This window comes from Phalangium opilio, unplaced genomic scaffold, assembly GCF_054372755.1.
Source record: "Phalangium opilio isolate 3A_F unplaced genomic scaffold, DU_Popi_V2 ptg000042l_1, whole genome shotgun sequence".
Lineage (NCBI taxonomy): Eukaryota > Metazoa > Arthropoda > Arachnida > Opiliones > Phalangiidae > Phalangium > Phalangium opilio.
The window spans coordinates 2820769-2963106 of NW_028324166.1; the positions used below are offsets into that span (position 1 = coordinate 2820769).

General features: G+C 36.7%; 16 protein-coding genes and 1 pseudogene across 17 annotated transcripts; 13 read left to right on the plus strand and 4 right to left on the minus strand.

Annotated features, from left to right (window-relative positions):
• Positions 1 to 2635: 2635 nt before the first annotated feature.
• On the minus strand, positions 2636 to 11267 carry IleRS-m (Isoleucyl-tRNA synthetase, mitochondrial). The gene is made up of 23 exons (XM_089836313.1): positions 10995 to 11267; positions 10046 to 10168; positions 9821 to 9974; positions 9290 to 9438; positions 9020 to 9069; positions 8884 to 8931; positions 8741 to 8805; positions 8577 to 8676; positions 8040 to 8155; positions 7799 to 7971; positions 7114 to 7350; positions 6711 to 6871; positions 6191 to 6290; positions 6023 to 6113; positions 5750 to 5852; positions 5281 to 5383; positions 5014 to 5145; positions 4330 to 4461; positions 4094 to 4200; positions 3829 to 3977; positions 3432 to 3616; positions 2953 to 3079; positions 2636 to 2789 (listed from the first exon to the last, which is right to left on the minus strand). Exons 1-23 carry the CDS (start codon positions 11211 to 11213, stop codon positions 2665 to 2667), a joined length of 2949 nt encoding a protein of 982 aa, XP_089692439.1. The 5' UTR covers positions 11214 to 11267; the 3' UTR covers positions 2636 to 2664.
• Positions 11268 to 11733: 466 nt separating this feature from the next.
• LOC149678321 (innexin shaking-B-like) lies at positions 11734 to 14456 on the plus strand. The gene is made up of 2 exons (XM_089837119.1): positions 11734 to 12458; positions 13495 to 14456. The coding sequence occupies exons 1-2, from the start codon at positions 11951 to 11953 to the stop codon at positions 14121 to 14123; spliced, it is 1137 nt and encodes a 378-aa protein (XP_089693245.1). The 5' UTR covers positions 11734 to 11950; the 3' UTR covers positions 14124 to 14456.
• A 6918-nt stretch (positions 14457 to 21374) lies between these two features.
• Positions 21375 to 27301, plus strand: LOC149678322 (innexin shaking-B-like). The gene is made up of 3 exons (XM_089837120.1): positions 21375 to 21546; positions 22586 to 23279; positions 26112 to 27301. Exons 2-3 carry the CDS (start codon positions 23003 to 23005, stop codon positions 26924 to 26926), a joined length of 1092 nt encoding a protein of 363 aa, XP_089693246.1. The 5' UTR covers positions 21375 to 21546; positions 22586 to 23002; the 3' UTR covers positions 26927 to 27301.
• A 10203-nt stretch (positions 27302 to 37504) lies between these two features.
• LOC149678323 (glutamate-gated chloride channel-like) lies at positions 37505 to 42199 on the plus strand. Its single transcript, XM_089837121.1, has 9 exons — positions 37505 to 37766; positions 37828 to 37895; positions 38304 to 38530; positions 38881 to 38963; positions 39030 to 39161; positions 39408 to 39483; positions 39576 to 39673; positions 40168 to 40331; positions 40390 to 42199. Exons 2-9 carry the CDS (start codon positions 37893 to 37895, stop codon positions 40594 to 40596), a joined length of 990 nt encoding a protein of 329 aa, XP_089693247.1. The 5' UTR covers positions 37505 to 37766; positions 37828 to 37892; the 3' UTR covers positions 40597 to 42199.
• A 2994-nt stretch (positions 42200 to 45193) lies between these two features.
• On the plus strand, positions 45194 to 47146 carry LOC149678324 (uncharacterized). The gene is made up of 5 exons (XM_089836317.1): positions 45194 to 45552; positions 45624 to 45787; positions 45846 to 46715; positions 46805 to 47034; positions 47101 to 47146. The coding sequence occupies exons 2-3, from the start codon at positions 45671 to 45673 to the stop codon at positions 46035 to 46037; spliced, it is 309 nt and encodes a 102-aa protein (XP_089692443.1). The 5' UTR covers positions 45194 to 45552; positions 45624 to 45670; the 3' UTR covers positions 46038 to 46715; positions 46805 to 47034; positions 47101 to 47146.
• A 36-nt stretch (positions 47147 to 47182) lies between these two features.
• LOC149678325 (uncharacterized) lies at positions 47183 to 53599 on the minus strand. The gene is made up of 2 exons (XM_089836314.1): positions 47667 to 53599; positions 47183 to 47630 (listed from the first exon to the last, which is right to left on the minus strand). Exon 1 carries the CDS (start codon positions 53113 to 53115, stop codon positions 47743 to 47745), a length of 5373 nt encoding a protein of 1790 aa, XP_089692440.1. The 5' UTR covers positions 53116 to 53599; the 3' UTR covers positions 47183 to 47630; positions 47667 to 47742.
• A 42-nt stretch (positions 53600 to 53641) lies between these two features.
• LOC149678326 (glycine receptor subunit alpha-2-like) lies at positions 53642 to 56584 on the plus strand. Its single transcript, XM_089836316.1, has 9 exons — positions 53642 to 53962; positions 54103 to 54170; positions 54448 to 54674; positions 54746 to 54828; positions 54902 to 55042; positions 55387 to 55471; positions 55612 to 55709; positions 55844 to 56007; positions 56075 to 56584. Exons 2-9 carry the CDS (start codon positions 54138 to 54140, stop codon positions 56333 to 56335), a joined length of 1092 nt encoding a protein of 363 aa, XP_089692442.1. The 5' UTR covers positions 53642 to 53962; positions 54103 to 54137; the 3' UTR covers positions 56336 to 56584.
• Positions 56585 to 57550: 966 nt separating this feature from the next.
• LOC149678327 (gamma-aminobutyric acid receptor subunit rho-2-like) lies at positions 57551 to 60544 on the plus strand. Its single transcript, XM_089837039.1, has 6 exons — positions 57551 to 57571; positions 58481 to 58707; positions 59227 to 59309; positions 59374 to 59514; positions 59642 to 59726; positions 60394 to 60544. Exons 1-6 carry the CDS (start codon positions 57551 to 57553, stop codon positions 60542 to 60544), a joined length of 708 nt encoding a protein of 235 aa, XP_089693165.1.
• Positions 60545 to 60625: 81 nt separating this feature from the next.
• LOC149678328 (uncharacterized) lies at positions 60626 to 61401 on the plus strand. The gene is made up of 2 exons (XM_089837122.1): positions 60626 to 60722; positions 60806 to 61401. Exons 1-2 carry the CDS (start codon positions 60639 to 60641, stop codon positions 61064 to 61066), a joined length of 345 nt encoding a protein of 114 aa, XP_089693248.1. The 5' UTR covers positions 60626 to 60638; the 3' UTR covers positions 61067 to 61401.
• Positions 61402 to 72178: 10777 nt separating this feature from the next.
• LOC149678329 (glycine receptor subunit alpha-2-like) lies at positions 72179 to 73059 on the plus strand. Its single transcript, XM_089837040.1, has 3 exons — positions 72179 to 72254; positions 72566 to 72729; positions 72796 to 73059. The coding sequence occupies exons 1-3, from the start codon at positions 72179 to 72181 to the stop codon at positions 73057 to 73059; spliced, it is 504 nt and encodes a 167-aa protein (XP_089693166.1).
• Positions 73060 to 105302: 32243 nt separating this feature from the next.
• On the plus strand, positions 105303 to 105767 carry LOC149678330 (glycine receptor subunit beta-type 4-like). The gene has a single exon (XM_089837041.1). It carries the CDS (start codon positions 105303 to 105305, stop codon positions 105765 to 105767), a length of 465 nt encoding a protein of 154 aa, XP_089693167.1.
• Positions 105768 to 106555: 788 nt separating this feature from the next.
• On the plus strand, positions 106556 to 108091 carry LOC149678331 (uncharacterized). The gene is made up of 5 exons (XM_089837042.1): positions 106556 to 106678; positions 107195 to 107256; positions 107471 to 107572; positions 107630 to 107716; positions 108053 to 108091. The coding sequence occupies exons 1-5, from the start codon at positions 106663 to 106665 to the stop codon at positions 108089 to 108091; spliced, it is 306 nt and encodes a 101-aa protein (XP_089693168.1). The 5' UTR covers positions 106556 to 106662.
• A 2863-nt stretch (positions 108092 to 110954) lies between these two features.
• On the minus strand, positions 110955 to 111458 carry LOC149678332 (uncharacterized). The gene has a single exon (XM_089837043.1). The coding sequence runs from the start codon at positions 111456 to 111458 to the stop codon at positions 110955 to 110957; it is 504 nt and encodes a 167-aa protein (XP_089693169.1).
• A 1834-nt stretch (positions 111459 to 113292) lies between these two features.
• Positions 113293 to 114538, plus strand: LOC149678333 (uncharacterized). Its single transcript, XM_089837124.1, has 4 exons — positions 113293 to 113634; positions 114045 to 114149; positions 114230 to 114316; positions 114435 to 114538. The coding sequence occupies exons 1-4, from the start codon at positions 113353 to 113355 to the stop codon at positions 114474 to 114476; spliced, it is 516 nt and encodes a 171-aa protein (XP_089693250.1). The 5' UTR covers positions 113293 to 113352; the 3' UTR covers positions 114477 to 114538.
• Positions 114539 to 124013: 9475 nt separating this feature from the next.
• On the minus strand, positions 124014 to 130302 carry LOC149678334 (BTB/POZ domain-containing protein 2-like). The gene is made up of 3 exons (XM_089837125.1): positions 126465 to 130302; positions 125351 to 125630; positions 124014 to 124569 (listed from the first exon to the last, which is right to left on the minus strand). Exons 1-3 carry the CDS (start codon positions 126722 to 126724, stop codon positions 124177 to 124179), a joined length of 933 nt encoding a protein of 310 aa, XP_089693251.1. The 5' UTR covers positions 126725 to 130302; the 3' UTR covers positions 124014 to 124176.
• An 8025-nt stretch (positions 130303 to 138327) lies between these two features.
• Positions 138328 to 139572, plus strand: LOC149678335 (venom peptide SjAPI-2-like). Its single transcript, XM_089836318.1, has 2 exons — positions 138328 to 138490; positions 139261 to 139572. Exons 1-2 carry the CDS (start codon positions 138412 to 138414, stop codon positions 139467 to 139469), a joined length of 288 nt encoding a protein of 95 aa, XP_089692444.1. The 5' UTR covers positions 138328 to 138411; the 3' UTR covers positions 139470 to 139572.
• A 2224-nt stretch (positions 139573 to 141796) lies between these two features.
• Positions 141797 to 142183, plus strand: LOC149678336 (venom peptide SjAPI-2 pseudogene; annotated as a pseudogene). Its single transcript, XR_016365980.1, has 2 exons — positions 141797 to 141901; positions 141993 to 142183. The product of XR_016365980.1 is annotated as a venom peptide SjAPI-2 pseudogene (transcript).
• The last annotated feature ends 155 nt before the right edge of the window (positions 142184 to 142338 follow it).

The following is a 142338-nucleotide window of genomic DNA, read 5'->3' on the forward strand; positions in this document are numbered from 1 at the left end:
TCCAAAAGAAGGACAATTAGAAAAAAGGTCCGAAATTCATCTCCAAGCTACCTTTAAAAGAACTAAATTAGAAAAAGGGTCCGAAATTCATCTCCAAACTACCTTTAAAAGAATGGCAATTAGAAAAAGGGTCCGAAATTCATCTCCAAGCTACCTTTAAAAGAAGGGCAATTAGAAAAAGGGTCCGAAATTCATCTCCAAGCTACCTTTAAAAGAAGGGCAATTAGAAAAAGGGTCCTAAATTCATCTCCAAGCTACCTTTAAAAGAACTAAATTAGAAAAAAGGTCCTAAATGCATCTCCAAGCTACCTTTAAAAGAACTAAATTAGAAAGAAGGTCCTAATACTTTGAGAAAAATATCACTTAATTCTAAAATCTAAATCACCATTTTTGAATTCACATTTCAATAAATTTCATCTAATGGAAGAATTGTGAGGAAAATTAAAAAAAAAATTAACTGAAAAATTCTCAATACACGAATCTAACAAATAATCTAAACGTTCAAAAAATTTCCACTAAGAGAATACAACCTTCAAACGAACTTCACTAGCGCCAAACAACTTAGTGTTGGGTATGACTTACAATGGGCTAACTTCCCTTTAATTTCACCATTCAATAAAAAATATAATACCGTAGCAGACTCCACATTTTAATTATTCTTAATAAAACGAATTTAAAAGTATGGAAATTTTCTTCCATTATCTGCCAGAAACCTACAACTAAAACTGGACAGTGTCTAACCTTGAAGATCATAGTTCTAAAAATCATGATTCCAAAGCATTATTTATATTTAAGGGATTTTCATGGGTTCTTTAGGGAGTCTGCTATGGTGAAAATTCGTCCCATGCATTACTCAGAGAAAAACCATTACCGTAAAAGACGTCCAATGACCCATTTGGACGTGTCCGGAATCCATCCAAGTAACACCTTCTCAGGAAAGGTTCGGAATTTTGGGCGCCATGAAGAAGGGTCAGCAAACTTTAAAAATGAAAAATTAAAATTATTGAAATGCCTTCCACTAATTGGAAAGTCAATTCCCTTATTTTATTAGCGTAAAATCAAAATTCCATTCATTCAACTGAATTGAATAACTAACCCTAAAAAAATTTAGGCCTAAAGAAAAAAGTAGCTATTTAAAAATTAAAAAAATAAATTTAATAAATAGTGTTCCTCAATAAATTTAATTTAGTAACTAATTAACTCTGATTATAATTAAATCAAATAATAACGCGCAACTAAATACCATTTAAGAAAACGAAGGCTTAAGCCTAATAAGCACGTTGTCGAAATTTGTAACGGTAAAGACCAAGGCTTAACTACAATTTTAACACCGCTTCAATTAAAAACACAAAATACCGTGAAAATTTATCAAAGACAATGATTAGATATACAATTCCTATAATAATTCAATTTAAAAATTAAGATTTATAATTGCTATCATATTTCCATCTAATTGAGCTATTTGAAAATTCTAAAAAAATTATATTAAATAAATAGTATTCGCTAATAAATTTAATTTGGTAACTAATTATCTCCGATTATAATTAAATCAAATAATAACGCGCAACTAAATACCATTTAAGAAAACGAAGGCTTAAGCCTAATTAGCACGTTGTTGAAATTTGTAACGGTAAAGACTAAGGCTTAACTAGCCTACAATTTTAACACCCGCTTTAATTAAAAATACAACATACCGTGAAAATTTATCGAAGATATATAATTCCTATAATAATTCTATCTAATTAAGATTAATAATCGCTATCATACTTCAATCTAATTAAGATTTATAATTGCTATCACATTTCCATCTAATTGAGATTAACCTAGGCTAATTAAGTGGAGAAATTAGTAAACTTACCATTGTGGAAGCCGGCGCAAAAGTGGCAAGAGAGCTCTGACAGTTTCGTAACGAAAAAGCAAGAATTGGCCAAATGGTGACGTCACAAACGCAAAATTACCTAATAAGCTGTGAAAAAATTATTACTTTTAAAAAACGATAACTAATTACGTTAATTATTATTTTCGTGTAATTTTAGGGCTAATAGTAATATTTTTTAATCATAAAAGAATTAAAATAAAAAACAATACCTGAAAACTACCGGCAAAACCTACCAAACGGAAGTTGAAAATTGAAATATCCACCACCTTTGAACTGCGCCCCCTTTTTTACGAATTTTGGCGCCAAATTTTTTTCGGGGAAAAGTATGCCATACATAAAGCCGGACTCTCAGCCAAATTTCGAATATATTTATAGGTAATTTTTCATGAAAATTTAGGATTTTATAGGACTTTTTCATGAAAATATAGGATTTTATAGGACTTTTTCAGAATTATAGGATTATATAGGGTGGCACTTAAATATCAATTTCGTTCTTTAATAAAATAAAACTTTTATTTCATCTTGAACATAGTAAATAATGTAATAACACTAACCTAAATAGTAACTACCCCAATTTTACCTTCAATATGGCAACAGCAACCAAATCAAAGCTTTCAGTGCTTACATTCAAAGTAAACGTTTCAAATAGTATGGATTAAGGCACAAAAGTTCATGTTTACTGGTTCGGTGGGTTGAAACCGATGAAATAATTAAAAATATAAGACTTTATAGGACTTTTTACAAAAAATACAGGACTTTCAAAATTATATATATTTATTAATTTATTAATTTACTAGTTTAATACATCTTGAACACAAAGTACTTTGACTGTCTTTTCTTACATTTTTCAGTCTACATCTTGGACAAGTTTTATTATCACTCAACTGAAAATAAATTTTAGAAGAAGTACCTGCAAGAAAAACATAGAAACATGTATTTTACAAAGAAGTAATGACCCAAAACGTTTCATGTAGAAAATATTGAACATCAAATCATCAAACTATGTTGTCCTTTATGTTTCAAGCTAATAAAATTAAATCTACTTTAATGACAAAAGTGTTATTAACACTCACTGTCATCGTCTATTGTGTGAAGGAATTCACTAGATTTCTCCGGTAATGAAGTACACAATTTGACTGATGAAGTTTGTAACATGAAGTTCAGTTCAGAATCACTGGACTCCTCGTCTTTTTGTAGCACCTGTATCAATTAACATATCATTAAGATCCCGTCATGCAGAAATATATGCTAAGCCTATCTTTCCCAAACATGAATTATTTATTTTAAAGGGTCTGTAAAAAGGCATCGATGGGTGGGTACTTAAAAATTATTTGAAATACGTCATAGGCACGTAATTTGGCTCTGCAATCTGCCGAAAAACATGGACTAGGTGTCCAGTCCAATTCGAAGTGGAGTCGAGTCTTTGGATCTTGGTGTCACGTGGTGCCTATGACGTATTTCAGATATTCTTTACCCTCACCTGCTGATGCCTTCTTTAGAAAACATTTCTTGGTAGTAACCCTGTCCTTTAAAACTCGATTTACGAACATACCTTGAGATTAGAAATCAATTCGGGGTTAGCGCAAATGACAATATTGAAATCTTTCAGATTCTTTAGGTTTTGTTTCTCAATGATGGCTTTTAACCTCTCAACCTCGTTAATAAGATCTTCCAATGGTTGATTTTCCCAGTGACTAGTTTCCAAATAAGAATGACCTTTCCAAAATGACTCGAGTTCTAAATTTTAATAAGATTAGAAGCTGTTAGAAGGGTAGAATAAAAGACAAAGGCTTATTTTGGAAGGCAGCATGCATTACGGCATAAGTTTATAAGCGATACGTTCCACACTTCCTATACTTTGTAATGCTAGAGGCTTACAACTGAGAGCTAGTTTGTAATTGACTGATTTCGTGCAGAATTGCTTTAAAAAAGTAATTAATAAACTCAGCTGTAATTAGAATCAGGATGATTTAGTCGAACTTCTTCTGCCAGATGGGGAAGAATAGGGGCTATCGAATAGTTAGACACTTGTAAGGCGTAATGGAGAGCAGTTTGACATGACCTCCGTGATAAAGAGTCCTCGGCATCACAGTATAGCCTGAAAACATTACCGGATATGTTAAGTTTATTTAGTTGATAAAATAATTAAGTGTGAAAGTTTAATCATTGAGATAAAATAATTAAGGGTTAAAGTACAATCCTTGAGGTACTAACCTGTCTTTCACGATAGGGAAGTAAAACGCCGACAATCTATTGGTGAAAAGATTGACTATATGGTAGCAACTGGCTCCAAATTTCATAGATGAATATGATTGAACAATCTGAAATCATGTGTTTAAATAGTGTTTATGTTCAGAAAAGAATGGCGTTTTGCTCAAAGCATAGTTGGCGGAAATTATATTTTAGCCAAAAACTACTTATCTTTCTAATGGATGTAAAAATTAACTCACATTTCTTTGAAAATTGTGAAGAAAATGCAAGATATATTTGTCAACTTGGTACATGTCATTGAGAGGCACAATATCCTTTGACGGATCGAAACCCTTCAAGTTACCAAGAAGAAAACGAAACGTGTTTCGAAACTGAAATAAACAAAAAGTTATTGCAGAAAAAAATACATCTATGTAACACATAAAGATAAATAATCTAAAATAGAAACCCTAAAAAACTAAATCTCAACCTATATAGTTACTATAGCAACAGTATCAAAGAAAATCCCAGCATTCCTCGCCTCACACGATTCTTAAAAAAATTCGTATCCCCGCATCAAAAGAACGAATATTCTGGTAATAGTACCAGAGCATAACAACGAATATTCTGGTAATATTATCAGAGCATAACTACGAGTATTCTGGTAATATTATCAGAGCATAACTACGAATATTCTGGTAATATTATCAGAGCATAACTACGAATATTCTGGTAATATTATCAGAGCATAACAACGAATATTCTGGTAATATTATCTGAGCATAAGAACGAATATTCTGGTAATATTATCAGAGCATAAGAACGAATATTCTGGTAATATTATCTGAGCATAAGAACGAATATTCTGGTAATATTACCACAGGATACGAGCGAATATTCTGGTAATATTATCAGAGCATAAGAACAAACAAATTGAGGCTTACTTTGTTTACATAATTTGAGCTTTCTTTCAAAAGAGCCTTTGAAATCTCAACACTATCATGACTGGACGCGTAGTAAGCAACCCACCATCGAAGAGTATCCACTCCTAAGGCTGCCTGCTTATTATTACCTGTCTTATAATTAAAATTATACAATTCAAACCCGTGACTTCGTTCTCGTGGAATTAGTGTTATTTTTAAAATATTTATTGCATCGCAAGGAACAAAATCAGAATAGTAGGATGGTTGTAAAAATAGAACAAGACTTACCTGTGAACCATTTGTGATTGAAGTTGGGTCGATGACATTACCGAGGGATTTAGACATTTTTGAACCAGATTCATCAAGAACGAAGCCATGCACATAAATTGATCTAAATTGTACCGAAAAAAGTATGAAGAGGTTCAGATTTCTTATAGTAATTTTGCATCACGTGAAGAATTTTATGAAACACATGCTTTTGAATACAATCAATTGTTTACTACGAAATTCGGCAAACAAAACCGAAATTTAAGAGTTCAAAAGTGACCATAATTGAAATTTATGAGTTCAAAAATTGATACAATTGAAATTTATGAGTTCAAAAATTGCCACAATAGAAATTTATGAGTTCAAAAATCACCATAATTGAAATTTATGAGTTCAAAAATTACAATAATTGAAATTTATGAGTTCCAAAATTGCCATAATTGAACTCATGGTGGAAACTCATTTTGTAGCACTAACTGAGCATAATTACTTGTAAGGAGCTTGACCATTAACAGCAACGCTGGTTAATAATGAGGATTGGAACCACCCTCTAAATTGGTCCAGACCTTCCAGATAAAGGTCAGCAGTGTTGTCTATCATAGTGAAAATAGACAAAATGAAAGACTTTAATTTAAAATGTTAAAAATGCAGCTTATTTCCGATGCCTATGGCTGATGAGGAAATAGAGCAAATCGTGAGCTATCTTAAAACAGTCCAATGGAATTCGCTGTAAGCTCACTGCAAACATTTTTTTCAAACTTACTGGGTATTGAGGAAGAAAACCAGCTAGTTCCACTATCAAACCAAATATCCAAAATATCAGAACCCTTTTCCAAAGTTTCATTTGAACCATTCTAATTAAAATAATTAAAAACTCGGATTCATAAAGTAATTAAGGAAAGGCAACGCATCTCTAATTATTTTAGCTTACTGCAAGACTTGGTGGCAAAAGTTTATCATTTTCAAACGACCACCAAAAGTCTGCACCACCAGTTTTCGCAACAAGTGAACTGATATGATTCACAATTTCTCTGTAATGATAGCAATTGGAATGAGTTTTGTTTCAAAAATGTACGTATGGCAAGGCTTAGAGGGGGTTTTTTGTTTCAAAAATGTACGCATGACAAGGCTTAGAGGGGGTTTTTTGTTTCAAAAATGTACGCATGACAAGGCTTAGAGGGGGTTTTTTGTTTCAAAAATGTACGCATGACAAGGCTTAGAGGGGGTTTTTTGTTTCAAAACTGTACGCATGACAAGGCTTAGAGGGTGTTTTTTGTTTCAAAAATGTACGCATGACAAGGCTTAGAGGGGGTTTTTTGTTTCAAAAATGTACGCATGACAAGGCTTAGAGGGGGTTTTTTGTTTCAAAAATGTACGCGTGACAAGGCTTAGAGGGGGTTTTTTGTTTCAAAAATGTACGCATGACAAGGCTTAGAGGGGGTTTCTCTTACTCAGTCAGTATTGGAGTAGCATCTTCCTTTCGATAGAAAACCGGTATGGGAACACCCCAACATCGTTGCCGCGATATACACCATTGTGGGCAATTCTCCAATGTAGTTTTCAATGATATTTTGGCATTTGTGGGATAAAAGTTGACACTATCTAAGCAATTCTAGTTTAAAAATCTTTATTAGACCAAGGCTTAAGTATGTAAAGGTTAATTAACACTATAGAGTAATTTCTTTCCCATATACGGCAACGTCATAACCCTCTATCTCTTACCTTAGTGATATCCCCCCTCCCTTCCCTTCCCTTCCGGGGCAAATAGTATTCTCTAGTACAAAGTTGCCCCTAACGTAGGGGATACACAGTTCACTCCCCCTCTCAACCGAAATTACTCTATAAGTTACATACCAAGGCCTTTTCTTTGATTGTTTCCACATCGAGAAACCATTGTTTGCTGGCCCGTACAATCACAGGCTTTTTAGTCCTCCAATCATATGGATAGCTGTGCGTGTATGTTTCAGTAAAAGCCAAATTTGAACCTAAGAGCTTTAAAATAGCACTAGTTCCATCCGTTAGAACATCGAGGCCTTTCAAATTTTCACCGGTGGAGTTTACAAATTTTCCATTCTCATCAACGAGACTTTCCTGCAATGAAACAGTTAAAGCAAGTCTAAGCTACGTGGTTTAGTTCGGGAAAATGCCACTAGATGTTCCCATAGTCGAGGGGTTGAGGGCCCACTAAGCTTAGCAAAGGCTACTTTTAGCTCCGCCCTCCCATTACATTAACGAGTTTTGATTGGTTCCTGCCTTTGGTAAGGTAAAATTTGTGTGTAGAAGATGCAGTTTAGTTTAAACAAATGCCACTAGATGTTCCCATAGTCGAGGGGTTGAGGGCTCTTTAAGCTTAGCAAAGGCTACTTTTAGCTCCGCCCTCCCTCGACATTAACGAGTTTTGATTGGTTCCTGCCTTTGGTAAGGTAAAATTTGTGTACAGAAGATTAGCCAGAATGTTAGGGGTACCACAGGAACCGACATTTACAAGGTTTTGAAAGTTGGAAATAGATTCAATTTGAAAATGGAAACATGTACAAACCTCTAACGGCATTTTATACTTGACAGCTAACTTGAAATCATCACCGCCATGATTAGGAGCCGTGTGAACCAACCCGGTTCCTTTTCCCATTGTCACGTGACTTCCTTCCAGCAAGGGAAGAATTTTGCTTGGATATAAAGGATGATAATAATTGCATTGCTTCAAATCACCAGCTAAAATTGCCAAAATTACATTCAAGAATATAAAATCTATGACCATCTAAGGATGTTAAGGTAATTACCTTCAAATGTACTTAACACAGTAAGACAAGTCTTGAACTTTTCGTTAAGTTCATTAATTAGCTCTTCAGCTACAACCCAAATTTTCCCAGATGCTCCGTTTCGAACTAGACAATACCTGAAACATATGTTCTTAATTTTATAATAGGGACTTGGCAATTCGGGCTTAACTCCGCCCCCAGCGCCATTATGGTATGTTTTTTTAACAGAATGAAAGCTATATAAGCCCCTCCTCCTGGTATGTTTTTTTAACAGAATGAAAGCTACATAAGCCCCTCCTCCTGGTATGTTTTTTAGAACTAGTGGAAGGTAGAGTGACGTTTCATGACGTAGTAATGCCAAGTCCCTATTTAGTTGAAACAAATGACACTAGATGCTGCCATAGTCGAGGGGTGGAGTTAATTGGCCCGCTAAGCTTGCCAAAGGCTAGTTTTAGCTCCGCCCTCGACATTAACGAGTTCTGATTGGCTCTGCCCTTTGGCCAGGTATAATTCGTGTGCTAAGGGCGAAATTTTCTTTAAATATGCTTTTTTACAAACCTGCTTTTTGCAGAGTACGCAACAGCTCTATTTGCAGGTAATGTCCAAGGCGTGGTTGTCCAAATTAAAAGATACACCTTGTTCTTGTTCTCTTTCTCATCTGCATAAAAAATGATTATAAAGAGGTTAAAGTTCAAACAGGGAACAATTTTTACTGCACTGACCTTTAAGCGCAGACTTCCATGAATCAGGAATATTAACTACTTGGAATTCCACAAATACAGAGGAACTGCGTATAATTAGATTTAAATTAAATTAATTCAATTAAATTTCGTATAATTACAGAAAATCGTTCCATTTTGCAGACCTTTTATGATTTAGGTTGTATTCTAGCTCGGCTTCTGCCAAAGCAGTACTGAAAATTAAAATAAATACATTTAATTAATTTAATTTTACTGTTTGTTTCGAGCTAAGAAGAAACTAATAAAAATTAATTTAATTACCAACTTGATGGTGACCAGTAAACTGGTTTAAAATCTCGAAATATCAGTCCCTGAAAAGAAATACTTAAATATTAAATAGTTGATAACATTGAAAACACTATTTTTCAAGGTTTTATCTCAAGATGGCGCCACTTTATTAGCAGCCCCAATATAATAGCGCCATCTAGCGATAAAAAAGTGCAAAAAGCTGTGTTTGAGGGCATAAAAACGAAAAATTTCAGATTGTTCGATAAAATGTGCTTCATGTTACAATTAAGAATGTGTAATTACCTTTTCGTAACATTGCCAGAATGCTCTAAGTTGATTACAAATGTATTTTGAATTGGACGTGATGTACTTGTTATTCCAGTCTCCCATAACACCCCAGTGCTTGAAGGTTTTTTCTTGATTTAAGATGGTTTCCTTAGAAAACTCATCAGCTAATGAAATAATATATGATTGTTCATATTCATAATTAATGATAATTAAACTAAACAGTGAAAAAATTAATATTATTTCAATTTGTACAAAAAATGAAATAAAATCTATTTTCCATCATTGACACCAGATGACGCCACAGTATTGTATTGTACTGTTTCTTAAAAGAACTCCAAAGAAGGCAGCGGCGGGTGGGTTAAGTTATTTGAAATACGTCACAAGCACCACGTGACGCCAATTGCATGTCGTGCTAGTTTAGTTATTGAAAGAAAACAAACTAGGGCTCTTGGAACCACGCCCCATCTTGGTCACGTGTCTCTAACATTTCAAATATTTTCTACCTACCCGCGGATGCCTTCTTTTAAGTCTCTTTAAGCCTAATACCTTTCTTTCTGATGGCCAATGGAGTCAAATTTTCACGTTCCCCACTTTTCAATACTTTTTGTTCAATGGGTAAACCGTGACAATCCCATCCTGGTCTATAATGAACCTTTCTTCCTTTAGTCACCCAAAAACGATTTGTTATATCTTTCAGAATCTAAATTAAACAAAGATACGCGTTTTATGGATGAAACGTTTTGTGCCTAAATGGTAGAAAGTAAGATATACCTTATTGACAGCATGTCCCATGTGAACATCTCCATTGGCATAAGGTGGGCCATCGTGTAATACAAATGGAGGGTCTTGGCCTTTTTCCCATTGCCAATTATAATGTGAGTCAAAGCCACAAACCTTTTATTAAAAACCATTGCATTTTCATTAGGTAATCTTTCATTTACACAGAAGACTGGTCATTTTAAAGGAAATTTCGGCTCCTGTGGCACCCCTAACATGCTGCCCACCAATTTTACCGTTGCCAAAGGCAGGAACCAATCAGAACGCGTCCGTCCAGGAGGGCGGAGCTAAAAGTAGCCTTTGCTAAGCTTAGCGGGCCTGTTAACTCCACCCCCCCCCCATTATGGGAGCATCTAGTGGGATTTGTTTAAACTAAACTAAACCACAGCCGAGACTTACTTTAAAACATGGCACGTGTATTCACATATTTCAAACAAACATGGTAGGATAGTAGAAATACATTTAATTTTTATTGATGTATGGTAATTAAACTTTTACTATTTTTACATTAATATCAATTAGAATGTGATTCAATCATACAATTATAACATACATTTTATCATTTTTCCACCAAATAAATATTATTCTTCAACTCATATTTGCATATAATATGCATAATAGATGGCGCCCCTGTTCCCGAAAACGATAGATTATGGGATTCAGGCTCCATCTATTGCTTCTTTTTGGCATTTTTTTTATTTAATTTAATTTTATTGCTTAATGCCTCTATGAGTATGTTTTTGGGTATAAATTATGAATTTGAATTAAAAAAATATTTGGCACTATCCCAATACATTGATTTCATTATTTTCATAGTCTTTTGAGATATCCAAATGGGTATTTATTTGTTACACTCTTCTACTCTTTGGCCACAATCACACTTTCCCTTGTCAAATTTGCAACTTCCAACAGCGTGTTAATACAGTCATTGAACGAAACTTACTTTACTAATTTCCAAGTCTCGTTTAATTACGTTTTCAGGTGACAAATACTGTTGTAGAGTTGACTTTGGAAGGTGTAAAGTTGAACTGTAACTTGACGCCGCTCGTAAATAATTGCAATAAGCATTCGGTAATTTACTCATTAACAGTTTGCGATGGAAATTTGCCGGCTTTATGTAAACTTCGTTAACCTTTCCTGATAAAACAGCGAATTTTTTCATGATATTACAATTACACGCACATTCCCGCTACCATAACAAGCAAAACTCTCTTTCGAACCGGCGAAAACTAAGCAGACCTCAAAGCAGACGAACCCAATTAGGCGCTAGGGTAGACATAAGCAAACGATTTTCCAGTACTAAAATTCAAAAATGACGCGGGAATTTGAGAGAACGTGGTTAAAGGTTATGCGGAGCCGAAATGATAACAAAAAGAATGGAAAATTTGGGTTTTGACTCGATTCTATTATTTTGAAGGCCTATTATGAAGAATAAGTCTCCGTACCTATAAATTAACCTGAACTAGGTTGCAGAGGATTTTCAGAATTAATTACAAGGAACCGCGTTCAGTTTTACCACTACCAGCTGTGATTAATATCGTGTAGACTTACAATATTATAAAATATTAATTTATGAAATGTCTAGTTCAAAACCCTGACTGCTTGCTTACATCTGCATTAATAAGTTTTGCATTTCAAAGCATTATGATGGCAGGTAGTAGGAGTTCTCAGTATCAGCGAATGCAATTATACTGTACAATCCAAAGCAGAGGTATAACCGGGTATAACGTACGAACTAACCGTAACCGCCCTACATATGCTTTGGGCAACAGGTGTCAATATTGTTTTTGGGAAAACATATAGCATTTCCGCTTTGTAAAGATAAACTCTTAAAGTCTAAACACCGGTGCGCGTTGCCTAACTGTAGCTCGATCACATTCAACCGAACAACAGTAAATCATGCTTGATATCTTTGGTAACTTGAGACTTCTTCTGAAACGTAAAATCGTTGTTATCGACAACAGCATCTTCCGTCTACATTGGATGTTTACCGGTAGTTTATTAGTGGTTTTCAGTATTATTATAACGGCTAGACAATACGTTGGTGATCCAATTAACTGCTTTGGCGTTAGTCAAGCCCCGTTATCATTGCTAAATACTTACTGTTGGGTCCACGCGACTTTTACCATCGAGCAGGCCTTCGGAAAACGTGTTGGCTTCGATATACCACATCCTGGCATCGATAATTCACGATCGGGTAATAAGAAATATTACCCGTATTATCAATGGGTCTGTTTCGTGCTGTTCTTGCAAGCCATGTTTTTCTACGTTCCGCATTACATTTGGAAAGTGTGGGAAGGAGGATTGTTGGAGTCGGTGTCCGTGGGACTGACCATGCCCATCTTATCCAAGGACGAGAGGAAGAAAAGAGTAGTTTTGTTAACGGACTATCTGAAAAGAACGACTGGTAAGTACAATAGTTGATATTTTCAGCCACAACGTATGGGTAGTTTGTAGTACCGAGCCGTCTGTCCACCTGTGTAGTTGTAGTAGTAAGTAGAGATGGGCCGATACCAGTTTAAACCGATACCGATATGATCCGATACTTTTGAAACCGATACGTACCGATACCGATATTTTACCCGATCCTTCGATTAAACCGATATCAAACCGATACCGATATGGTATCGGTATCGGCCCATCTCTATAGATGATTCTCGATCCAATTTCGGTACTTGAGACTATAAAACTGGCTTATCATACGAAAAACCCATTTTAGACACTAGTTACGTTATCCAAAAATAGATGAAAAACTGTGCTGTCTCAGAGTTTAGGTCTTAAGTATTTATTTTCTTCAAAAAATATCGGGTAGAAATATCGGTTCATTTTTAACCGATAACGATATATCGGTTAAAGCCAAATATCGGTACCGATACCGATATGGTATCGGTATCGGCCCATCTCTAGTAGTAAGATATGTTTAAGTCGTTTGTGCTGAGGAATTCTCTTCAAACAGAGAACAGTATTCAGGGCAGTGAGTATGAAGCGTATAGATTCTATAGCAATAGGGAAGACAATACATAGTATTTTACACTCCTACATTATGTCTACTATTCTAAAAAGAACGAGCAAAAACCAAAACGTATTTTCGCATACAGTCGAAAGTAGGTTAAAATGCTTCTACAAAATATACGAAAAACAAGGCGTTTGGTTTGAACATTTGAAATTTTAACCCAATTTAGAGCATACCTGTAGAATATTTTTAATAATATTTTACTCAACTATGTATTGTGCAAAATAGGCCGTCTGAGTTTGAGCAAAACATTTAAATGTAATTTTTTAAATACAAATAAATTACCCATTAAAATTTGAAAATAAAACTTAATTACAGTGCTTAATAGTAATAATATAGTAATAATTTAGGCTGAACCACCTATAGACACATTTTCCCCACCAAGTTTAACAGATATTTGGGAAATGTAGAGGTAAATCTATCTTTGCAGGTTGCCACAAATGGTACGCTTTAAAATACTTCTCATGCGAAGCCATGTGTCTTCTGAATGTCCTGGGTCAAATGTTCCTTCTTGATCGTTTCTTCGACGGCGAATTCTGGAGATACGGCACCGAAGTCATAAGATTTTCTCAAGACAACCAAGTGAATCGAGTGGACCCAATGGTCTACGTCTTCCCCCGTATGACCAAATGCACTTTCTATAGCTTCGGATTCTCGGGCGATGTTCAAACGCACGATACCCTTTGCATTCTCCCACTGAACGTGGTGAACGAAAAGATCTTCATCTTTCTATGGTTTTGGTTCGTAATTTTGTCTTTCACCACAATCGCTGTTCTGATTCTTCGATTAGTGGTGATATTTTTCCCGCCATTGAGATTGTACTTTCTTCATGACAAGTGCAAGTTAGCCAGTGATGATGGACTGGCGGAATTGATAAGAGAAGCCGATATCGGGGATTGGTATATTGTCTACATGCTCGGGAAGAACTTGGATTCGTTGGTGTTCAAGGACGTTGTGGAAATTTTGGCTAATAGCAAGAAAAGAAACCGGGCTCTTAAGGAAAAAGAAGCAGAGGCTGAAAGTGCCAACGAAGAATCGGAGAGTTTAAACGTGGTATAAAATTTTTAAGTTCCTGAGCTATCCCAGATGGCCTATTGTGACGTAACAGTACCTAGTATAGCCGTCCACTAGGTGACAAAGATAGAAACCAAGATTCTGACGTCACGCCTGAGATAGCTCTAGATAAAATTAATTATTTCCGTGTTCTGTCGCACCCCTGAACACAACTTTCGTTCATCCATATTGAAATATTGACTTTGTACGTTTTGAATTGTAAACAAGGGAAATTTTGTTGGACTTATCTATAAAGACATCTTTATAGAAAAACGTCACTTCAAACCAATGTAATCATTTATCAATTTGTCAAACTATAAAATATTATAGACTTGTAAACCACTTGCATCGCACTTACTCAATAATCACTACGACGTTCGAATCAATCATAATGATTAAAATTGGTCATTTCAATGGTGGGAAGGTTATTAGAATGGAGGGTTTGCGAACTCGCTGCTGAAAACTTTCAAGTGCAATTAAAATGTTAATATCCGCCAGTAGATGGAGTCATTTTAGAACTATTGCCCTAGCGATGTTTATTTAGTAGAAAAATAACTTGTGAGGAGTAAAGAATGATTCTAGAATGGCATACTTTATAGGGCTAACACGAAAGGCCTTCAATTTACCCATAGTACCTCGATTTTTGCTTGGGTATAAGCTTTAGACGCCATCTGGCTATAGCAACAAGAACTTCTATTTACGCTTGATTTATATCCACCGTGAGGTGGATGCACTCACTTATCCCAACATGAAAAGCATTCTGGGATATTTAGAATCAAACTTCTCTCAAGGTTTGAAGATTCTATATGGGAGTTCTTAAACCTGCGTCTCTAAAAGTCGTAATTTTTCAGGGACAAATTTATTAGTTGCACCTGTATGCAAATTTAGAATTTATAATAAATCACCATGTTTCCTTTAGGAGAATATGTCAATTGCGAAGAAATTCTATGAGTTATGGGCTTTCATTAGCAGGTTTCGACTATATAAGTAGGGTATGGGCAATCTTTTCGCTACAGGATTTACTTCCAGTTACAACAGAATCAAGATGGTTCACTGCTCCATTATCGTCGCTTTTGTCGTTCTGGCTACAGTTGCCTATGGTAAATATAACAAATCTAACATTTATAGAATTATAATCATTACCGTTACGTTATCCAGGGCAAGAAACAACTGAATCTCCAAATCAGAAGTACGTTGAAGCCTGTCAAGCCAAATACCCTGACGAAGCCAATGTCACTGCCGTTGTAACCAAAGTTGTAAGTATAAGCAAGAAGAGATATCTAGTTTACTAGGGAGAAGGTATAAGATTCCTTAGTATTCGCGCGCCATAGTCCCTGCAGTCCCCCTTTCAAAATACAAGGGGGGGATGTAAAAGGTGGCCGGGATATTTCGCGGCCTCTCCTCAGTTGGAAAATACAAGTAATTTTCGTCATTCGCGTCGCGCTGACGTGAGTTTTCAGGTGCCAATGAGATGCTGGTTGTAATTTAGAGGCGGGGATTAACTCCGGACCTACTATACGTTTGGACTGGAGATAAAGAGCTGGAAATGTGCAGGCGAATTTATACCTTCTCCCTAATAAACTAGATATCACTTCTTGGTATAAGTATATTATGTTTCCTTACAATAAATAAATAATTATAAAAACTTGGCAAGGGTGCTCTCGAGGCTTGCTCTTACATTTGCGCGTCAGTTCAGAGACGTTGGTCAGCATTGAACATCTTCGATGTCGAAATCAGCAAACAATTGGGTGATAAGGAGCCAATCGAAGATGGAACAAGATGCGCTCCTAGCAGAGTAAAATACGTTAATTTTATTAAACAGTGTTTTCTATTTTTACTCGGTTTATTCAAAGGCTTACGGGATTTTCCATGACCTTTCAGAAATGTTTAGGTGGCGAATGTCAAAGAAGCGAAGAAATCGAAGAATGCTCCAAGGCCCAAAATGGTTTAACGAAGATTGATGTATGTACAATTGTGCTTTGAATTATTTGTCGGATTTTTAGTGGTAATACGGGTACTTTATAATTATTGCAGCACTCTTCTCAATGCAAAGTTAAATGCGTTGGCGCTGACGAAAACTCTGCATCTGAATTAAATGTCCATCAAGGCGAACCATGCATGACCTCCAAAAATGTAAGTCCCATCCGTTATAACAGCGATACATTAGTACGAGTAAGTAAGTTCATGAGATATGTTCCATAAGTTTGTCACTAATTACTGAGAACTTGCCATGAAGTGACGTAGATGAAACGTCATAGATTCTCGTAAAGCGGCGCCTGTTGAGGCGCTGTCAAAGGTCTAGTAGAGACTAAATAGGAAGATGAACAGCAGAACCGCGTGCAGTCATTTCTCGAACTAGCTCTCAGTATGTGTCTAGCATTACGAAGCATAGGTAGTGTCATACTTATGGAACATATCCTATAAACTTATGGTATGGCAGACGAAACTTTTCTTAGCTTTGAGAGTAAATTCATGACAACACAAACTAATGATTAATGTTCCATAAATATGATATTTGTATTAAATGGATGTACAGTGCCTTACGTAAGGGCGTGTCAAGAACTACATTATGAAGTAGTAGTGTTACTTTTTCCTGAAGTAGTGATTAGGCAATGACACGTGACTGTAAGCAACAAAAGAGGTTGGAATACACAATTATGCAACCGAGTTTTAGATTATACGGAACATAGACACCAATTGTTCTCATTCCCTTAATTAATATCATTGGTGCGAACCATTGACATAATATTGTAGTAAATAAATATATTTTTCAGGTGTTTGGAATTAACGTTCCTGTCCCTGGACTTTGTAGAGATGGAAAATGTAAAACATTTTAAATAGAAATGTAATAAAGTGAATTTAAAATAAAAAATATATACATATACAGGGTGTTTCTGATAAGTCTGCCATAAAATAAAGGGTGTGTTCTTTGGCAAGTGTCACCAGAACATGGGGTGTAAAACATATAGTTTCGGAAGTACGGGGCCCTAAAACCAGGAAATTGGCACACTTGGGGAGTAAACATATCAGTCTGCCCATCTTGTTTAGACAATTTCTGTAGCCTCCAATCCAAGAACGTTAATGAGCCTTTATCTATCAGAAGTGTACCTAAACTGGTAATGTAAAGTAGTTTAAAGTGTACTAGGCCCTAGCACAAGAGTGGACATTTTGAATAATACCTAACGATATTAATTTGGTATTAGCAATGGAAACATTTTCACTTTAAACTACTTAACATTAGGCCTACCAGCCTAGGTACACTACTACCTTTAAACATAAAACTTCTGGTAGATAAAAGCTCATTAAGGTTCTTAGATAGGATGCAATTGAAACTGTCTAAAACCACCATGTTTTCTCTTTTTCAAAATTTGCAATCAAAAGGGGTGATTCTTAAAGTACCAGACGTTTTTAAGAAATGATTAATGACGTATTACCCAGTGGCTCATCTTGGAACACTAGTTCTTCACTACGTCTAGCGTTCCAAATATAAAACGCATGGAAGAAGTGTCTTGCAAAAGAAGAATTTCGCAGAAGCGCAGATTAGGAAAAACGCTGAATTTTTGCTTCCACCCTCTCTCATTGGAAACAGGCTCCCAAAATACATAAACGCGCTTACTGCCAGATAGAAGCTAGAATATGAAAAAGAAAATAAAATTTTCCAGAAAGAATACTTGAGAAATGACCCCACCCGAAAGCCAACAGTTACGAATTATATTTTTGGAAATTAACTAGTGTTCAAGCATTTGGTATTTTAAAGGAAAAGAACACTTTTGTTACGTAGTGAAAACTTTGATTTTTAGTAACACGATTTTAAGGGTTTCTAAAAAAACACTGAAATACTGTTGACCCCAGAAAGTGACGTATAAAATCCTGCTCTGAGATTCGTTATTTAAAACAAAACTGTATTGATATAAAGACAAAAAGTACACTTCGATGAAACTTGCTCGAGAAGCCCTCCTTTACCCCAGAATAGTGTCAACCCCCCCCTCTGCGCATGAATACCTTCCCACCCGTTGCACAGGGAACAAGCTGTGAATAGGCTCATGAAGTAGTGGATGCTAGCTCTAGTAGCAAAAGTTAACGTTTGGATCAACAGCATCAAGTACTACTGTCTATACACCTATGACGTCAAGAAGCTCTTCCTTGATTGGTTAATTCTTGTAGGGGGTTGGGCGGAGGGTAGTTTGCTTCTCAGTTTATTTACATGTCAAAAGCAGGGGATTGTTAATTAAGTGTACTTTTTGTTTTTATATCTATATACTTTTTTTAAATATAATCATGTGGTCTAGTTGAGCCAATCATGGACGCTTATGATAAGCCACGCCTCTGATTCATATTAGTGTCTACCATTGGCTGTTCGAGACCACGTATCTCCATTTCAGTTGCTAATCACAGAACGGTTTTTATGAAAATATATCGTCAATTTTCCTGGAACATGGCAACGCGCTAGTCGTTAAATTTTGGCTGATTGCAATTTTAATTTCTCATCAAGGAGATATTTAAAGGAGATAAAATCCATCTCGTAGACAGTAAAAGACTGTCTTTCATTTAAAAATATTTAAGTGTAAACTTAAACAAGACGTCGTATTCCTTTAAAAATAAAACTAATCCTTCATAGCTCGCGACATCTTCTTCAAGTTCAACAGACGAACGCCCAAAAAGAAAGGCCGCTCTCATTTCTCAAAACACCAAGATTTGAGTCGAAGCCATGTGCCAACAAAAAATCAACCTACGAAACCACCTTAAAAATTAAAACCGCGAAACTGCGTCACAAAACAATTAAGATAAAACACTTCCAACTCCGTTACGCTTACTTCGCGCATATAAAGCTATTTGCACCTTATACATTTATGACAGTAAGTCTCAAAGCATCAGGTCACCTAGAAAGCTCTGTCAAGTGCTGGCAAACAGCATCAAAATGTTCTTTCTCTCCAACAGTAACTAATACATTGGAACTAATAAGGAATGGTAGAGGCTTAACTCTGCCTTTCATCTCGCTTTTAAGCGTCTGCTCTTTAGACGTTTTGTGTCACGAGAGTGCGCAGAGACGACAATAAACCCCAAAATGAATGAAACATTGGTCAATGAATCGTTTCATGCGCATTAAAAGAAAAAGATGTGATCTTATTGGTTAACTTAGCATAACGTAGAGAAATTACTATTTTAAATAACCATTAAAAACTTCAGCTTCGTGTTTTCATTTATCTATTAACTAGATGGCTCTGACTTCACTTTCAATCTGTCCCATCCGAGGACATCTTGTCCCTTTCTTTAGTCTATAGGTGCAAACATAAAAACAACATCGGGAACTCTTGAGGTATCACTATGTTTCTTAAATAAACGAGGAGCATCCCATTATTGATGGTACTATCCCCCTAGCGTCATGACTTTACAATGAGTACAATTTTTGCTTCTGCCTGTACTGAATGCAAACTTACGATCATGCACTTACGTTATCATGTTTCCTATATATAAAACCGTGGCAGTTCCTAAAACAAAAGCTCTTAACCCTAATTCTCCAAATCTTAATTCTTACTACAAATAAATAAAAGAATCTACTTTTATCATCTAAAAATGCAAAGTGTGCAGCTTACGACTAACATTCCTCTCCCAACGGAGCGACTTCGACTTCCCTCTGAGCGAAGTTCCAAGTCTTATGTTTGGGTGCTAGTCTTAGGATTGGTGGAGTATCGTTTCTTCCCCCTCTCCCATCTTTGAAATATTATGTGTACCATCGAAAGAGGTTCAACGATACTCGAGGGTGTAAGCGCTAGAATAAGGATTTATATTTAAAAAAATAAGTTAACTGTAAAGAGGGGATAGGAGAAACCTTCTGCGGTTTCAAAAGTTATGCCAGGCAGGGCTAATGCGCGGGCCGATGCTCTAAAAATAGACAATCAGCGCACGTTTTTCTCTCTCGCTCTCTTGAGTAGTTTGCAAAGAAATTGATTCTAAGGAGTTGAAAGTAATTTGGTTTGCATTTGCCTGATATATTTGTGAAAATCACTAGTTAGAAAATAATTCAGACCAGGGATTGATTTAATGTTAGAAGTAGGAATGGAGAACGGAACGGTTAGTATTTACTTCAGTCCGACTCATAGACCACCCAGGATAGAGCCCCTCCCTCCAACACGTAACGAAAAGTTTAAATTATCTTATTGGCTCAGTTTTTAACTACGTTTTGATGACGTTGCTGACAGGGACGGCGAAAAATGCGCAACTACTTTTTACCTCTGTCGCTATGACCCTCCCGCCTCTTATTTCATACCCCCCCGTCCCGTCCCTTGGAAGGGGGTCCGGGACTTTGACGCGCGCCCATATTACTCTGTTCTCCATTCCTACTTCTAAAATTAAATCTATACCTGCTCAGACACCATTGATGGATTTCTACAAAATTTTGAAAGGTTTTATCGAATTGTTCATGTCATGAAATTATCTACACGCCATGATACCAGGAATTCATAAGCTAATTACAATCATCATGTAACCATTTTCTCAACGTATCTAGGCGGGCTTTGAGGGAGGAGCCAGACTAATCATTATGTATGATAAATATTGTCTCAGGATTATGCGCCCGCTCCTGACCTCGCGTTTCGACAGTCATATGGGTTGGCGACTTTGCAATTGCAAAAAGACGTAATGGCGCATTCACCTAATTCTTAATTACATTAAGTACTTACAAAACCAGAATTGCATACATTTCTTCAACTTGGAATCCATACGAAGCCCTAGTTATCTGATTGAACGTAGGGGGAATGGCTAAAAATTTTGTTAAACCGCAAGCTCCTCCTTCCTCGATTTTAATTGGTTGTTGAAATAGATAGGACTAACGTCTACCCTAGGTTTACTCGTTCAGAACAGGCTAAGAGAATTTTTTTTACATTCGGGTTCGGTGCACAGGTCGCTACCTAAGTCAATATCACGTGGTATCTAAGTTCAAATGCATGTGGCGTGACGTAAGGGTTGACAGTTTCTACATCTCCTCCCATTTAACCAAAGCAGAAAGGTACAGAAAATGAACTGTTAAAGATTCCAAGTAGAAGAAATCCATGTAGGCCTATTACTGACAAAACTAATTATATTATTATGTACTATTTTTCTACTAAACGGTGTTAATACCCGTCATAATTAAATCAGTCTATCCCACGCTCTGAACGTCAAAGGAACCTTCAACTCCTTTTAATGTAACATCTGTAGTTGTTCCGCGTCGCGTTGTCGAGGGAAAGAGAAAAATTGATGGTAAGAGGCTGAGGAGCAGGGATCGCGAGAAGCTGAGCGAGAGTCCACACGAGAGAAAGACCCGAAAGTCTCAGGGAAACGTGGAGAGATTAAGAGGGGTTAAAATCGGGTATCGTCCGAAGCGGATTTGAAGGAACTTACACTCAGGATATGGCTCTTTTACAAGTCCCGTGTGAAATCATGTTTCAAGGTAATTCTAACTATAATAATATATAAATATTTTGAGTTTAAATTAAAACGATTCAGAAAGATTGTATTTGCTTCTGAATTAAGGAGTCGAGTTTAAGTATATTATTTACAAGTATAATATTAGTTTGAACTTCGGAAGTCGAGAAGTTTAGTGGCTGGTAAGTGTACTTGTTCGCAATAACTAGACTGTTAATTTATTGCCAAGGGATCGGTTTGAAGACATTAAATTATAGCGGGTGTTTTTGATAAGTCTGCAATTAATGGGGTTATTTTCTTTGGGCGTTTTTGAGTCGCAAATGTAACTTCTATCTCCATTTTTCCGTCCGGGCCAGTTATGATTTGAGTGTTTTAGGGATTACCTCTTAATTAAGTTAGAAAATTTTGTACTTTAGTTTATTTAAGAGGTCATACTCCAATGTTAACTTGAAAACAGTGGCACGGCTTAAAGATCATACACCTTAATTTATGCCAGAGTTATCAGAAACACACTGTATTGATTATCGAAAATGTATGATGCAACAAGTTAAACAAGATTGGAGAGCAACGTTTTTTTTTATGTGGGACGATCCTATTCAGTAAAGGTTTCAGTCTAATGAAAATGTTTATGGTTCGGTACAGTCGTTCTTTAAAATCTAATTATGAAGTTTTCTGTGACGTTAACTAAATCAAATATAGAAATACGGAAGTGACTGACTCTCATTGGCCAGTATTAAAATGGTATTAATCTTTAAACAAGCATCGTTAATGCGAAAATCAATATAATTATAATTATCAAATAACCAAGAATAGTTATAGTTTGAAAATTCTTTTCTCTATATAATTCCTGTACATGTGAATAAAATCCGTCTTTGAAAACAAACACTGTAGAAGATGAAGAACTGGACAAATGAATGAAGTAGTTGAAAGACAACGGTCCCAATTACATAAAGGGGTTTAATTTAACTTCCTCTAGCACCAGTACTTTCTTTAAAGATTTCAGTACCTGTTTAAGCTAACCTTTCCCCAATAACTTATTCCATTTTCTCCTTTTTCTTTCATAGGTAACGAAGCCATCCGATATTCTATCATACTTAAGTCAGTTTGATAAGACATTGTTGTTCGGAACTACGAAGTGCCTCTAACCTAACACGCTTTTTTGCTGACAAGGTGTCACCGTACACGCAACCCTGGTTACAAACGAGCGTAAAATGATCTACCATCTTCGGGACAGCCTTTTTATATCGTATTTCAGCTTGAACATTCTGCTATTACCCTTTCTGGACTACTAAAAAACCACCCAATATGGCCGAGAAGACATCGTCACGTACTACATCGGGTTCCGAGGTTCTGGCGGAATCACGTGCGGATTAGTCGGATTAGAAAAAAACGCGCCAACGCGGCACGATCGCGCCAGCCAAGGTGGTTGAGTTCGCGTTGAACCTCTCGTCGGCGGAATTAGTTCCGCCGCTCCGAACGCTATGCTGGACGTCCTCAGGAGCTTGAAGTCCTTGCTCAAGATCAGCAGGATACATATCGACAATAACATTTTTCGATTGCACTACACGTTTACCGTGCTTGTCCTGCTGGCTTTTTGCATCGTAATTACGACCAAACAGTACGCCGGAGAACCGATTGACTGCATTCATACCAAGGATATTTCCAGAGACATTATCAATACCTACTGTTGGATACACACTACTTTTACCATAAGCACTGCCTACAACAAACAAGTCGGGAAAGAAGTTCCTCATCCAGGTAAAAACCGTCCATTTTTCATAAAAAAATAACACGGTAAATAATTTTTTCGGTAAAACATACCAGAGAAAGGTATACTCTACGTTAATTTTACCGGGCACATTTTAGAATGGAAAGTAGAGTAGATATTCGTGTTCTGCATCCTCAAATCAGTCACAAGCAATATTTTTTTTGGGCTCGTTTTGCTTTGCTTAGGTCACCTTAAGTTGTTCTTTGGTTTCGTTGGACTTGCGTTTAAAAAAACATTTCCTACAAAATTATTTTGTTTTTCAGACCAATTTGAGGGTGCTCAACACGAATTTTGACTTTTCAATTCAACAGTGTCTCCGTTAAAGTAAACATGTTTGCAGATGAAACATCCTGTTGGGGTAGTACCGAGACAAGGGTTTCTAAATTTTTAAGCTGAGAGAGAGACGGAAGTACATCATGGGTTAGAAAAGTAAAAGTAACGTTAAAGGAAAGGTGTACTAGGAGCATTGGGACTTAATGCCGTTTTCTATGAGTTTCCTTAAAAATGAGGTAGTAGTCCATTGCAGTTGAAATTTCCATAAGCCAATAACAAACGGTAGAAGTTGCTGCAAATAGAAAGATGAGATGTCATATATTCAGGGTAAAGCGACGCCTGGTGAGACGCTGTTAAAGGCTTAGTACAGACTAAATAGGAAACTTATGTTATAAATGCTTAGCTGTATACATGCTAATAAAAATATCTAATTTAAATTTCACTTGAGTGTTGAATAGCTCAACTTCATCGATAGCTTCGCAAGTTTGTTAACGCAGCGGGAGGCAAAGAGGAAACCCTAGTCCCTATTAGTTTTCAAAAGCCTCATATGGGAACCTCATGCGGTTTTTATCTGGAGGTTTTTATGAATGCAAAGGTTTCTAAATCAGTTTGTTTAGTCTATTTTCACACCTTTAGAGACACGTCATTCTCATACGCAATGCTTACACCTCAAAGGAAGGTAGATAAATCTATTTTAAACACAGAACAGAAACTGCTCCGGTAGAATATTCTACTGATGCACTCACCCTTGATCGATACTACTTTATTTGTAATGGGATTCAACATTAGGTATTTGTACGCCTCAGCTTTTACTATATTACCTATTATCGAATGCACTTGCGCTAAAGTGTAGTTAAGGTAACGCCTACGTAGCTGTCACTAGCACAATCGTTAACAAAGCTAAAATAGAACATGAATAACACCGATTGAATTATATCGGCAACTCGAAGCCTTGTCTAAAAAGAGATGGCAGCGTTTAAAGGGACTGTAAAGTGGCATTGGCGAGTGTATAAAGTCAAAATGTAAGGGACAGTAAAGTGGCATCGACGGGTAGGTAAATTTTTTACGTCAGAGGCACGTGACCAAGGAGAGGCGTAGTTCAAAGAAGCATAGTTATTTTTTTTCGATAACTACCACTTCGGGGAAGTGGCCCTGCAATCTCGCCAAAAACAAGTACTAGGTATCCAGTCCGATCTATGTGGAGTCTGTGTTTCTTGGCATCACGTGGTGCCTGTGACGTATTTCAAATAATTTTTACCAGCCCGCCGATGCATGTTCTCTACAGACCCTTAATTCCGAAGTCCTACAATGAAGTGTTGATGGTTTTAAATACTAAACAATGTGCAAATTGAGCCGGTTAAAACTGTTATTTGAAAGTCGTAAATATTTAAAAAAAAATCAATGTTTGACTGGTGGTGACGTCATAAAGGTGTCACCTTTGAGTGGTAAAGATCTTAGCTCGCGATATCAAAGTCATTCTTTTATTAGAAAATAAATGTTTCAAGACAAAATTTAATTATCGATTCATACGCTACTATCCCTTTAACTACAAAACTGTGTTCACGCATTAAATAATCGCAATATTTAGGCACACGTCCTTGTTATACTCATCTTCAAGCTTTCTGATGACAATACACGAAAGGCCGAGGCGTAGGAATAAGTTATGTTAAACGTCTTAGCAAGAAAAGTGTTGTCAATCGAGTCGCCTGATCTCGAGTACCGTGTTAATTGAAACATTCTCTCATTAGAAAACTTGAGATAATCTCTTAATAGTTTGCGGAACACTTGAGATCTCGTATTATTCTCTTCTTCATTAATCTTCACTTTCTTGAAGAGAGTTGATTAGCGGGAGACTAAACACTAAGGTTGTTGTACAAAGCTAGAAAAATAAATTTAGATTAGGGTACTTCGTGAGCCAACTATTTAGCCCTTCAATCTTTGTTACACTAAAAGAAAATATAAGTAATTGTCGGAGATATTATTACACGAGGTACATGCACGAGAACAAGGAAATTCCTTATTTTATCATTTTGGGGAATGGGAACTTCTTCAACGTAATAACGTTGTGGGAAAGCTTTACTTAACATTGGTGTATTTAGTGTCTTACTCTTGAAGTCAACAAAAAATACTATTAAGATATATTAATAGCTTAATGTTTAGCCCAACAAAGAGTTAGATGAAACTTGAAATAGCTTACAATGTGTAAGTCCACGAAGCTTGACCAGGAGAGAAGAAAACATAACGGGGACGGGGCCACATTGTCGGGTTAGCTTTCTCGCGTCAAGAAGAACCACTAGAGGCAGTACAAGTCGGCTATCCTCCCTCCCGCGTTGAACTCTGGTTCCGTCTGGCTTTGCATTTTGCCTAGAAAGTAATAACCTAAGATGGCGGCCTCCCACTAGTGTATTGGGTTCTCTCATCTAGGCCTACCACTAAGAGTGAATTCGGTATCCTATTTAAATATTGCAAGGCGGGGAAACTATCAGACTAACCATATTTTTTAAACAGACAGTCGTAATCACTTTTGTTGATTCTTTCTCCTTGTGCAGGGATCAACGCGGAAACGGACCCTCAAACCTTTGTATTCCACAAGTACTACCAGTGGGTGTGTTTCACTTTGTTCTTCCAAGCGGCTTTGTTCTACATTCCTCGTTGGCTGTGGCGAATGTGGGAAGGTGGCAAGATACAAGCTCTCATGATGGACTTGGACATCGGACTGTGCGGCGAACAAGAAAAGAAACAGAAAAAGAAACTCCTTGTCGACTATTTGATGGCCAGCCTGAAGCAACACGATTGGTACGCGGGACGATACTTCTTCTGTGAGACGCTCGCTTTCGCCAATGTCGTGGGTCAAATGTTCCTCATCGACAAGTTCTTCGACGGCGAATTCATGGATTACGGATTCAAGGTGATAAAATTCGCGGAGGACGACCCTGAGACGCGTACCGATCCAATGATTAGGATCTTCCCTCGTGTGACCAAATGTCGTTTCCACAAGTACGGCGCGTCAGGTAACATCGAAGCCTTGGACGCTCTGTGCATTTTACCATTGAACATAATCAACGAAAAAGTGTACATTTTCTTGTGGTTCTGGTTTATAATTCTCTCTTGCCTTACCGGCGTAGTTTTAGTGTTTCGAATTATAATAGCGGCTTGTCCGCCGGTTCGAGTTTACTTGTTGAACATGAGGTTTCGCGTCGTTCACTTGGACCATTTGCACACGGTGGTACGAAGAGGATCTTTGGGAGATTGGTTCTTAATTTACATGTTAGGTCAAAACGTCGACGCCGTCATATTTAAGGAGGTCATTGCAGAAATGGCAAAACGAATGACGACCGAACCGAAAGAACCGGCCAGCGCTTGACCAAGGTCCAAGCCGAACCCTATTCGGCGAAATTTTCTTCCGTTAGTCATATCAGTTTTAAAAGGGTTTAGGTTTTAATAATCAGAGAGGTTTTTAATAGTATATAACTAACGTAAACAGGATGATCGAATCTGGTATTAACATAAGATATGTTCCATAAGTTTGACAGTGGTTAGTGAGAGCTTGTCATGAAGTCACAGATTCAGGGTAAAGCGACGCCTGGTGAGGCGCTGTCAAAGGCTTAGTACAGACTAAATAGGAAGAATGGAAGATGGATTGCAAAACCGAGTGTAGTCAATTCTCGCGTCGTTCTCGAGCTAGCTCCCAGCAAGTCTCTAGAATTTCGTAGTATAGGTAGAGTAATAGTTATGGAACAAATCTATGGTATTATTTAACCTTTGTGGGAAAGTCGTTAAGTGCATTTTAAACCATACTTACGAAGAGTATTATAAGGTTATGATACAGCGCAACGTCTTTCTCATGTAGGTAAAAAATATATCAACTTCTTTGTTAATTTTAGCAGAATTGTACGGACCAAAGTAACGTTGGGGTCAGTTTTATAGATTTAAATGAATATCAGAGTTTCTCTATAATAACTTCTTGTAAATACTTTAGTGCCTGTAACTTTAGCCTCTTGAATTTATAATCTAATATATACAAATTAAGAAATTCTATCGAGCTTGCGTTCAATTGAAAACATTTTGTTCCTATTATATACACTATGAAAACAGAAGAAAACATATATCAGAAACATTTTTTCCTATACTGTGCCTTACAAAGAAATTAAAACTGTTGTGACTTAAGACAATGCCTAATACCTTTTATCTCACCTATTTACTCGCAATCGTATTACGTCATCTCAGAGTCGAAATATTTTAATTATCAATTACCAGAACCTGATACAAAATGTATATTTGCTGCTCATCACTTTGAGATGCTTATTTTGTAGAATGGATACTGTTTCAGCTCCGTTTCAGTCATGCCCCTTCTGGTATGTATTCTAACAGAAATACATAGATTTCTTCTACTTGTAATCTTTAAGAAGCCATAGACCCCATACTAATATCTGATTGAAGATAAAGGGAGGAGCTTAAAACTTTGTTAAACCGCAGGCTCCTCCTTCCTCGCGTCTCATTGGCTAGTCACATATATAGGACAACCGTCGACCCTATGTTTACTCGCTCAGAACAGGCAAACAGAACTTGTTCGACGCTCATAGGTGGCGGGAGTCTCGGCGTAGATAGTTAGCTACGTCAATACCACGTGATTTCTAAGTTCAAATTCATTACACATGACGTCAGGGGTGACAGTTCTCACACGCCATATCGCTTTATTAATTCAAGCAGAAAGGTCAAAATAAAATAAGCTGTTAGCCATTCCAAGTAGAAGAAATCTATGTATTCCTGATTCTAACATTGGTAGAATAACGTTACAGGCCGTGGTACTACCAAGTTCTAAGTTTGACTCAAACTTGTAAGTAATGAAAACCATACATTTTTCGTCCATAAAATCAAGAAGTTATATCTAGTATCTCAGAGAGAAGGTATAAATTCGCCAGATTTCTAGCTTTATCTCCAGTCCAAACGTAGGTCCGGAGTCAATCCCCGTCTCTAAATTACAACCAGCATCTCATTGGTTCTTGAAAACTCACGTCAGCGCGACGACGCGAGTGACGAAAATTACAGTCATATTTTCCGACTGAGGAGAGGCGAAATAGCCCAGCGCCTCCTTTTACGTCCCCCCTTGTATTTTGAAAGGGGGACTGGGACTATGGCGCGCGAATACAAAGGCATCTTATACCTTCTCTCTGAGATACTGATATAACTTCTTGATAAAATCATACTTCGGAGTTGGGAGCTAGTCACTAGGAAAGTAAGTGATATACGGTGACACGTCCCGTGCGTGCCTTATTAATCAAACCTGTCTTCAAAATTGATTGACAAGTAGTGAGGTAAATACGTTAGGTAAGTATGGTGAGAGATGCCAAGTCACATTAATGATCTCATATCAAATATAAGAGTAAATCTTCGCACCTTTCCGTTAAAATATCAAATTCACAATTTTTTACATTTATTTTTTTTCCTGCCAAAGTACTTCGTAAAATATGGAAGGCAAGATGACGCGTATTGATACAGGATGTTATTCGGCGTAAGAGAGGAAGTAGTGTTTAGGAAGTGAGGGTGTACTCGAATATAGATTTATTTTTTCACTTAAGTTTAAGTGAAGCGAGGCTGACGAGTGGCGGGTGAAAAAGATTGGCGTCACGGCCGTATAATTCATTCGTCTTTTGTGTCTTCCGCACTCAAAACATTCGTACCATGCCCAAGGTGCAATGCTAATCAACGAAGAGCTTCAAGAGATACTGAAACTCAAAGTAGCGGATGAATACCCAATTCATATTTTGCGTCGACACGGTTTCCTGATAAGTCTGTCATAAATTAATGGGTGTGTTCATTGGGTGATTTTGAGTCTAAAATGTTCTATGAAATTTTGTCACAAGGGACACTGTTTACAAGTTAAGATTGGAGTATTTTACGGATTTATTGAAGAACATGATTTCTAATTTAATTTAGGGGGCATCCCAAAACACTCAAATTATAACTTGAAAACAGTGGCCCGGACGTCAAAATGTCATCGAACATTTTCGACTCAAAATCGGTTAAATAACACCCCCCTTAAATGCCAAACTTATGTTAAGCTATGTTGAAACGACGTGGTTTTAAAGTGTTTTGCAAGCTCAACTAATGTTTTCGCCTAACAGCCCTGGAGTATTATTTCTTACAATGATTTATAACTTAACTACTGCAAAACTGTACGTGGTAATTCATAGTACCGCAATCTGGGACTGAAATGAACTACAACATAAGCCAGCCTTGATTGTCAATAGATATTAAGCTAATTTTCCCTTGCAACTTAAAATGCAGGATAAAACCTTCGACGTTATTGCATTTTCAAGTTGAACTGGAATGGAGATCGTCTTTGGCTCCTAACCAAAAGTAGATGTTCGAATAGAGGATTTCGAACTTCCGCTTCGGTTATATACAAACGTTCCAAGTCAGTCGTTAATAGAAAGAAACAATCACCTACATAATCCAACACTGCCAAGCGAAACGGTAATTTAGGTTGAAATCAGCTTAAGTAAACCATCACAATCGTCAGTGTAGTTTATTAGTAAACCGCGCTAAGCCTTAGTAACACCAATTGTTGACATTGAGAATATACAGTAGGATTACTCGTCCTCATTCAAGGCAATCAGCTGCTCTATCGACAGGTGCCAGATATCCAAGACATTACATGCCTCGACAAGACAGTCTACACAGGATCTCTTTTTTTTAATGTTTCCTGGAATATATATATATATAGATTTGGGTTATTATGTCAATGGGTAACAATCTTTTTTTAAGACAATTGTTTGGTTTGGAATGAGCTTGTAATTTCATAGTCAACTCCTTTCATGGCCACGGAATGGTTCCAAGTACTTGACGTTTAGGAACAATATTGCAGCTGAAGTATTTCCTTCTACCTTTAAGTGAGAAATGAGATTCGAGACGCTTATGAAACTGACCCTCTGTACCATATGGTGAACATCACATCTTATGACTTGAGAGAGGTTCGTTTTACAATCATAACAAGTTGGGAAAACAAAATAAACCTCTCCGAGTCAGGATATTTCTCGTAACCCTAGCCGATCGCCGCGCATATCTTAACCCTAACCATGGGAGTAGAAGCCAAAAATTGCTTTCTGCGAACACGTTTGCTCCGATTTGCCTACTGCGAACGTGGTGACAGACACACAGACACACACACACGCACAGACTCGTCCAGTATAATACCTCTCCGTGACGTCATCGTCACTCGGAGAGGTAAAAAAAGTGAATGCTCCTCTCCTTGGAAGTATAACACTTTATGGATTTTTATAGCACCAATCCGCGTTATCAAAATTCTTATCACAGATCACACCTAAAAGTTTCGTTAGTTTTCCGCTGCTGGTGCGAGAATCAGGGCCATGGGCCTCTGTAATCCAAATTAATATACAGTATTGAGTTATATACTTCCGAAGATGCAATTAATTAACTTCTGCTATAACTTCAGAGAAGTATCTTTGCTGTGCGAAAATGAATTCGTCACAGCCACGTGATCAAGAAGTGACCTGGTTGAAAGAAAACGTTTAACACAAGGGGTTGAGAGCTGGCAGTGACAATTTTCTGAAGTGATAAGTTATTTTCTGAAGTGATAAGTTATCACATTAACAATTGCGTCTTCGGGGATCACATATTTTGTCACTTGATTTTGATTCGCGCACTTAAACGATTTTGCAAAGAAAATGCGAGATGTGTTGCCCCTCAATTTATTATATATAAAAAAAGTAAACATACCAACCATAAAATTTAAAAGAAAACTTCACGAATAAAAGAATGAAATTCATATGTTACAAAAGATATCGTTCTTTGTGAACTTAACAGTTGGAAACTTTTCGTATATCATGTTATTGTAAATCTTCCAGAAAACCTAGAACCACAACAAAGCGGGGTTAGCTTTTAAACACGAATCTCGAACGCAATCTACCAAATGTAATTTAGTGTGTTACTGCTAATGGGCCTTAAAGACATTCATAAATTAAGGTTGAAACAACAAGTCGCTATTGTTTTAAGGCCACATGATTCTGGCGCCTCTTTCAATTGCTATTTTATCCTATAATTAGAACATAAATAGCCGAGAGAAGTGGAGGTTATTCTTGGGTTAGCGAAGAAACACGAGATTCGTCGCAGGTGAAATTCTTTCGGTGGCAAAGTACGAGCTATCTATTAAAATGTTACACGTTCCCATCCAAAAGCGAGATATATCTCATCATGGATCTTATCAACCATAGGGGATAGGAAATGTACATGGAGGCTTTGGTGGTACAAAAACTGCGGTACGAGCCATAAGATTCTAGCTCGTATTAGTGAGTTTGTTAGTGATGAAATCTCTACACCTAGAACATTGCCACTATCAAGGGCAACTTTAGAGGAGGGAGATGAGATAGAGTAGAAGTTTTCGTGAGCCTTGTGCCGCAATGAAAGTCTACCCGAGGCAACTTGCTGTTGTTAAGTAGTGCAGCGTAGCAAAATTTTAAAATAAAAGCTAGTTCTCATGAATTAGCTTCTACTTTTAAGATACAGGTGGAATTGTCAACATTGACCCTACCTATGCTCCGAGGATGCTGGGAGGACTTCGTTAGGGGTACAGAGCCTACGTTATGGGTATGGAGATTTCTACTCCATCCATTCATTATGATACTCTAACATCCACTCAAACTAGAGCCGAACAAAGTTGACTGGTTTGCTCGTCCTCTTTTTAAATACGTAGTCCATGATGTCACTGACGTAGTTGCATTTAACGGAACAACTGCACTCTGTTTTCAGTGGAGGCCTCTCATTTCAGAGAACTGCCTATCCTTAAAATACGTAAAACACCACGAGTGGATTTACAATAAATTTCAAAATTTCAAATGGAAATCGAAAATACTGAAATAATTTTTGCTGTTTCATTTGAACCAACAGAATGCTAATTCAAAATTTGCAATCAATGAATCATTTAATCATTACAAAGTGATTTAGCTTTTTGAGATAAATTGATTCAATGCCAGCCTTAAATGATAATGCTAAAACAATTACACATAACCCGTAATCGATATTGAATTTATTATAATAAAGTTTTAAAGTTAGAAAATATAAGCATTTAACGTCTATGGACCTACGCATTAGGCCTAATTTATTATCTATGAAGCAGACGAGTCTGGGGTAGATAGCTACAACTAGTATCGTCCGTTGACTTAAGGTGGAATTCATAAACGTCGGACGCAACGCAATGTAGTACAGGGGAAGGCAGGGCGTCGTGCGCAAAAAGCAGACGTTTGCGCACGACGCCCTGCCTTCCCTGTACTACATTGCGTTGCGTTCGACATTTATGAATTCCACCAATAGTCTGCTTTGCAGCTAGGCCTAAGGTGTAGGCTCTAGTAAAAACTTTCATTGCTTCATCTTCTTTATCATAGTAGGCCTACATACACACACAGTTCTAATATGAAATATTAGTTATCCTAAACAGATATTCCTTCATACATTTTCACCTCACAGTATTTATTATATTGAGGTGCTTTAATGATGGAAACGGCTCGGGAGTCGGGGACTCGGGGTGCAGGTAAAAACTGTAGGAAAAACACAAGGAACGGGAGCTGAACATAAACCCTCGTTTCCCCACAGACGCGTGCAATGGAAGAAGCAAGAAAATCTAAATTTAGCTTCAGCTGATAATATTTTATTTTTATAACTAAAAAGAAAAACGTTCAGAGACTTTTAAACGCCTCGAAATCGTAACTTTTGTCCTTTTAGGTAGAAACAGATCAGTGAATGAATCGAAGGAGATTTCTTGATTTTCTTATCATCGACGGTAAGACGTCCTCCAGAAGTCCTAGTGTGAAGATACAAAGCAGATCTTTGGCCCAAAAACGTCAACAAATAAACATTAGAAAACGGGAAAAAGAACGAAACGGTTTACCCCTTCAACTTCGTTTTTAGTTTCGTCCTAATTAAGAAGTAAATCTAATGGAATTGAACGTTTCGTTGTAAAATTAGTGATGGGTACTCGTACTACATTTGTGTATTGGATTGCGTCTTGGTAAACGCCTAAATTATTAGTGTAAATGTCGGCTCCTATGGCGCCCCTAACATTCCAAACGTAGGAACCAATCAGAACTCTTTTATGTCGAGGGCGGAGCTAAATCAAGCCTTTGCTAACCTTAGCGGGCCAGTTAATCCCTCCCATAGACTCTCGGAGCATCTAGTGGCATTTGTTTAAACTAAATCACAGCTTAAACTTGCTTTAAACGGTGCGGTATAATTGTGTTTAAACACAGGCGATACTTAGTATAAAACATCGGCAGGAAGTTTTAGTAACTCTAAAGTTATTTTAGTTAGCATTTAGTACTTAGTCTCAACTCCCTACAAAACTAATTTCGTCATCAGTGCCGGATCAAAACCCTCGACGGCCCTTAGGCACTAGTCGTTGGGGCCCACTGCGATATGGCAGCTGAGAGCTTAAGACTGACTATATAAGGGCCCCTGAACTCTGGGCCCCGAGGTACTTTCCAACAGTGCCTAGTGGCTAATTAGGCACTGTTCATCATCGTTAATCCATGAGATCGTCTTCTTCAAGATGACTCGACTACAAAAGTGAAACGCCTGACTTTATTTCACCAACTTGTCTGATACTTTTTGTTGGTGTACCTCTGTTTGAAAGTGCTTAGAAGTTGAATCGTAATTCTTTAGGTACGCTCGGTTATTTGCACTCACTTGTTGAAAAAGAAAGACTGTTGAATGTCAGTTTGAAGACTATTTATTACCTTCCTTGCCTTCATAATTTTCAGAAAAAATATATTAAACATCGACCGATTCAAGAAGTTTTTCTTTATAAACTAATTAGGCCCTAAACTAATTAATGAAAAACCAAAAACTAACAAGATAGTAAAGCTAACTAGCTAAGTTACTGTGATTTAAGAGACCTGAAACCAGGAAGAGGTTCCCGCGTCTATTTAGATAATAAATACTAACTGTATGAAATATCTGCATCGATATTCATGTTTTGATATAAAAAAAAATTAAACATACAAGTTCGATAAAAATTTAATAACGAGGCGAGTGTTTACTCTAGCTTGAATACCCTTAATCGATTAAAATTAATTAAGCCTTTGCTTAACATCTCTAGTCTTTAAAAAGACAAAGAAGAGGATTATATCACGATCTCTTATCATCCCTCTTTGAGATCAACTTTGTAAATGAAGTTGATGGTAAAGACAGAGAGAAAGTTTATCCAAAAAAAGGAGAGAAGAAGGTTGAAGAGGACATCTTATGCCACGAAGGAATGGTACCACAGTTTCTCGAGTAACTAAAGTCTCGTGAGATTAAAACTACGCGCTCAAGATGAGAGTAGAGATGCCAAAGGAGGCACACCAGAGTTTATTATTTTAGTAAACACATGCTACACACGTAAGGGAAACTCTCGAACCCAGAAATAAGCCGCTGTGCTACAGCTTCTTTAGGGTTAAGAGACGACCGACGAGTCAATTTAAGTACATGAATCTTATTCCCAGAATGACTGCTGAAAAGTCACCGGTGAAATGAGCTGAATCAGAGTTATTTTATTTACTTTCCGCTTCCGGTTTGTTTTGCAAGGCAATTTTAATTATTTAAGTATAGTTCATAAAGCTCGATTCGTCATATAAATTGAGCCTTGAAATTTTGCACTCTTTAACAGTTCTGTCTGAACTTAATTGGTATTGGAATATCACACTTTCGAAAAAGTGCAAAGAAATGTTCCAAGACCAATATCATAACAAAAAAAAAACCCATCGTAAGACTTAATCTTAAATTCTTTCGCTTTTTGCAAACCCAAAATGGTAAAAACCTTTATGGCAATAAAAATACAGCTTAATTATGTTGTTTACTCGGACTCTGCTACATTTCAGGTCAAAATATTTACCATCGATTACTACTTTTAATGACCAAAGTTAATGCGAGAGAAAGAATTTTTTTCTCAAGTCATGGACTTTGTAATTCGAAAGGGGACTAGAAATTTTTGGTGACCCCAGGGGAATACATTTATTTCATTTACTTAATCGCTACTTTTAAGGATTGATGGCTCGTGCCATGATTTGTTTTGGTTAATGAAACACCAAGTTTTCTAATCCCAGTCAGAGTTTATAAGATCTATGTCAACCGCACTAAAATGCTTAGAAAGTCAAGACTATTTAATTGCGTACCTTCGTGCTTCAAACAATGTTTCACGGTTATCGTGCAGTGAAACTTACCCCAAGTTTTAGTTCACTAAAGTGTAACTGAAACTATAGAATGTTATTTTTTAACTCACCTTAGCAACGTAGAATTGATTAAATAATCGATAATAAACTAGATAACTAGTCGGCCAGAAATTAAGTGTAATTTACATTCATGTACATACTATTCTTATCAAGTTCGCTTGTATAAAATCATAACATAAATTATTTAGAGCTAGACACCAACGATAAAATGCGTGTCAGTTGTTCTTTTATTTGTGGTAAAATTTGTCCAACCATGAACTTGCACGTATGAATTATGGCATTGCGGAGTTTGGCAAAACATTTGGGAGCACGAAGAGTTGTTTTCGTTCTCGATCCGCTAAATTTCAACCATGAAAAGTATATCAAGCCAAAATTTGACGTATTTAACTCTGATAACTTTCTTGGCGCTAATATTATCTATGTTCGTATAAAATTTTAATTTTTAAAATATATCAACTGCACTATAAACCAAACTTGGGCACCACAAATTTTGTCTGACAGAGTTATGGTAATTCAAATTGAACTAAAGAAAGGATCGCTTTTACTTGATACATTTTACAATATTAATTCATAATTTTTATGGTTCCATCATGGATATACATAATTACGACGTAATATGGATTCCGAACTAGACCAAAAATGACCACTAAGTATGGGATAGAACCGTGGACGTGAGGAGGCTGTAAATTGAGGTGGAAACAGCTAGGTCACGTGGGGAAACGGAACTATATCTGTCTGGAGAATCCTGAGTGGTGGGTTTGAAATTTCGCCCATGCGCAGAGAGAAAAAAATACGAATTTCCCGTTCACTCACAACTTCACAAGGTTGGGGTAACGGGTTACAAGTAATCTTTTCTCTTATGTACGTAGAATATGGGAACCCATAATTCTTAGTTATTATTCACATCCATGATTAAATTATCTTGAGTCTGCTTTCGGTTACCAAAACTTTGAACAAATCGACACATGCAACTAAGTTGAAATATTTTTTAGTTTCATTTTTTCAATGCACCGAATGAATTGTTTTTCAGAAATTCTCAACAAATAGAGAAAGGGTTCAAATGGAAAGGACTTCAACAAAATTATTGCGTTTACGATGAAGAATATCCGAGATCAAGTAAGTGTCAAAATCACAAGTAGCTTGAGCTTGAGCTGTGAGCTCAACACCAGGTGTGCATGACAAAAGTCTTCATGGGACATTTGGCTAATTTGCTATTAACCTCGTTTTTAAAATAGATTATTTAATAAGTCTTTAATCTATAATAAGACATGCACGTGGCTTCGCTCGATGAATCGATTCGAAAAACGCACCTGTAGCCTACCAATGACGTACGAACCAATGTAACAAAGTGACCAAATACCTTGATGGTATTAGTCACGCTAATAAGTGACCAAGATATTTAATCTGAATAAAAGCACTTGCTTCGCTCGATTAATATAATCAATTCGAAAAGCACTCTTTTATCAAAGATATCCGAGCATTATTAATTAATCAGAAAAAAATATGCGCATGGCTTTGCCAGATGTCGTTCTCTCTAGCGTATTAGGCTGAGTAAATTCACATACCCTAGATCCATTTAAAGGAAAAGCTAGGTAACATAACATTATACCTAAAAAAACGGTATTTTTCTAAGTACAAAAAGGAAAAATATTTAAACATAAAAAAAAAAATATCTTTTATTACAAAATAATTAGCATATAATTAGTCTTAAAAACGAGAACTACTGCGCTATCCACCGATGGTTTAGTGGCGTCCGCTAAACCGAACCTCTTTTACCCTTACCTCACTCAGCCTGTGAGAATTCAATCAATCCCGTAGGTGTAAGTGGTTCGTTTTAGAAGACGCCACTAAAAAATGGCGGGTGGCGCAGTAGTCCCTGATTATTTTTAAGAATAATTTAGGTCTAATTATTTTGTAATAAGAGTTTTTTTTGTATTTAAATATTTTTCCTTTATATATTTAAAAAATGGCCGTTCTTTTAAGGTATAATGTTATGTTGCCTGAACTTTCTTTTAAGTTTAAATACTTGTCACTTCTTCCATAGATGAATCATTAAAAGTAGAAGTTCTTCTGGCGATTTTGTCAGTGTTTGATATATCCGAAGAAAAAATGGTAAGATATAAGAAAATAACTTGCGGAAAATAGTGCTCAAGAACTTTACAAATCTATTGAAAAGTTTTTACTGTGTGACATCCCTGAGCTCCTTAGAGTTTCAAATTAAGAAGGATGTTCTTTAAGCTATTTTGAGTCGAAAATGTAACTTCTATGACATTTTGCCACAAGTGACACTGTTTTCAAGTTAAGATTGGAGGAATATTTTACTGATGATCCCTTGAATTTAATAAATAAACTGAAGGACAATTCTAGTTTAAGTAAGGGGTCATCCCTATAATACTCAAATCATAACTCGAAAACAGGAGCCCTTGGGGGAAAAAAGGACATATCCCCTTAATTTATAGCAGATATATCAGAAACACCCTGTATGATGATTCAAGGCATTTATGAATTATTCATATACAGGAATTTAGTCTACAAGCTATTCTACAAACAGTATGGACCGACCCCAATTTAATTGTTAACGATTCCGAACTCATGATAGTCGAAGCCCTGCCTCCTAAAATAATGGAATGTCTTTGGAGGCCTAATGTCGTTTTTTGGAACGCGAAGGAGTCAAATTTATATCAAGATACCTTTCCCAACCTCATGAATGAGTTTGGATTAAAAAAAATCGTATCTCTTAAATCACGGTAGGCTGTATTTAATATTTGCACGCTTGAATTTTCAATAATGCGCTCAAGCCGTGAAAACTCTATAGGGGTGGGTTTCACTTCGGTTTGACTAACATTCGTAGAACAATTTTACAAATCGGAAAATTTAATATTTTGCTAATAGTGAAAACTTTTACAGTTTTATCAATATAAATATATTATTAAATATTCAAATAATCGTCGTAAACCAATGGCGGCGCAGTAGTCCTGGTTGTTAAGGCTAATTAAAAGCAAATTATATTCAAATTATAAGGCATAATGTTATGTTACCTGACCTGCCAAAGCACACCCCTTCCAATGATGTGCATAGTCAAGTTTTTACATTACAGTAACAGACTGAAATTAAGTTGCAATATGGATTTCCACTTGTATCCTTTGGATTCTCAGCATTGTTCAGTCATTATAGCAACATGTATAGTATAGAAAATTTAATGCATATTCAGCATTTAGTGAAAAAAAAAATCCTCACTACTTTCAGTTACTGAAGGTTATCCTCCAGTTCATCTTGTATGGTCTGATAAACTGCCTGATGATTCTTACGTCCTGTCGTTCAACAACTTTAAACCTCTCAATTTTAAGATATATTTTAATGGGAAGAACTCCACTGATAGTATGTAACTCCAAAATCTTTCAGGGTTTTTATTAACAAACTCATACAAATTGGCGTTATATCAAAGGTAAATAGAACTAGCAGAAAGTGAGAACGTAGAGAGGTTAAAGCGAGATTTGGCGGTTGGCACTACGGAAAGTTTTAATCCATCTCGCTGCCTAATTACTTTCATTTATTTCTATTCGTCTTTGAATATATTACTAGATTTCGGTAACATTATACTTAATTTGTGATAAATCTTTATAGAAGCTCAACTTCTTCATCTTCACTTGCTTTTTGTTCGATCTTTGATGGCGAGTATTGTCAACATCTACATTCCAAGGTGCTGACCATATTTATTTTGAAGTTTATTGCATAAAAACTGATTATGTTATACTTACGTTAACTGCTGACAAAATGTTTCTCTAAATTTAGTTTCATTATCGTAACTCTGTCCATGGTGTCTTTCTGGTTGGATGTCAACGCTGTGCCAGGAAGAGTCACTTTGGGAGTTACTGCAATTTTAACGCTAGGTCTGGTTCAACGTTATCATAACCCTGTAGTAGTTTCCATAAGTATGGGCTCAAACAATACTTGCTACGAGCGCTCACCCTTTATAAAGAATTAGTGGTAAATTTATTCGAAACAGAAAGAATCGCCTTAAGTGATCTCCATCTCTACCTCTAACCGCACTCAAACTGGGGGGACAAACCACTGTAGGCTATGATCCTATTCTGTTCCCGTTTCAAAGAGAAGCTTTGTCTCGCATGTACAATGCAAGTAAATACGTCCCTGCGGCAGACCAGTACTTATGGACTGTATTATCTCGTTATGATATTAAGAAATGATGGAGTTGTCCCAAATACTCTTGATATCTCTTTGTCAGTGCCAGATTGAAATTAAAGCACGTACAAAGATAGGTTTATCTGAATCTTCAGGCTTTTCAAATTAAATGGTAGCATCATAGTTGGGGCTGCTGAAAACTGAATAAACCTGTAATTTCCTGTTCACTAAATTCAACTTTCAGCAACTTCAATCGCGCAAGCCCGTTCCTCTCTACCAACACTAGACTACATGACCGCCATGGATATCTGGCTCTTGGGCTGCATGGTCACCGTATTCTTGTCCTTGATTGAATTTACTCTAGCTCAGGCCTCATGTAGACGAGCATCGAATTTGGCAACGAATCAAGTAAGATATATCCTTCAACTACGTGTCATACATGAATTAATTCGTGATATAATTACAGATCAACAAACAAAATGTAAAAAGAAACTCTAAAACGGCTGTCGTTCCATTTCTATGGACAGTGCGCATGCCCAAATCCTACAGGAAGTTTGGACCTTCAGACAACACGATTCAGAAAGATAATTTGTTCGACAGAACGTCTAGATTTCTTTTTCCCGTTTCATTTCTTATCTTCACGATTACATACTCGGCCTACTACTTGAACTAAAACTTTCAACATTTAACTGCTATTTTACCTTGATATTTTACTGTTGCTTTTCCTTTATATTTAAAGATAAAGTTAGTTAACATAACATTATACCAGGGATAGATTTAATTTTAGAAGTAGGAATGGAGAACGGTTATTATTTTCTTCAGTCCCACTCGGAGCCCAGTATAGAGCCCCTCCCTCCAACACGTAACGAAAAGTTTAAATTATCTTATTGGCTCACTGAAACTACGTTTTGATAACGTTACTGACGGAGACGGCGAAAAATACGTAATTCCTTTTTACCTCCGTCGCTGTGATTCTCCCGCCTCTTCTTTCATACCTCTCCGTCCCGTGGAAGGGGGTCCGGGACTTTCACGCACGCCCAGATTACTCTGTTCTCCATTCATACTTCTAAAATTAAATCTATCCCTGATTATACCTTAAAAGAACGGCAATTTTATAAATATAAAAGGAAAATATAAAAAAATTATCTTATTACAAAATAATTAGCATTTAATTGAACATATTAAACGATAGGTTAGACCCAAAATTTATTATCGAAAAAAAGTGTGCGTCGTAGAAAAGAAGTCTGAAAATGGGTGCAATCGATCGGATATAGTATTGGTCTACATGTCCACTTCAGTAACTTATTTTGTATTGACATACCCGACTTTCTAAAAAATGCAAAGAAGTGTTTCAAGATAGGCCTACTGACCGAGATACCTCGTAAAAATTTAAATTTGAACTCTTTCGCTTTCCATAAATTGCTAATGGTTAAAACCTTTTCGCAATATAAATATAAATTCAACTTAAATTGGTTATTTACTAGCACTCTGCTATATTTCAGGTCAAGATATTTACCGTCCATTTCTACTTTTAATGACCAAATCGAGTGATATGAATACATTAATACGAGAGAGAAAAATTTCTTTGTCAAGCCATGGACATTATAATTCGATAGAGGACAAGTAATTTTGAGCGTAGGGGTTTAGTAAAATACATTTAATGCATTTACTTCCTCCCCACGAGAGCGCCTACTCTTGAACATTGGTTGCACGTGATTTTTATTGTTAATGAAACACCAAGATTTCTAATCCCAGTTAGGATTTATAAGATCCCTGTCAAAAGCACTAAAATGTATAGAAAATGTCCAGAATATTTTATCGCGTACCTTCGTGACTAAAACAGCGTTTGACGGTTCTCGTTCTGTCAAAATTCCCCCAAGTTTTAGTTCCTTAAAGTGTAACTGATACTATAGAATGTTTTTATTTTAACTCACTTTAGCAACGTGAATAGATTGATTGATCGATAATAAAGAAGATAATTAATCTACCTGAAATTAAGTTTAATTTATACTAATGTACACACTATACTTATCAAGTTAGCTTGTATATAAAATCATAACGAAAATTAATTAGAACTAGACGGCAACGATAAAATATGTGTCACTTGTTCTTTAACTTGCGGTAAAATTTCTCCAGTCATAAAATTGCACGCATGAATTTTGGCATAGCGGCGTTTGGCAAAAGTTTTTGGAGCAAGGAGACTTGTTTTCATTCTCGACCCACTATACTTCAATCATGAAAAATACTTCAAGACGAAATTTGACGTACTTAACTGTGATAACGTTCCTGGCACTCATCATGTCTGTGTTCGTATAATTTTTGTAAATATTTAACGTTACGATAAACCAAACTTGGTCACCGCAAATTTTGTCTGTCAGAGAGTTATAATATTTTTGAACTAATTGAAAAATCAGTACGATTGAATGGTAACAACTTGAATGAAATCGACACGTGCGACTTTGTTGAAATTATTTTTGATTAAATTCCTTAACGTAAAATGTATTCACTGTATCGAATGAACTGTTTTTCAGAAATTCGCAACAAATAGAGAAAGGTTTTAAATGGAAGGGACTTCAACAAAATTATTGCATTTACGATGAAGAATATCAGAGACCAAGTAAGTGTCAAAATCACAAGTAGCTTGAGCTTGAGCCAACATCAGGTGTGCATGACAAAAGCCTTCATATGACTTCTGACTTATTTGCTATTAACCTCATTTTTAATAAACGCCTAAATTATAACACCTTTATATTTACCTTCAATAAGATGTGCACGTGGCTTCGCTCGATGAATCGATTCGAAAAACGCACCTGTAGCCTACCAATGACGTACGAACGAATGTAACAAAGTGACAAAATACCTTGATGGTGTTAGTCACGCGAATAACAAGTGACCTAGATATTTTACCTGAATAAATAAGCACTTGCACGGCTTCGTTCGATTAATATAATCAATTAAAAAGCACACTTTTATCAAAGATATTCGAGAATTATTAATTAATCTTAATAAAAGAAAAAAAACCAAGCATGGCTTTGCCAGACATTGTTCTCGTTAGACTATTCGACTCTGAGTAAATTGACATACTTGTAACGTCTTCCATAGATGAATCGTTAAAAGTAGAAGTTCTTTTGATGATTTTGTCAGTGTTTGATATATCCGAAGAAAAAATGGTAAGAGTTCTGAAAATAACTTGGAAAAGAAGAAAATATAATTCCCTAGTTTTTTTTTTGCTCCGATTTGCCAACTGCGAACGCGGTGACAGACAGACACACACCCAGACACGTCCAGTGTAATACCTCTCCGTGGCGTCATCGTCACTCGGAGAGGTAATGAATAGACCCAACCAACAAATAAACAAGTTGGTTTGGTCTCGTCTCCTTCTAAGGGTTAGGATCACGTGACTAAGTTGACTGAGTGCCATCTGTCGTTGAGCGACGAAAATAAATCTCTTATTTTTCTGATTGGATTTGAGTCTGACTCTTGGGGTAAAACCGGTTCTGCGCATGGCAAATTCAAGCCAATCGGGCTATCCCTTTCTCGCCTCAAAACCCGCGAACGAGATCTGAGCCGTTAGAAAAATTCAAAAGATTTATTGGTTGGGTCTATTATACTTGCATATATTTTTCAGGAGTTTAGTCTACAAGTTGTTCTCCAAACACTGTGGACAGACCCCAATTTAATTGTTAACGATTCCGAACTCATGCAAGTCGAAGTTCTGCCTCCTAAAATAATGGAATGTCTTTGGAAACCGAATGTGGTCTTTTGGAACGCGAAGGAGTCAAATTTATATCAAGACACTTTTCCCAACCTTAATAACGAGTTCTATTTAAAAAAAATCGTATCTCTTAAATCACGGTAGGCTGTATTTAATATTTTCTGCCGTGAATTGTCAATAATATGCTCTAGAAGGGTAAACGTTAGGGATGGTTTTCAATTCGGTTTGAGTACAACCGCCAGGGATTGTTAGATCATTCTCCTTAAATTACAAATTCATTTTATGATCGAACTGACGGTTATGTAACTTATGTTCCATAAGTTTGGCAGTGGTTACTGAGACCTTGTTTTGAAGTGACGTAGGTCATAGATTCTCGTAAAGCTACGCCTGGTGAGGCGCTGTCAAGGCTTAATACAGACTAATTAGGAAGATCGAAGTCCTGCAAAATTAACCGAGTGTAGTCAATTCTCGCTTATCGTTCTCGAACTAGCTCTCAGTAAATCTTTAGGACTACTAACTTGTACGGAACATATCTTATAAACTTATGGTTCGATTAGTCGAAAGCACCCTCCTACCAAAAATGTACATAGTCAAGTTTTTACATTACAGTAACAGACTGAAATTAAGTTGCAATATGGATTTTCACTTGTATCCTTTGGATTCACAGCATTGTTCAGTCATTATTTCAAGATGTATAGTATAGAAAATTTAATTCATGTACAGTTAGTACATACTTTTGTCCTTTCAGTTAATGAAGGTTATCCTAAAGTTCACCTTGTATGGTCTGATAAATTGCCTGATGACTCTTATGTCCTGTCGTTCAACAACTTTAAACCTCTCAATTTTAAGATATATTTTAATGGGAAAAACTCCACTGGAAGTATGTAACTTCAAAACCTTCCAGGGGTTTTTAAAAACAAACCCTTGTATAGTATATCCACAAAAACGTTGCGTTATATCAAAGGTAAATAGAACTAGCCGTAAGTGAGGACGTAATCAAAGCGTAGGTTACCTCTTTGCCTACGATAATACTAATCACTGCCCAAGGCAAAACTCGCGTATTAATCCAAGCATGAGTAAGCGGGCAAAAAGAATAACATTTTTCCAGGCTTGCACTACGAAATTTATGATAAGCAATAATAAGCTAAAAGATTCTCTAACACAACGAAGGCCGAACTGTTTTCGTCGGTGAGAGAAAAAAGATTATGTCGTAAAGAGTTTAAAATGAGACGTAGCGTCGTCTGAATTTAAATCAAACAGAGTACTACGGAATGCTTTAACCCATCTCACTACCTAATTACTTCTATTCGTCTTTGATTATATTAGTATATTTCTGTGACATTCGTGATAAATATTTTTAGAAGCTCGACTACATCTTCATTTGCTTTTTGTTCGATCTTTGATGGCGAGTATTGTGAACATCTACATTCCAAGGTGCTGATCACATTTATTTAAGTGGTCATGTTATGTTTTGTTTCTTGCTGATAAACATGTTCTATAAATTCAGTTTCATTATCGTAACCCTGTCAATGGTGTCTTTCTGGTTGGATGTCAAAGCTGTGCCAGGAAGAGTCACATTGGGCGTTACTGCAATTTTAACCCTAGGTCTGGCTCAAAATTATCATAGCCATATACAATTTTGATAAGTATAGGTCCAAATAATATTTGCAACGACCCCAGGGGTGATAAAAGTTTTGAAAACAGAAACCAAATGTGATCTCCTTCTCCATCTCTACCCGTAACCCCACTCAAACAAGGAAGACAAACTACAGTAGGCTATGACCCTATTCAGTTCCTGTTTGGAAGAAAAGCTTTGTCTCGCTGATACTGAAGGCCCTAACTGCAGACCCGTACTTATTGATTGTATTATATGGTTATGGTTATGATGATGTTGTTGTATCTTCAAAATAAATGGTACCATCATTTTGGGTTTGCTGAAACCTGAATAAACCTGTAATTTCCTGTTCCCTAAATTCAACTTGCAGCAACCTCAATCGCGCAAGCCCGTTCCTCTCTACCAACACTAGACTACATGACCGCCATGGATATCTGGCTGTTGGGCTGCATGGTCACCGTATTCCTGTCCTTGATTGAATTTACTCTAGCTCAGGCCTCATGTAGACGAGCATCGAATTTGGCAATGAATCAAGTAAGATATGTCCTTCAACTACGTGTTACACACGAATTAATTCCTGATATAATTACAGATCCACAAGCAAAATATTAAAAGAAACTCTAAAGATTGTCCCTTTTTATGGACAGCGCGCAAACCCAGGAAGATTGGACCCTCAGAATACTTAATTCAGAAAGATAATTTGTTCGACCGAACGTCTCGTTTCCTTTTCCCCGTTTCATTTCTTATCTTCACGATTACATACTGGGTCTATTACTTGAACTAAAAATTTCAATATTTAACCGTTATTTTCCCCTTGAAATATAATTACAATTTGTAACCTGCACCATACTCACTGCTTAAAGGTAGGCACGTTGGAAGTGAATAACATGAATTCTTTAAGTTCAATACGTTATTGTCACAAGAAACGTCTTCTAAGCTGGTCATCTTCAATGCTAATATGGATTTTTTTGTTGATATAACACATTAAATTGGTCCATATTTTTCGTGCACTTGAAATGTTACGGGTTACTCGTTTCAATTAACGTTTTTTTCCTAATTTTGTCGAATTAAACCCATTAGTGAAAGCTAACACTGTGCCTTATATTAAACACCTAAAGCGTATGGTCTATTTTTTCGAGTGTGACAAATTCATTTCGGTCTACAACAGCGAAAAGGCATAGTAGGCAATTTAGAATTTATCAGGCTCACTGCCCTGCAAGAGAGATTGACCATAATCGGTCTGTTACCCTTGCTAGCGTATAATTGAAGTTCTGTGTTCTACCATAAGTAGCATAATGACCATGGGTATGACCGCAATTAACACTAAATTCGTAAGGAAAGTTTCGTTGTAAGTAATAAATATGTGTTTCGCTTTAAAACGGGATGGGCCTGTTTTATTCCTGGCAATTTTCTTCCTTGTCGTTTATACCTATTGATTCTGCCTCACCAACTTGGCGTCTAGGTAAGCTTTTTAAAAAATAAGAAATTGGTTTGCGTATATATCATCGTATTTCTTTGAATGTCATACATATTGTTGTTATGTTCCTAAAGGTCATATTGATTTCAAAGAATCTAAATTCGTTGGAACGTCTGTTGAAATGAAAGATTTAGCAGTTTTCACTCCACATCGTTCCTTGAGTGACGTACTTGACAAAAAAAGCTACCGTTTTTCCGATTGTGCAGTTGAAGAATATCAAATATTTTTCTCGTTGATTTGTCTGTTTTTTCTATACGCAAAGAAATGGCCAATTCATTCTTTGTCATATTTGTGATTGTATCTGGTATGGCGATCGTAAATCATTCGTACGTATAACTTGTTAACATTCTGTTCAACCCCGCAAGGGCAGATTGGGAAACCTTAGAGTCTCATAATGGGCACCCTTCTGAATAAAGTGTTAACGTTGTTTTCGGGTTGAATAATGAGGCTCATTGAAGTTAATTAAATAGTTTAATGGTTTAAGTAAAATAGAATAATAGTCGTTACATTGTATCGTCGCCGTTTCCTACCTCTCGTACCAACGTCTCGGGAAAAAGTGTGTGTTCGGTAAAGCTCGCCTAACCTCTATATCGTATATCGATCTCCTGTTACCTCTAGGTACTCGCGCCATCTAGGGGACAATATGGAGGTGGCTATGGGCGGGAAAATATGGATATGGGCGCCGTTAACATTCGGCTATCCTGAAAAATTAGGCTCCTGACTAACGTAGCGGGAACGTTGTTACGAGAAATCGGTAGTAATATCCATAAACAAAAGAAAACATATAACATAAACGCGGATAATACTGAAACATGGGTTTTAGGAACCTTTAAAATTTGTACTAACAAACGTGGTTTTAGGAACCTTAAAAATTGTACGAACAAACGTGGTTTTAGTAACCTTAAAAATTGTACTAACAAACGTGGTTTTAGGAACCTTAAAAATTGTACTAACAAACGTGGTTTTAGGAACCTTAAAAAAATTTGTACTTTAGAGCGTTTTGCAAATCATTTTACGATAGTTCATAGTCCTTTAAGTGGGCAGGCATCTGTCGACGTCGGGAACTGGTACGGTTCTGGGGTTCGGTGATATCGTCTGCTTCCGTGGAATCCGTGGCTGAGGAGGAGGGTTCCATTGGCTTCGGGAGATTATGTTTTGGCGGGTCGTCGCTAACATCTTCCTCTGGGGCCGTGGCATCGTCTCTGTCAGACTCGTCGCTTCCAGCTGCCATCGCGTTACCGTTCGGAATATCGTCGGTTTCGTCTTCATCAGAGGACGAAGCTAAGTCGTCATGCCCGTCAAAGATAATCCATCGTTTAAGTTTATCTGCTGGTGCGGTGTTACGGTAGAACCGCTGGCTACGTTGGATCTCCGGGAGGTCCTCGATAACGAACCTATCGTAAGGGAGTTTCTGTGCGATGACGTAGGGTCCCTTATATTTCGCGTTAGTTTTGTGTGGTTGTCCCGTTGCTGTCGGATCTCTTTCAACCACTACCATGTCGCCTACTTCATACGTGGGAGCCTTTGCTCTTTTAGCATTGTACCGCTGGCGTTGTCGTGCTTGGTCTACCTTGATGTGCTCTAGGGCTTGGTCCCTCTTCCGTTGGAGCGTTTCATCAACTGGCTGATCTAGTGCGTCGATCAGTGCGTGTCCCCTTGGGTGTCGTGACGGGAAGTTGAAGAGGACGGAGAATGGGGTACATTTCGTAGCTCTATGCATCGTATTGTTGACGCCCCACTGGATTTGCGTGAGATGGGCGTCCCAATCCTTCTCATCAGCACGAGTGCATGAACTCGCTATGGCTGGCGTTATGGTCCTGTTATATCGTTCGACTTGGCCATTCCCCCGGGGAGTGGCTGTTGCGTTTTTGACGTGGACGATATTGGTCTCCTTGCAGAAGGTCTCGAAGATTCTGCTCGTGTAACAGGTGCCTTGGTCTGTTATAATCCGTCTAGGAGCTCCAAAAATTCCGATGACGTCGTCCAATACCTTTCGTGTTGGTCCGGCGCCCGTATTTCGTACCGGACGCAGGATGGTGAATTTCGTAAAAGCGTCGACGATGACGATGAGATACGCGTTCCCTTTTGTGCTGGTTACAAATGGGCCTAAATGGTCAACATGTAATGTGTCCATGGGCTTCCCTATTTTGTCGATTGGGTGTAGAAGGCCTGGTTTCTTGCCTCCTGGAGTCTTGTGGTAAAGGCACTCCAGACAGGACGTGATATACCGTCGGACGTATCGTTTCATTCGTGGAAACCAAAATCTTTCTTGTAGTTTCGCATACGTCTTGTCAAGGCCAAAGTGACCGATGTCGTCGTGATTTCGTTTCACTATTTGCCAACGGGCCTTGTCTGGTACCACCCAGCGCAATGTTGCAGTATCGTCGTGGTATGCGAGTCGGTAGAGTCGCCCGTCCTTCATCGTGAAGTCCTTTTGGGTCTGAATTTCGTTTTTCGTTAGGTTAGTTTTCTTCGTGACCTGACGAATAATTTCCTGTATTTTCGGATCTTGTTTCTGGGCTGTTACTAACCAGTCTTCAACCGTGAGTGACATGTGGCAAATTTGAAGTCCGCTGACTATATCGACTTCTTCGGGTTCGCCAAATGGGGCGCGGCTAAGTGCGTCGACGTGCATCATGGACGTACCAGGGCGGTGAATGATATCGTAATGAAAGTCTTCAAGTTTCAAACACCATCGTCCTATTCGTGGGACGATATTTTTCTTGGCAAACGTGTTCCTGACAGCGTTGCAATCGGTTATTATCGTGAAGTGTCTTCCCAACAAGTACACTCGAAACTTCTCTATCGCCCAACAGATTGCGAGGGTCTCCAGCTCGTAGGAGTGATATCTGGCTTCGTCTGGGGTAGTCCCGCGGCTTGCATAATAGACAGGGTGCGTTCTTCCGTCTTGCCCCTTCTGCATTAGGACTGCTCCCAGTCCCAATTGGCTCGCGTCAGTATGCAGTTCCGTTTCCGCCTTGGGGTCGTAAAGTGCCAAAATTGGTCTTTCAATCAGTCGTGATTTTAACGTGTCGAATGCTCCTTTCTGTTCCGTATCCCAGACCCACGTGGCGTCCTTCCTTAATAATTGATTCAAGGGTCCGGCGATTCGAGCGAAGTTTTTGATAAACTTCCGAAAATATCCAGCTAATCCCAGAAACCGTCGTACTTCGTGGACGTTTCTTGGCGTTGGGAACTTCTGAACGCATACGATTTTGGTCAGTCCGGGTTTCACCCCATCGCAGCTGACTTCCGAACCAAGATAATCGATCTTGTCCATTAAAAAGTGGCATTTCTTTCGATTGAGCGTCAGTTTTGCTTTTCGGAGTACGTCGAATACTTGGCGCAAATGACTAAGGCTTTCTGGCACCGTGCTCGCTGGTACCAGGACGTCATCCATATAGGCCATCGCTATCGTGTATCGTAGTTGTCCCAAAATCGTATTGATCATCCGCTGAAATACTGCGGGACCGTTAGTGAGGCCGAATGGCATTACCTCGAATTGGTAGTGGCCATCTGGTGTCACAAATGCAGTTTTCTCCTTTGATGAAGGGTCTAGAGGGATCTGGTAGTATCCTGACGCTAAGTCTAAACTTGAGAAGAATTTGTTTCCTTGCAAGCGCTCCATTTGATCTTCTATTCGTGGAAGCGGGTAAGCGTCGCGCTTGGTGATTCGGTTCAGAGCCCGGTAATCTATACATAGACGTTCGTCCCCATTTTTCTTTTTAACGATTAAAATTGGGCTAGCGTAAGGGGACTCTGATTCCGTGATGATTCCCATCTGAATGAGTTCCTTCATTTGCTCGGCTACCTTTTCTCTTTCCGAATGGGAGAGGCGATATGGGCGAAAAGTGACTGGCTTCGTGTTCTCCAGCTCGATTTTCATCGTTGCCCGATCCGTTCGTCCTAAATTAGCCATCCCGTCAGAGAAAATGTCTCGGTATTCGTTGATGAGTTCGATTAGTAGTTTCTTCTCTTCGTTCGTAACGCTGGGTCCAATGGTTAGTTCTTGTTCTACGATTGGCGTTAATGTTCGTTTTTCCGTCCGCATGACTCTCAGGGGCGAGTTTCCTTCCTCTGCCATGCAAATCTCGGCCTGGACAATCTTCTGTCCTCGTTGAAAGGTTAATTCCTTATCCGACAGATTCATTATAGGTATCGCTGATTGTCCTAGGGCGTTTATTCGGGTGATGCTTCTGGGGATGCAATGCTCGTAACCGGGCGTTTCGCGCCTGTGCATTTCGACGAAAAGGTCGGCTTCCGGTTCTTTCCGCTCTCCGACGTGAACGTCAATAAACCCTACGTATTTTGGAGGTATGACTGTTGCTTCTTTGGCCCAAAGCTTCAAACGCGGTTTTGGGAGGTCTGGTATTTGCAGTTGCCTTAGGCAGTCATCTTCTTCCTCGACTGGTTTATTTTCTTCAAAGATGCGAACCGTGTTCTGGCGACGGACGATTACGATGTGTGACTGTTCCGAAAAGGGTTGCCCGACCAAAAGGGGAATTTGCTGAGCTTCGTCAGGGACTACGTGGACTTCTACTTCAGCCGTTGCTTGATCAAGTTCTAGGGTTGCCGTGAAAACGCCAAGAATCTTCGTGACTCCTGAGCCGTAACCTTCAATCACCGCTCCACCTTCCGGCGGGTTGTGATCTATGCCAAGTCTGTGGGCATCGCTGGCTCTTAGGGCAACGCATTTGCTGCCAAGATCTAAATATGATCTTACTTCGTGTCCGTTAAGGATAGCATCTTGGAAGTACTTTTCGTTAGCATCATCGTTAGTCTTATAGTCTACGTGACCGATTGTTTTCGTCTCGGTTCTGCGACAGTCCGTTGATTCGTGGCCAGTTTTGTTGCATTTCTCGCAACGTTGTTTACGCTGGGGCTTCGGACATTCTCTGGAGACATGTCCATATTCTCTACAATTGAAGCATAGAAGCTCGCCTTTGTCGTTTCGGTCTGGCTTCCTCCTGAATTTCATTCGTTCGAGTTCCTTCTCGTTTGCGTAGCCGTGCGTTGGCTTCGGGTTCAGGCTCGATTGTTGGAAGTTACGGGGTCTGAAATCCCTTTTATCCTTGTCAAATCGTTCAGACTTACTTCTGTCCTTATTTTCTTGAGCAAGGGTTAACCTTTCTTCCATCGTCTTAATGCATTTCAGCAGTTCTTGTGGCGTGTTGTAATCTCGATTGCTGAGGGATGTGATCAGACGGTCGTCGTTAAGGCCCGTGATGATATAATCTATCATATCGTCTTCTTGTAGCCCGCTTAGTCTAGCCTTGGCTACTTTATCGTGGTAGTAGGCTTCGATGGTTTCGTTGGGCTGTTTCATTCTTCTCTCCATTTCGCGGTGAAGAGACTGATTGCCTTTCACGACGGGAAACCATTCCCTTAGCAAGTCCTTCCATTCGTCCCAGGTATGGTTTACTGTGGCCAAGCCTTCATACCATACCTTGGCCGTCCCTTGCAATTTCGGTATTGCGTGGTTTATCTTCATCGTTTCATTCCAGTTGTACGCGTCACCCGTGTCGTCGACTTTATTGATCCAGGAATCGACGGTTTGATGCGGAGATTTGACTGGATCGAAGTCGGGGATTAATTTGCTCCCATCGTTGTAATGGTGGTGTTGTACTGGATTTGCCGCAGCCACGTTTCGAGGATTATTGGCTTGAAGAGCTTCTAATTGTAACTGATGAGCGTTCATAAGTTGCGTTTGTTGTGCGAGGTGCGCTTCCGACATGGCAGAAATTGATCGTTGTACCGCCGCCTCAACTGCTCTCTGTACGGAGTCTGAGAAGTCGTTTATGGAAATGAACCCCATAGGAGCAACCTGCTCACCGTCAGCTCCCGTTCGCGGCATGCTGTTATCTCGTGTCTCGTGAGGATGCAAAAACGTGGTTCCTCGCGATTCGTCTTCGGGTATTTTCGCCAAAGGTTCGTCTTGGCTGTTGATTTCGCTTGCGATGTCTTGATTATCGTGGAATGATCGCTGGTCGTCGTTTTCGTTGGAAAAGTCCCAAGTTACGTTTAGAAAATTTCGTTCGTTGAAATTATCTGGATGGTTTTCTGTTACGCTGTCGTAGGATGAGTCAGAGTCGTTATCGCAGACTTTGTTTCCCTTTTCCTCCGTATCGTTGGAATAATATAGATTCTCGTCGTTTTGCTGAATCGCGGCTTTATCTACGTCGTCCAGGGTGTTACCGATTTCGTTGGTCACTTCGTCTAAGGTATCGTCAGTCTGCAGATTAGCTTCCCGAAAACGTTGGGGCTTCTGTGACTTTCCTTTGTTAGTTTCCCGGCTTATGGGTAATTCTGGATTTTCGCCTTTCAGTCGTCTACTTCGTCGTGTTGAATCTTCGTTATATTTGTTTCCTTTCACGGAGGTTATCATCGGCGTCGTTGTTGGTTCATAGGAAAACTTCCGTTGTTTTCTCAACCGATTGTCTATACATGGCTAGTATCGGCAACGAGTTCGTTAGGCTTAGCGGAGCAAGCCTCGTGCGTGCTAGGGCCGGTGCCGTTCTCGATCTCGCGTGGGGTACGGGTTAGGCTTAGCGAAAAAAAGCCTCGCGCGGCGTTAGGGCCATTAAAGTTCGTAGTTTTCGCGTATTTTATGGGTCAATCCCACTTCTGAATTGTTAACGTTGTTTTCGGGTTGAATAATGAGGCTCATTGAAGTTAATTAAATAGTTTAATGGTTTAAGTAAAATAGAATAATAGTCGTTACATTGTATCGTCGCCGTTTCCTACCTCTCGTACCAACGTCTCGGGAAAAAGTGTGTGTTCGGTAAAGCTCGCCTAACCTCTATATCGTATATCGATCTCCTGTTACCTCTAGGTACTCGCGCCATCTAGGGGACAATATGGAGGTGGCTATGGGCGGGAAAATATGGATATGGGCGCCGTTAACAAAAGGGAACCCATCGACTGGGAACTTCATCCACGAAACCATGCATGGCTATTTTGCGACTAGGACGTTTTTGTGATGCTACGATGATCATTTGAGATAGGCCCCTATTGGACGAGCTGCTATATTGGCGTTAACACGACCCCAGAGTTTACAGTATCCGCCCTCATTTCAACGCTTAATTTTTACACTTTTAGAAGAAATAATGATTGTTGAAATGAACTTCCGCTTATTTTTAACAGTAAAGCGGATGACTTAAAAAGCAAAGGTTTTGAATGGAGGGCTTTGAAGCAAAACGTCTGCGCTCATGAGGATGAATATCGTTTCACAAGTAAGAACTTGTTCTAATAACATGTTAAACTTTGGAAACCCAAGATGGCGTTGTTCTAATGATATTTAAAGCCTTTATATTATATAGAGCTAACTGAAATAAGTAAATCTTAGTTTTAATATTTTTCACACCTTCCATAGATGAAACGATAAAAGTGGAAGTTCTCATTGTGATTATGTCAGTGTTTGATATATCCGAAGATAAAATGGTAAGATTTAAAGCAAGTCTCGGTTGTGGTGTGGTGTGGTGTGGTTTAGTTTTAACAAATGTCACTAGATGCTCCTGTAGTCAGAGGGCCCACTAATCTTAGCTAATGCAAGTTTATGCTCTTGCCTCGTGAAAGAGTTCTGATTGGTTGCCGTCTTTTTCGTGACAAAATTGGTGTAATAGATTAGACAGAATGTTAGGTGTACCAGAAGACTTACTTTAACCAGTACCACCTCCAACACATAATTAAATTTAAATTCAATATTTCATGTCAACAGGAGTTCGATGTTCAAATTTTGTTATACCTCTTTTGGAGAGATCCAAATTTAATGCACAACTCGAACCTCGAAGATATCAGTTTTTCGATTTTGCCTCCTAAAGTCTTGGATTGCATTTGGCATCCGCCCATGGTGTTTTACAACAGCAAAAAATCGAAAATGTATCAAGATACTGTGCCGAACACTTTGGGTGTTTGGTTTATGGAGAGAGTTGTCAAGATGGCACGGTAAAGAGTTTCCTTTTTCGTAAAAACATATTTTCAATTATTTTTACTCTCTAATTGTCACATCCTCGCAGGTATCACTTAACACTAAGCTGCAATATGAATTTTCGTTTGTTTCCTATGGATTCTCAATATTGCTCAGTGGACATGGCAATGTGTATGCGAAAACATTGCATTTTATAAACAGAATAAAAGCACATACCAAATTATAATAAGTCTCTGTTTTGCAGTGACTCCTCCTGTGAAGTACAATATTGAACTTGGCTGGTCCGATTACATTCCAGAAAACGAAGCTCTATCTTTTAACAACTTTCAACCTTTAAACTATATGATAAGTTATAACGGGAGAAATATTACCATTTTCAATTTTGGTAAGAACATTTAAAAATTATCTGATACAATAGTGTTTCGAGAAAATGCTTAAAATTTTTAAACCAAACTAAAACCAGCAGGACTGACAAAAATTTGACTTTTCTCAAAAATAAAAAAGTCAGGTGGTTTTAACCACTCTATCGAAGCCGAACCGCTTAAAAGGTTGTAGGAAATAGGGGAAAAGGGTACAACGTGATACCCTTTCACCTGCTAGATAGAGACTTTTGGTTTTATTATATATACTTTTGCTAGCCTAAATTTGAACAGTTACAATTTGGATCAACTCTTCTGCAGTTAATCAAAAGTTTAAATCTTTCTTTATGTATTTGTAAAATGCATCTAGCTGGTCAAGAAAAGTCTGTTCTTCGTCTCAACTTGCTGTTCGTTCGATCATTGGTGGCGAGTGTCGTTAATACATATATTCCGAGGTAATAATAAGAAGTATTGAAATAAATACTTTAACCTTCAAACTCCAAATAATAATGTCAAGTCTCTGGTAGAGAGTAGTTGAACCTAAAAGCCATCAAGGCATCGCCTAAAAGACTAAAACGGTTTTCTTTCAATGTAGTTTCCTCATCGTGTGCTTGTCCATGGTATCGTTCTGGTTGGATGTCAACGCAGTTCCTGGGCGTGTCACATTAGGAGTTACCGCCATTCTTACACTAGGTGAGATATCAATTAAAAGGTATGATTTTCAATGTTCCCGAGATGGTGTGGCCTTAGCAACACACAAACCCTAACTCAATTGGTAAATGAGGTGTCCTTATTGTGATCTAGCTTGATCTTGTTCTTTGTGATAGCGACAACAATCGCTCATGTTCGTTCAGCCCTACCGACATTGGACTACCTGACTGCGATGGACGTTTGGTTATTGGGATGTATGGTTACAGTTTTCTTGTCGTTAATCGAATTTACTCTGGCTCAGGCTGCAACCAGGAAAGCATCCAGTTTGGAAACACTCAAAGTAAGCCATTAGACATTCAAACCCAGCATCCAAGTTTTCTTATTGGATAAGACTTGTACACTTTCAGGCAAAGAAGAATGAAATGAGGAAAAGTTTGGAAACATCTAATAAAAGAAGTTCGTTGAAAATCTACAAATACCGATCAAAATCTAGCGTCAGACGCATTGCAGCGTTGCAATCATTGGACTATCTTCAGAATCAAGTCAAACCACAGAAGCCCACGATTGAAAAAGATAATTTACTAGACCGCGTGTCTCGTGTGGTTTTCCCACTGTCATTTACCACTTTCACGGTTTTGTATTGGGTGTATTACATAAAATACGCCTAAAACATAATTAATCGATACCAACATAAAAAGGGACACGCAATTACGCAACATCAATATTAATTTGCACTCTAAGCTTCAAAGTCCCACTGTAAAGACGGGATTAAGTTGAAAATTCTAGATTTTACAGCACTGTATTGAGGAAGGCCCGTGATTTGGTAAAATTTCCAGGGCCCACAATTTCTCTCGACGGCCCTGAATTTGGGTTGCTAAAATCTATTTCTTTGCTAGCAGTTTCTGGAAAAGTGAAGTTTATGGGTTAGTTTGGCTGACCCTGATTCAACAGGTTTTCTTGCTCTATATTTTTCGTACACATGAAACAGTTCAGGGTGACTCTTTTCAACTAACTTTCTTTCTAGTATTGACGAAATAAAGCTATAATTAAAAAGCTGAAACTGTTGACTTAGTTTCTCAAGTGTGACAAATATGGTCAGGCTTTACGCTGCACTAAAGATAGAGTGACCATAATCGGTCTGTTACCCATGCATGGAAATTAAGTAAAGTTCTTTGTTATATCAGAAGTAATATAATAGCAATAGGTATTACACTTCGCATACTAAGGAAAGTTTAATTGTTTCCATGCTACTTATGGACTATTTCACCAGTGTCTATTAAGGTTTTGACAAATAAAAAGTTTGCTTTGTGGAAATCATGTTTTACTTGCATTAACGTATTGCATTGAGTGATGTACTTTTTGTTATTATGCCACTGATGGTGGTATTGATTTCAATTCCAAGAAAATAACTCCTTCCGCATTTCTTTTGTAATTACACATTAGCCGTTTGCACTCTACGTTCGTCCTAAGCTTCAGTTCTCCGATTTTTTGGTGGAAAAATAGCATATATTTCGTGTTTATATTGGTTTTAGTTACATTATTACGTAATGGCAAGTGCGTTATTTATCATAGTTGTGATCGTATCTGGCTTGGCAATTGTAAATCATTCGTAAGTACCAAAACATTTCGTTGAACGGCACATGGACGGACTGGGTCAACCTTAAGAGTCACTGGTCACCCTTAAACACTGAAAGGGAACTCTTAACCGGTGGTTTTTGTGAACGTATAGACAGTCCGTCCTTGGAACCGCCTTTAAGAATTTCATGAAACGCCGCCGCTATTTTTATGCAATGAACTTCTGCTTATTGTTCATAGTAAAGCGAATGATTTGAAAAGCAAAGGCTTTGAATGGAGATCTTTGAAACAAAACGTTTGTGCTCATGATGATGAATATCGCTTTACTAGTAAGTTCTTTGGACAAGCCACAATTCGTTAGTCCATGATGGTTGATATCAAAAACACATGGGAGAGTTTTAAAAATGGTCCGATAACCCCACACTAATAGGATTGTAACTTTGTGATCAATCTCTAACTAAGCGCCTTTTAACTAAATTTGGTAGTTGTTAAAACTATAGTTTAAAAAAAGGAATGTAGATATTTCATTTGGGTTTGCCCAAAGAATATTTAGTGTTTAGTGTCTTTGAAACACCCAGGTTAGCTACCCGAAACGAGCGAAATATCCTACGTCAAGCTTAGTTATAATATTTTTGTCATCCCTTCCATAGATAAAACAATAAAAGTGGACGTTCTTCTGACGATTTTGTCAGTTTTTGATATATCCGAAGAAAATATGGTAAGATTTAACAAAAATATTAGAAAAAACTTTATATTGTTTGAACCGATACCCTTCTCCGGAAGGTGGCAAAAGTGAAACATTTTGTTACTTTTTGTGGTTATCGAAACCACAAGCAGTATTGGAAAATGATTTTTATTTTTTTTAATTGTTTTATGTCAATCCCAGACAGGGAAAAAGAGGGTTTGAAAAGTTAGACTATGCTCAAAACATACATACACTTAATCCCAATTAAATAACAAAACATTTTATTGATTTTTAGGATTCGTTTAAAGCAAATTTTAAGAAACTAGCATTACTACTATTACTAGTTAGGTTAAATAAATTTTAGTGAAAACCACGATCGTTAGCTAGACCATAGGTACAGAAATTGTCCATTTTTGCTACGTTAGCTATTGACTTCCAATGCAAGTATCCTTTTAAGAACAATCATAACTTTTAATTGAAATCTTTGAGATTTATCTTTTTTTGAGAAAACTTAACGATTTCTACATTTATACGCAATATTTCTTGTCAACAGGAATTCGATGTTCAAATTGTGTTAGTTCTATTTTGGAGAGATCCCAATTTAATATACAATGAAAGCTCTGAAGATATCGATATGATATCGTTACCTCCAAAAGTTATGGATTGCATTTGGCATCCTCCCATGGTATTTTACAATAGCAAAAAATCTGAGCTGTACATGGACACTCTGCCTAACATTATGGGTGTTTGGTTTGGTGAACAAATCATCAAATCATCACGGTAATCCTTTTATCTTAAAATTGGAATTTTTGAATATGAACGGGACAAATATTAAATTTTTCGAATTTTTTTTATCTAATACCTCGAGTAATCGAATCAAAAATCGATTAATCGAATAAATGTTGAATAATAACATCAAAATAGAACATTTCTATGTAACTATATGAAGGAAGAAGGAAGGACACTTTCCGTCTCATTTTTAAGCGCCTGCGCCGTGGATTTTTTTTAACACAGACTGCAATGGACGTCCCTCTACTGAGGGTTCCCTACCCTCTTTTTTACATCTTAATTGTCTTATCGAATCACTAATCTAAACTACTAGTCAATTCAAAATAAAAATTATTCGAATACTTTAACTTAAAATAATTAAACAGAAAATTAAATTAATGAAATTGATTACATTCAACAATAGATTTACATAACATTTCAAATATTTCGAGACTAAATTATTTCATTTCGAATATTTGATATCTGGACAATAACTAGTCTACAAATGAGAGTAAGAAATATCTTCGTTAGGTATTATTTGAAACTAAGCTGCAATATGGATTTTCGTTTCTTTCCCCTGGACTCTCAATATTGTTCTGTCGACATGGTATCAAGTATGAAAAAAAGCCCTTTTAATATACCGGCTAAATGCGTACGAAATAATTCTCTCTTTTACAGTGACTCCTCCCATGAAGTACAAAATTGAACTTGGGTGGTCGAATTTTTTAGATGAAAACAAAGTTTTGTCTTTCAACAACTTTAAACCTTTAAACTATGTGATATATTATGATGGGAGAAATATTACCTTTCTCGATTTTGGTAAGACATTTACAATATCGCTTATTCTCTATCTTCCCTGACAAATTTGATGGAATCATTTACCAATATTTGCACAGCGCTGTTATAATTGATTTTACGGTTTTGGTTTTAATTCTAATATTTGTAGCTGGAACTCCTACTCCTGTTCTTCATCTCAAATTGCTGTTTGTTCGATCATTAGTAGCGAGCGTTGTCAATACATATGTTCCAAGGTAATAAGAAGAATTACTAATAACGCATGTTCCATAACTATGACACTACTTATACAGGGTGTTTGTGAAAGGTCCATCAATAATGAAAGGGCGTATTTATTGGGCCATTTTGAGTCGAAAATGTTCTATGACATTTTTCCGTTCGGGCCACTGTTTTCAAGTTATGATTGGAGTAATTTACGGATGACCCCTTAAATTTAATTAAGAAATTGAAAGACAGCGCTAATTTAATGAAGGGGTCATCCCTAAAATATTCAAATCATAACTCGAAAACCGTGGCTCGGACGGCAAAATGTCATAGAACATTTTCGACTCAAAATGGCCCAATAAATACGCCCTTTCATTATTGATGGACTTTTCACAAACACCCTGTATAAGTTCATAATGCTGGAGATTTACTGCTCGAGCCAGTTCGAGAACGACAAGCGAGAAACAGCTACACTGGGTTTTGCAGTCCATTTTCCTATTATGTCTGTAATAAGACTTTGACATCGCCTCAAAAGGCGTCGCTTTACGAGAATCTATGACGTTTCACTTACTTCACTTCATGATAAGCTCTCAATAACCAGTGACAAGCTTATGGAACATATCTTATAAACTTATGATAATACTCCTTCATAGTCAACTATTCAAAATGTTACTTATGAACAGCTTTCTTTCAATGTAGTTTTCTCATCGTATGCTTGTCGATGGTATCATTCTGGTTGGATGTCAACGCAGTTCCTGGACGTGTCACGTTAGGAGTTACCGCTATTCTTACACTAGGTCAGATTTATACTGAACTTCGTACCAGACGAGATTTAACAAAGCACAATTAAATCCTTTAAAACAGCGACAACAATCGCTCATGTACGATCAGCCCTACCAACTTTGGATTACCTGACAGCGATGGACGTTTGGTTACTGGGATGCATGGTTACCGTTTTCTTGTCATTAATCGAGTTTACTCTGGCTCAGGCGTCGACCAGGAAAGCCGACGGTTTGGAAACACTCAAAGTAAGACATTTTACATTCAAACATATTGTGTAATTAGAAGTCTACATATTGGTCTAAGTGTGCTAAGAGGTATCTGTTTTCAGGCCAAAAAGAATGAAATGAAGAAAGATTTGGATTCATCTAACAAAAGAAGTTCGTTGAAAATCTACAAATACCGTTCAAAATCCAGTATCAGACGCATTACAGCGTTGCAAACCTTGGCGTGTCTTCAGAATCAAACCAAGCCATTGAAACCCACGATCAAGAAAGACAATTTACTCGACCGCGTGTCACGTGTGGTTTTCCCACTGTCATTTACCACTTTCACGGTTCTGTACTGGGTGTACTACTTAAAATACGCATAAGGCATACATAACCGATAAAGAAATCACCTAAGTTATAAGGCAAGTAATCTACAAACACACGGCTTTACGCTCTAGCATAAGTTTATAAGATAAGTTCCATAAATATGACACTACCCGTACCTCGTAATGCTAAAGACTTAATGAGATCTAGAAGTAAAAAAAAACTGTTTACCGACATAGTCACAAGATATTGTTTATAGTTACCGTGGCATGTTTTTTCATGGAACTTGCCATATGGTTAGATCATTAAAGGACAACTGGTACTATAGAATTTAATCATTTTTCGACTCGCTTTAGCAACATGAATTGATTTAATTTACCGATAATATACTAGATAATTAGTCTGACTTTATTTAGGGATAATTAATTCCCAAGCACTATCCTTGTGTAAAATTATAAAATAAGTTAGTATTAAACGTCGACAATAAAATTTGTGTCAGGTGTACTTTATTTCGCAATAAAACTTACACTACTTCCCCAATCATATAATTATCAGTATGAATTATGCATGTAAGGTGCATTATTGTGTGGTTTGGAAAATATTATTTGGAGCACGAAAGGTTACTTCATTTGCCACCTGTTAGAACTTGAACCACGAAACCTACTGGAAGTCGAAATTTGTACACTTATATTTCACCGTAAGGTAAATAAATCTTGAACAAAGCCACACAAAGTGTGTTCTTAGTATGAAATACGACGTTCAACGCTATTTTCTACAATTAGAAATTAAGACGTTCGCACAGTACACATCGTATTGGCTAAAGCTTTTCAATAGTGTGTTGGAAGAATAGTGGATATTTTCGAGTTGATATATTTTCAACGTAACGAAATGGGCATTTCATTATTTTCCATTGTTGTGATCGTATCTGTCTTAGCGGTTGTAAATTATTCGTACGTACACAATTTTGATAACATTGTGTTCAACTGCGCAAGGGCAGACTGGTCAAACTTAAAGTCAATGGTCAGTATCTCCTAAAGGCACCCTAAACACATTGAACGGAAGGGCACTCATTGGCCGGGGATTCTTGACCAGTTGTGACCTTTTGACCAGTCTCTCCTTGTAAACGCACTCAATAAATTCTGATCGTTTGTGACATTGGGAGTTCTGGTAGTGCTGTGATGTTTCTTTTAGAGGTGGGGCGAGCTGGTATGACACCTCTTTATTTACGTTTCATTGGCCCAAGCCTTTTGAGCTTACTTTATTAAGCTACCAAATCTCGAGATTTCCGTTTAACTCATGTAGAAGGCGAGATGAAGATTCCCAGTGTCGCATCTAACGTTTTTCATAGCAATAGAATTTACTGTAATGGCCTTTTGCTTATCGTTCATAGTAAAGCGAATGATTTGGAAAACAAAGGCTTTGAATGGAGATCTTTGAAGCAAAACGTTTGTGCTTATGACGATGAATACCGGTTCACGAGTAAGTTCTATAAAAATATTATATTTTAATACTTGTACTAGTTTACGGATTACTTCGAGAGCAAACAAAAAGGGTGAGCATGGGGAGAATCATGTTTCAGAACTGAAGTATTAAGAGGATTCAGTGTCATCCTTATTCTAATATCCCCTTCTGATATTAAAAACAAATAAGTTTCGAAAGTTATATAATTTCCTATTTGTGGTAATTTCCATTATTTCAAAGAGGGTGTTGTAGCTGTGCGAAAAGGGGCTCTGAAGAACAAACACGTGACAACCCTCGCTCGATTTGCTAGAGAATTTTTAGTCTCTGAATCTTGGATTTAGAAAGACTGAAATGAGCCACCATTGGAGAAGATAAGTTTTAATAATTTTCACACTTTACATAGATGAATCGGTAAAAGTGGATGCTCTTCTGGTAATTTTGTCCATATTTGATATTTCCGAAGAAAAAATGGTAAGATTTAACGAAAATTTCTAAAGAAAACAGCAGCCTTCTTCTTGTTTCAGCCAGGCCCATTTTTGGAACATGCAATTGTTTATTTTTTCATTTCAAGGTCATAGCAAGTGTGCCTAAGCTGGTAGTGTAAAGTAGTTCAAAGTGTAACAGCACAAGAGTTTGAAGTAAATGTTTCTTTAATTAGTATCAAGTTTACATCGTTAGTTAAAGGTATTGTTCAAAATACCCATCCACTCTTGTGCTGTTACCTATTGAACACTTCACAGTACCAGCTTAGGCACGTTTCTAACTTTAAACTTAAACGTCTGCTTGATAAAGGCTCATTAACGTTCTTAGATTGGAAGCTATTGAAATTGACTAAACAAGATGGGCAGGCTGATATGTCTTACTCCCCATGCCTGCCAATTTCCTTATAATAGGGACCGTACATCCGAAACTAAATGTTTTAGACCCCATGTTCTATGGCATTTTCACTCAGTCGGACCAAAGAACACCCCTCAAATTTATGGTAGACTAATCAGAAACACCCATTTCTGGTCAACAGGAGTTCGATGTTCAAGTAGTCTTATCGCTATTTTGGAGAGACCCCAATTTAATGCACAACTCGAACCAAGAAGACATCAATTTTGTAATTCTGCCTCCCAAAGTCATGGATTGCATTTGGCATCCACCTTTGGTGTTTTTCAACAGCAAAAAGTCCGAACTGTACCAAGACACTGTGCCTAACACTTTGGGTGTTTGGTATAATGGGAAAACCATGAAAACTTCACGGTAATCCTTTTCTTCATAGATACTTTTAAACTTTTCATGATAATGTAGTTCGCAAAGAACTACATTAATTAGGCTTAAATTTAATTAACAGTAAAAAAAATTGAGTGTCGCGAAAAATCAATGTTATATTTTTTCGAATTTACAACAATTTCTCGAGTAACCGTATCAAAAATCGAATAATCAAAGAACTATCGAGAAGGTTCAATCAAAATTGACTAATTGCTTCTTGAAACGATGAAACAATTCGAAAAAAGGCTAAGCCAATTGATATAATTCCAGCTACATACAATAATAATCGAATTTATTAAAGACTTAAAAATACATTTTGAAATATAAATATTTTGCAAGATAAAAGGTGGTAGCATCGATGTACAGAATGGACGAATTTGAGTCGAAAATTTTCTATGGCATTTCGCCACGAGGGACACCTTTGAAAAGTTATGACTGGAGAGTTTTTAAGGATGACCCCTTAATAAAGTGGCATTTCAAATAAAACTTGCAAATGGTGTACTTCACGGCAAATTTCAATAAATCGTTTTCCATTCAGAATCGCCCTTATCCACTATACTATAAATAATTTGATGTACCGGTTGGTCTTCCGCGCAGTCTACTCTTTAATTGAAACAAATTTTAATTCATCGTAGGTATTATTTGAAACTAAGTTGCAATACGGACTTCCGTTTGTTTCCTATGGATTCTCAACATTGCTCCGTCGAAATCTACACACGTATGTAAAGATACTACATTTTCTCAGGAATAAATACAGCTAATTGGAATCGTTGTGTAGCCATTTATTCAACGTATCTAGGCGGATTATTTTGTGGGCGGAGCTAACCTATAGACTATTTCGGAAATAGCGTTCAGAGAAACCAACGCACAGTGGGCGATACAGCCATTGGGATTTTACACCCTCGCGCTATGAAGCACCTCTAGAGGCATTGCTTGTGAAGTCGAGCCAAGTCTGGGGTTGCAGCTTGGCGCTAGGGAGAATACCTCAATGGAGGCCTCGTCCCTGTGCGTTGATTTAATTCTCTGTATGCAATTTCCGAAATTGTCTATCCCTTATGTATGACGAGATTTACCTCGCGACTAATGTTTCTCGCTGCGGTTGCATGTAGCGTGGCTACCAACCAATGAAATCACGTAATTATGAGGTGTGACGGATAGTAAGTTCTCAAGCCCCGCCCACAAAACCCGCACAGAAATTAATATAAGACATATAGAGGCACAACGATTCATATTATCTGTTAAATGTTTACGAAAAAGTCCTTATTTTACAGTAATTCCTCCCGTGAAATACAACCTCGAACTTGGATGGTCAAATTACCTACCAGAAAACAAAATTTTATCTTTGAACAACTTTAAACCATTGAACTATCTGATATCTTACGATGGAAGAAATATTACCTATTTCGAGTTTGGTAAGATTATTTGTCCAATAGCCCTAGGTTCAATAAATTTTGAAATTGATCCATCTAAACAAGATCTGCAGGCTGATGTCCAAGTACATATGTTTGACTATTTTCTTGATTTAGAGGACAATGTTTTAACGTCCATGCGTAGATGAAGCATAATCTGCGATAAATCAACGCGCTAACTGTGGCACAACTCAGGTAGGGTGGGACGCCAAAAATGGGTGAGAAATAGTTGGACTCAATGGCAATTGGCTAAGTAGGGCTACGGAAGAAACGATTACAATTTAGTTCGCCTATTACTCTACCCATCCGATCTGAGTCGTTCCACAGATTTCTCTCAGATTAAGCAACCTCCCTCCATAACCCTTGGATATTGGTGATTAATTTGGGTTTGGTTTTAATTCTAAAATACTTGTAGCTGGACACACCAGGTCTAGCCTTCATCTCAACTTGTTATTCGTTCGGGCATTGGTAGCGAATGTCGTCAATACATATATTCCAAGGTAAAAGAAACAAAACAAACGAACAGCGTTAACTTTTAAAATCTAAATGTGCATGTAGCTTCCTCATCGTATGCTTATCAATGGTATCGTTCTGGTTGGATGTCAACGCAGTTCCTGGACGTGTCACATTGGGAGTTACTGCCATTCTTACACTAGGTCAGAATTAAATTAAACGAACTCATTTTAAGTTTTCACGAAGAGGGCCAGATTTCTTAATGAACATTTAATCCTTTAAAATAGCGACAACAATCGCTCATGTTCGTTCAGCCCTACCGACGTTGGACTACCTGACTGCGATGGACGTTTGGTTACTGGGATGTATGGTCACCGTTTTCTTGTCGTTAATCGAATTTACTTTGGCTCAGACCTGGACCAGGAAAGCCGCCGGTTTGGAAACACTCAAAGTAAGACATTTTACATTCTAACATATTGTTTGCTTATTGGTCTAAGTGTGCTAAGACGTATATGTTTTCAGGTCAAGAAGAATGAAATGAAGAAAGATTTGAAAACATCTTACAAGAGAAATTTGTTGAAAATCTACAAATACCGTTCGAAATCCAGCCTCAGACGCATTACAGCGTTGCAATCTTTGGCGTGTCTTCAGAATCAAAGTAAGCCATTGAAACCCACGATCAAGAAAGACAATTTACTCGACCGCGCGTCTCGTGTTGTTTTCCCACTTTCATTTACAATTTTCACGGTTTTGTACTGGGTGTACTATTTAAAATACGCTTAAGGCATAATTAATCGATAAATAAACCACCATTATTTAGACAATGTGTTTCTCTTGTGTTGTGTTTTCTGCTGATGGCTAGTCACTGAGAACAGTGATTCTAATGGTAGACACAACCTGTGGTGTTTGCTTCTCTTCAGGAAATAATGGAATAGTCTATTTCAATTGAAATAACGACATTCACGCTAACTCTACCATAAAATTCCATTTGACGAAATTAATATTGAAGGCAGGTCTCGCCTTGACGATCGATACCACAGTCGTAATAAATTTTTAAATTGTAATTACCAACCGTGACAATTCCTTTGCCAGAAAGGCAAAAGCCCTCGCGTGTAGAGAATAGGCTTGGTCCGGTCCTATATTTCCTTCTCTAGCACAATTTCGGTTTGAAAAATATCATACTTAAATATTAATTCATAGGGTATTGAATGATAACTACTACTTTTAATGAACTGAACGAAACTGGGGAAATTTATTTGTTCTAATTGCACGAGAACGATATGGCGGATGTATTCTTTTTGGTAACCGCAACCATAGTACTTATCTTAAACTTGGCGATCGTAATTTATGGGTACGTAAAGATTTTGTAATATTTTAAACTAATCTTAATGTAGTTTTTGTGAATGATATATCCAAAATTAAAAACCAAGCAGCTAGCATAACTGTAATAAATTAACAGACAAAAATAACTCTTGATTTCTGTGACTCATGATGATTGTACTTAAAAGACGTCAGAATTATGACGCGTGAGTGATAATAATCTAGCACCGCCCACAAAACCCGCATAGATATTTTTAAAGTGGCAAATATGAGTTCACAACGATTCTTATTAGATATTTGTATTCCAGCTTCGACCCATAGTTTTAGAGTAGATTTAACAAATTTTGAGTAAACCAAAGCTAAACCTATCCCAAACTTTAACCTAACCTAAACAGAAGAATTTACCTTAAAGTTATTTTGGGAAATTCTAAACACGTATTTAAAAGCGTAATAAACAACCTAATAATTATATTTACAATCTTACCTATAGTAAAAAAGATGACAACAAAGGCTTTGAATGGAGGAGTTTGAAGCAAAACTATTGCGCTAATGATGATGAATATCGATTTACAAGTAAGTTATAATACACATAAATTAAACTCAAATTAATATTATCGTAAGATCATAAGATATAATATAATATTTAAAGATATTCATTTGAAACTATGATGCAAGCTTAGCTATGAGGGGTACAAATACAAAATGTTAAATATTGTGAGAAGGAAAGTAGTGTTAAAACTCACTGATTACAATTAATTAATGTTTATTACATTAGGCAAAAGCAACAAGCAGTAATTTAAGATATCATAATTGTGCATTAAATTTGACCCAATCTCTATATTATTTTATTATCTAAACAGAAGATCCACTAAAAGTAGAAGTTCTAGTGGTGATTTTATCGGTGTTTGACGTGAATGAAGAAAAAATGGTGAGTTTAAAACCAAGATTTGAAAAAAAGAAATAAGGCAGATGCTTAGGTTACATTGACTTAAGACAGACCTGTACTTACGGAGACAGGAATCCATAAACTTAAAGACATCTTTGTGCCCCCATGTTAAGTTCTATCATGAGTTTAGTGAGCAGGGCTTGAATGCTCTCCGTCGTGCGTCATAATTCTGACGTCTTTCAAACTGTAATTTCATTGGTTGGTCGTGTGATTAAATTCCTAGCGCATGGGTAATAAAGTCGCTAGGTCATATGACTGTGGCGTAGCAATGCGAAGTCACTAGCGGGGACAGTGTTCAACACAAAATTACTCGTAACGAAAACTTTATCATATATTAGTTTAGCTCCTCCCTCAAAGCCCGCCTAGATACGTTGAGAAAATGGCTACACATTGATTCCTGATGATTGCGAACTCAAGCTGTCAAGATTATGCACGTTGGGAAATTTTAATTAGTAAGATGATATGATTCCAATTTACAGCAGGTTGGACTACAAATTATGTTAGCTCTCTTTTGGAGAGATCCCAACTTGATTTGCATCAACGAGACCGAAGACATCGATTTTGTTGTTTTTCCTTCTAAAGTTATGAATTGCATTTGGCAACCACCTTTGATGTTTCTCAATGCCAAGAAAGTCGATTTGTACAAAGACACAACGCCAAACATCATGGGGGTTTGGTTAGTGGAAAAAACCATCAAGACATCACGGTAAAGTAACACGGACATATGAGATGGAAAACAACGTTCATTTTATATGTTGATTTGTTTCTATAATATCAGAAGTATATAATACTTCTCTTCGAGAGCGGGGACTGTAATTGTAACATGATTCTTCCCAACATCATTTTACATTTGGAGTGCACAAGGTTACTAAACCGAATCACATACGAGATAAATAGTTCCCCCATCATCATTACTCTATTAGAGCTTAACTACTTGCCAAGGCGCATGCGCATGTGCAGATTTTTGTCCCACGTCAAGACAATGAAGGTTTGTGGGTTGATTGCTAAGGATTTACCAAACAGTTATAGAATTCACCCCACGGTACGATGCCCATCCGAAGTTTGATTATTAACCTGTAATTAAGCCTCATTTTATTAAATTTGAAAGTACTATAAAACCTTAGTTACGAATATCATGCAGACAGTAAACTCTTTTCAGTTCAAACCTTCTTAAAACACCAGGGCAACTAGCTACTTAATAATAACAAAATCTACGTTCATAGGCATTATTTAACACTCAGCTGCAGTATGGATTTCCGTATGTTTCCAATGGATTCGCAACATTGCAGCATGCATATCGGAATATGTAAAATAATAATACTGGAACTTATATTTCACGTTAAAAGGCAACTGAATACAATGTAGCGCGTATATTACAGTTACTCCACCTTCAAAGTATAATCTCCAACTTTCATGGTCCGATTTCTTGCCAGAGGAACAAATTTTATCTTTCAGCAACTTCAAACCATTGAATTACATGATATATTACAACGGTAGAAATTCTAGTATTTCTGAATTCGGTAAATATTTCAAATTATAAAATTCACACTGCATTGAATAATACTGCGAAAATCAAACTTAAATGGGGTTTATATTATTTCCAGAGCTAGGCCTAGCATAGCATATCAATTTCTTTCGGTCAAATGTACAAAAAGGGACATTTCTTAGTAGCTAAAAATACTAGGCCTAATGTATTATGAATTCCCCATCTCTTACCTCTCACAAGGCACTTCGTTTAGGTGCCCGTACAGCAGGGAAAAATATGCTTTGACAGTGAAACCCCCCCCCCTCCATCCTTGTGAGTGAGAGAGAAATTGGTATTTTTTTCTCTCTGCGCATGGGCGAAATTTCAAATCCACCACTCAGGATATCCCGGGCCGGAGAGATATAGTTCCTCTCCCCCCCCCTTGTGACCTATAGCTATCTCCGCATCGACCTCACATACGCAAGTTTAGGCCTAACGCATATTTGGCTGCCAACTTTTTGTCCTAGATGGGAACCCCAAAATTAATATTTTTTTCATTTGCGTGTAGCTGGGCAAGAACTTCCTCTCCTTCATCTTGAATTGCTGCTTGTTCGATCATTGCTAGCAAGTATTGTCAATACCTACATTCCAAGGTATTTTTACGAAACTATTTTTTTAACCTTACATTTTCAATAATAACAGTGAAACTAATAGTTAGGCGGCATAACAATAAAATCATGCGTTTTGTGATTAAAGTATTAAACTTTCAGGGTAGCTTATACACATGGCGAAGGTTGATTTTTTTAAAGGAGGCGTTTTAAATTGTTGTTAAGACGGCGGCCATCTTGACAAAATGGCGATGAATGTGGGTATAGTTTAAATTAGCTATATCTCTGAAAGTTATCGTTAGATATTCTTCATTTTTACAGCAAACGAAAGTATTTAACGTAATCTAACTTAATATACCCATATCAACTTAATCAAATTTATATATTTAATTTTTTTAAATTTTACACCGATATTTAAATTATTACAATGACCGTTTAAGATATAAAACGTATTTATGAGGCATTAGAAAGCTCGGTTTCTTCGGTTTCGAATGATAATTTAAATTATGAAAATTAACAAATCAAAATTTAATATAGTGTATTATTTTCCCTTATTCTATTGTCAGGCCCACTTTGAAAAATAGCACAAAATCGTTGACAGACAAAATTATGAGTTTTCAATACTAATTGTTTTCGGCAACTGATTTATTTTATGGAAAGCCTTTAGTTGCATGTTCAGCTAGTGACAAATATCCCATGCCTGCACGTTTAGTTCGTCCTTTATCAGAACATACTAAATTCTCGCTGACAATATTGGATTGACAGAGAACACATAGTTCCCAATTTATTTTGCAAGATGAATGTGCCGCCATATTGCTTAAAATGAATGTATAGGCTAAGTTAAATAAAATTCATAATATGAATTTCATTTATAATATTCGCAAACCATTTAGTAGAACTTGATATTTTTGATATTCAACCAAAACCTGTCATAATTCATAATCCAACACACGCGGTTGAACACGAACCTTTTTTTATGCGTCTCTTTTTCAAAAAGAGAAACAGATAGCTTTTAGTTACAGTTTACGAAAAATCCAACACCAGTCGAAATAATCCTTTATTAAGTGAAACCAAAACGTTTTCGCGCCTATGTTTAAAAAACGGAATATCCATTGTTACCATGCGTTTTTGACTTATCATCTATCTATTTATATAAATCAAAGTCCTGACTGACTGACTGACTGATAATCAACGCCCAGCCCAAACCGCTTGCCCTAGAAAGCTGAAAATTTGCAGGAACGTTACTCATAATTAGTAGGCACGTACTAAGAAAGATTTTTCCAATCCGACGCCATCTTAAAAAATGGCGCCCAGAAATGTAAAAAATATTCTCTATGCAATAAAGTACGCGCGTTTCAACCGATTTCACAAATATTTAGTACACTGGTTTGCTTTAACCTTAAGACGGGCTGAATGGTCTTTCAGGTTCGATTTTTCGCCATCTTTTTAAATGGCGGCCAGAAATGTAAGAAAATCTTCTCTATGCAAAAGGTCCGCGCGTTTCAACCGATTTCGCAAATATTTAGTACACTGGTTTCCTTAACCTATAGATGGGCTGAAAGGTCTTTTGAGTTCGATTTGTTGCCATCTTTTAAAATGGCGGCCAAAAACTTATAAACCCTTCATTATGGAATAATGTCCACATGGAAAGTAATTAAAAATGTCCCGACGGGCAACGCCGAGTGCCTTCACTCCAAGGGTGCTATAAAAATATTAGTCATCAGTAAAATCTTCCCATTCTATATATCATTTTAATGGAAGTTCTTATTACACGCGAGCAACGCCGCGGGTGACAGCTAGTGTAGTATAAAACTTGAAAAAGAAAATGTACATGGAAATTTCCTTTAGAGAAAATTAATAGCTTTCCTTTTTTTGGCAAAACTATAATTATTTGACTATTAATCATTTAAAGATTAATTAATATTATAATGGAAAAACCAACATTTCAATCATGCCTATATTTTAAGCAATCGTTTTCTGCAAGAATGAAAATGATCTAACGGTAACTTGCAGAGATATAGCCATTCAATATTATTATCCAGTCTACCGCCATTTTTTCAAGATGGCGGCCTTCACAACAACAATTTAAAAAGCCTCCATTAAAAAAATTTATCCTCCTCATGTGTGCAAGCTCCTCTAAAAGTGTGACACTCTAATCACAAAACGCACAATTAATTAAATTTTTTGGGCTATGCCGCCTAACTATAAGAGCCAACTCTTTATATCTACGCAGTTTTCTAATTGTATGCATATCCATGGTCTCTTTCTGGTTGGATGTCAATGCGGTTCCTGGACGTGTCACGTTAGGAGTTACTGCCATTCTAACGTTAGGTCAGATTGAATAACTTGTGAAAAAGCGTTTAGCATGAAGTTTACGATTCTTTTGGTAGCTTTTGTCCTAATAATTTTACATGATGCAAAGAAACCCAGGTTTCACAAAGGACTAGGTATTCGATGTGAATTTTTAAACTTGTATCTAATTTCCTGTTTTTGTTGTTGACCCCTAAAACACTCAAATCATAACTAGGGATGTCAAGATGGCATAGAACATTTTCGACTCAAAACCGCCCAAAGAACATTGCCCTTAATTTATGGCAGACTTATCAGAAACACCTCATATATTTTACATTCGTATTTTACAGCGACGTCAATAGCGCATGCACGATTAGCCCTACCGACTTTGGACTACTTGACCGCGATGGACGTTTGGTTACTGGGTTGCATGGTTACAGTTTTCTTATCGTTAATCGAGTTTACCCTGGCTCAGGCCACGAGCAGGAAAACCTCTAGCTTGGAAACTCTCAAGGTAACCAAGTCCTAATTGTTAATTTTCTGCGAACATCGTCAAAAGACTAAAACATCCGTGTTTTAGAACAAGAAAAATGAAATGAAGAAAAACCAAGATATATCTAGCGTCCGTATTCCATTGCAAGCATTCAATAAACCGCGGTCAAAATCGAGCCTGAGACGTATTTTAACCTTGCAGTCATTGGAGGCCTTTAGAAAACCAAGCAAACCATCGCAACCCACCATTGAGAAAGACAATTTACTAGATCGGGCGTCTCGTGTGGTTTTCCCATTGGCATTTTTCACTTTCACTGTTTTATATTGGATATGTTTTATGAAACTCTCATAAGGTCTGATTGCATGCTAAGAGACGCTGCTTATTGTTGGACAAGCGACAGAAATTTTAAAAAATTGATTTGCAAATGTTTCAGAGTAATATTTCTAGATGATTCATATATTTCAATTAAAATGTTAAGGTACTCACGTAACTGTTATTGTGATTACGTTGACAAATGGGCTTGTTTAATGAACACTACTCGATCAGAGCCAAGTATCGGAATATGTTCGAACACTTAACATGACCTTACACTAACCGCGACTGGAAATGAGTTACCGAATGAACTATATCTTTTAAATTAAGTTTCAGTGATTAAACTGATTCAGATAAAATTAGGCCGGGTCAAGATAAATTGATAAAAAAGTGTATAATTACTCAAACCTCAAGTGGAGTTGCACTCCGTTAATCCGGGACTCGGTTTCTCAATCGCTTAATGGACTGTCTGACCCAAAAAAAATCAAAATAATCGCATTTGCTCGAAATCTCGTATCTGTCGCTTAAAATGTACAACTAAAAATACTAAAAAATAACACAGAATTGGCTTCAACAAATTAAAAAAATAAAAAAAAACATTTGTCGTTTCTATTTTTGTGACAGCTTTTATACGTCCTCCCTTCTATTCAAACAGAAAGGTCCAGAAAATGACCTGTTAAAGATTTCAAGTAAAATAAATCTCACCAAAAACATCTCTGTAAAAATATGCCAAGTTGTTTGGCCGTAAAAAGAAGTGAGATCTAAAATACGGCCAAGTTATTATCTCCAGGTGAACCAACATTTTATTCGACTTAAAACTTCTCAAGAATGTTTTTCTGACTTGGCCATTTGCATATCAAGGATTCGTTTAATTCCAGATATGGATCGAAATTAAAATATTAAATCAAATTGGTTAAATATTCTTGATAAGCCTTTGTGGTTAAACTTGTAATTTCCGTTATTAACCTTCACGGGTGCAAAGAAGATGGATGCAAGTTTGGAATGCTAATGGCCAAGTCAGAAAAACATTCTTGAGAAGTTTTAAGTCGAATAAAATGTTGGTTCACCTGGAGATAATAACTTGGCCGTATTTTAGATCTCACTTCTTTTTACGGCCAAACAACTTGGCATATTTTTACAGAGATGTTTTTGGTGAGATTTCACTCCTTTTTGTACGTGCATGTTCTTGTAGATTTATAGAAGTAGGATTATGAAGTGAAATAAATATTTGTACTTTTAGATTTTTATTTGTTCTTTCCAAGAGTTTTACTTGGCTTTGCCTTTTTCAACCTTTTTTGCATTCAACTTTCTTTTTTTTTTCTCAGGCTGTGATAATTGTTAACCGTATTTCTTTTCGAAGAACACAATATTGTGGCAAGTAACACTTTTAATCAACAGAATAGATTTAAGAAAAACTAAATGAATCAAAACACGCTTAGAACCATTTCAGACGAAATGAAAAGGAAATGAGTAAAAAATTTAATTACTAAAACATTATGTAAAAAACATAAATTTTGCAATTATACGAAAGAATCATATTAGTAAAAAATATTAATATTAAAAGACGAAAAAATTAAATTATAATGTCCTATTACGAGGGGATATAAATTATAAAACCCCCATTTCAGGGGCTAACAGGGGAAAATTCCCGCTTTTGGGACATTTTCCTTTCTTTGTATGCTAAGTCCTACTTGTATGCCAAATTTTATAATTCCCGCAAAACCGGAAGTGCCCTAGAGGTTTAGATGATGACTCTAATTTTAAACCCCCATTTCAGGGGCTAAAAGGGGGAAACTCCCGCTTTTGGGACTTTTCCCTTTGCTTGTATGCTTAGTGGTATAAGTATGCCAAATTTCATCATTCTAGCACCACCGGAAATGCCCTAGAGGTTTAGATGATGACTCTAATTTTAAACCCCCATTTCAGGGGCTAAAAGGGGGAAAATCCCGCTTTTGGGACTTTTCCCTTTGCTTGTATGCTTAGTGGTACAAGTATGCCAAATTTCATCATTCTAGCACCACCGGAAATGCCCTAGAGGTTTTGATGATGTGTCAGTCAGTCAGTCAGTCAGTCTCATAATGTGTCATTTTCACATAGGATTATCACAGAAACCAAATGAGTTAGAAAGCTGGAAGTTGGAGGACTTCCTAGGATTAACACTGTGCCCTTGAGGTGCAAATATGAGTGGTGTACTATTCCCCAGTACCGAGTTAAGAGGGGGTCAAAATGAGGCTGAAATGTTTCGGGTAAAGGATTGCTGGTAGTGCACGACAACTTGGCGGGTGCACTGCCGTGCACCCAGATCAATGTATTCCTGATATTATCATGAATCTATATAACTACCAAACTCTGTCGATAAAGCCTACTATAGTAATTACTAGATTTAGAATTGCATACAAAACTTGCCGTGGTTGCCAAGGCCCTCAGAAAGCGCAGCCAATTGTGACTAACATTCGTGCGCGTATAATTGTGATTTTTACGATCGCCCTGAGATTGCAAACTAAAAGCGTGCGTTTGAGATGACGTCTTTCCCAACACTTAATGGCTCACAAAGATTGCGAAAGCCCTATTAACGCGCAGTCAATCGTAACTAACGTTACTGAGCGTATAATTGTAATTTTGATGGCTAGAGAAAGAAAAAAGTGTGCAATTAAGTTCTTAACGTTGAACGTGTTCGTACGGAAAGATATGTTGGCCAGGGTAGCTTTCACCGTACTTTTGGGATTAACATACTTGACCGTCATCATTTCTGAGTAAGATTTTGAATCTTCAAATATATTTTAGTGTTTGATTTTGTTTCCAATTAGAAATTCGGGTCAAATAGAGAAAGGATTTAAATGGAAAGATCTGAAACAAAACTACTGCTACTACGATGAAGAATTCGATATTCCCAGTAAGTTGTAGCCTACACTGGTGTGTAAAAAATATTAACATGTGTCATTTTCTATTTCAAGCTGAAGTAATCGAAGTAGATGTCATTTTGATAGTTTTATCCGTGTTTGAAGTGTCAGAAGACAAGATGGTAAGTACAAATGATTACAACATCAAAAACTTAATTGTTATTCCTTTAGCCTTTGCCTTCCGCCAATTGAGTTAGATCAATTAGTGCGGAGCAGTATTTTATTCCAATCCTTTGCAATAACATGATAGGCCTGCGATCGTCTGTCACCCTATGACCCAGGAATTTTTTGATCAATAGCCTTGTCCCTCACTTAAATAGTTAATCAGTTTATTTAATCATAAAAAACAGGAATTTGGTCTTCAAGTTATCCTGGCAAAAATGTGGAAACCTCCTCAATTGATTGTTAATGACGAGTTAAAAATGGATATGCTAAGCTTGCCTTCAAAAGTTATGGATTGCCTTTGGAAACCAAATCTCGCTTTTTACAATGCCAAGAAATCGAATTTGTACCAAGACAGTGAACCGAACATCGTTAATATGTTTTTTAAGGGAAAAATAAGCCATGGAGGACGGTAATGTATTACTAAATAATAAAGATCACAAGCACTTTCGACTCTTCGCATCTTTGCAACAGCTAACAAGAAGCACTAGCCTTGCTGTTCAGAAACACGCAAAAATTTTGCTTTTCTCATTTTGGGAGCCAATAAAATTTCACCAAGCATTGTTTGTTAAAAATCCCATATTTTTGGGCTTTCACGTATTTGAACAGAACAAAAAAGTCTATGTTGACCATGCATATTTATTGATACTCGCCCGGCTAAAGAGAGTTGCACGCTGATTCAGCCATTGTGAAAGAGTGCTCACTGAAACAAACAAAGCGGAGATGCGAACGCACAAAGTGCGTCAGTCTGGACAGACCATAAGAGAACAAGTTGGGAAAACCAAAATATTACCTCTCCGTGTCAAGAGGTCTACTACTACAAACGTATTTACCTAGATATGGAATTATTTCACTTTTTTGAAGTAAAAATTTACGAAATATTGAAGCAGTATTCCAAACATAGCGAATGTACAGTAAAGCAGACGACATTTTACATCCAATAACGATAAATCTTGGACACATGGAAATCAGTCAATGGGGAAAGAACAGGAAATGAAGTCTACGCTTCAGCTGTTTACCCTATATTCTGAAAGCTACATTCACAACTGGTTTGCAGTGTAAACACTATCGTCTCGTCTCACCTCAACAATATTCTTAGTTTGCCAACATGAATGTTAACGTTAAATAACACCAAAGCTAAATTGTAGCTAGACGCACTAATAGTCAATGCGCACCATAAAGAGAGTAATAAGTCTGTAGTTACTAGCCGTTTACCATTAGCCCTTTTACTAACCTTATTGTTATTATTTAAGAGTGTATTTAACTTTCGGCTCACTCTGAACCGTTGATGTCTGTTCATTTCAGACACGAAAATCAAAGCCAAAAGTTTACTTCACCTCAGGCCTCAATTATTTACTCTTTGTTTCATTAAGCCTATTGCGGATAATACTTGTTATACGCGCCTGAGTCTAGGTCTTAGTTTTCTTCATGAAATTACTAAACCAAGGATTATTCTATATACAGATGTAGTATAGCTTACGCAATATATAAACAGCCATTTCAAATAACAATATTAAAATGAATCTTTGGAATATCAAAATGAAACAGAGCTTTAAAGCTACAAAAGTACTAAATGCATCATAATTACGAAAAGTACTTCCACATATTCACTTTATATTATGGAAAAAGGGAATATTAAGGTTCTGTATGATTTCTTAACACATCAACACAAGGCTAACTGCTAACGCGACGCACTAGTGTAACAATGGACGGACACACACAGACAAAAATATAGACTGCTTTTTAAATCTTTCCGTATTAATTTTGAGTTGAGAAACAAGATTATCTTTAATATTTAAATAAATATAATTATTTTTAATTATTTTAATCTTCAATTATTAACATTAATAATAGTTAAATCGTTTAAAATAAAGTTATACCTATTATCTTCTCAAACTTTTCTAATATTGACGTTTAAAGTGAAGGGTACCCCTCTTGCCCGCTTTCTTCAAATTTTGGGGTATATATACGATTCGTTTCCATTATAATAGTAAGGAAAAAGCGCAATTGCGAAAACCTTTGGTGGCCGATCCCACCTTAGGGAGGCTAGACGTTTCTCGTAACCCTAGCTGATCGCCGCGTATATCCTAAAACCAAACGATGATAATGGAGTAGAAGCCAATGATACAGATTGGTGTCCATGTGGAATAGACGGAAGACCAGTGGATGGTGGTGTTAGAAGCCAATGATACAGATTGGTGTCTATGTGGAATAGACGGAAGACCAGTGGATGGTGGTGTTGGAAGCCAATGATACAGATTGGTGTCTATATGGATTAGACGGAAGACAAGTGGATGGTGGTGTTAGAAGCCAGTGTAAGTGCGGACTGGTGTCAATGTGGGATTGACAAAGAATAGAAGATGGTGGTGGTGGAAGCCAGAAAAGTACCAGACTGGTGTTCATATAAGATGGACGAAGACCAAACATGGTGGTGTGAGAACTCAAGTATAGAGTAGCCAACGGAGAGAAATACAATTTTCCAAATTTCTGTGAACTGTCAATGCGGTCCGGAAATTGGGAACACGTTTGCTCCGATACGCAAACTGCGAACGCGGTCACGTGGGTGTAACAACGGACAGACAGACAGACACACACACACACACACACACAGACAGACAGACAGACACGGCCGTTACAGAGCCTCTCCTGGACTACGTCACACGGAGAGGTAAAAATAGTATAGTAGTTGGCTTCCAGAAAATAGGTGCATGGAGAACGGGTTGATGTGTTAAATTCGAAATAATACCCTCAGCAAGTTGATCCCTAGGATGTATTTGAACCTTTAATGAAAAGAGATAATGATCTTGTTCATAAATAAATAAATAATTTAACCTTACATTTCCAACTTTCAGCTATAGATTGACCCTTAGTTGCAATATGGATTTTCACTTGTATCCCATGGATTCTCAATACTGTTCCGTCGACCTAATTTTGAGTAATAATATTTGCGTATAGATTAAACTGTATTTGTCAATGGAATCAATTGACGAGAGATATTACTCTTTATTAGTGCCCGTCTATAAACCAAAAATTAAAATAAAGTGGTCTGATTTTCTCTCGGATAATGCACTCTCATTCAGCAAATTTAAGCCTTTAAATTACGCCATAAAATTTAACGGCAAGAATGCGTCAACAATGGATTTTGGTTCTTATTAATTTAATGCAGTCAGAAATACGTAGATTTATTCAACTTGGAATCTTAACAGGTCATAGATCTCATAGATCTCACAGTAATATCTGGTTGAAGGTAAGGGGAAGGGTTTAAAATTTTGTTAAACCGCCCCCTCCTCCTTCCTAGCGTTTCATATGTAAGACCACGGACGGCAACCCTATATAGGTCTACTCGTTCTAGACTCATTGGCCGCGGGAATCGCGGGAGAGGTTGCTAGCTACGTCAATATCACGTGGTTTCTAAGTTCAAATAAATAATGCCTGACGTCATTGGTGACCAGAATTTCCAGAAAGGTCTTGAAAATGACCTGTTAATGATTATAAGTGTATAAAATTAATGTGTTCCTGATACAGTACTAATGGCTTTCAGAGGGAAGTTAATATTGTTTCCCTATAGGTGGGGCAGAATCACAATTTCTTCATCTACACCTGATCTTCGTTCGGTCATTGGTGGCTAGTATTGTCAATGTATACATTCCAAGGTAACTCATCTTGGTTTGCTCAAAATTCCCTTTCTAAAAAATGAATTCAAGACATTTGAAAACTATATGATAAACCAGGGATAGATTTAATTTTAGAAGTAGGAATGGAGAACGGTTAGTATTTACTTCAGTCCGACTCATAGCTCAGTATAGAGCCCTTCCCTCCAACACGTAACGAAAAGTTTAAATTATCTTATTGGCTCACTTAAACCACGTTGCAAACTTGACTAGCTTATGAAGCATACAAACAAATCTATCTTATGAATAATGGCACTTGAAATGTGTTTTATTTTAAAAATACGTAAAATTTCAGTTTCCTTATCGTTTCCTTATCTATGGTCTCATTCTGGTTGGATGTCAATGCTGTTCCTGGTAGAGTCACGTTAGGGGTTACTGCAATTTTAACGCTAGGTCAGATACTATGATTTTAAAAGTACAAAACTTCTGATTTATAAAATTCACGGGTCGTTAAGGAATCGCAATGTTGCTCTTCATTGAGAATAATTTTCGTTTCAGCAACTTCAATTGCGCAAGCGCGTTCGGCCCTCCCCACACTAGACTATATGACAGCTATGGATGTTTGGCTCTTGGGATGCATGGTAACCGTCTTCTTGTCCCTCATTGAATTCACACTGGCTCAGGCTTCGACCAGAAAAGTGTCAAGTTTAAAAACGCAAGAGGTAATTAATATTAAAATCAGAAACATAACCAACGTTCTTACGTTTCTAAGATGACATTTTTTCAGAGTAAAATGCATCACGTCAATAGAAATTGGGATTACGATAACACACGGTTTTTTAATTCAGGAAAGTACAAACCCAATTTAGAGTATACAATGAAGCCAAAGAAACCGGAGGCTCAAAAAGACAATTTACTTGACCGGGCTTCTCGGATTGTGTTTCCACTTGCATTTGCGACTTTCACTGTTTTATACTGGGCGTATTATTTAAATTGTTAGAATCTCTAGAAATAGTCTGGCCTTATTACTTATAGCAACTGCTAGTGCTCGAATATAATTTAAACTAAAAACGTTTTTCACCTCAATTATACAGATGGTTTCTGATAAGTGTGTCAAAAATTAAGGGGTGTGTTCTTTGGGTCAGACCGAGTGAAAAGTATACCTTCAAATGTACACTTCTCCTAGATAAAGGCTCTTTAACGTTCTTAGATTGGAAGCCATTGAAATTGTCTAAACAAGATGGGCACTCTGATATGTGTAACTCCGTTTGTGTGGAAATGTTTGGGGGCCCGTGCCCCCAAAACCAAATGTATTAAACCCCTCAGTCTGACCCAAAGAACACACCGGAGCCTCCGAAATGAACTAGGCCCATGCGTGTCACGAAGCGAGAATATTTTTTTAACCAATTCAGTTCGCCGTGGTTTTACGCTTGGGGGCACTTATATTACCGTAAAATAAACAAAGTTCAACCCCGTGACCCTGTCGACTGCTTAAGTATTTGGGCCAAGGTCACGGATTTTAAGTATACGTTTTTATTTCTCTTACTGAATTATTTTAATTGAAATAATATATTTTGTTGTCATCAATACAATAAAAAGTGAATAGCCCCAAAAACATTTACGTTAATTTTAGGATGAAACATTTCTCTATCATAAAACTTTTATGAGTGACCCCTAAAATATCAACGATAATTTAAGGAAAACCCCTGTCACAACGGTAATATAATCGCCATCTCGTACACATATGGTGAAAATATTTTCCTTAACTTGATATTTCCCCACATAAAATTTGACATGCATGGGCCTAGTTCATTTAGGAGGCTCCGAACACACCCTTTAATTCATGGCATACTTATCAGAAACACCCTGTATTTTCTCATAAGGTGATTCAAGTCACCAATATCTAACGTTATCTGTACTAAGTAAAGAAAATAAATATTTAAAACAAAACTCTTTGTGCCTAAATGTTACTTTAACAATGGGGAAATATTTGACTTAGAAAAGTTCGTGCGTTGGAAATGGAATATTTGATATCGAGATTAATTGGGGGAACATGTATACAGGGTGTTTCTGAAAGGTCCATCAATAATGAAAGGGCGTGTTTATTGGGCCATTTTGAGTCGAAAATGTTCAATGGCATTTTTCCGTCCGGGCCACTGTTTTCAAGTTATGATTGGAGTAATTTACGGATGACCCCTTAAATTTAATTAAGAAATTTTAAGACAGCGCTAATTTAATGAAGGGGTCATCCCTAAAATATTCAAATCATAACTCGAAAACCGTGGCTCGGACGGCAAAATGTCATAGAACATTTTCGACTCAAAATGGCCCAATAAATACGCCCTTTCATTATTGATGGACTTTTCACAAACACCCTGTATATCTAACCTAAATCTTTCTGTATAAATATATTCATTTTCGCAACGTATTGATTTCTGGCGTTTACTAAAATAAAACAAAACGGCTGACCTACACAGGAACCCTTGAAATTGCAAACACTATTCAAATATGCCGGAGAACTTCATTTGGTTGCACGAGAAAGTTAATTAACGTTAGTTCTGGAAATAAGTTTGTTTCGAGCGTGACAAAATGACTCTTACCATGCCTGAAAATATTTGGGTTAATCGTTCCCGAACCAAACTAGAGCTTAATTATAGCAAACTGAAAGAAAGACTATCTATTGCTCGTTAGAAAAATGCATATATAAAACTATGGTGCTTAGTTGCACTTTGCCAATAGAACTCTAACTAAAATCATTAAAGTGGTAGGAGTTTAATTTCTAGTACTATTGGTTTTGAGAGACTGAGAGTCTTAAAGGGGCTGTAAAGGAGTTTCTCTAAACTAGTGGCGGAAGAGAGGAGGTGTAGACTGTGGATCCCTCCCTCTGGTCGCGCTCTTTTAGCAGGGAATACTGTACGCGCCCAGTAGGGGGATGACACTGAGCTAGGAGATAGAAGGGTATGACGTTTGCATACGTAGTACTGCCATTACTCTACTGGTGTGAAAAAATAATTTGAAATACGTCATAGGTACCCTGTGACGTCATGATCCAGAGGCTTTGTATGGAGTGGGACTGGACAACTAGTCGTTGTTTTTCGCGAGACCATCTTTTAAAATGGCGGACCGAAATGTATTAAGCAACTTCGGGTGCCTTTGCTTCTAGTTGAAAACGAAAACCGTGCATAATGGTGGCGCCTTCTGGTGTCTGTAGCTCGTGGCTGGCACTGGCTTCATAGAAGGTGCTGTAACTATGGTACTGTCCCGTAGGAACGAATTCCCTTTCGACCGTACTATAAAATAGCCATGTTATATTAAACATTTTTTTATCTTTTCCAATTTTTAGGTTACCATCCCTTTAAAGACATTAACATATTAATTTCATACGCTGACACTTTTGTGCATTCAAAGACAATATTAGTGAAAACTGACTCGACTTTCGATCCATTGCGTGCAATGTTCCTGACTAGTTCCTATGAGTTGGACTTTGATGAAGGTGTAGTTTTATTTCACGAAATTATGTCTCACGGTATCATTTTCATCGTAATTTTCGCTTTCAGTATTTTGAAAGTAATTATCTCAGAGTAAGTTCTAAATTTTTATTTATAAGTACTTTCGTAATTTCACCGGATATTGGTTCTAAATTTATCAGAAATTCAGGACAAATAGAGACAGGCTTTCAATGGAAAGGGTTGAAACAGAATTATTGCTTTTATGACGAAAATTACATCATTCCAAGTAAGTTTAAATTTGTTTGCACTTAAATTGGTAATAACATAAGCCTATGATAGTCTCCATAAATTAAGGGTTACTTTTAATTGTGATACTTTGAGAATGTTTTAAATTTCTAGAAGAACCAATTGAAGTCGAGGTCGTTTTAATTATTCTATCTGTATTTGACGTGTCCGATGATAAGATGGTAAGCTCAACCATTACCATATGATCAATTGCACGTTTTGGATTGAAACATTTTTTTCCAAAATAATCAAATGAAAGAAAGCTTAAATTGTGTCGTGAGAAATTGCTATCGCGGTTTAAATAATCTTTGACGAAAAGAGCACCGTTATGACATTGTCTCTTTGTAATAGTTGAAGCGTTGAAGTGACACTGTTATGACGTCACAACCCAATGCCTTCCCATTTTTGAAAGCTTTTCGATTTTCTGATTAAAAATAACATATTAGGCTAAATTTCTTAGATTTTGGAAGAATTTAAATCTATCAAAACTTGGATGTAGTCGAAATTAAGCGAGCTACAATGTCATTAACAAATAGCTTTTGAACTGTGCTGCCCTGAAAATTCTATCGAGTTTATTATTTACTAAAATTGTACTTATTGCTCATTAGGAGTTTAGTCTTCAAGTTATACTGTCGCAAACATGGACCGATCCTAACTTGATCGTTACGGATGCGGAAAAAATGGATAGGGAAAGCCTACCTCCAAAAGTCATGGATTGTCTATGGAAACCAATTCTTAGCTTTTACAACGCTAAGAAGTCCAGTTTGTACCTAGACACTCAACCGAATATCGTGAACCTATTTAGACACGGGAAAATTCGAAGTGGCGGACGGTATGGTATTTTCTTCCAGGACCGACAGTATTCCCTAATCACGTGACAATTCAAATAACATCAGGCATAATTGTTAGTCTAAAAATAGTCTGCTATCATACGTTTATTAAAAGAGTCGAAATATCAATATCACGTGGTTTCTAAGTTCAAATACATTATACATGACGTCATGGATGACGGTTTCTACGCCTCCCCTTTAATTCAACCAGAAAGTCCCAGTAAAGATTCCCATTTGAAAACATCTACGCATTCTTGTCCATATTCATACGTATTACCTTTTTCATTTATCAAGCGCGTTTTAACGCACCTTTATACTGAAAATGGAACATTTGCATTAGTGTTAACCATAGATATCTTTTTCAGCTATAGCTTAACATTAAGTTGTAGTATGGACTTCCACTTTTATCCAATGGATTCTCAATACTGCTCCGTCGATCTGTCTTTATGTAAACACCATTATTATGAAGGCTTTAGGAGTAACCGACTCGACCTCTGGTCCCAACCCTTTAGTCCAGTGACTGCCTCTGCGGCCTCTGGGCGCGAAAGGGTTGAAGAACTCTCCTGGTGAGAAACAATAAGTGAAACATGCAAAAAATGCCTAAAAGCAGTCGACACTTCAGAACCAATCAGGCCCACATGCGTCATAAAGCCATCAAACTGCGGTTAAGTCAGTGTGGGAAATTAGAATCTTTTTTAAACTAGCCCTTTTGACCCGTGACCCACCTAGTGTCCAAAATAATAAACTGATCCTTGGACTTCCCCCCCCTTAGTTTTCTTATAGATTTGCAATAAATAAACTGGTCCCAAGGACCACTAACCCCCACTTCTTGAATTTAGAAACTGGTCCAGCAATTAATAAACTGGTTTTGGACCAGAGGAAGTTTGTTATTTCCCAGACTGGTATATTATCTCCCTAACAGACAAAGTTTCTGGGGTCCCTGGTCAGGGATGAAGGTCGCTTTAGGGTATTACTCCTCAAGTCTTTATTACACTAACGACATCAATATTAAACCTTAAAAATTTCACGACTAATTTCAAATTAGTGCCTGTTTACAAACCTCAAGTTAAACTAAAGTGGTCCAAGTTCACCCAGGATAGTCCATTGGCATTAAATAAATTTAAGCCATTAAATTACGCCATAAAGTTTAATGGAAGGAATACGTCAATTTCAAATTTTGGTACGTGTTCATTTCAAGAGATAAAAATGTGCAAAATTAACCAGAGCCGTCGAGAGAGGAGGCAAGTCGGTCAGTTTTCCCGGGGCCCGTACATTCTATGGGGCCCGGGCCATCTGTAAGACTGTCTTGATGGGGCCCGCCATGTCGTCAGTTTCGCCGGAGCCCTCAAACTCTCTGACGGCCCTGAAACTAATTTCTCTAATTAAGATGGCACGGAGGCGTTTTTCCTTCACCTTTATCTAACGTTTGTTCGATCTTTGGTGGCTAGTATTGTCAATATATACATACCGAGGTAACTATACTGTTCATTATGCTGTTAAATTTATTGAATTTTAGATGATTGAGAACGAAATTATCGTATAATTTTCCTATCGAAACACGAAAATAGCATGACACTGACGATTGTCATGGAAAAAAGCGTCAGGCACTTTGTCAGAATTGGGTTAGGTTAGGTTGGATTGGTTCGGGTTAGGTTTGGTTGGATTGGTTCGGGTTAGGTTTGGTTGGATTGGTTCGGGTTAGGTTTGGTTGGATTGGGTTAGTTTGGGTTAGGTAATATTGGGTTTGATCGGATTGAATTGGCTTGGGTTAGGTTGGGTTGGTTTGGATTGGATTGGATTAGGTTGGGTTGGGTTGGGTTAGGTTGGCTTGGATTGGATTAGGTTAGCTTGGATTGGATTTGGATGTCTTTGGTAGGGTTGGATTAGCTTGGCCTAAGTAGGGTTGATTTAGCTTGGCCTAAGTAGGGTTGGATTAGCTTGGCCTAAGTAGGGTTGGATTAGCTTGGCCTAAGTAGGGTTGGATTAGCTTGGGTTAGGTTGGGTTTGGATTTTCTTTGGTTAGGTTGGGTTGAATTTCCTTGGGATAGGTTGGGTTGAATTTCCTTGGGATAGGTTGGGTTGGATTAGCTTGGGCTAGGTTGGGTTAGATTAAGTTGGATTAGATATTGTCCAGTGGGATTAGGTTCAGTACAACGGAAGGTAGAAAAACCGCACATTTTGGCTATGGTTGATTGAATGGGATTACGTTCCAATTGAACGGAAACCTTTTATTTACTTGGACATTATATTTTCTCAGTTTCCTGATCGTTTCCTTATCTATGGTCTCATTCTGGTTGGATATCAATGCTGTTCCTGGTAGAGTTACATTGGGAGTAACTGCAATCTTAACGCTAGGTGAGATCAGATGTGATGTCAATTTTTTTCCATTTAGTAAAACACCAGTACTTAATAACGTAAAGCTTTGTTGTTGTTGTAATAAATGCAAATTACAAATAACAGAAAGTAGAACTTAGGCGACGTGTGATTACTGCTTCACATTTCCTCTAAACCAAAGAATTCAATTATTGTACAATGATACTTGTGAATAATTTTCTTTTCAGCAACTTCAATAGCGCAAGCGCGTTCGGCCCTTCCCACACTAGACTATATGACAGCTATGGATGTTTGGCTTTTGGGATGCATGGTGACTGTCTTTTTGTCTCTCATTGAATTCACAATGGCTCAGTCGTCAACCAGAAGAAGTTTAAGGTTAAAAGCGCAAGAAGTAAGATAAAAATGAAAAGCATTATCAATAGTGTTTGTCTCTACGATGGCACTTCTTTTAGAGTAAAGTTTACCAAATGAAGAGAAACTGGGATCGTAATAACACGCGCTTTCCTCAGTCAGGACAGTTTACACCTAAAAAGGAAGAGAAACCTGAGGCTCAGAAAGACAATTCACTTGACCGGGCTTCTCGGATTGTGTTTCCACTTGCATTTGTAACTTTTACAGTGTTATACTGGGTTTATTATTTAAGTTATTGTTAAACGTCGGAATAAATTTAGGACAAATTCAACTAATAAAAATACATATTTGTTAAACACATGAAAAATTACTGTTTGACTGAGCCTCGATTTACCGGAAAATCAGTGGTTTCCACTTGCAAATACAAATTTTGCTACATTATATTGGACACATTAACCTAACAATAAACATTACATGAGCACGTTCTAGCTCGTGAGTTTAACTTGAATTGCAACATTTACTCTTAGCTGTTGTAATTATTTCTACCATTCAAGGACAAATTAAAGCTTAAATTATTTTTCTTAATGTAATCGATTAGCGATAATAAAAGAAATAAAATAGTACATTTTAGTAATAATTCAAATATATATTTTTCCTGCTTCAATAGTTTAAGTTTCATTATATGTTGCGAATAACAGAGAGAAGAGGGAAGGTAACTATAACGGAACAGCCCGATATCTCTCTCACGCGCAATTACCTCGGCGCACAGTCGAGGAGCCAGACGTCACGTGATCCGTATAAGAATACTTGCCGTAAACAAACTTCTCTGATTTTTTTCCTCTCTATTGCACTGATTGCACATGCGCGGTATTATAATCCGCGGTATTATAATCCGCTTTTGAAAAGGGGAGGAGCTGAGGGAGAATTAGAACAGCTCCGAGTCTCCTTCTCATACGTGCTCGCTGCCAATATCGAGCGATTTTAGGAACCGTACATTTCAAGTAGAGGACGAATCTATCCTCAGTAAAGCCTTTCTGGCTGCTTGTTTTCAATAGCACAAAGAAACTGCTTTTAAGTTTATAAATATGATTTCTTCGAGCGTAACGAAATTTCCTTGATCACGAATAACGTTTCTAGTTGCTAAGCAATTTAAGTTTGTTTTGAATTCTGATGAAAACGAATATGGACGTCTCAAGAATAAGCCTACTCTTAACAATGTGTTTCATGTTTGTCATCATTCACGCGTATGTATTTAAATATTTTTCATGATAATCATATCAAATACGATCAAATGTATTCTAAGAACGTGAAATTTCAAAATTGAAACCAAAAGCTTAACAACTATTTTTATTTCAAAGTACATTAACATTTATGTGCTTGTCGGTAAACAGTATTTACTCTTTCATATGTAGAAAAAGTTTTCATGGTAGTCAGTATTTACGCTTATGTCGATAAATGTTTCATACTAATCAGTATTTACACTTACATTCAAAAATGTTTCATGGTAATTACAAATTATGCGCCATTTTACGAAATGAGGATCATGTTAATTAGTGTGACTTAGGTATGTGTTAGTGGTTGAAACCATACCCCAACGGATGTACAGTTCCCATCTGCAACAAGAGTTTGTCAAAATTCTTCAACCTCAATTCATTTCAGTTAATGTTAGAGCTAGGGCAAACCAGTAGATTTAACAGCAACTCATTCATAGTTGCACATTTGAATGACATCGGCTCTCGATATCAATTTTTAACAGTAACTCGCAACAAGTGGCAAAAGGGTTCAAATGGAAAGAATTGCAACAAAACTATTGCTTTTATGACGAAGAATACCAGGTTCCCAGTGAGTTACAACGAAACGTTTTTAAAAACTAATTCCATTACGCCATACTCTACTCCATTAAAGGGAATACATCAATTAAAATAAACGTTATCGTATCAATTATTTCAATTTTTGACATATCCGAAGAAAAAATGGTAAATGTCTTTTGAACTATTGACCCTTGAACTTCCAGTGGTTACTGCGGGGAAAGGACAGAGAGGCGTGATCTTAATAAGCCCACAGCTTTTTTATTGCACAGGAGTTTGGGCTACAAGTTTATTTAACAGTATTGTGGAGAGATCCGCATTTAATAATCAATAATGTGGAAAAGATGAATTTAGAGAATTTACCTCCTGAAGTAATGGATTGCATTTGGAAACCAACTCTTACATTTTTCAACGCGAAACAATCGAATTTGTACCAAGATACAGCGCCTAATAGATTAGCAATGTTTTTAAATCAACAAATATCATTAACAGGACGGTAAATTATTTCTTTCTGCCCGGTCTAAAATTCCCAAACGTTTCTCTCGACTTCACTTCATGTCTTATTTCAACTGAATACTAATGGAGACATGCTTAAACCAGGGATAGATTTAATTTTAGAAGTAGAAATGGAGAACGGTGAGTAGTTACTTCAGTCCAACTCATAGCACCCAGTATAGAGCCCCTCCCTCCAACTCGTAACGAAAAGTATAAATTATCTTATTGGCTCACTTGAACTACGTTTTTGATGACGTTGCTGACGGGGATGGCGAAAAATACGTAATTCCTTTTTACCTCTGTCGTTGCTATGACCCGTCTCTTCTTTCATACCCCTCCGTCCCATGGAAGGGGGTCCGGGACTTTGACGCGCGCCCAGATTACTCTGTTCTCTATTCCTACTTCTATCATTTAATCTCTCTATGCTTAAACGCTAGTTGAATATGACTACGTTTGAAACTTAGATTTCTATTTCACAGATACAGACTAATTCTTAGCTGTAACATGGATTTCCGTTTGTATCCAATGGACACGCAGTATTGCTCCATTGACATCGGACAATGTAAGAGATATTAAAATGTATTTGAAGGTCGCATGTTTTTGTTAATAATCGGATAAAATGAGACTTAATATTACTGATTAGGGCTCGGGGTTTTTTGGTCGATTTTTTCGAAAAATACGATTAACTACAAATAATCGAAAACTATTCAGAAGTTTATTTGTTTAAACAATACAACAATTTTAGATGATATTTTTTAAGATTGAATAATCTTAGTAAGATTTTAACCGACAAATGTGTTCAATCGACAAAATTTTCCGAAAAAAAATAATGTCGAAAAAAGGGTCGTACTCTACGTTCGGTTAAAATAAAAAAAAATTTCTATTATAAAATCCACTTGCTTTGAAGTCTAACTTTTATCGTAATATTTTGTAATTAAAGCTTTGTAAAAAATATCCAAATCATTTTTTGAAGTAAACTTTCATCTGGAATATTGTCACTATTATTTTTTTATTAGAGTTTAACACGTATACGCTTTTCTCCGTATCAGTTATTTATGATCAGATTGCCAAACTCACTTATTGTTACAATCTTTTCTATAAAACCCAATTCCAACAAGACGGCCCCGGCCAGATTAGAGCCCCATCGTTTATAAGGCTCCAGCAATCAAGAACGTTTTACTTGTGAAACACTGTAGTTCGTACGCAAGCGTAAAAAAGATATTCATTAGTATGCATGAAAATACTCATAGTGCAAGTTATTTCTATACCAGAATATGGTATTGGCTTCCTGTCTAGGATTTGTTTCCACACCCTCCCAAGTCTCACTGCTGTTAGGCATAATAAAGGTAGAGGCAGGGTAGTGTCATCGCATGTTAACTACCTATAAGCCGTAATACAGGCAGAGGCAGAGCGGAGCCTCCGGCAGTCAAGACCGTACCGGCGCCAGCGGGATGGGGACACAATGATTTCATTTTTGGCGAAAAGCTAACGAAAATGAAAGACATATAGTAGTGTGATCCCATGTTAACTTGCCCAAAAGCCATAATAAAAGTAGAGGCAGGGTAGTGTCATCGCATGTTAACTACCTATAAGCCGTAATACCGGTAGAGGCAGAGCGGGCCTCATCCAGTCAAGGGCGGCGCCCGCGGGATGGGGAAATATAACAAGCTATACCTTTCTTTCCATTTAGCTTTAAAAGATTTAGACTATTAATGGTTATTTTAAGAATTAAAGTCGCCACTTCCACTTTAATGAAGTCTGGTAGAGTATACGACCCCAAAGATACAAATTCAGAACTATCCGACCCGAAAGATACAAATTCAGAAGTATCCGACCCCAAAGATACAAATTCAGAAGTATCCGACCCCAAAGATACAAATTCAGAAGTATCCGACCCCAAAGATACAAATTCAGAAGTATCCGACCCCAAAGATACAAATTCAGAAGTATCCGATCCGAAAGATACAAATTCAGAAGTATCCGACCCGAAAGATACAAATTCAGAAGTATCCGACCCGAAAGATACAAATTCAGAAGTATCCGACCCGAAAGATACAAATTCAGAAGTATCCGACCCCAAAGATACAAATTCAGAAGTATCCGACCCCAAAGATACAAATTCATAAGTATCCGACCCTAAAGATACAGCACTCTCCCGTTCCAAAAATTTGCCCATTGTTACCCATTGTTATCTATTTAATTAGCACATAAATAAAAAGAAAAGAAATATAAAGACCAACACATAAATGAAAAGAAAAGAAATATAAAGACCAAAAGACACAAATTCAAAAGTATCCGACCCCAAAAATACATAAGTATCCGACCCCAGAAATAAAATAAATAGGGCCCTCCCTCATTCCCGACCCGTTAGAGATAAATTAAAGGAAGAAAACTCGCTCTTATTGACAAGCCCTCGTGGTATAGTGGGTAGAGTGTCTTGCTGCTGCGTGAGCGTCCCGGGTTCGAATCCCGGCTACGACCAAAAAAAATTTTAATTAAAATAAAATCTCTAACCAAGCTCAGTTACCCCTATGGGTGGTTTGAGGAACTATCGAATTCCTTTTAAGCTAAAATCTAACGATAACGAAGCGACAACCCCGGCCACTACTACTACTACTACGGCTCGGGTCAAACTAAGAGCCTCATCGTATACTACGATGTGGCTAAAAAGCCATATTTATTACGTTAGTGGACTCTATAGCAAAATACTTTCCTCCAAGCACCAAAAGCGTATATCTGTGATATTTTCCCAATAGGGATCTCGCGATACCGCTTACCGTATCGTCGAAATGGCGTTAAAAGCAACAACAATTAATGTGTAACATCAGAAGGGGATACTGGATAATGCTAGCTTTAATTCGAAAATGGATGCCTTCAATTCTTGGTGCGAAACCCATCTATATTATCTCAACATAAACGCCCTAGCCTCGAACAAAGATGGGTTAGTGTTATATAAAAGGGTTAAGGTAAAAAGGGGAAGTGAAATAATATTTGTGGATCGCTAACATACCTATTTACCTAGATATGCAATCATTTCTCTTTATTGATAAGCAATTGCAGCAGTAATAACAAAACACAGACAGACACGTCAGGTACAAAGCCTGTCTCTCATGAAAAGTAAAAATCCACCCGTCCGTACCGCCTACTATATTACAGAGAATCACACTTGAAACATATTTTGTTCATTTACTTGAAAATGGCTTCTCTATTCCGTTTTTATTAACTAACGATATCAATACTCATCCTATATTAACTTTGGAAAGAGTTTCATGGTACAGTGGAGTAAAGTCTCAATATCTCGCTTTATACAAACTATTAAATGTATCTAGTCTATCGACTTCATACCCAATCTTCGTTACTCGTCGTTTATAAACTTTGACTACAGATTTTTCAGTTCAGAAAGGTTTTTCTCAAATAATTTATTAAAATCATATGATATTAATTATTTTTATCTGAAGTTACTTATTATTCTCCTAGTTGTATCGTTTTAAGAGACGTTTTTCCTAGAGTATGCCTCCTTCGCGAGTGTCTGAAAGACCTTAAAATGGTGTAGTTAGATTGGTGATGACAGTTAATAGAATAGTGGTCAGTTCAGTTTTTCAGATATCCGTCAACTGTGAATACATGGTAAAAAAAAATCGTTCAAAATATTTAACGGTCAAAGCGGGGAGAACATTGCATGCTGGGAAAGAAAGGGCACTGTGATTGGCTGTTACTGCTCCTGCGCATTGACCACTTTAAACACCAAAACAAGCATGGAGTCCGTATTCTCGTGTTATCTAACTTATTTCTTTATTAAGCTTTTTAATTTACCCAAAGGAAATTGGACCAAGCAACAGCATCGTGCACCACTTTTTCCACTCATTTTTATAAATAGTTATAACATTAATCTATTTAATTCACATTAACTAACTTATGCTAAATTGCTAATCAGCAAAGACCTAACCTGGATCTAACCAGGCTATGCTCTGAGTCCCATGGCCCTTGGCCTTTGAAGTTAAAATTGATGAAGCAGACGATTCGGATCGTCAAATATTTTAGGCACGAGATGACTCTAGTGTTCATCTACGTCACATTTTATCCCCCTTTCCCCCCTCCTTTAGAGAAAATCCTTCCACGAGCTTAATGACTAACCAACTTGTTTATTTTTTTTTACCATGTATACGTTCCGGAAATTGAGAACCCTTTTGTTCAGATTAGGAAACTGCGAACGCTATCCCCTGGGGTGTGACAACAGGCAGACAGACACACAAACACACAGACAGATGGATACATCGAGAACAGAACGTTTCCAAAACAATCATCACTCGGTGAAGGAAAAAATCTAGCCTCTATATTGGCTTCATATGAGTCCAATATTGTTCGACATTTGTCCAATGTCGGTTAGATATAGATAGTTTTCACACATGGAGGATTCATACCTTTTACACCAGGAGGCCGGGCTATCTGGAGAACAAAAACCCGTCTTCTTTTGTCCTCCAGATAGCCCAGTTTCCTGGTGTAAAAGGTATGAATCCTCCATGTGTGAAAACTGTCTATTACACCAATATGAGTTCGATATTAGTCCAATATCGGTTAGAAATTGTCCAATGAGGGTTTGATTTTAGCCCTATATTGGTTTGAAATTTGTCCAATGTGGTTTTGATTGATGTGCGGATAATATCCTGACCATTTCTGGGTAATAATCGATCCCTTAATAGATGATTCTGGATCCAATTTTGAATGGGGCTTCAAATCTGGCTTATCGTTCAACCCTCCCTTTTTACGTTATCCAAAAATAGATAAAAAACTGTGCTGTCTCAGAGTCAGCCGTTTGGATCCATTTACATCCAATTTTGGACAATATTTTTTAACAGTGCACGCCTTAGGAAATAGTCAAGTGCTAATTTAACAGTGCACGCCTTAGGAAATAGTCAAGTGCTAATTTAACAGTGCACGCCTTAGGAAATAGTCAAGTGCTAATAGAGTAGTGATGAGGGTACTATTTATCGCGTATGTGATTCGGTTTAGTAACGTTGCTTTTAATGTTCTTATGTTACCACGCTTTGTGGTACACTTCTCTCGAAGAGAAGTATTATATACTTTTGAAAATATTGCCAATCTCAATGTTTATATTGATAGTTCATATCATTATTAGGGTTTTTAGTACTGTACAATTATTTGTCAATGATTAAAACTTTGCTTATTTTCGTTAGTAATGAGCTCGAACAATTTAAAAAAGATCAGAGTTTATCGTAAAAAAATAATAGTGGCGGTTACTCGTCCAATTGCTTATCGATAAGTGAAACCAAAACCACATTTGTATCAAGAAATGTATGGATCTTAACTTTTTATTCGAAATCGAATAAAACGTATCGCAAAAAAACTTTTTGGAGTAAAATTCTTCTGATTATGTTGAAAATTTTAGTTTTTCGGAAAAAATACTTACGAATAATAATTGCATCACTCTACCTTTTTCCAAAACAAATCAAGACGAAATACTTTTATATAATCTTCGTTTTACAAATTTTAGTATGTTACTTTATTTGAAAAATAGTTAACCGATCCCCGAGCCCTATTACTGATGTTACTGTATATTTGTCTGTGTGTTTATAGTAGTGGGGAAGAAACATCCGATTGAACTTGTATGGTCCGACTTTTTCCAGGATGACGAAAATATATTGCTATTCAACAAATTTAAACCCTTGAATTTTATAATTTCTTTTAATGGCAAAAACTCGTCTATCGTTAAGTTTGGTAAGTAATTAGAGACAGACGACAAACTGACCCTCCCCTACCAAACTTAACTTAGAAAAACCCAACCTAACATAGCCTAACCTAATAAAACCCCACCTAACATAACCAAACCTTATAAAATCCAACTTAACTTAGCCTAACCGGGCTATCCTATACTAAAAATTAAACTTTCTTTCATTATTTTATTGTCATATTGTCTGCTACATTTATACTTTTCAACAAAGTTAAAAATTTCAACAATCGTTGTTTATTTCGATTAGCCGGACTTGATAGTCCTTTTCTACATCTTCACTTGCTTTTCGAAAGATCTTTGGTGGCTAGTGTGGTTAACATCTACATTCCAAGGTAAATGCACCTTAAGGCCCACTTTGATGATTTTAACTTGCAAATCCATGTCTATCCAGTTTCTTGATTGTCTGCTTATCAATGATATCTTTCTGGGTGGACATAAACGCGGTGCCTGGCAGGGTAACCCTAGGGGTCACTGCTATTTTGACGCTAGGTGAGATCGCAACAACGAAAATTACAGTTGCTCGAAGCACGGATTTAATTTTCACTGCAAAGTTTCGTTAAGTACTGCAATATCTGAAAGTATTCTACCTTTCTTTCGCTTTAGCAACCGAAATAGCTCATGTCCGATCTGCTCTACCAACCTTGGACTACTTGACCGCCATGGACGTTTGGTTACTGGGATGTATGGTCACTGTGTTTATGTCTCTGATAGAATTTACAATGGCGCAATCTTTCAACAGAAAGGCAACTAATCAGGAAAAACTCAAGGTAAATTGACACACATGTGGAGTAAGACATATCAGCTTGCACATCTTGTTTAGACAATTTCAATAGCTTCCAATCTAAGAACGTTACTGAGCCTTTATCTAGCAGAAGCTAACCCTTAAAGGTAGAATTGTTCCTTGTTTCAGGGGCCAATGTTTTAGACCCCATGTTCTCTGACACTTTTCACACAGTCCAACTCAAGGAACACACCCATTAATTATGACATACTTATCAGAAACACCCAGTATAATTAACAGTAATTTTGAATACTCAGGTGAAAAGTCCAGAAACGAGACGAAAGTCTCAAGTTGGCATACATTCGCATCCTTGGTTTGAACATCGTCGCAAATCCAAGAATGGTTTAAGGAGAATATGTGTTTCTGGGAAATCCTTTGTGTTCTCAATGAAAGAAAAGAAGCCCAAGCAACAAAAAGACAATTTACTCGATAGAGCGTCTCGTTTCGTTTTTCCAATTGTCTTCATTAGCTTTACAATCCTCTATTGGATATATTACTTGAAATTTTCATAGATATTGGACCTACATCGTATTTATTTATTCATTATTATTCCTTGGCAAAACTTGAACTTCTACACTACTTGGCACTAGTTCAAAAAATATATATTTTTTTTTCGAATAAAACTGCAATAAAATCGAACCATTATGAAACTATAAAATAGTTATAGTTTTAGTACCTTTGCCTTACACCAAAAATTTTTGCATTTGTTCGTGGTTTAGTTAATTAAGGTTCATTTATCGACAAAAATAAACTCCCAGGAGTCCCAGCCTTTACTTGTAACATGTTTCCATTTTTATAACGACCATGAGGTAAAACCATTTGTCTCTATCGATTGTAAAAACGAATATCTTTTCTCAATGTTATATGGTATGAAGTATTACTCCGCAGTACGTTTATACAATTGTCATTCGAAGTTTAAGTCATTAGAGACGCGTGTAAAGTCGAGTTTGCCTACTGTCTTACGAAATCATTCGCATTGGATGAGAGCTTTCAGTGTCAACTAGAGCATATCCGACAAAAGTCGTCGATTGTAAATATTGCATATATTGCAATGATCGATTAGCCACCATCACTTGTCAATGAATATCTTTTTTCTATGGGATGATGGTATGAAGTATTACTCCGCAGTACGTTCATATCAATTGTCATTCAAAGATAAAATTCATTAGAGACGCGTGTAAAGTCGAGTTTACTTGTACTGTCTTACGAAATCATTCGCATCGGCTCAGGGCGTTCAGTACCAACTAGAGCATAACCGACAAAAGTTGTCAAATGTACATATTGCACATATTCTTATAATAGATTGTTCAGTTCAAGTAAATCGAAATGTAAGCGTTAGAACGATTTTTTCTCTGGACCTACCCTGATGGAAATTGGACGTCTTGCTAGTAAGATTACATTAACTTTGTCCGCTTAAAAGATGTCCTAATGTACTTGCTCTAGTAGTTGTCACCATTTTCTATAATATTGTATAGATAAATAGATACATAATTCCAGTTTGAAATATTCGTTTTTTTAACGCTCTGTCTAGCGTTAGTATTTCTGTTAAAGCAATCTTCGTTTGTATTCTAATTTCATCCATAAATAAATTTAAAATGGACTTCGAAAACGTTTCATACATAGAGAGGAAAAATAAATTCTTTCAGTACAGGTTGGTTAATTATTCAACGCGCATGTTACTGCGAGATAATAATTAAAATTATTTTAACAGATTTTTAAATGTTCCGAATATTCGTTTGGCATACCTTGACGTAAGTGTTTTTAGTAATATATTCTTCCAAGGTTATTCGACCTCCTTGTGTCTCTGATTTTATAAGTATCATGATTACAATCAATAAGTATGACTTTATCTAGTTACGGTAATGCTAAATATCTTGAAAAAGAGTCTCTAAAAAGAGATTATAAATATTGAACCTGAGTGGATGGGTTTAGAACCTTTTCCTTACGTTACAACTAGTTAATTCGAGGGGGGTTATAAACTTCTGGTCATACTTATTATTGCCATGTTACATATGGTTCAATTATAATATCTTTAACTTATTTGATTTTTTGTGAACAAGGTACTGTTCTTCTTTGATAAGGAAAATATCAGGCTTGATTTCGTTAAGAAACAGATATCTGGCATATTCAACACAAGGTACGTAGAAATGATCATTTATGATGATTGTATATAGTATATTGTAACTTATAATGTTATAATTTTTCTTGCGTTGTAGTGTAGAACTTGTTGAAACAGAATACGACGATATGAACACTGCCGCTATAGCAGATTCAAACCCAGCGTTACAGGTACAAAAAATATTTAATACGCACCAAAATTCTTAATTGTACTAACTTGTAGGGAAGCGAAATAGTTTACTTTCCGTCGTTAGTAAGTGTCTTTCAACATTCAAAGGCATTCATCCCTTCTGCTCCAGTCATGCCAACCGATCTTTTACTTGTGTCTGGACCTCCGAGAGCGGTGACGCAAGATTCCTTCGTTCCAATTCATTTCGGTCAAAATGTAATATTGCATTTTTGTTATAAATCTTTTCGAGTCAAACTTGCATCGAGTTAGGTAAATGACCAATTTCAATTCGTTCAGTTGAAAAGCTTATTTGAAATTTGACCAATACGCCTTATTCTCAATTTGCAAGGTAACATGAGTTGTAGTCTGATGTTCATAGTGACGAAATAGCAAATAGTTGAATGACCGTGATATGAAAATTTAACCAATTTACCTTAATTTGATCAATTCTTTCGCAGTGTCTCTGGTGTTTACTATTACTCTTGGTGGTAACTTCACTTTTATGGAATCTGACGACTTTTCATTATCAATCAAACGCTGGAGTATTATTTCAACTATTACAATTTTTCGAAAACTTCTGGATGTTTTCGGCCATCTTTTTCTTTGAACGTAAGTTACCTTAATGAGCAGAAATCATTGTAGATGGAAGCATAAGTAAAATATTAACACCAAGTATGACACTCAATAAAACACGCTCACTGTGGTGTGTTTCCAAATAACCAAGTTGTTATTTGTTGAGCCAAGAAGTATTTTAGTTTCAGAATTTTCTGGAACTATTGCGCTCCAAAAATCTACCTAAAACACGAAATTAATCATTACGACAATGATAAGCGTCACACTCATTGTTATCATGGTATTAATGATAACAAAAGTAAAAATAAATGTGAAACTAACCCCTTGTAGCGGTACCATTCGTTCCCGCGAGGACGTCTTCAAGACTGTTACTGGCTTCTTGGTTGATAGCAATGCTAATCTTCACAATTTGGGTTTCATCTTTGATGAAGTCCAGCTACAGCACGATCACTTTCAACACCTTTGAGCATTTAGATGATATCTCGAGAAGAGATAAAATCGGTTTGTACTATTACGTCAATGGATTCGAAATTGGCTTCGTTAAGGACATGGTAAGTGAATATTGTAGCATTTTTATCTATTTTTTTACGACTAAAGCCAACCATTTCAGGCCATAACCGATCCCAAATATAAAAAGCTAGAGACTGATTTGAAAAATCGAGGTGTTCCTCTTAACTTAGATAAAGCCTTTAATTTGGACACGTACTACGATGTGTTTAGAGAAGATAATGTATTGTTGAGCGTCAGTACTTACGCTCGCATTCTGTTGGGAAATCTACTGGTAGGACTAGATGAAGAATTAGAAGGCAAAATGTACTTCAGTAAAAATTCACTTCTTTCTACAACTTTGTCATATCCGATTAACAAGAGGTTTTACGCCTCCACTCAAATCAGAGAAACATTCGAAAAACTGTACGTATTCAAGAATAATTGACAGGGCCGGATTAAAGCGGGGCCGAGGAGGCACTGCCCCCGGGCGTATTGAGTTCCCCATCCAACCATACTAAAACTTGAGGATCGAGTAAAATGGGGCCAAGTAATTGAGCAAAATGTTCATAAACATACCATCCATAGGAATAGCATTACAACCAACTTTAGAGGCTCATAACTCTGGTTCTACTAGAGATAGGGAGATGCCCTTTGAGTATGCTATAGTCAGGGCCAGATTAAAGGGGGACCCAGGGGGCACTGGCCCACGGGCGCAAGGCTTGTTGGGGGCACATTGAGTGAAACTATTCCCCCTTAGCAACATTTGCTGTTCCTATTTTTTCTACTTAAGGGGCCGCACATTATCTCGGCCCCCGGGTGCAAAATTGTTTAATCCGGCCCTGTATTCTAGCTTGGTTGTAATTTTCGAATGTAATTGAACTTTCACCGTTATAGTTGTCTGCATATACACGAACTCCGGTCTCATGATTTCTTGAAACTAAGTTACGATTATTTAATTGAAAAACATTTCTGGAAACAGCCACGGAGCAACTACAATTCATTGACGTTGAATGAACTTAGACCCGTTTTCTTCATCTACTCAATCATGATCATCGCGTCCATCATTACTGCTATTATCGAATTTACCTTGAAGCTTTTGCCACCTCGAGCAAGGATGGCTCTGTTTCGGAAAATAAAAGTGTAAAACACCAAGGTAATAATTAATAAAATCCATGCCAACAACTATGAAAATTTAATCTTCTACAAAGAGCTCATTGAAAAATATTAGTAATAAACTGTAGGAGGCGCTGTGACCATATATGTATAATAGAACTCTCTCACTATGGTAAAAGGCTTGCTTTATAAAACTAAACGTTTCTATTGTAAGAATTTGCGTGTGCACACTTCAAACAGAAAAGTGTTTTCTATAAAAGAAATTCAAATCTCTTTGTATCGCGCGTCTATTTCTCCGCTTCCCATGGGAGTGTGGTTTTCTAGCTTAAGCTCTCACTATTGAGGGCGACTGAAAATAAATCAAATACATGGATAAATACTGTTAATTTTAACAATAATAAGTTTTAAATGGTGCTAATATCAGCTAATATTCACATTAGAAATGCAAGTAACCTTGATGCTTTTGCAACCCAATAATACGTGGGTGCAGAAGTTTATGACTTCTTATCCTGGGAAGTATTGGACTCTAACCATATCCGGAACCATCTCTGTTAGCCAACTTTTTATTAGGTCCGATCACCGCGCCACCTACGGCATTTCCATCATTTTGAGCTGGCAGGCTGATTTAAGCGCCAGCAGCGGGCAAGAAACGAAACTTTAAGGTGTGTCCTGTTATTTGAGGTGACGAATCAGAACCGGTGACAAGAACAGCTGTTTTAATAGACTGCTAGAAATTCCGGTCAAACTAGTGTGGGGTCCTAGGCCCACGAATTGTAATGGATTTTCATAGAGTTCTAACCAGACGGCTTTTCAACGATTGGCGCTGAAGAAGTTTTGATCACGCCCCACAGTTTGAGTGCCACAGCCTCTCGGCGTGGGATTTTTTTCAGTAGATTAGATATAGTTTCCCTAGTGGGGAGGAAACTTTCGACCCTCTTTTACGATTGCCATAGGCAATTTTGACTTGCATTGATGGATACTATATAATGCCTTAGTGTCCAATACTTCCCAGTCATCAGCTTCTGGTGGGTGTAATAGTGTATTTGAATCAAAATATTTGAATGCAGTATAAGAAATCTAATGAACGTTTTCTATTGTTATTTCTTTGTAAACATTATGGGGATAAAAATAAAATAACACATTTAAACACTCTCCTAGAATATTTTTCTGTTTATCGACTGAACTAGTATTAAATCCACACTATTAAGCGTAACGGGCTTTATGCAAATAAATTGATTTTCCATTGTTCTTGCATGGGTAAGGTAAGGTGCTCAGAGAACCCTTTCGAAAATTTCACCATTATCGCGTGCGTTTCTCAAACACAAGTACAACGAAACAAAACCTCAGAAATCGCGTATTCAAAACAATACAATCAGTCAATAGAATTCTAGAATCGAATATTGGATCAAAGAGTTAAATATATTTAATATAAAGGTTTGATCAAGATTATGGGTACTACTATTTATATTGATTGAAATTAAGTTGTTTTAAATTCTCTTTAAGATACCTGCAATTGGGTAGTATTGAATTATTTGTCTTACAGTCGTTTTAAATGAAGTGTTGGTAGACGGTCACACAGAAAGCCTGTTATAAACGCGTCATGAAAGTTTTTCAACGATTAACGCTACCATTACTAACCATTTTAATCACTCATGGGTTTGTATAACTTTACGTCACTATTAGGCATGATTTTAACTGGAAGGGTTATCTTTATGGAGTTGATTGTACACTTACGTTAATAATTTAAAATTATTTATAATATCTTTAGAAACTCAAAGCCCACAGAATCTGGTTTTCGTTGGAAGAATTTGAAACAGAATTACTGTTTCCACGATGAAGAATATCAACCTTCAAGTATATTTTCAAATCTTTTAAATAATATTTAAACCATGCAAAAGTTCATAGATTAAAAGAAAAAGTATACTTCATCGATGCCTTGTATTTGTAATATGAGAAAGCCCCCTTTACCCTCAGAACAGTGTTGTCCCCTCACTGCGTCACAACCCTAGCCAAGGGAACAAGCGTGAATCGGTGCCTATGGAAGTTCCAGTGCCAAGAAATAACGTTTGCATCGTCACCACAAAGTACTATTTGATCTCCCAAAATAAAACTCTTCTATGATTGGTTGGTTTGTGAAGAGATTGAGAGGAGGGTCGTTTGCTTCTCATTTCAAATTGTAAACGAAGTATACTTTTTCCTTTTACTATGAACTTTTGATAAAACTGAGTAACAGATCATTGGTTCTTGAAAACTCACGTCAGCGCGACGCAAATGACGAAAATTACAGTCATATTTTCCGACTGAGGAGAGGCTGCGAAATAGCCCGGCGTTCTTTTACGTCCCCCCCTTGTATTTTGAAATGGGGACTTGGACTATGACGAGCGAATACTTAGGCATCTTATACCTTCTCCCTAGTAAACTAGATATCGCTTCTTGATATCACTTATGACAAATGGTGCTGGGCTGATCTGTTGCACACTGTGTATTCCAATTACAATTCTCCAATTTTTCCCATACCACCTAGGTGAACCAATAAAGGTGGACGTTTCTTTGTTCATTTTATCCATATTCGATATTTCTGTCCAAAATATGGTAAAACAAATACTTGGATAAACTAAAATATCATAGGTTCTAGCTGAGTATTATATTTGTAAACAGGAATTCGGAGTTCAAGTATCTCTAGTGCGAATGTGGAACGAACCAAATTTAATAATCAATGGGAATGAATCTCAAGCGCAAAATCTTCCTCCCAAGATACTGAATTGTATATGGAAGCCAACCATTATGTTCTACAACGCCAAGCAGTCAGATTCGTACGAAGATACAGGCCCAAACACTTTCAATTGGCTCGTTCGTCGAAATTTCGTAACTGCAACACGGTAAGTATCAATTTCCATCCCATACGTTCAAATCTAAAGAGTTTCGAAGTTGTTCTTTCGAGGCTGGTTTTAATATAAATGATAATCTTAACTGCGAGTGCAAGGGGGTCAGAATATAAAGAAATATTTTGGGACATCAGATCAAAATTTTAATTTAAACACTATGGGCAATGCATCTAGGGTGCCATTGGTAAAATTTTCTTCCGCCCAACGATGGACCCACATCAACCGAAGCTCGAAATATTAAGGCTTGAAAGAAATTGATTTTAATTTTCATTGCGTCAGAACCCCTGACAAACGCGCCAACACAACTTAATAATCGTAAAACAATTTAAATAATGTATTGTTGCAGGTATAAACTATTACTTAGCTGTATCATGGATTTCCACTTGTATCCAATGGATTCTCAGTTTTGTTCCTTGGACCTCATGTCCCGTATGTTATATTTTTCTAGTTAATTGGCCTCTTCCTCGGTAAAATATCGCAAAATTCGCGCGTGTAGTCAATTCTCCAACTAAACGTTTTCAGTTACAAATTATCATATTTATCTACATCTATATAAATCAAAGTCCTGACTGACTGGCTGGCTGACAGACTGACTGACTGATAATCAACGCCCAGTCCAAACCGCTTGCAGTAGAAGGCTGAAAATTTGCAGGAACGTTACTCATAAGTAGTAGGCGCGTACTAAGAAAGATTTTTCCAATCTGCCGCCATCTTAATAAATGGCGCCCAGAAATGTAAAAAATCTTCTCAAAGCTACAAAGTCCGCGCGTTTCAACCGATTTCGTAAATATTTAGTAGGGTCTACACTGGTTTCCTTTAACCTATAGACGGGCTGAATGGTCTTTTGTTGCCATCTTTTTAAATGGCGGCCAAAAATTTGAAACGCTTCTTTATAGAATAATGTCCGCGTGAAAAATAATAAAAATATCCCGACGGGCTGACGGGCATCGCCGAGTGCCTTCGCTCCGAGGGTGCTACAAAAATATCAGTCATCAGTATTCATTTTGATGGAAATTCTTATTACACTCGAGCGACGCCGCGGGTAACAGCTAGTAGATAACATATAAAAACTCAATTAACTCATTTTCAGTGCCATCAATAAACCCATCAGTGGAAATACAATGGTATGATTTAATGTCAAAAGAGAACTATGCCTTAGGATTTAACAACTTTAAACCATTAAACTACATTATCAAAGTCGAAGGCATGAATAGTTCACTTATAGGTCTCGGTAAGTAAATTAGGATGAACTTTAGGAAAACTATGAAATTTATTAAATGTAATATTTGCAGGTACGACTAAGAATAAATGTTTACACCTGAATTTACTTTTCGTTCGATCTTTGGTTGCAAGTATCGTCAACGTGTACATTCCCAGGTAAGGAATAGAAACCGGTATCAGAGTTCCGCACATGCGCAAGCGGTACAGCAGAGAAGAAAAAAATTCGCAGAAATTTGTTTTGGCCCGTACGGATAATGTGATGTCTGGCTCTTCGGCTGTGCGCCGAGTTCGGTGCGCGTGAGAGAGAGAGATATCGGGCTGTGCTGTTTTAAATATCTTCCACCTTCCGTCTTTGAGTCTCCTTTTTATACATGCTCACTGCACAATCGTACACATTGATAATTCTCAAGATGATGTTGGGTGAGACTAATGTATTCTATACCCAGCTACGGCTTCGAAAAATTTAGTGACTTAAGTAAAATCGCACACCGTTTCCACGCCATCTATATTCCACATACAAAATAAAAACTAATGAATTTGTATTTATATTGTTCTAGTTTTCTCATAGTTTGCTTATCAATGGTTTCATTCTGGTTGGATATTGGCGCTGTCCCTGGGAGAGTTACATTGGGAGTAACTGCCATTTTAACATTAGGTAATAACATGAATGTATACAACAATGAATATACATCGATACATAGGCCAAACCCTGATTTGGATAGGGCTTAGATAAAGACGACACTAGTCACGTGGTCGAAGCTTCTATCCCAAGTTTGAACAAGAGGCTAAGAGCCAAGGCTTACAAGGAATATGATTTCTGGGAATGAAACATCACTTGCACTTGTAATAATTGTTTTTAACAATTTATATGTTATCCCAGCCCCTGATATCATATCAACAGGTTTGAATGGGTATAGCATACGGATGCATATTCATTGTTGTAGACTGTAGATAAATTCATGCTCTTAACTGAAACGTTTTCCTATTATCCCTTAACGTTAGCCACGGAAATTGTTCATGCCCGCGCTTCCCTACCAACGTTAGACTACATGACCGCTTTAGACGTGTGGCTTCTTGGTTGCCTGATCACCGTTTTTCTATCCCTCATTGAATTTACAATGGCTCAAGCATCAAACAGAAACAGTACAAATATAAAGAAAATGAAACAATCTCGAATGAGTGACGCGTCGTCCGTCAACAATGGTTGGACCCTCAAAAGAGTAACTAAACATCGAATGAAGTCCAGTCTCAGAAGAGTAAAAGCCGTGGCTAAGAAAACCGAACACAAGGAAAATGAAGCCGATCACCAAGGTCAAAAAGATAACATGTTAGATAGAGTTTCTCGTTACATTTTTCCGCTGGCCTTTACCAGTTTCACGGTCATGTACTGGATTTATTTCCTCAAACAGTACCGTTTCGATTAGATTGTCGTACAAGCTGCATTTAATCAAGGCCCATTCATACTACAGTAAAATCTTAACGTTTCCGTCGGTTTGTTCATTTCCCTGTTCACACACAGACCAAAGATGAGAGCGAGAGAGGAGATAAACACCCGCTATATAAAATCCGCTTAAATATGTGAAAATAGGGGGGGGGGGTAGTAAAAACCATTTTCGGTACGGTTTGTTCGAGGACGCATCTCCTTTGCGCATGGGGGCGGGGACCTACTAGTCTTGTCTCTGTCATCCCCTACTTCAACTACGCGCGAGAAAGCTGCGCCGAGGCGTACCGTAGATTTACACGCGTTATCGCCACGCATGGATCACGACTGCCTATACTGATTCTCTCCGTCTGACTCTCGTTTTTGGGCAAACGACTATGGTGATTTTTGATCCAAAACTTGTGAATACTAAAATAGCCGAATCCAAAATAACCTGAACTTCACCTTCAATTATTTTTATTTGCTTTTGCTAAAGCATATTTCCAGAAAGAATAACGCTATTGTAAATAATATGTAATAATGCATCAAGTAATAACAAAGATAAAATGTATTTTACATTCTTTTCGGAGCATAATGAAGTCTCAGTACGACCACCGCTGGGTATATTGTTTATCACTAAGCATTGTGTAGAATATTATACAATTTGTACATAATAAATTTAATTACAATATAATTATATAGTTCGATAAAGCATTGGCAAGGTGAACCAAGAGAATTTTCGTTTATTAAACCAGCGTTGTTTCGCGGTGAAGTATATCAAAATGAGTAAAATAGTTAAAATCTTTTTCCATTTCTTTGCTTTTTTAACTTTGCATTTAGCGTTTGGTCAAACAATAAAAAATTGTAGTTTTGATGCCATAGGTTACTCGGCGTATTTTATGGAACACGAAAATAGTAAGTATAAGTTATAAAGATGTTGTATAATTATTTGGTTGCAGTCTTCGAGACATCAGAAATTAACTTAGAAAAGTGTTTTTTTTTTCTAAGAGATTTTTGATGAATTTTAAGACTGCAACAGTTAATCGATAACATATCAAAGGAGTGGTGTATTAGAGCTATCTCAGAAGCCCTAGTGTGACTTCACCCTTGCTATTTGCCCATAGAACCAAATCGGTATCAAACATGGCCGCCCACTGTAAAAGTAATCCAATAGGCACTGAAGTCACAACCGAGATAGCTCTATTAGAAATTGACCGAAAACCACGTGATATTTCAAGTAAACCAATCATACTTTTTAAAATGAAGTGCTAAACGTCAGTGGCGTTCAATGTTGCCACACAATTTTTATGGTCAATTTCATAATCCCTCCATTATTAAAAATCTACCGAAAATTATAGTTGCAAACTTCTCTTGAACAGAGATAGAAGTGTGCATCTAACATAAAATAAAATGTACTTTTTTTTCATTCAGGTTATGTTTCAACAGTCCCATGCTTTACGATTGTAGCTGAGTGCTTAAATTTTAACAACCAAGTAGGCATTTAAGTCTAAACAATTTTTTTGTCCTTAAGTGTTATTCACCCATTAATAGCTTGTGTACTAGTTATAATGGTTTTCAAATTTATAACGCAATGTCTCTTTGCCACTTTAAGAGATAAAACAGTTGTTGGAAAAGATTTTTAATCTCACTTATCTCAAATTTACATAATTATGCATTTAAAAACTTGGCCATTTGCTTTTGTTATAGAACCCAAGAAAAGTCTGCGCGAGTGAACTTAACGAACCTGATATATTAGACACTGAAAAATTGGTCAAAATATTTCAAGAAACGGACGAAGCTCATTATTTGGTAAACCAAAAGTTAATAGTCGTCTATATTATATAATAATAAGTTTCAATCTTACAGAGAACTCTTCAAATCGTATGTTGCCTCAAACAGAAAGTAGGCGATTTAAATAACGTAACCCAGGCTCAGCTTCAAGCCAAAAACGAGGTAAAGCATATCTTATAAAATTAAAAATGTCGAACCCTATAACGTTTAAAAATAATAATTTTTATCATATTCCAGGGATGTTATAATCGAAAGGAATGCAACAATTCACCATGTAAACGAGAATATTCATAAAATTATGGTTAAAATAATAAGAATTGGTAGAACATGTACAATATTTACAGATTATAATAAATATTTTGATGATACATCCCAGGAAAATGTTGTCATTAATTTATTTTATAGTTAAAGATTTGTAAAATGTTTTCTATGACAATGAAACCACATGTCTCACGCTATAAGGCAATTTTTTCATTAAACCCATTATTGGTGGGGCAGCATTTGGAGAACTTATCAGTACTACCAGAAGTAGGATAAGGGGCTAGAAGTAAAGAACTCTAGCATTGGTAGTAGATCCTGGCACTAGTGAACAAATTTGAGGATTCTATGCCGCTTCCATCGCGCCTACACTAGAGAGAAAACAATTGGTCGAGTTCCGAGAAAATTTCCTACCCCCTTCCTCTCAACCTAAAGCCGCGGAACACGGACGCGGGGGCTTGAATCTAGTTCGGCCGTCTACCGCCGCGAGCGTCTCACGTTTTGGAGGGAAAATTCAGTAACCGCTACCAGAGGGCCAGCCGTTGGTGTGTTATCAAGAATATTCACTTTCGCCAAGTGAAAAATTTGTTTACCTCGATACTAATAGTCCCTTATCTTACTTCTGGTTGTACTAAGCCTATCTTTTTCTCTAAACAGCTTTCATTGCTTTTCACCATTGATAGAATTCTTTCATTTTAAAATGGTTACATCTTTATAATGTCGTCATCTTAACGCAATTCTAGTATCCAATCAGATTCTTCTTAGCCTTGGGGCAACAGGTTTAACCATGGTTTAGCCGTTTGAAATTCTGACAGATTTATGAGGGCGTGTCCTTCCGCAGTCACTGTGGTCGGATAGCAAAAAAATATATTGCATTTTGAATTACAAAGTCCGTGGTTACTTATTCTGGAAGTTAATTTTTTTGTCTTGTTTATGAATAAATTGACAATAATAACTAAATCCATGACCTTTACAGATTAGGGAGTCAACCTTTGAAAAAAGACGACAACCGATAATAGATTGCAGCCCCGTGTTAATAACCTTGAACTGTTATCAAACAATGGTACTGAAATTCATTTGAATATCAATTATAAATAATAAATAATGCAAAACGCCTGTTTTGCTATAAAAGGGTTAATCCGTTCTAGTGATAAAACATTTCACGTCTCTAAGGTCGTTAAAGAATGAATTGTTTTCAAGCTTCAGTATTGTTGTTCTTTGGTTGCGCGTCTTTGGTTTTGGCTCAAAATGATTCGCCCATTCAAAATTGTAGCGTTGATGCTGTAGCGTACTCTGCCGAGTTTATGCAAAATGGCGCGAGTGAGTAGAATTTTTAACTAATTTTTAAATGTTTAAGCACTCATTTGAAATATCCAATTATTTCCAGAGTATCTTCGTAATCTGACATGCGTTGAAGACTTTCTATCTTGCATGCCAATAAGTTTTCAGGTAACTTTTTCAAACTTCACAGTTTCTCAAGGACGCGAAATATTATTACTAAACCCTTTATGGGAAGGGAACTGGGAACTTTGACAATGAAAAACATCGGGCACTAGCAAGGGGGAATTATGTTTTGTGGATATAGATTATTACATAAGCTGATTAAGCTTTTAAGTACCCATCAGTAACCATTTGGTGCAACTTCTATTCCCCTTTGCTTTTCCAAAATAACCTGCGACAAAAATACAAGAGAGATTTTTCATTCCTTGGTAGCTATGATAGAAGTATATATGGGGGTGGCCTGACTCTCTTGGGTGGAATTTTCAGTTCATGGTCTCTCTCTTTATCGCATGGTATTCCTTCCGCTAGCTCCAACCTGTCTTTTTGACCGGATCACGTGGTACTTTCCACTCCTTACGCTACTGTTGTTTGTTTAAAAAACATGTCACGTGTCTCACGTGTCAAGGGTCATCAAATGAGAAACGCGCTTTTATATAGACGATATTGGGGAGAAAATTACTTATTGAACCCCTCACCGGCAATCGAGGAAATGTTTTTATTTAAATCTCGTGTTTCACACTGAATTGAAGCATATCACGGCTGAAATATTTTAATATAAGGTTGAGTTTTAAAATATTTGAGAGAAGTTCATACATAGATACTTAAGTAGGATAATTTGCTTATGTAGTCTATACTTGAAACAACTGATAAATATTTTTCAGACTGCAAGGGAAATCTGCTCCAAGGAGCTTGACGAGCCGAACATAATTTATAATTGGAAAATAGTTCTAATAACGGATCCGAGTAACATAAGAACCAACTATTACGTACGATTTATTCATTTATTGTTTTTGAGCGCACATTTAAAATTTTACTATTACTTTTGATCTAATTTATGTAAGCTTAGATGATTCTTCAAGCCCTTTGTTGCGTCACGACTAAAACAGCTGAGCTTGATAACGTCACCCTGGCTCAAATTATAAGTGACCAACAGGTCAGTACTTTGCAATTTCAACATAAGCATTCTTTTAAAATATTACTAGTCGCATATTATTTTTCTAAAAACTGTTTTTGAAGCGTGCTTACAATATAATCAATTACTTTTATTTCAGGCTTGCTTTCGAAAGTCGTGCTATAGTTCAAACGAGAGTTGAAATGAAGTTTTTGCAGTAATTTTTCAATACAAAATAAATAAAGCAATTTTCTTATCAAATCAAAAATGATTTTTGTTTCTTTGATTAGTAATTTTTGTTGCCTAATTTGCCACTTAAGGTTGAATCTACGAATGGATTAAAAAACACTAATTACCCCTAAACATTAACCAAAAGCATACTTTTTATTAAATTTCAAACAAAGTGTGTGTCGAAGCCAAATTTAATAATACAAATTATAATACAATCACAAAAGTCAATCGTAACAGATACATATTTATCGGTAAAAGTCAAACTTCCGAATGACTGACTGATAATCAACTTTACCTAAAATGCTGAACTTTCGCAGGGTCGTTAATCTTGAATAGTAGGCACACAAATCCGCCGCCATCTTGAAAAATGGCGGCCAGAAATGTGAAAAAAATTTCTTTATGGAATAACGTCCGCAAGTTTCAACCGATTTCACTAATATTTAGTACACTGATGTCTTATACTTAAAATGTCCCGACGACCGGACATGCGCCTTTGCTACTAATTCGTTAAAACCAGATTTAATTTCCAACAATTTCCATACGGGTTATTTGCCCATCATTATTCGCATCCATTTGGTTAAAATGTAGCAACATTCCGGCCACATCTCTCTTACTGATACCGTGATGTTTGAAACCAAAATCCTGAAGTTCGGAGAACTCCAAAACACCATTTCCATTTTTATCGAAATTTTCGAAAATTTTCTCCACGTGTACTTCAGTGTCATTAGTTCCCATTGGAAACGATTCCGAAGCGGTGGCAATATCTTCTTGCTTTATCGAACGTGAAAATCTTCCGCAATTCGGACAACCCTTGCCAAAACGGCAACCACCCTCGCAATTGCATCCAAAGATGTTGCATTTACCATAACCGCAAAATGGAGTTCCTACAGAACAGTCTTCGCATAAGTGTCCTTTATTGAAGTAAAAACAGTTTGTGAAACAACAGGCACCAGATACCATCTCGTGTTTCAACGCAATTACAACTAATAGTTGAAGAATCACCAGAGCCGTTGTGTTCCTCATTTTTATAACAGTAATAAATTTTAAGAGTTCAAAATGTTCATAAAGATTGTTAATCTCCGTTCTTTGGTACACTGACAAAATTTTAAAAATTCAGACATTTATACCTTTTAAATTTAACCGGAATTAAGTTCCTGGGTTAACTATAAATCTGCGGAAACGGGAAGTGTTGCGATACATGTTAGGCACACCTTGGAGGAACCACCGGTCCGTATGGAGGAAGCCTGATTATCTTTATCTGGAAATTTGTTAATGTTTCTTTGCCCTCGCTAATTTGGGCTAAAAAAGGCTCAAAAACCTTACCAAAACATTTGGTTTAAATTATTAACGATTGTAAAAGTTGCCAATAATAACCCTAAAACACTAGAAATTAATTTCACCAATTTTACTGAATTTTCTTTTGCAAAATCCGACTGGCGGTCTCATTGGTTAAGGATTTAGCTAACCAAAGAAATTAACGCTTATAAGGGTGTACTTTCTTCTTTTCTCTGTTTCAACGTTTTCTCGCTTTTCGCGTTACATTCAATCATTGGCAGAAACATTGACCAATGAGACCACTCGTAGTATTTTGTTGGGAAAATCGAAAAATGGTCCAATTCTTTTCAGATCTTTTATGTATGTAGCCCCGTGTTAATAACCTTGAACTGCTATCAAACAATGGTATTGAAATTAATTTGAATATCAATTATAAATAATAAATAATGCAAAACGTCTGTTTTGCTATAAAAGGGTTAATCCTTTCTAGTGATAAAACATTTCAAGTCTCTTAAGTCGTTAAAGAATGAATTGTTTTCAAGCTTCGGTATTGTTGTTCTTTGGTTGCGCGTCTTTGGTTTTGGCTCAAAATGATTCGCCGATTCAAAATTATTCGCTGATTCAAAATTGTAGCGTTGATGCTGTAGCGTACACGGCGGAGTTTTTGCAAAATGGCGCGAGTGAGTAGAATTTCAAATTTATTTTTAAATAATTGTGCAGATGAAACTAACTTATTTCAAATATCCAATTATTTGCAGAATATCTTCGTAATCTGACATGCGCTTATGACTTTCTTATCTGCATGCCAATAAGTTTTCAGGTAATTTTTGTAACCTTCACAGTTTCTGAAGGACGCGAAATATTATTACTGAAGCCATTTCTGAAGCATGTGTCTTATAAACCTTTACGGGACAAGAAAACTGGTCAGTTTGACAATAAAACACCACACTAGCAAGGGGAAATTATGTTTTGCGGATATACATTATAACATAAGCGGATTAAGCTTTAAGTACCCATCAGTAACCATTTGGTGCATTCAGAAGTAGTATAAGAAACCTCCCTACGGGAGGGAAGTATACAAGGCGCCATAGGCATAACGTTAAAACACGCGAGACATCCTCGAACCGCCAAATACCATATTCAGACACTATTGCTCACGGACAAGGTACGGCAGATCTTAGTACTTTGATATGGTCGTTGGAATTGGGAAAGAGGAAAAAACTCTTCAAACTAGTGTAGTCTGCTTAGCCGTCTGTCGTAAAGAAATAGAAGATTCCTGATTTTGCTAATAAATATTCACATACGGTTATTTCGAAACGAAAATCTAGTTTGTTGTGAAGCCAAGAAGAAGATGAAAATTATGAATACAAGAACAAAATTTCGAGATAGATAATAACACCATTTTAAAATCAATCTATGTATAGTGTTAGTCATATACCTTGGCAAGGTAAGGGTTTAATTCAAATTTTATGCAAAGATTTATGAAAATCCTATAATCGAGTCGCTGCCTGTTTAGGAATGATTGATTATCATCAAAATCTAAACATGCTGCATGAATTATTTCATTGGAAAAGTTTAAAATTACAATGAGTCTGTGAAATTGACTTAACTTAAGCAGCCGACGCAATCGCGAGATCAGAGAATGTATTCCTACGCTCTACGCGGCGCGGCCCTATTTTTTAAACTTTGTTTACGGCCGTATAAGTGCGCGGGGACATTCGCGGTACGAGGATGTATCGGGAAAAATTCGCCTTTGTATACTTTCCTCCCGAAGGGAGGTTTCTTATATTACTTTTGGTGCATTGTATATGCAAGTCTTCTTATCCAAAATTTCAGGCGTCAAAAATCCATGAGATATTTTTCATTCCGAAGTAGCGCTTTACTCCCGCTAGCTCCAACCTGTGTTTTTGACCCGGATCACATGGTAATTTTCACTCCTTACGATACTGTTGTTCTTAAGTTTCGAAAGGTTTTTAAGCGACCATGCAGTGACTAAAAAAAAAACGTCACATGTTAAGGGTCATCAAATGAGAAACGAACTTTTGTATAGGCGATATTGGGGAGGCAATTACTAATTGAGCCCGTCGCCGGCAATCGAGGAAATTTTTTTTAAATCTCGTGTTTCACACTGAAGGGAAGCATATAACGGCTCAAATATTTTAATATCAGTTAAAGTTTAAAAATATTTGAGAAGTATAGATCCCATTCATACATAGACACTTAACTAGGATAATTAGCTTATACCAGGAGTTCATAATAACCCCCCATTCCGAAGGAGGGTTATTATGAACTCCTGCTTATACTATACTTGAAACAACTGATAAATGTTTTCAGACTGCTTGGGAAATCTGTTCCAGGGAGCTAGACGAGCCGAACATAATTTATAATTGGGAAATAGTTCTAATAACGGATCCGAGTAAGATCAGAACAAATTATTACGTACGATTTATTCATTAATTGCTTTTGAGCGAACATTTCAAATTTTTTTAATACTTTTGATCTAATTTTCGTAAGCTTAGAGGATTCTTCAAGCCCTTTGTTGCGTCATGACTAAAACAGCTGAGAGTAATGACGTCACCCTGGCTCAAATTATAAGTGACAAACAGGTCAGTACTTTGCGATTTCAAAATTAGTATTCTTTTAAAATTTTATTAGTTGCATATTAATTTTTTAAAAACAGTTTTTGAACCGTACTTACAATATAATGAATATCTTTCATTTCAGGCTTGCTTTCAAAAATCGTGCTATAGTTCAAACGAGTGTTGAAATGAAGTTTTTGCATGAATTTTTCAAATTTAAATAAAGCAATTTTCTTATCAAATCAAAAAGGACTTTTGTTTCTTTAATTTGATTTTTTTTTATATGTATATAATTGGTCACTTCAGGTTGAAATCATTCGATTCCAAAAGAATATAGTAACTTTATACCCGTAACATTAACCACAAAAATAATCACTCTAAACGGTGAAAACAAACTGGTTCTTAGTACTACCTAGACAATTTCAATTTCACAAAAGTTGTGTCGAAGCAATATTTAATAATATAAATTTGAAAGAAACATCTGTATTTGTATCCGACTTACTGACTGATAATCAACGCCCAGCCTAAACTAATTTACCTGAAATTTCGCAGAGACGTTACCTTTAAGAAAGATTTCTCTAATCCACCGCCATCTTTAAAAATGGCAGACAGAAATGTAACAAGATCTTCATTATGGAATAACGTCTGAAATTTTATACCAGTTTCCCTAAAATTTAGTATACTGGTGTCTTATATCTTATAGACGGGTTTTATGGCTTTTGGCGTTCGATTTGCCGCCATCTTTAAAAATGGTGGCCCTAAAACTATTAAAATGTCGCGACGGGCTGAAGGACACCGCCGGATGCCTTTGCTATCCTGATTTAATTCCCAACAATTTCCATACGGGTTATCTGTCCATCATTATTTGCATCCATTTGGTTAAAATGTAGCAACATTCCGGCCACATCTCTCTTGTTGACACCATGATGTTTGAAACCAAAATCCTGAAGTTCGGAGAACTCCAAAACACCATTACCATTTTTATCGAAATTTTCGAAAATTTTATCCACGTGTACTTCAGTGTCATTGGTTCCCATTGGAAACGATTCCGAAGCGGCGGCAATATCTTCTTGCTTTACCGAACGTGAAAATCTTCCGCAATTCGGACAACCCTTGCCAAAACGGCAACCACCCTCGCAATTGCATCCAAAGATGTTGCATTTACCATAACCGCAAAATGGAGTTCCTACAGAACAGTCTTCGCATAAGTGCCCTTTATTGAAGTAAAAACAGTTTGTGAAGCAACAGGCACCAGATACCACCTCGTGTTTCAACGCAATTACAACTAATAGTTGAAGAATCACCAGAGCCGTCGTGTTCTTCATTTTTATAACTCGAAAAAGTATTAAATTTTGAGAGTTCAAAATGTTCATAAAGATTGTGAATCTCCGTTTTATGGTACATTGACAAAATTTAAAAAATTCAGTCATTTATACCTTTTAAATTTAACTGGAATTAAGTTCCTGGTTTAACGAGAATGGGCGGAAACGGGAAGTGCTGTGTCAAATGTTAGGCGCACCTTGGAGGAACCACCACCGTATGGAAGAAGCCTGATTATATTTATGTTGAAATTTGTTAATGGTTGTTCGCCCTCGCCAATTTGGGAGGAGCTTAATTAAGTGTTCAAATAAATTGTTTTCTTCGATTTGAAATGATAATGTAGACTCTAAAACCTTAACCAAACATTTGGTTTAAATGATTAACGATTTAAATACCCGAAAATAATTTCACCAATTTTTCTGAATTTTTTTTGCAAAATCCGACTGGCGGTCTCATTGGTTAAGGATTTAGCCAACCAAAGAAATTGACGCGAAAAGCGACATTAAGGGTATACTTCCTCTCGTCTCTCTTTCAACGTTTACTCGCTTTTCACGTTACCTTCTATCATTGGCAGAAACATTGACCAATGAGACCACTCGTAGTATTTTGTTGGGCAAATCGAAAAATGGTCCTATCACTTTAGATCTTTTCTAAAATTTCATGGATTATTGTGCACAATATTCGATGAAGACTACATTTTTATCAACTGCACCTGGACACAAGAGGAGTTTTATAACTAATTATTAATGCATTTAATACGACAGACTGGGTTTATTAATTATTATATCGTAACATTTGTCTATTCAGTATTAATAACAATAAAAATACAGTACAATTAATGACTCAGACCCTTAACCAATTGTACCCCATTGAGCGTTAGTAAAATAAATTACAGTTTTCTTGTTCTTTGAATTAGTACATCGAAGCGTTATTAAATGACTGTTACTTTCAAAACGATGATGAACATGTACGTAATAGGGTTAATACTAGCATTTACTTGCTCGGCTACGATATTGGCTCTTACAAGTGTGCGAATAAAAAACTGTAGTGAGGAGACCGTAGCCTATTCCGCAAATTTTATAAAAAATCAAGCTCGTGAGTAGCCCACAAAATAATTTTTTTTAAATTACAATTAAATAAATTTAAGGACTTTGCGAAGTCCTTCAAATTTTCTACAAATCGCATGAAAGACAAAACTTTTTAAAAGCTTTCGATCGACTTAAATCATAAATGTCACTTCCCAAATTTCACATAATTTTAATATATGGTTAATTTAAACTATTTTCATTAGGGTATATCAGCAACCTTCCATGTTATACAAAATACCAAGAATGTCTACCATTTAAATTCGTAGTACGAAATATTTTCAAATATAATTTTTTTTTTAATTTTCTAAAACATTCCTTAAATTTTCCAAGGTCCCAAAACAAATATGCGCCAGTGAATTAAATAAACCTTCGATTCTTAACCCGGAGCAAATGATTCAGATTTTCAACAGAATCAACAGGAATCAATATTTCGTATGTTATCCTGAATAATCGAAGTTAATGAATTTTATACTTAGAAGTACAAGACTTGGTTGGCTCGAGAGCCTTCGGCATTTTTGAATTTTCTTCTTAAAGCAAAGGCGACTTTCTTTAAGAACTCTAATTTTAGCTTGGCGAAGGCAGGAGGAATTTTTGGGCAGGATTTATAAAGGCACTTATAAATCCCGGCTACTAGCCTTCGCTAAGCTAAACCCAGAGTTCAGGAGGAAAGTCACCTTCCACGTGATCTACTGGACCCGTGATTTGCTTTAACGGATCACGTGACGTCTGGCTTCTCGGCTGTGCGCCGGGTTTGAAAGGTACAATGACAGTGACAGAGAATTTGAAAAAAGCCAAACAGTCTTATACTTCCCCGAAAAGAATTTATTAACTTCTGCAAATTAACAAAGATAATCCAAAAAGATCATTTTCTCACAATATCTTTATACAGGACACAATTCAGACAATATGCTGTGTTAAAACTAAAATTGCGGAGTATAATAACCTAAAGCAAGCTCAAATTTTCCATGCAACGGAAGTGAGTAGTACCCAAGTAAAACATAGAAAAAAATACTAGGTCATGTTTTAAGGAATTTGCGCATGCGGACACGCGTCTAAGTAAAGAGAAAATGAACTAAGAGGTATCCTCCTTGGCGCCAAGAAGCTACACCAGACGGAGCCCTAGTTCAATTTACGTTGAAGGCTAACCTACTCGCACTGGCTTTGGTGGAGCTTCTTGGTGAAAGGGAGGATACCCCAATGGTGACATCGCCCCTGTGTGTTGGTTTCTCTGTTTGCAATAAATGAATTTGTCCGTACTAATAAAACATAGAAGAAATGTAATCCTTGTTCATTTACTCTTTACGTGAATGCATTTATATTATAAATATTTTTTTAATTTTTGCAGGCTTGTTTGAACAGAAAAGAATGTAACAGATCATCATGTAACAAATAAAATTTGGAATTATTCTAAAATTATGAATTCTTGTAATGTGCGGGTAGTTATTTTTGGATATCGAATCGGGTTCGGGACACCGAGTCATTATGGTTAGCCGAAAAAATGGTTGGCATGGTAACAGTCGGGTATTAAAAATTACAACGAACACTTAACGGACATAAACGAACGGTTAAACAATGACTGATTAAAGCAACTTATCATACAGTCTTTGAAATAAACGTGACACACAATGACGCGTATAATTAATAATAATTAATTATATATTATATCTAAACCTTTGTTGAGTCAGAATTAATTATATTAACAATAAAAAGTCTTGTTTCAAGGCAATCGAATTAATGACTGATACCGTTAACAAAGGGTACCCCATTGCGCGTTTATAAAATAAATGACTGTTTTCTTGTTCTTTCAATTATTATACTGAAGCGTTGTTAAATGATTGTTACTTTCAAAACGATGATGAACATGTTCATTTTGCCGTTATTACTAGCATTTACTTGCTCGTCAACGGTATTATCTCTTAGAAGTGTGCCAGTAAAAAACTGTAGTGAGGAAACTGTAGCCTATGCAGCAAATTTTATAAAAAATCAAGCTCGTAAGTAGCTAATTGAATTATTTTTTTAATTGCAATTACGTAGCGACTTAGTAAAGGCCTTCAAATTGCATTAATTATATGGAATTATTGAACCAAAACTTTTCAAAAGTTAACGGTCCACTATTCATCAAAAATATAAATATATGGATTAATTTATTTTCATTAGCATATATCAGCAACCTTCAATGTTATACAAAATACCAAGAGTGTCTACCATATAATTTCGTGGTGGGTAGGGTGTTTCTGATAAGTCTGCCATAAATTAATGTGGATGTTCTTGGGTCGATTTTGATTTAGTCCAAAATTTTCTATGACATTTTGACGTCCGGGTCATTGTTTTCAAGCTATGATTCGAGTGATTTAAGGATTATCCCTTACTTAATTTCGAAAACATTGTCTATTAGTTTATTAGTTAAAACAGGGATAGATTTAATTTTAGAAGTAGGGATGGAGAACAGATTAATCTGGGCGCGCGTCAAAGTCCCGGACCCCCTCCAACGGGACGGAGGGGTATGAATGAAGAGGCGGGTCATAGCGACAGAGGTAAAAAGAAATTACGTATTTTTCACCGTCCCCGTCATCAACGCCATCAAAACGTAGTTTAAGTGAGCAGCCAATAAGATAATTTATACTTTTCGTTACGTGTTAAAGGGAGGTATTCTATACTAGGCTATGAGTCGGACTGAAGTAAATACTAACCGTTCTCCATTCCTACTTCCAAAATTAAATCTATCTCTGGTTTAAATAAGAGGTCATCCAATCTTAACTTGAAAACAAAGGCCCGGACGGAGAAATGTCACAGAACATTTTTTACTCAAAATCGATTTCCCAAAGAACATGCCCCTTAATTTACGGTAGACTTATCAGAAACATTCTGTACATGTTTTGTTTTAATTACTAAATCATATTCTTTAAATTTTCCAAGATACCAAAACAAATATGTGCCCGTGAATTAAATACACCCTCGATTGTTGATCCGGCGCAACTAGTTCAGATTTTTCCGAAAACCAACAGGCAACAATATTTCGTAAGTTATTTACCAAATAACCGAAGTTAATGACTTTATACTTGGAAGTGCAAGACCGGTTTTAAAAAGGGGGCTGGTCTCTTCGTGCCCCCTTGAAAAAAAAACCTAATAGTCTTATACTTCACTGGAAAGAATTTATTAACTTCTGCAAATTCGCAAAGACAATTGAGAAAGTTGAAATTCTTACAATATCTTACTACAGGACACTATTCAGTCAATTTGTTGTATTAAAACCAAAACTGCGGAGTATAATAACTTAACGCAACTTCAACTTTACCAGGGAACAGAAGTAAGTAGTATAGATGAAATGCACTGAAGAAAAACTAGTTCGTTTATTGGAATTTGCGCATGCGGACTCGCGTCTTACTTTTAAAGCATCATCAACGTAACGCCGTAATATTTTAGAAGATGTTTAACAGATCAAATAATTAATGATCATCAATTTGAACTGATCAGAATTAGTAAAAATAATAGTTCAAGATTAATGCGCTATTTAGGCGACACCTTTTGCACAATTTCGTTGTTTTACCTTAAAACGCAATAACAAGGTAGCCCTTAGTTTTAAATCCTACTCGAGTCCACATTCACAAATGCCACTAAATTTTCATATAATTCCTCTCTTAAACACCAAGTAAAGATAAAATGAACTAGAAGAATTTCAATGAAAGTTTTTTATATTTTCATTAGTGGAAATAATAGTTTAGTATAATTGAAAATACAATTGTTATACTATTTATATTGTTAATATTACCTTCCTGCATAACTGACCCTGTTTTGGGGTTGCTTATATCACACTGCAAAAGCGGTAACATGCCCTTAAATCTTGTTTTAATTCTGGTAGCTAAAATCACGGAAAAGCTAGGAAAAACATTTTATCTAAGGCACATTGAAAAAAATGTATTCTAGTTCATTTACTCTTTATACGAATGTATCAAAATTATAAATATTTTTTAATATTTACAGGCTTGTTTAAATAGAAAAGAATGTAAAAGCTCATCATGTAACTAATAAAACTTGGCATTATTAAAAAAAATCGATGTTATAGTGATTTTTGAATATTGAATCGCGTCCGGGTAATGAAAAATTTTAAATTTGCTTTGCCGGCTTTTGGGTCGGATACCCGATATTTTAAGGAATCCGGGTGGTTAGGGTTAAGTCTGTAAATTTATAGACTGGTAGTTTCGAATAATTTCAAAAGTAAATTTCGGCTATCGGGGCGGGTGCCCAACCTGCTCTCCTAACGGGTACTCTCACACCGCTATGGCTCTACTTAAAATTCGTTTGCCATTATCAAATTAACAGTGCAATTAAAGAAATAAGACAAGCTAAAATTCGTCCTGATGATACATGAAGATAAGCAAACACACAGGAGGGAAGCCGCCATCTTGGGCTATTTTTCTCATGCCATGAAGCACCGCTAGAGGTAGCGAGAGTTGGCTACCCTCTCGCGTGTAGCGAACTAGGACTCTGTTTGGCGTTGCCCCTTGGGCCGATGGAAATACCTACGATGGTGGCCAAACTACCTGCGTGGTTGCTTTTCTGTATGTAGATAAATGGAATGGTCTACTGACTATCCTTGAAACCAAGTTAGGTTCGGTATTAAAAATATTTCACGAAAAAGCAGAAAAATTCTTAAAAATCATTATCAAATCTAAACTTCTGATATAAAACCCTCAAAAATAAAAAAAATAAAAATATGATCGTTATGACCAATCAAAAGCTCGTTTAGCCATCAAACCCAACGAAAGTTGAGTACAGTACGCATTCTCTATCATTAAGCAAACCCAATATAGAAACGGCATCCAATATAACAACTTTACCCTTCCGTAAACAGGGCAAAGTGGTTAGATGCTATTAGTCTATGACCGCAGCCGAAATAAAATCGATTATCGCATCATAATTATCGATAAAAAGGGCAATTTTCTTTAGTGAAAACCACGATGGGGTTGCCGCAAAAAGCTTTCGCCCATTATCGACCTTTTCCAATACCTTGAGATAAACAGTACGTCTTATACTTGAAGCAATCAGCGGGGCTTTGTTTCTGGAACATTAACTAAAGGGGACTCAATCTAAAAATCATTTTACGAGGTTCTTGACACTCCACGATGCCTTAAAGAAACAGTGAAAACGATAATAGAGTATCTTAGGACAGCAATGTTTCACGAAGGTGTTTCACAGGGCAGTTAAGTTTCATAAAAAAAGTATCCATAAAAATCACTTGAACATCATTTCAATCTACCTTTAAAGATAAAAGTACAAGGTTTTTGTTTTAACCTTACCGTTAACATTTATAGTAACTGAAATGGTGAAGGGATTTTTAATCTAACTTCTAATGGTTATCCTACGTAAGTGCTTCATAATATTTAGGGAATGTTTCAAGACTGGACGCACTGAGTTTAGTCACTTTGAAAATGAACTATACATAGTTTCATGTAGAATATTTCGAAAAACATTTAATTTCAAAATTAATTTGATTTCAATTTAATTGAAGTCTGAATTTTGAGTTTAACCAACTTTAAAAACATTTGCAAATAATTTTAAGTGTCACTGGGATGTTTAATCTGTCCAATATTGTCCAGAGATTGTATCAAATTTTTTATATTATATCTGTCCGTGTAAAACTGTAGCTAAGAACTTCCACGTGGTCGACCGGAATCTCGAGTTTGTTTGCTAGGCGGCTTAATGAGAAAAATGTGTGACGTTATGATTATTTAGTAGAATTCAACTTAATCATAACCCTAACCTTGGCTATGCCATAACCTAAACACAACCACAACCCTAACAATAAAACCATGGCTATGTTTTAGAGTGAAACTAAACATAACCCTAACCTTGGCTATGCTTTAACCTTAACTTATGCCTTAACCTAAACCTAAACATAACCCTGACTTTGGCTATGTCTTAACTTTAACCTATGCCTTAACCTAAACATAAACATAACTATGGATATGCCTTAACCTAAACATACCCCTGACTGTAGCAATGTCTTAACCTCAACCTATGCCTTAACCTCAACATAACCCTGACTTAAGCAATGTCTTAACCTTAACCTATGCCTTAACCTCAACATAATCCTGACTTAAGCAATGTCTTAACCTTAACCTATGCCTTAACCTAAACATAAACAAAACTATGGATATGCCTTAACCTAAACATACCCCTGACTGTAGCAATGTCTTAACCTAAACATAACCCTGACTTAAGCAATGTCTTAACCTTAACCTATGCCTTAACCTAAACTTAAACATAAACCTAACTATGGCTATGCCTTAACCTATGCCTTAACCTAAACCTAAACATAAACCTAACTATGGCTATGCCTTAACCTTAACCTATGCCTTAACCTAAACCTAAACATAAACCTAATTATGGCTATGCCTTAACCTTAACCTATGCCTTAACCTAAACCTAACCATGGCTATGAATTAACCTAATCATACTCCCAATCATGATTATGCCTAAACCAAAACTTAATTGAAACCATGGCTAAGTCTCTAGCTAAGCACCATGAATACCATGGGGGAATCAGCTAAGCCTAATCCCTAAAAATTACACAAAGCACAAGTCTGAAGTTGCTAGTTGTACCTGAGAATAGCGGTTGATGAAGCCATTTGCAAAGAAACCTTTTATGGTGTAAGTACTTGTATAAGGATCTATTCGTTTCGTTTGCTTGCAAGAACAGATAAAAGGCATTAAATATAACATTTACTGTTAAGCCTTGCTTCCAATAGCATTTGCATAAATACCTCCGTGAAATACACGGGGAACTTCCCATGGTCTACAAGGAGATTGAACTCTTCGCGATTGACCTGTTGCGTTGGTGGATCCTGAGATATGTGTAGTAACTCCCTTAAATACGAATCATCCGATGAAGCAGAGCTATCGTTGGCATCTGGTAAGACATGACCACCAGATGTTGAAGGTATTGAATTTTGCCGCGTCATATTTAGCTAATTTTGATTATCAACTTTGCTAAAATTCTTTAAGCCTAATTTGAAGAATTTTGAGAACGTGAATGACTATTAGAAATCTGCGCGCGAAGCGTAAGCCCAATCACGTGATGTTGATATTGGCGCGAGATTAAAATCTCGTGCTTTTTCAAAAGGAGTTAAACCTAATGTTTTTGAAGTGAGAAATCTTACCTAGGCTTAGCACGTTTTGCCCATTTGAAATAAAAATATTGATATAAAAGTTTGAAAAATATATATTTGGAAATATGGTATTTACATTGAAGTTCAAATGTTAGTTCAAATAAAATTTGAGGAAATTTTGTAATACAATAATATTTTTTTGGAGTTTGGAAAACCTGATCTATTTTACAAAAGAACACAGTTGAAATCAAAATACAGCCTTTTTTAATCGGACAGCCTGTTAAAATTATGTCTAAATGCGGGAAAATTCAACTCAATATATTAAAATTTCTCGTGATATCTACACGCATTTAGTTTTATCACGAAGGACTTATGACCTCGAAGACTTTCTGGTTTTGTATGGCACGGTCCTCTTCAATGCGGCCGCCTTTCCTCTGACTATTCGGCCGGAACTAGTAACTTTACGGACAGCATTGCACCAGGGCGGTAAAGGTTCCCCATCGACTTCCAACATGGCCATAGTAATCGCGACTATTTCTTGGTAAGTCAAGATTCCGGTGACAGAGACGACGGAGTAGAAACGTTTGGGGGTCATGGCCAGGAACAAGATGAAGGGCAAGAAGGGCATCATTCGATCTCTAACGGGTGTCATGTCCTGGTGTTCCTCGCACTCCGTGGAACCGGTAGTTTTGAATAGAGCCCATTTCAGTAGGGACACGAATAGCACCACGGGGTCGATTTTCAAAGACATTTTATCCGTGACCTAAGTGTAAGCGTACTTTTTGTGTAAGTTTGTGGAATTGTTAGGCCTAATTACTGGATGATGGAGTTGAAAAAAAACGAAACCGATTAATATCATAAAATTTGAATGGTACTTTCTAAAGAAACATCATGTGACCTTGAGGTGACGTAAATTATGAGCAAGTGACCATGAAGAATTGTGTTAAAGAATGAACAAGGTTTATAACGCGTGAAAAGCTTCTCATTATGGTACCGCTAGAGTCTTACGGATTTCTACTGTTATTGACCTTGCAAAAACGAATATTTAAAAATTATCTTCCCTTTCCAAAACAAAATTATTGCTCTCATCCAAGGATGAAAACGTTTAATAACAGAAACATAAGTTGCTTATGATTTAAATGAATCAAGAAATTACCAAATTCATTTCGTGATGACCCACAACCTTCTCTCCCAGGATTTTAAATATACATTTGCTTAGTTTAAGCATGTATTTATACTCATACATGAGTTAACGTACGATTAGCGTAATACTTGACATAAATACCAATATACCAATGCCAGCATTGTACTGACAATTCTGGCTGCTGTTCAGACCATAGAGAATGTGTATCTTCAACCTATACTCGGGAGGTATTTCTAGTGTCTAGATGGAACCCGAGATTTTGAGCCAATTGTCATACTTATGTAGTTGATTTTGAGACACCGCTCCGTTTAGACTTAAAAACTTCAGTCCTCGTTACCAACTTCAGTAGCCATTGGTGAATTATGACCTTGAACTCTTAGAAACGAAAATAAGAACTTACCTTGAGGACGATGTCTTCATCAAGGTTTAAGAATCCAGGGCTCCCTAAGACAGCGGGCAGATTTAAGGAAACGAAGTCCTCGCACTTCTTGGCTAAATCGGTCTGATCCAGCATGACGGCAAGGCGATATATGTCGCAGACGTTTTGTTCATTCTTATTTTCATTTAGGTATTGAGTACACCGTTTGACCAATTTCAGCATCAAATACTTTCTCGCGGCGTACATACAACTCAAGGCTTCCCTCACGTTATGGAAATTGGCTTCATCTTTGTACACGTAACTACCAAAATCATTTTCAATTAGTTAAATATTATACGTAATTACGCAAGTTCATAAGATATGTTCCATAAGTTAGTCACTGGTTACTGAGAGCTTGTCATAGATTCTCGTAAAGCAACGTCTGATGAGACGCTGTCAAAGGCTTAGTATTTATTAATTAGGAATATGAACTGCAAAATTAACCGAGTGTAGTCTGCAATTCTCGCTTGTCGTTCTCGAACTAGCTCTAAGTAAGTCTCTAGCATTGCGAAGTATAGGTAGTGTCATACTTATGGAACAAATATTACATTGGTAAAAACAGGCACAAATTAGACCCTAGTAGGAGACTTGAACGGGTTTCAATAAAACAACGTAACATCACAATACCACGTGGTCTAGGGACGTTTCCCAATAAGATGTTACTATATTTTAATAAGCTGAACAATAATGCGGCCTTAAAAGGTCTGTAAGGAAGGCATTGGGGTGGGTAAAGTTATTTGAAATGCGTCACAGGCACCACGTGACGCCCGGATACAAGGAATAAACGTGGATTGTGACTGGACATCTAGTACTTGTTCGCGAGATAACAGCACCAATTCCCCTAAGCGCCAATTTTTTTTAGAAAACTAACAAAGTTTCCTTGAACCACGCCTATTCTCAGTCACGTGCCCATGACGTATTTCAATTAATTTTTACCCACCCGCTGATACCTTTCATACATTCCCACTAAAGCTGCAAGAATGACGTATTAAAACCGGCAAACTTTAACCTTTATTAAACACAAAAAAACAGATTGACTCGCCTACATCTCTTAATTAGCTATGTTACATCATAATAATAATGAAAATTAACTCACTTCAGCAGGATTGCAAAGGCTTCCGGTTCAACGTCGGGTATCACGATAACGTCCTCCGTGGCCATGGGCCCGTAGGTCATGGCCCGAAATACTTCACTGACCATAGCGAGAATCAGTTTATGGGCTTGAAATTCAACCTGGGAATCACCGACTTTGAACGTGATATCCACGAGGTCTTTACTTTTGCGTAGCTCGCTAAGACGATTAAATACTTCCATATCAGTATTACAAGCTACTGCCTTTTGCGGAGTTTTCAACATAATTAAAATTTAAATAATAATCTTAAATATGTAGTCTAATAGAATCGGATAAGTTTTCGATTCGAACGTTAGGGCTAAAATGATTCAAATACGAATAGAGTTTTCTGTTCGTAATATCGGACTGGCCTATTTTTTAATTGTCAATTTTGAGCCAGTTTTTTATTATTACTTTTCTTTTATAGGTTGATACAATTGAAACGAATATATTTTTTTATCAGATCGCGTTTTTAGAAAAAAATTTGGTTTTTATTTATTTTTTAAATTGAACTAAAGCATAATATTGATTTCTTTAATAAATGCGGTTTTTAAAATTTATATATTTTAGGTTTAAATTTCAAATAAATTGAGCCTTTTAAAGACCAGATTTTATTTTTATCTTACACTTTTCGGTATAATTAGAAAGGCAAGTGTATTCTTAAAAGTTTTTTTACTTAATTTTTTTTCGTTACATGTGTAGGCTTCCTTAAATATTTTAACTTTCTCGCGCCATCTAGCTATGAGCGAAAACGAATGCTTTTAATTTTGAACCGGAGCCTCCGAAATGAACTAGGCCCATGCGTGTCGCGAAGCAAGAATATTTTTTTAACCAATTTAGTTCGCCGTTGTTTTACGCTTGGGGGCGCTTATATTACCGTAAAATAAACAAAGTTCAACCCCGTGACCCTGTCGACTACTTAAGTATTTGGGCCAAGGTCGCGGATTGTAAGTATACGTTTTTATTACTCTTACTGAATTATTTTAATTGAAATAACTTATTTTGTTGTCATCAATACAATCTAACCGAGAGATTCAATAAAAAGTGAATAGCCCAAAAAGTAATTACGTTAATTTTAGGATGAAACTTTTCTCTAGCATAAAAATTTTATGCCTAACCCCTAAAATATCAACGATAATTTAAGGAAGACCCCTGTCACAACGGTAATATAAGCGCCATCTCGTACACATATATGGTGAAAATATTTTCCTTAACAAACTGGCTGGATATTTCCCCACATAAAATTTGACATGCATGGGCCTAGTTCATTTCGGAGGCTCCGTTTGAACCCAAATGAAATCTATTAGCATAAATTGATAATCTACCACTAAGTTTCTATGTCTGAATGGAATTTATAGAGGACTAGTCGGCTCCCTGCAGCCTGAAAGCCACCTGTCCCTAACCTTCTATTAAATTATATGAGACACAACCATCGTGAAAGCTTTTTCTTCAATGTACTCATGCTTCAACGAAGTGTACTATTTCTTTGCTTAAGAAAACTTGAGAAATGTTCATAACACAATCAAATGGAGGCTTTAAACCATTTTCTCCGTTTCCATAGTTACGAAACTGAAACCAACACACCATATTCAAATAAAGCCAATAAACAGGCAGCTACGTATGATCAAAAATAGAGTTTAACAATTAAAACATGCTAATTATGTAAATAAATAACACAACCGAGTACACAGCATGAACTAATCAATTTTCTGTTTCCACAGTTACGAAACTCAAAACTCAAAAACACTCACTGAGGAATTGAGAAATCTAACGTATTTTCGAAACTAGCTCATTGTTTAACTGATCATTTCAGGACAATTTTGATGAGGCCCGAGAAAACATTATCTTACTTGTTGTCGATGGAGACAATACTAGGTTAAAATTTGGACCACGAGGTTTGCGTGACGTTGACGTCAATATGAGAAAACTTAGTGTCCCACACTTATAAGTATCATAGCTGGTGAAAAAATCCAAAAGTCACATAATTATTAGGAACAACACAGTTGACAAAAACATGTACGATTTAAAGGTTGGGATCATCGAAGTAATTAATTTTTGACTTTTCACGTGTTCTCTATCGACAGCGGTATACCAGATTAACAATATTTTAACGTAGGGAACTGAGGATACGGATTTTACGATTCGTATGTACGGTATGGTGAAAGATAGTTACAGGAAAATGTTCAATTTAAGGTAAACCGCAAAAGATTTAAATGACTATCCTGAATTTTAATGGTAATAGATTTATTTATTTTCAATTTCAAGCCTCGAATTCATTTCTATGCCGCTAGACGATTTAGAAAAATTTCGAGAAGAGGGTGATTTACCAGAAGTGAGTATACGCCGTCTTTTAGCCAAGAAGAGGAAGAGACAATTGCTTTTTTATTAAAGTGTCAAATTACTTTTTTGCATTGTTTGGTACAGCCGATGGACACGTTGTTGTTTCCTATCCAAGCCGATAATTTCGTTTCTCCTCAAATGAAGGCTAAAATGACAAGTGCCTATGATTCGGTGGCCACCGTCATCGTCTCCTCAGTCCCGGAAATGACAAAGAAACCATCTCTGTCTTTTCTCAGCATGGAAGGACAGGTACAAGTCAGAATTAGGGAAGGTTTTCAGGTCATTTCTACAAGGGCCAGTATAGAATAAACCTTCAGTGAAAGGTTTTTGTGAATACCCATAAGCGGATAATAACAAGAAGTGGAACAGTATACAGTATATCCGTACAACATTCCTTATGAATGTCGGTTTAAAGACGGACGACACAAAAACAGAATGATCGCCTTACTATCCACATATGGAATATCTAAAAATATACGATAAGAGTTGTATCGCGTACAGTTTTAATTATTTTGTTCTACTATATTCTAAAATGAAGTTTGCGATATCTTGGATGACGAGTCTATTGGTAGTGTCAATCATCTTGGCTTTGGCCACTCTCAGAAAACAAAATGACCGCACGTTCATCTTTACTTTCATGGAAATGTTATGGAAAAACTTTCTAATTTTCTTCTACGAGCGTAATTATAGTCTTTCAATTTTAAAAGCGACCATCCATAGATACGAGAATTATATTACAGCCTTCAAGTCTGTTGAGAAATCGATCACGTGGCGTCTGGCAGCCATGTCCTGGTTGATCGCGACCACTTTCATTGTCTTCGAAATATCAGGGAAATTGAAGTCGGATTTCACTGAGAAAGTCTACGATACTGTGGACACCATCGACCAACTCGTTCAACAGGATTTTCGGAACGTCTGGTTTTGGGAAGGATCCGACGAATTCGCTTCCTTACAGAGAAAGGTCAGCGTCGATAATCGAACTTTTTAATGACGAGTCTTCGTCACAAGATATGTTCCATAAGTTTGTCACTGGTTACTGAGAGCTTGTCATGAAGTGACGTAAGTGAAACGTCATAGATTCTCATAAAGTGACGCCTTGTGAGACGCTGTGAAAGATTTAGTACAGACTTAATAAGCTTGTCGTTCTCGAACTAGCTCTCAGTAAGTCTCTAGCATTACGAAGTATAGTTAGTGTCATACTTATGGATCACGTTTTATAAATTTATGTCACAATTATAACGATAATGTGGTTTGATGATCGATTTGCATATCCAGGCAAAATCAAATGAGAAGCGATACGGGAAACTACTGAATGGAATTCCAAGCACATCCATGCTCGCTGTAGAGAGCGCAATTATTGGAAACGAGTTTGCGCACATTGCGGGGGTCAAAGGGCGTGATAGGAAGTTCATGGTCATTTCGACACTAATCCTTCAACCTATTCTCTTGGAAAACTTAGCGATGAGCGATAAAATGCGATACGCCGACAATTTCTACTTGTCACCTTCAATAGAAAATAACCTGGTAGTTTTCGCTGTTTCCAACAATTTCTCACGATCTAAGTACATGGAAAACGTTAACAAAATGTAAGAAAATTGGATTTGAAACCAAAATATTACCCTTAAAACTTCAATAACATTGAAACAAATTTTTTTTATGATAAAGATGAATTTGATTGTAAAACAGATTCATATTACTACTTTATTCTTTTAGAGTGGAGTTGTACGCCGAAAACCAGCTTATGTTCGGTATTATGAACAAAGCTGGCTATTCCCTCGACGTCATTCGATGGAAAAAGCCATCGGACGATTTTTCTACGATATCTGTGAAGGAAATCGAAAGCCTCATTTTGGTCTACTTGATGGGAATCGCGTTGGCCTTATTGACTCTGACTCTTGAAACATCACTATCGTTCTTGATGTCGTTAAAGAAGTCAAGAACCAAGAGAAAAGTCTTAAGACGACACCGTAGACGAGTTAATCTTCATACACTAATGTATCACTAGTAAATAATCAAAAATAATTATTGATTTCAGCTTACAATATATGAGTGAACAGTTTCACGTGCATTATTTAAATAGCGCAATATTGATATTTCGTTTCAATTATCCAAGTTATGTTTTTGAGCACCATCTGGTGTGATTTCATAAATAAGTTTCAATAAAAACACTGCCATTAAGTTTAACGAGCGTTTACTAGGGTTAATCTTTGGTCGGAAAAACAAGTGAGTCGGATCCCTTTTTAGCGAGCACTGTTTGACCGAGGAAAGATCCTTTTATTAAAAAAAATGTTTCTAACTACAAAATGAATTCAGACTTAGCTAGCTGAGAAAATTTATTATAAATTAACAGAAAGATTTTTGTGATTTATCCTAATGTTAAATTTAACACACGTAATTAGAACCGAAGTTATCAAAGACTGAATAACAAAGAACAATGTTTCTTCAAAGGCTTATCACATTTGTTGCGTGATTCATTCATTTTATCAACAATTTCTTTAACTTTAGTTAACACTTGGCTAATAAATTACATTGAGGTCAAAGGTTCATAGAAAAGAGTACAGTATGTTGGCAAGCCAAACGTGAATTATTGTTACTGCTATACTGAGCCTATTCACGCGTGTACCATGTGCTACGGTCGTGAAGGTATCCATACGCAGAAGGAGGTCGATAATATGTTGTAATATTCATTAAACAATCAAATGGATGGTCTCAAACTTTTATTTTCTCCGTTTCCATCGTTACGAAACTCAAACCAACAGACCATATTCTCATATAACTAATTACTTCCGGGCGGCATAAACAAGAGTTGAGATTGGCTATTAAAACTTCCTAATTATGATAAATTCATAACACAACCAAGTTCACAGCATAAACTAATCAACTTTTCTGTTTCCACAGCTACGAAACTCAAAACTCAAAAACACTCACTGTGGAATTGAGAAATCTAACGTATTCTCATAACTAGATCATTGTTTAACTGATCATTTCAGGACAATTTTGATGTGGCCCGATAAAACATTATCTTCCTTGTTGTCGATGATTAGACAATACTAGGTTAAAATTTAGATCACGAGGTTTGCGTGACGTTGACGTCAATATGATAAAAGCTAATATCCCACACTTATAAGTATCATCGCTGGTGAAAAAATCCCCAAGTCAAATAATTATTGTTTCGTTAGGAATAACGCAGTTGACAAAGACATGTACGATATAAAGGTTGGGATCATCGAAGTAAATAATTTTTGACTTTTCACGTGTTCTCTATCGACAGCGGCATAGCAGATTGACAATTTTTTTCTCTTAGGAAACTGAGACCATGGATTTCGCTGCTCAATGGTACGGTATGGTGAAAGATAGTTACAGGAAAATGTTCAATTTAAGGTAAACCGCGAAAGGTTTAAAGGACTAGCCTGAATTTTATTGGTAATAAATTTATTTGTTATTTTCCATTTCTAGCCTCGGTTTCATTACTATGCCGCTAGAAGATTTTGAAAAGGTTCGGGAAGAGGGTGATTTACCAGAGGTGAGTGAGTTTACGCCGTCTTTTAGCCAAGAAGCTGAAGAGACGGAAGCTTCGATAATCAAAATGTCTAATTACTTTTTTGCATTGTTTGTTACAGCCGATGGATGTCTTGTTTTTCCCCACCCAAGCAAACAATTTCGTTTCTCCTCGAATGAAGGCTAGAATAACGGGTGCCTATGATTCGATGGCCACCATCATCGTCTCTTCAGTCCCGGAAATGACAAAGAAACCATCTCTTTCTTTTCTCACCATGGAGGGACAGGTATAAATATCCTTCCAAAATATCCCGTTTAGCACATGGTTTTTGTGCAATACTTGCGTAATAAGAGTTGTACCGCGTACAGTTTTAATTAAGAGTTGTACCGCGTACAGTTTTAATTATATTGTTGTACTATATCCTTAATTGAAGTTCGCGATATCTTGGATGACGAGTTTATTGGTAGTGTCAATCATTTTGGCTTTGGCCACTCCCAGAAAACAAAATGGCCGCACGTTCATCTTTACTCTCATTGAAATGTTTTGGAAAAACTTTCTAATTTTCTTCTACGAGCGTAATTATAGTCTTTCAATTTTAAACGTGATCATCCGCGGATACGAGAATTTTATTACAGCCGTCAAGTCCGTTGAGAAATCGATCACGTGGCGTCTGGCAGCCATGTCCTGGTTCATCGCAACCACTTTCATTTTCTTCGAAATATCAGGCAACCTAAAATCGGATTTCACGGAGAAAGTCTACGATACTGTGGACACCATCGACCAACTCGTTCAACAGGATTTTCGGAACGTCTGGTTTTGGGATGATTCGGACGAGTTCGCTTTCTTACAGAGAAAGGTCAGTGTCGATAATCAAATTGCTTGACAATTAAAACGATAATGTGGTTTGATGATCGATTTGCATATCCAGGCAAAATCAAATGAGAAACGATACGGGAAACTACTGAATGGAATACCAAGCACATCCATGCTCGCTGTAGAAAGCGCAATTATGGGAAACGAGTTTGCGCACATCGCGGAGGTCAAAGGGCGTGATAGGAAGTTCATGGTCATTTCGACATTGCTCATTGAACTTCTGATCTTAGAAAACACAGCGATGAGGGATAAAATGCGATACGCCGACAGTTACTACTTGTCACCTTCAATAGAAAATAACCTGGTGGTTTTCGCTGTTTCCAACAATTTCTCACGATCTAAGTACATGGAAAACGCCAACAAAATGTAAGAAAATTGTATTAGACACCAAAATATCACCCTTTAATAACATTGAAACTATATTTTCGAGATAAAGATGCATTTGAAAGTAAAATTTATTCATAGAATTTTATTGTACTACGACTTTGTTCTTCTAGAGTGGAGTTGCACGCCGAAAACAAGCTTATGTTCGGTGCTTTGAACAAAGCTGGCTATTCCCTCGACGTCATTCGATGGAAAAAGCCACGGGACGATTTTTCTACGATATCTGTGAAAGAAATCGAAAGCCTGATTTCCGTCTACTTGATGGGAATCACACTGGCCTTATCCACTCTGATTTTTGAAACATCACTATCGTTTTTGATGTCGTTCAAGAAGTCAAAAACCATGAGAAAAGTCTTAAGACGACACCATCGACGAGTTAATCTTCATACACTAATGTATCACTACTAAATAACATAATTATTGGATTTTGCTTACAATATAAGAGTGAACAATTTCACGTGCATTACTAAATTTTTGAATATTGATATTTCGTTTCAATTATCTGTATTACGTTAGAGCACCATCTGGTGTGATTTCAAAAAATAGTTTGAATAAAAAACGCTGAAATTAAGTTCATGTATATTTAAACACACGTAATCAGAACCGAAGTTATCAAAGACTGGATAATTTAGAACAATCACATTTGTTGCGTGATTCATTCTTTTTATCATCAATTTCTTTAACTTTAGTTAACACTTTGTTAATAAATTTAAAATTACATTGAGGTCAAAGGTTCGTAGAAAATAGTACTCTATGTTGGCGATCCAAACGTGAATTCTTGTTACTGATATACTGAGCCTTTTCACGCGTGTACCATGTGCTACGGTCGTGAAGGTAACCATACGCAGAAGGGGGTCGATAATATGTTGTAATATTCATTAAACAATCACATGGATGGTCTCAAACTTTTATTTTCTCCGTTTCCATAGTTACGAAACTCAAACCATATTCTCATTTAACTAATTACTTCCCGGTTAGGTATAAACAAGAGTTGAGTTTGGCTATTGAAACTTTTTAATTATGGTAAATTCAAAACACCACCAAGTTCACAGCGTAAACTAATCAATTTTCTTGTTTCCACAGCTACGAAACTCAAAACTCGAAAACACACACTTTGGAATTGAGAAATCTAACGTGGTTCATTGTTTAACTGATCATTTCAGGACAACTTTGATGTGATTCCGAGAAAATTTAATCTTCCCTGTTGTGTTAGAATGAAACTTGTCTATGTGGGGACAATACTTGGGTAGAATTTAGTTCCCGAGGTTTGCCTGACGTTCACGTCAATATGATAAAACCTAGTGCCCCAATCTTATATAAGTAACATCGCTGGTGATAAAATCCCCAAGTCACGTTAATCATTGTTGTTAATTATTCATTAACTCGAATGGAAAATCACACTTGACAAAGACATGTACGATTTACAGTTTGGCATCATCGATGTAATTCATTTTCACGTGTTTTCTATCGACTCAAACATAGCATCTTAACAAATTTTTACGTAGGGAACTGAGGATATGGATTTCGCAACAAAATTTTACGATACGATGAGAGATAGTTACAGGAAAAGGTTCAATTTAAGGTAAACCGGAAAAGGTTTAAATGACTGCCCTTGAATTTGTTATTTTCTATTTGAAGCCTCAGTTTTATTCCTTTTCTTCTGGATAATGTCGAAAAAGTTCGGGAAGAGGGTGATTTACCAGAGGTGAGTAAACGCCGTCTTTTAGCCAAGAAACGGAAGAGACAAAGGCTTCGTTATTAAAAATGTCAAATGGTTTTTTTAAATTGTTGGGTACAGCTGATGGACGTCTTGTTGTTTCCTATCCAAGCCGACAATTTCGTTTCTCCTCGAATGAAGGCTAGAATAACGGGTGTCTATGACTCGGTGTCAACAGTCATCGTCTCTTCAGTCCCGGAAATGACTAAGAAACCATCTCTGTCTTTTCTCAGAATGGAAGGACAGGTACAAGTCAGAATTAGGGAAGGTTGTCAGGTCATATCTACAAGGGCCTATACTAGCCCTGTAGAATAAAACTTCAGCGCAAGGTTTTTGTGAATACCCATAAGCGGATAATAACAATAAGTGGGACAGTATACATTATATCCGTACAACATTTCTGATGAATGTCTGTTTAAAGACGGACGACACTGATCACTTTATTATCCGCTAATGCAATAACTTATAAATATGCGATGAGATGAGTTGTGCCTCGTACAGTTTTAATTACATTGTTGTACTATATCCTAAAATGAAGTTCGCGATATCTTGGATGGCGAGTCTATTGGTAGTGTCAACCATCTTGGCTTTGGCCACTCCCAGAAAACAAAATGGCCGCACGTTCATCTTTACTCTCATTAAAATGTTTTGGAAAAACTTTCTAATTTTCTTCTACGAGCGTAATTATAGTGTTTCAATTGATATCCCTTTAAAAAAGAAGATAAGCCGATATGAGAATTGTATTACAGCCTTCAAGTCCGTTGAGAAATCGATCACTTGGCGTCTGGCAGCCATGTCCTGGTTCATCGCGACCACTTTCATTTTCTTCGAAATATCAGGGAAACTGAAATCGGATTTCACTGAGAAAGTCTACGATACTGTGGACACCATCGACCAACTCGTTCAACAGGATTTTCGGAACGTCTGGTTTTGGGATGATTCGGACGAGTTCACTTCCTTACAGAGAAAGGTCAGTGTCGATAATCGAACTTCTTAATGACGAGTCTTCGTCACAAAACAAGTTCATAAAACATGTTCCATAAGTTTGTCACTGGTTACTGAGAGCTTGTCATGAAGTGACGTAAGTGAAACGTCGTAGAAGTGACGCCTAGTGAGACGCTGTCAATGGCTTAATAGAGAGTAAACAGGAAGATGGACTTTTTAATTAATTAACCGAGTGTAGTCAATTCTTGCTTGTCGTTTTCAAACTGCTTGATGATCGATTTCCATATCCAGGCAAAATCAAATGAGAAGCGATACGGGAAACTACTGAATGGAATACCAAGCACATCCATGCTCGCTGTGGAGAGTGCAATTCTGGGAAACGAGTTGACGACCATCGCGGGGGTCAAAGGGCGTGATAGGAAGTTCATGGTCATTTCGACATTGCTCATTGAAGTTCTGATCTTAGAAAACTTAGCGATGAGCGATAAAATGCGATACGCCGACAATTTCTACTTGTCACCTTCAATTGAGAACAACCTGGTGGTTTTCGCTGTTTCCAACAATTTCTCGCGATCTAAGTACATGGAAAAGGTCAACAAAATGTAAGACAAATCACCCTTGTTCTTCACGTATCCGGGGCCACCAAGAAACATACACACAAAACAGTAGCACAATGTTAGGTCTGGTTACGTAACCACACCAAGCAAAAATTGTAATAGACACCAAAAACTCACCGTTCAATAACATTGAAACAATCTTAGCTTCATAAAGATGAATTTGGTTCTATAAATTATTTATAGAATTTTATTGAATTGCATTGTTTAGGGTGGAGTTGTACGCCGAAAACAAGCTTATGTTCGGTGCTTTGAACAAAGCTGGCTATTCCCTCGACGTCATTCGATGGAAAAAGCCATCGGACGATTTTTCTACCATATCTGTGAAGGAAATCGAAAGCCTGATTTCCGTCTACTTCATGGGAATCGCGTTGGCCTTATCCACTCTGATTCTTGAAACATCACTATCGTTTTTGATGTCGCTCAAGAAGTCGAGAACCAAACCAAAGGTCTTGAGACGACACAATCGACGAGTTTATCTTCATACACTAATGTATCACTACTAAATAATATAACATAATTATTGGATTCGGCTTACAATATAGAGTGAAGAATTTCACGTGAATTACTTAATACCGCAATATTTATATTTCGTTTCAACAGGGATAGATTTAATTTTAGAAGTAGGAATGGAGAACGTTTAGTATTTACTTCAGTCCGAGTATAGAGCCCCTCCCTCCAACACGTAACGAAAAGTTTAAATTATCTTATTGGCTCACTTAAACACTACGTTATGATGACGTTGCTGACGGGAGCGGCAAAAAATACGTATTTACTTTTTTACCTCTGTCGCTATGACCCTCCCGCCTCTTCTTTCATACCCACCTCCGTTCCGTGGAAGGGGGTCCGGCACTTTGACGCGCGCCCAGATTACTCTGTCTGTTCTCCATTCCTATTTCTCAAATTAAATCTATCCCTGGTTTCAATTATCCAAATTATGTTGGAACACGATTTGGTCCGATTTCATAAATTAATTCCAATAAAAATGCTGACAGTGAATTTAAGGGGCGTTAATTCGGGCTAATCCTTGATTGTGGAAACTAATCGCATCCTTGCCGTGGACCCTTAAGGGACCTAATTTGCATTGAAACCTTCATAGAAAAAAAACTAGTTTACTCACATTATTAGCCCTTTAATATTCCAAGTATAAGAAATGTATGTATCACTGTACTGTTTAACTTATAACTGTCTAAATTTTATTATATAATATTAAAAAAGAGAAGAATAAATAAAATAAAAATAATTTTAGATATTTTAAAAATATATTATAAACAAATTGTTAAACTGTTGCGTATGGTTTCGAAATTTCTCTGTAAAAAGGATGTGTGTTCATCGAGATAAAAACGCCTAAATCCTGAAAGATGGAAAGACGTTTCCCTCGATTCATCTTTCCTGTTGCAATGTATTATTATCTTGTCAAAAACACTCACTAGATATACTGTGATATATTACACATATATAAATAGGCATGTTTAAAAGACTAGATGATTTATTTCACGGCCAATTTTCGTTAGGATTCGACACAATATCTTCCTAAATAGGATTGCTATTATAATTAAAATGAGTTTAATGAAAGTACTAATTTTATCATGCCTTGTTGTTGTTACTCTGGCTCAGAAAACCGGATATATTAATAATAGTAAGTTATTAAAAAAATAATTTGTATGATTTGCTTGTAAAGAAATTTTTTATATTAAATGTGTCTATAATTTAAAGGGGGTAAGTCTTTTTCATCCCTATGGATTAATAACTTAAAATGAAACTTTCTTTCAAAAATTACCTTAATTTTAATTAACATGTTTTGTTTCAAAAATGAACGCGGATAAGTTTTTCATAAATTAAGGGAGATGTTCTTTGGGAAATCAATTTTGAGTCGATAATGTTCTATGACAATTTGCTCTAAGGGACACTGTGGGATGACCACTTAAATAAATTGGAATTTAGAAATCATTGTCTTTCAGTTTAATAATTAAATTTAAGGGGTCATAAATAAAATACTCCAATCTTAACTTAAAAACAGTGAACCGGACAGAACATTTTAGACTCAAAATCGTCCAAAGAACATCCCCCTTAACTTATGGCTAACTTGTCAGAAAAACATTGTGTATTTGAGAAAATGGTTTGTTTGTATGTTAGTTCTTTACGCACAGCCTCAATTGGTTAACGGAAAAGTTCAGGTAACATAACATTATACCTTAAAAGAACGGCCATTTCTAAATATAGGTTCGATTTAGCAGACGCCACTAAACCAATAGCTGCATCATAGTTTTAAAAACTAACTAAATTCTAATTATTTTGTAATAAAATAAAAATTGGATCGCTTTCAATAAACTGTTCAAGAGATGTTCATAATCTAAGCTTTCCAATTAACATCAACGCCTTAATTTTAATCGGTTACTATACTTACAGGGCGTTGTTACCGTAGAGGTGAAGATTTTCAGCAATGCGGCACCGCGTGTCCACTTACCTGTGAAAACTACAATAGCCCTCCCAGATTCTGCACCCTTCAGTGCGTTCAAGGATGTTTCTGTCGAAATGGTCTCGTGCGCGAAACCCGCACCGGCCAGTGCGTTCAGCCTCGACAGTGCAACCTTCTTAGAGGAGGAAAAGGAAAATGAGAAAGTTTTAGGGCCTATTATTAACCACTTTCGATTTGTAAATGCAATCATATTTAAATTAGCTTACATTGTCAAAAATAAAAATAAATTTACCTGTTACATACATATTGTTTATTACTTACTTATTGGTTACTTCAGGAATACATAAAGCTAATAGGAATTGTTGTGGCCCATATATACCATGATTATTTCTAGACGGGTTTTGTGGGTTGGGCTTCAGTGCTATCCGTCACGCCTCATAATTCTGATGTCTTTCTAACCAAGATTTCATTGGTTAGTAGCATTGCAAGGTCAGGCGCTCGCGTAAGGTGTATAACATAGGCAGCGAGATAGAGTTTTCGCGAGGAAAAAGTCGTCTGTTTAGCTCTTCCCTCAAAATCTGCGGGGATACGCAATGATTCCAATTAACTTTATGCATTCTTTGTTACCTAAGCTAACGGCATAATTTTTCGAATCAAGTAATATAAAACGATTACCTTAGGTAGTTCTTGTTTAACATATCGGTCTTAAATTACCCATTTTGTACGCGATACAGATGTATTGTATTATCTAACAGTATCGATTACAAAATAAGTTAAAAGGAGGTTTAAAAACATGCTAATGGCACCGTTTTCAAAACTTAATTTTCTTACAGTGAGCTAATTACGTATCAATTTCAAATTGAGGTTTAAGGTGTTTTAGAAACATGCTAATTGCAAAATATTTACGACTTAATTACGCCATAGATTTTATATAAAAGAGCATTAGCAGATCTGTCGATTATCAAAATTTTGACGCTATCTAAACTAACAATGAATTTGTTTCAAGTTGTTTTCATTTCAAGCTTCGTCGTCGTAGCCTTAGGTTTAAGATTGGATAACCGTAAGTAAAATTATTCCTTACTGTCTTGTAACTTGCAAAGGCAAATGGAAAAAATAGAAAGTAATTAGGCAATGAAGTGGATGAAACCTTCCATAGAGTCCTGTATAATTAACACCATAAACGTATGATCTTCTATTAAGTTTCTATGTCTGAATGGAATCAAAAGAAAAGAAGACCAGCCTTTCATCCTGCAGCCTAGAATCTGTCTCACCCAATTCTGATATTAAATTATATGAGACACTATCGTTGTGAAAGCCTTAGTTTGAAACGCGAATGGTGTTTAAAAACCTCTCCTCGATTACAGGCGAGATTTTAGTCCTGGAATTTACTGCCCTAAAAGCATGATAGCTTAAACAAACCATGGTAAAAACATGTTCGTTTGGAAACACATACTCGCAAAAAAATTAAATTCAGTGTCATACTAGCTCTTGTTACGTTACATAGTACTTTTAAATATTTACTTATAGGTGTAGATTCTATTTTACACTTGCAGATAATAAGTTGTGTACCGAATTTGGAGAAAAATTCAAGTGGTGCGGTTCGAGTTGCCCAGATACTTGTGACAACTATTTCGATCTTGTGAGACCTGATTGTCTGCACAAATGCGTTGCAGGATGTTTCTGCGACAAGGGCCTCGTTCGTGATACTGTAACTGGAGCTTGCGTTCCTCCCGAATATTGCGAAATACATCAAGTACAAGTGCATCATTATTGAACTTGCAATTAAACGATTGTATATCGATGGATTTGAAATAAAATATAAACATTAATATTAATATTATAAAATAAGAGTTTAAAGGGATGCACAATGTGTAGTATGGGGGCGGGGCCTATATGAAAGTTACTTTCCATCAAATAGAGCTCTACTTTGCAAGAGCGAATTTCGCAGTTCCGTTGAATCAATCCGCTGAGTCATCCCCCATTGTCCAATCACTACTCCAGGAAATTTTAACACTACTTCTTCAAAATATAGTTCTTGACACGCCCTACATAATGCATTGCACACCCCTTTAAATTCTTGTCGTCTTAATTGACCGTGGAAAAAAAAATGTTTGAATTTACATACCGCATCTAAGACTATGGAGCAAACATCTATGACGTCACAATGTCTATCTACTCATTAGCTCCCGTGATTTAACCAAATGTTTTTATTAGACAGTGATGTTAGAAGGGCTTTAAAACAAGAATAGTTATTTAATTCATATGGTATGTAATGTACAAGTATACTGAAAAAAAATATACGAACATCGATGGATATCCTGATTTCAAGTGTCTTTGTACGTTAACCGGAAGTGTGTTTTTAATCAGTTATTTAATTGGTTTAAGATTGATCTAAACAAACATCCTGTTTTTAATTAGCTTAATTGCTTCATTTATTTAATTATTATATAAGGACCTTATTATAAAGCGCATTATTTAATATTGTGATTGATCTCTTAGTGATAGGTTAGGCTATATTGCACTGCTAAAAAAACCCAAACTTTACTTAGGTCGGTATGGCATCGTTCAGACTTCTGTTAATTGCTAGTTTGTTAGTCTTGGCTCTTGGTATATACCCAGAAGTAGATGATAGTAAGTATATTAACTTACTTATGGGTGTTTCAAAGAAGTTTCAAGTCCCATTCAAGTCTAATACGGTTTGTAACTTTAAATGTCTTTAAAGCTATAAATTGCGAGAAAGAAGGAGAGTATTATAGCCAATGTGGAACATTTTGCGAAGACACTTGCGAAAACTACCAAAACCGGATGAGACCGTGCATTCTAATGTGCAACAGAGGGTGTTTTTGCCAAAGAGGACTAGTTCGGGATGAAGCCACCGGAGAGTGCGTTCAGCCAGATCAGTGCAGCACTTAGTTTCACAAACGAGTGACTTTTGTTAACTTACTTTTCGTTCTTGTATAAATAAAATAATATTTGCAAATGTCAATTTGTTTTGTTTTTCGTCAAACCATTAGTAACATTTCTACAATAAATATGATACTAGGTTAATGAGTGAGACGCACCGTGGT

Excerpts from the sequence above, each read along its gene's own strand:
- IleRS-m (XM_089836313.1), bottom strand. The coding sequence starts at position 11,213 with ATGAAAAAATTCGCTGTTTTATCAGGAAAGGTTAACGAAGTTTACATA. Across the intron at positions 5,146-5,280 it reads CAATCACAAATGGTTCACAG|ACAGGTAATAATAAGCAGGC; the intron begins GTAAGTCTTGTT and ends TTTAATTATAAG. Across the intron at positions 4,462-5,013 it reads GCTCAAATTATGTAAACAAA|TTTCGAAACACGTTTCGTTT; the intron begins GTAAGCCTCAAT and ends TGTTTATTTCAG.
- LOC149678321 (XM_089837119.1), top strand. The coding sequence starts at position 11,951 with ATGCTTGATATCTTTGGTAACTTGAGACTTCTTCTGAAACGTAAAATC. Across the intron at positions 12,459-13,494 it reads CTATCTGAAAAGAACGACTG|GTTGCCACAAATGGTACGCT; the intron begins GTAAGTACAATA and ends CTATCTTTGCAG.
- LOC149678322 (XM_089837120.1), top strand. The coding sequence starts at position 23,003 with ATGCTGGACGTCCTCAGGAGCTTGAAGTCCTTGCTCAAGATCAGCAGG. Across the intron at positions 23,280-26,111 it reads GAAAGAAGTTCCTCATCCAG|GGATCAACGCGGAAACGGAC; the intron begins GTAAAAACCGTC and ends CTCCTTGTGCAG.
- LOC149678323 (XM_089837121.1), top strand. Across the intron at positions 38,964-39,029 it reads TTCAGTCATTATAGCAACAT|TTACTGAAGGTTATCCTCCA; the intron begins GTATAGTATAGA and ends CACTACTTTCAG. Across the intron at positions 40,332-40,389 it reads CGAATTTGGCAACGAATCAA|ATCAACAAACAAAATGTAAA; the intron begins GTAAGATATATC and ends ATATAATTACAG.
- LOC149678324 (XM_089836317.1), top strand. The coding sequence starts at position 45,671 with ATGACCGCCATGGATATCTGGCTGTTGGGCTGCATGGTCACCGTATTC. Across the intron at positions 45,788-45,845 it reads CGAATTTGGCAATGAATCAA|ATCCACAAGCAAAATATTAA; the intron begins GTAAGATATGTC and ends ATATAATTACAG.
- LOC149678325 (XM_089836314.1), bottom strand. The coding sequence starts at position 53,115 with ATGATAACCTCCGTGAAAGGAAACAAATATAACGAAGATTCAACACGA.
- LOC149678326 (XM_089836316.1), top strand. The coding sequence starts at position 54,138 with ATGTCAGTGTTTGATATATCCGAAGATAAAATG. Across the intron at positions 55,043-55,386 it reads TATTACCATTTTCAATTTTG|CTGGTCAAGAAAAGTCTGTT; the intron begins GTAAGAACATTT and ends AAATGCATCTAG. Across the intron at positions 55,710-55,843 it reads TACCGCCATTCTTACACTAG|CGACAACAATCGCTCATGTT; the intron begins GTGAGATATCAA and ends TCTTTGTGATAG.
- LOC149678327 (XM_089837039.1), top strand. The coding sequence starts at position 57,551 with ATGATGAATATCGCTTTACTA. Across the intron at positions 57,572-58,480 it reads TGATGAATATCGCTTTACTA|GAATTCGATGTTCAAATTGT; the intron begins GTAAGTTCTTTG and ends TCTTGTCAACAG. Across the intron at positions 59,727-60,393 it reads GTCAATACATATGTTCCAAG|TTTTCTCATCGTATGCTTGT; the intron begins GTAATAAGAAGA and ends CTTTCAATGTAG.
- LOC149678328 (XM_089837122.1), top strand. The coding sequence starts at position 60,639 with ATGGTTACCGTTTTCTTGTCATTAATCGAGTTTACTCTGGCTCAGGCG. Across the intron at positions 60,723-60,805 it reads ACGGTTTGGAAACACTCAAA|GCCAAAAAGAATGAAATGAA; the intron begins GTAAGACATTTT and ends ATCTGTTTTCAG.
- LOC149678329 (XM_089837040.1), top strand. The coding sequence starts at position 72,179 with ATGGTCTCTTTCTGGTTGGATGTCAATGCGGTTCCTGGACGTGTCACG. Across the intron at positions 72,255-72,565 it reads TACTGCCATTCTAACGTTAG|CGACGTCAATAGCGCATGCA; the intron begins GTCAGATTGAAT and ends CGTATTTTACAG. Across the intron at positions 72,730-72,795 it reads CTAGCTTGGAAACTCTCAAG|AACAAGAAAAATGAAATGAA; the intron begins GTAACCAAGTCC and ends TCCGTGTTTTAG.
- LOC149678330 (XM_089837041.1), top strand. The coding sequence starts at position 105,303 with ATGCTCTTAACTGAAACGTTTTCCTATTATCCCTTAACGTTAGCCACG.
- LOC149678331 (XM_089837042.1), top strand. Across the intron at positions 107,573-107,629 it reads CGGACGAAGCTCATTATTTG|AGAACTCTTCAAATCGTATG; the intron begins GTAAACCAAAAG and ends TCAATCTTACAG. Across the intron at positions 107,717-108,052 it reads AGCTTCAAGCCAAAAACGAG|CATTTGGAGAACTTATCAGT; the intron begins GTAAAGCATATC and ends TTGGTGGGGCAG.
- LOC149678332 (XM_089837043.1), bottom strand. The coding sequence starts at position 111,458 with ATGAGGAACACAACGGCTCTGGTGATTCTTCAACTATTAGTTGTAATT.
- LOC149678333 (XM_089837124.1), top strand. The coding sequence starts at position 113,353 with ATGTATTCCTACGCTCTACGCGGCGCGGCCCTATTTTTTAAACTTTGT. Across the intron at positions 114,150-114,229 it reads AGATCAGAACAAATTATTAC|AGGATTCTTCAAGCCCTTTG; the intron begins GTACGATTTATT and ends TCGTAAGCTTAG. Across the intron at positions 114,317-114,434 it reads AAATTATAAGTGACAAACAG|GCTTGCTTTCAAAAATCGTG; the intron begins GTCAGTACTTTG and ends CTTTCATTTCAG.
- LOC149678334 (XM_089837125.1), bottom strand. The coding sequence starts at position 126,724 with ATGTTGAAAACTCCGCAAAAGGCAGTAGCTTGTAATACTGATATGGAA. Across the intron at positions 125,631-126,464 it reads GCCTTTGCAATCCTGCTGAA|TTACGTGTACAAAGATGAAG; the intron begins GTGAGTTAATTT and ends TGATTTTGGTAG. Across the intron at positions 124,570-125,350 it reads ATGAAGACATCGTCCTCAAG|GTCACGGATAAAATGTCTTT; the intron begins GTAAGTTCTTAT and ends GCTTACACTTAG.
- LOC149678335 (XM_089836318.1), top strand. The coding sequence starts at position 138,412 with ATGAGTTTAATGAAAGTACTAATTTTATCATGCCTTGTTGTTGTTACT. Across the intron at positions 138,491-139,260 it reads AACCGGATATATTAATAATA|GGCGTTGTTACCGTAGAGGT; the intron begins GTAAGTTATTAA and ends CTATACTTACAG.